Raw genomic sequence first — 116,897 nt, 5'->3', positions numbered from 1 at the left:
AATTCTTAAAGTTGCACTCAGTAACTTTTGTCTTTGTGTCATCTTGGACTTACACTGATACCTAGCTGCGTGAATGCAGCATCATTTTACAATAGTTCTCAGTGTCATATGCCATTGTAAAAATTTTGTATTCACAGTCAGCCATGATTATTTTAATCAATGAGTGAAAGTGTCAAATAAGAGGACAGTTACTGAGATTAAGTGAGTATTATTCGCCTGGTCATGTGATTCTAACATGGCAGCCCCCATGCATTTGTGGACCCTCTTCATATAAAATAAAACAGCTTTTATATGGTTACTGATATGACTGTCTTCTGGAATGACTGGAGTGCTGAGGAATATTCCTGGTTCAATACAAGTTAAACTCAATCGACAGCTGATTATCAAAAAAAAATATTTAGGGAAGAAAAACATAATTGAGGTCACAGTGAGACATAATGGAAATGAATGAGGCCAATTTGTGGAGTAATATTGAGATAATAATTTTTCTTATTAAGATTCTAATAATACTAATAATACTTTTGAAGCAGTGAGTATTTTAATGTTTACGGATTGGCCACATTCACTTCCATTGTAACTGTAACCTTTCTTTTCTTTTTTTAAAGAAAGGGAGGGAAATTTAAGTAAAAATGATTTTTGTGGTTATCAGCATCAATTGAGCTTAACATTGAACACTAAAAACGAAATAAAAAAATATATTTGTGAATAAGCACTGCATTTCAACACTAAACAACCTTGGTTTTAAAGATATGTTGCGACATTGGGCCAAGTAACATGGTTAGGTCACACTTTATCATGAAATTTGCAGTCTTTGACCGCACACAACTTTGATCCAACTCCCATTCTAGGACAAACAGGAAGTTGCACAAAATGTGTCATTGGCCACAGAGCTGTTTGAGTAACTGATTAACAAATCCAGTCATTACAAATGAGAATACTATCAATTGTTTAATACAATATACCATACCATATGTAAGATAAATGTTAATGAACTATTTATTGACATAACACAAAGAATATTTTCCTTGATAGTTAAATGAGGATTAAACAAGTATATCTATCAGCAATAACTCTCATTTACAATTTTAGACACACCATCAACAAGAATGATAAACACTTTGTTCAGATATAAACATTCAACGTGGTGTTATGAGCCAAAGCATTAAGACCAATCACAGGTAAAGTGAATAAGGTCTGGGTAGATTAGATGTTAAGCAAACAATCAGTTCTCGTTGTCAACATGTTGAATGCAGGAGAAATGGGCATGAGTACAGACCAGAGCTACTTTGACAAGGGCCATATTGATATGGTCAGACGAATGGTTCAGAGCATCACTGAAATGGCAAGGCTTGTGGGTTGCTCCTGGACAGCAGTTGTGAGTACAAACCACTAAGAGGGTATTGGGCGCCCAAGACTCATCGATGCATGAGGGCAACGAAGGCTATCCCGTATGGTCCGAACCGACCGAAGGTCTACTGTGGCACAAGTCACAGAACATTTTAATGATGTTACAGGAGGAATGTGTCACAACACACAGTGTATCGCACCTTGCTGCGAATGGAGCTGCGTAGCCGCAGACCGGTCAGAGTGCCCATGATGACCACTATCCACCATTTAAAGCACCTACAATGGGCACGCGAGCATCAGAACTGGAACTTGGAGCAGTGGAAGAAGATCGTCTGGACAGATGAGTCCTGTTTTCAAGTTTACCTGGGGAAGTGATAGCACTAGAATGCACTGTGGGAAGATGACAAGCTTGGAAACACTGGGTGAGACCATTCATGTGGACATCAATTTGACATTTTCCACCAACCTAAATATTGTTGTAGACCAGGTACACCCCTTCATGGCAATGGTATTCCCTGATGGCAGTGACCTCTTTCAGCAGGATAATGCAACCTGCCACTCTGCACACATTGTTCGGGAATGGTTTGAGGAACATGATGAAGAGTTCAAGGTTCCCATATCTCAATCGGATTGAGCATCTGTGGGATGTGCTGGACCAACATGTATGATCCATGGCAGCTCCACCTCGCAATTTACAGGACTTGAAGGATCTGCGGCTAATGTCTTGGTGCCAGATATCACAGGACAACTTGAGGGCTCTTGAGGAGTCTATGCCTCAGCGGGTCGGTGCTGTATTGGTGGAACAATGAGGACCAACAGTATATTAGGCAGGTGGCCATGATGTTTTGGCTAATCAGTGTATAGTAATACAATTTGACAAAAATAATAACAGAACAAGGTTTTCTTAATTAAAATATGAATGAATACTTAAAAGACTAGATCTGCACTTGAATAACTGATTCAATAATGTATTTTGGATCATAAGTCAATAAGCCAAACACATTCAACTCAAAGGCTTATAAACATATTTGGGTATGTTGTTCAGTTATTGTGTAAAACATAATGCATTCACTGCAACATAAAAAAGCTAAACCTTAATCTTCATCAGTGTTAATGACAGTGTACATTCGATGCATCTCTCTACATTATGTGTTGAAACTCATAGGGAGTACATGGTCATCCACTTTGCCTTTTAAACATCCACTTGAAATGCTCTATGTGGACCACATTACAACTTGAGATCCAATAAATTGAAGCTGTAGACTCTAGGTACACTCTTGGAGCCTGTAAGACATTTGTTTTATAATATAAGTTTGACCTAAGAAAGATTTTCAGTGCAGTGTTAGAGTATACTCTATGCGATTCTTTTTGTCTTCTGGTACATTCTGGACTGTGGTTAAGACGGTCTCTGGAAAAGACAGCTACAGGGTTTCCTTAAGCTTTTTTTTGCTGTGCGGGACTCTGCATTGAACAATGGGTCAGTCACAGTGAAAGTATTTGAGGGAATGTTTCTAGCCTTGCGTTTTGCATTCTTCTTTTCCTTTCTGTAGGCGACATTCATATTTGTAATTACCTAGGTAGACAAAGTGAACATTCTCAGAAAATTGATGAAGTGCCAAAGCCATTTCATGTGTTATCTACCATGGAGGATAGGATACTAGGACAACATACAGGAAAATTCAGTAAAGATTTCATCCATACAAAACAAATGTTCAGACTTTTCCATCTGTTTGACGTTATTCTGTTGCTCCAGAATGTAGGAAAGTAAATAGTTTGTGTCATCTTTATTAAGGGTATAATCCTCCTTGTCCTGATTGTAACCAAGTGGATCAAACTTTATCTTAAAAAAAAGAAAATGAATGGCACCACTGAATGTTCTTGCTATGGCATTGTACACTCCATTTAATCAAATTCACTGAATTAACATCTCTTAAAAGTTATTTCTCTTACTTCACTAAATGCTGGCTTTCCTGTTACACATTAGAAAATGTGGTGTGAATTTTGTTGTAGGTCTTTACAAGGCCAAATCTAAAAATGTTTTAATATTTTTGGTAAATAATGCGCAGTTGGGTTGCAAATATCCTACTAATTTGTTTTTATTATTATATTTAAAGTGCAGAAATTCTTCTCCTGTAAATTGATGATGAAATGCATCTTGCAACACATATCTTAATTTTGTATGGGAAAAGCCTCTACCCATTTACTGTTGTAGTCTGTAATGATAACAATTTTTCTAATCCCTCCAAGTACAGTCCCTGGAAATTGACCTGTTTTAGAATAAAAACAAGTGAAAAGCATTTTATTACATTCCATAAACTTGTCAAGATAACAGATAACAATGCTAGGGCTTATTTGCAATGTAATATTTACGAATGCTGTCTTGAATGTTCAGGGAAAACGGGGACATGCCACCAAAAACTGGGACTGTCCCCGGAAAACGGGGAAGTCTGGTCACCCTATTACCTCAACACAAGAGCAAAAAAGCCATTGTAATAGCTCAATTCATCATCTTGTTGTACAAACTTTTACAGATTATTTAAATTGCCAGAATCTCCCACGGTCCATCCACCTTAATAGGTCATATTGTTTTTGCCAAGTTTTTATTTCCCTCTGGATGTTGACATGTTTCACACACTTTAATCTGAAACAGAGAAAATAAAGACATGTAGATTAAGGGATGAATAAATAAATAAACAAAACAGTGCACATCAAACATCTGTGGGGTGAAAAGGGTCAGGAAAGTGACATCAACTGCATACCTAATCCACAACATCCTTGACAATGCCAAGCCTGTAGTATTTACTCTGTATCATGTGAACAGTCTTCTTCTGTCCCAGGTGATACCTAATGTCATTGAAGTGACACTCCAGGAATATCTGTTTGTTCTGCTCCACCTCAATCACTACTTCTCACTTTTCTTCTTTCTTTGGTCCCACATAATACAACCAACCATCTTTACAGTTTATATGCAGAAAAGTTAACTAAGCAATACATTTAAACTAAACCATCTTTTTGCTCTGTGAGGATGGAGGAGAGTTAAACCACATTTGCAAAAAAAGTTGCTGGAGGTATGCCCATCTTTATTGTATAAAATATTTTTAAGAGAAGATAATGACACATTTTTTATTGAAAGAGTAATCCAGAATGTAACTTGTGCAGATTTGTTCATATTGTGGAGGGTGTGGTGGACCATCTGAAAAGTCCACAAATGGTGTTAAAACTGTGGAGTTTCTCTATATAAATGTTCAATAAGATCAAACAATGTATGAATACAATCATAAAGAGAAGTAAAGGTGAAGGGAAAAAAATAAACAAATAAAATAAATAAAAAATATGTATAAACAATACAAAATGCATACATAAATAAGATAAATAAGTCAAATAATCGAAAAATCATGGGTCAGTCATGGGTCACTCAACATTCTGGTGCAAATATACCATTCTAAGCTTTAAATACATAACCAACAGTGCTGTCAAATGAATCACCCATTTTCAAACCCAAAATTTAAAGAGCACTGAAAAGGCGGAATTTAAAACATGTTTCGAGTTTTACCGAGAACTTGCGCGCGCACACACAACAACAACCGGACGGATGAGATTTAGTGACGGACCAGGAAGTAAACATAACGTATTAGTTTTATCCCTTCGTTTTTATCTATCTCTCCTTTTTCAAATACGAATTTACATTATATGATACGTTTACCAATACGCAAAGAAACATCTGTACCATTTTAATAGTTTAAATACTGTTTAAGTATTGTTTAAGTACCCACATTCGCAAAACAGCCTTGGATTATTTTAAATATTTTACAAAATAACCAAAGATCGCATGTTTGTTAAGTTAAACTCATGATATTACCGTAGTTAGACCTGCTAATGACATCAAGTGGTTTCACAATGAAGAGATTTTACACATGCAGTTGCTTTTTTACCGACAACATTTTTCTTGAAGAATACAAACTTCATGTTCGATTCGTCTCGGAGAATCAGTTTAGGAAGGACTATGAAAGTGTAAGTGATCTACAGCAACACTGCGCTGATGTCTCACTGTTAAGTACTTTGCCATTTCTGTCTAAACAGCATTGTATTTGCTTTAAAAGATCCTTAGATCCCTTGGTTGTGTGTCTAGATCTCAAGTCAACGACGTGCTTAGAAAGGTGAGTGAGTTCTCTAGAAGAAGAAAACACTTGCGCAATAAGATGGTGATTATCAACAAAGCTTCAACATTTACTGAGTTCTGCACCCATAGATTAATGTAGAAATCAAGAGAAGGCATAATCATACATTGGAATCAGCAAAGAGAGCAGCTATCATCCAGGAGATTTATAAACCTCTACATCAGCATGTTTATCATCTACAGGTATATCTAATCATCAGTACAGATAGTCAATGATTCATAATTATTAACTGACATACTGTAATATATGTATGCTGAAGTGTACTATTCCTCTGCAGGAATCATTTCTGGCCCCAGAGCTTTTACAGATTGTTAAATATGTTGGTTCAAGTGAAGCAAACATGGAGGGACTGATGAATCTTATCCAGACAGAGGCAGGTGGGCTGGATCTTTGAAGATGTCCCCATTTAAAATAAATACATGAGACATCAGCTCACCCTTGGGAGAAAAATCACATGTCAATAATGTCTGTGGTTGCTTGTTGAAAAAAAAAAATGTGTTGCAGCTCCAGGAGTCTACCGATTTCCAGTGTTCACAAAGGAGTTCTGCAAGGACCTCATAGAGGAGCTGGAGCATTTTGAACAGTCTGAGGCACCAAAGGGCAGGCCAAACACCATGAACAATTATGGGGTATAAGTTCTTATCATATATAATTAAATGTACTTGTATAATAATTTATGGAATCATTGGTTCATTATATGTTACAAAAGTACTGAACACGTTTAGCATATTCCATAATGATAATTTCTGATCTCTTTAAATGATTACAGATTCTACTTAATGAACTTGGCTTTGATGAAAGCTTCATCACCCCACTAAGGGAGCTCTATCTGCATCCACTCACAGCTCTGCTGTACAGTGATTGTGGAGGAAGCTCTTTGGATAGTCAAAAAGCTTTTGTGGTGAAGTATGCAATGGGAGAAGACTTGGATCTTAGCTATCATTATGACAATGCTGAAGTGACTCTCAATGTATCACTGGGGAAAGAGTTCATGGAGGGGAACCTGTTCTTTGGAGCCATGAGACAGGTGATGTTAGTTGTTGAAAAGAGATTAAAATTACTGTGATTATGTTTGTTGATGATAATTATTAAAGTCTACGTTTTCTCATCATTTACTCACCCTCATCCCTGATGTGTATGGATTTCTTTCTTCTTTAAAAGAATAGCTCAGCTCTGTAGGTTCATACAATGTAAGAAAATGGTGACCAGATCTTTGAAGCTCCAAAAAAGAAAGTCAGCATAAACATAATCCATATGACTCCAGTGCTTTAATCATAGTCTCTAGGCATGACCATAATTTTAGGTTCGATTAAACTTTTAGTGCTTGACGCATGCACAGAGCACTAGATGGTGCTATAGGATGTGTAATCATGCTTAAATAATTGATCACCAAGGAGATTACTGTGAAGATCTACAGTGAAAAATGAGTTCTAATTTGATCTGTTCACCCCCAAAACCAACAGGATCACTTCAGAAGACATTGATTAAACCACTGGAGTTGTATCTATTATGTTTATGCTGACTTTGATCTGCTTTTTGGAGCTAAATCTTCATTAGTGTAATGCAGAAGAAAGAAAGTAATACATATTTTAGATGGCATGAGGGCAAGTATTAAATGTTGAGAGAATTTTCCTTTTTTGGTGTAATCTGTTGAAAGATTGAATAATTGGTTTGGACAATTTTGCACAAAATTGTCCAGATTTGCCAAAAATGTTGTCTTGAAATGTTGTTTAAACTTTACCTTTTAGTGTGTATAATCAGTTAAATATTTCTCACTTTACCACTGAGCTCTTCTAAATGCGCAAACAACAGAGATCAAGTAGAGATTTTATTGAATGAGTATACAACACTTTAGTTAACTTAACAAAGACAGTTTTAGTGAAACATTGGATAGATGGCCAGCACAAGCATGCAGCAGGCTAGCATCACATGTTAAAGGTTATATACAGTGTCCAGTGTGTCTGTGTCACAGGTGCCTCTAAGTGAGACCGAGTGTGTGGAGGTGGAGCATCACGTAACTGAGGGTCTGCTCCACAGGGGCCAGCACATGCATGGAGCTTTGCCTATTTCCTCAGGCGCACGCTGGAACCTGATTATATGGATGCGAGCTTCACATGAAAGGAACAAACTCTGTCCCATGTGTGGTAAGAGACCAACACTCGTAGAGAGTGAGGGATACAGTGATGGCTTCACCATGGATCCTGATGACTCTACCAGGAACATGTCATGTTCTTTACCATGATGTTATTCCATGCATATCATGTGTGTTGTCCTGCAGATTCTTTTTCATGTGAGTTGACTGTCAGGATAATTATTATTTTTTATTTTTTTTTTAATCAGTGTAGCTTTATGTTAAGGAATCAGGAGTAGTTGTGTGTTCTTAAATGTAAATGACCAGATTTTTTTTATATTATGATTGTAAATGTAGTGTATTTAAACCAGATATTTATTTGGGAAATCATTGTATTTGTATCTTTACATGAATTATTAAGATATACAAGGCATTTGAGATGACATACAACATCAATTCAATTTTACAAAACAAGGAATATGGCATATATGTACAAAAACACATCAATTTGAATAAATACATATTTTTAATCTGCCAACTCATATCCTTTACCAGAATTCAATTTTCAGGAGACAGAATTATTGAATCTCACTTCAATTCTCTCTTATTCCAGAGCTTAAATCTCATCAGCCTACATACATCAGATATAACACTGCACATTTGCATATATTCACATACAGCATACATAAATACAGACAATAACATCCCACTTATATTGTTAAGGATTCAAATAGACATTCTTAAACTCACAAGTTTAGAAAGTTAAAGGACAAAAACTTTCATGTGAGGTTTCAAAGCTCATTTTTTGGTTGTTTCTTTTCCCCAACTTAGATTTTTGAGAGTCATATGCAGGAAAAGAAAGGGAAAGGAAGGAAAAGCATGACTGTTTGGAGAAAGGCAACACTACACTGGTATAAGCAGTTTACAGGAGAAAACAACCATAATCGTTTTCACAAAAATATTGTAATCTTGAAAATAAAGTTTGTCTAAAATGAAAAGTGCAAAAGGTCACTTTACTGCATATATATAAATAGAATATAGTAGAATATAGTATATCTTCATTTGTAGGATGACAATAAACTTAATACCCTCTCATATCTTTTCCCATTATCTGTGGTATTACACTGATTCCAATTAGTACTGTATAATTTACGTTTTCATATAGCTGTTTTCTATGTTTCAATTGATGTGGTTTTTAAAATGAAAAACAAAAACAATATTTTATGCATGAGATGCATAAGTAATGCATGACTTTTGGTCAGTCTTTGCCCTTTAAAAAACAATTCAATATCTGACTTCTTAAACAGTGTCTGATGCCTACCCATCTAAAAGCGCTGTCCTTATGATCCCCACTATCATACAGTTGAACATGTGTATTAGCAACACATTAGCTGAAATGGAGTGTATAACATTCCACACTCCACATTGTTCACCGTTCCACAACTGAAGAACTGTCATTATAATATAGTTTCGCTGCTTATGTCCCTGTGGTCTCTGTGTTCTCTGTGTTCTCTGTGTTCTCTGTGTTCCCTGTGTTCCCTGTGTTCTCTGTGTCTGCTTCTAGGGTTAATATCAGTGTCATCATAGTCTGACTCCATCTCAATCTTCACCTGGGGAACGGGGCACGACATCCCTCTGACCATTGGCATCGCCGGGGACGGCGGACAGGAGATCTTCAGGTGCAGAGTGATGCTGTGGAATGGCAACTTCCAGTTACAATAGTGAGGAGGAATAACGAGGAGAGAGGAGGGGGCTGTGAAGATTAGAGGATGCAAGGAACAGATGAGGATCAGGATTAGGGAGCAGTGTATTAAATTATGTTATAGACGGTATGACTGCACAAATGCTCCAGGGGAAATGTTTTGATCAGGACATCCAAATCGGGAAGGAAAAAGCATCAGGTCAACATGCATGTCCTAGGTGTTACGGTGGCTATAATTCTTTCATGCGCTAAAGGAGACATTACCTTATAACTGTTTTAATGGGATAAATACTAGGGTAACTAACACTGTATCATCCAAACCATGCCCCCTGAACAGCAATGCAGACATGAAACCCAGCAGATTTTACATCTTGTTTACAACAATGTGATATAGAGGCACATATTTGGACAAGGAGATGGGTTGTGGATATAATGTGAGAGACACCAGGCTGGGAACCCTTCATAAAGCAAACAACAATAGTAGAAATTGCTACATCAAATTCTAACTCAGGTATAAATACAGAGTTACTCTGTATAAGCACAATCACACAGGAGAAAGAAACAACCAAAAATCCTTGAACGCACTAATGTATTTAAATAGTACACAAGCATAAATCAATAATTGATAACTAGTTCTGAAAATAAAATGCATTTATTGAATATATATGTTTATATCTACTAAAAACATTTAGAAAAACTTGCAAAAAAGTTAACCAAGTGAGGAACATTATATATATATTCAAATAACTTTTCACTGGCAACTTTCCCAGTATTTCAGCAAAAGAAAGTAAACTGCCCCCACAGCCTATTAACATTAATAATATTCAGTTTCAGTATTATTAATTATGTGTGCCATTTCTTTGAGTGTGAAAATGTAAGCAAAGAAAAAACATTAGCATAGCTCAATAAATTTACAATTTCTTAAAATGGCATGCAGAGTAAAATACTGGTGGTTGCATGAAAAATTCTATCTGCATTGCTTCAAAGCGCATGGCAAGGGAAATTAGGAAAATCCTAAGAAAGGTAAATACTCAAACAATATAAGCCAAAATAAGGCTTATGTTACCTTAATAATGAGTCTTAGAGTTATTTATGTAATGTTCTGACCTGCTTCATATGCACATCTTAACTATGGCATCTACTTTGATGTAAGTATTGTTTTAATGTAAAATGATGATGTAGACATGTATTTAAGAGGAAATACTCATTTGTGTAATCTATACTAATAACTATAGTGACAGCATGTGTATCAGTATCAGTTGTAGTAACTGCCTGGTTGGCATCGTGCTGCCCACTCTGAGTTGGAGTCTGACCCGTGTAAGAGGTCGCGGTAGGGAACGTGTAGTTTGAGCACACAGTACCTGTGATCCAAGTCAGAATCACTGGGCAAGCAGTTTGAATAGGGATGGAACTTTTCCTGTGGGCCAGAGAAAAGATAATGATTAGTTTAGTACCATTCACCAGTTCATATTTCGCCCAAAAATGAAAATTGGGCCATCATTTACTTATGCTGTTTTCTTCCATTAAACAAAAAGTTTGACATTCAGTCTCAGTCACCTTTCACTTTATTGTATGGAAAAAAGATGCAATGAAAGTGAATGGTGGCTGAGCTTGTGAGTCTGCCTAACAGCTACTTTTGTGTTCAATGGAAAGTAAAAAAAATTAATACGGGTTTGGAATGACATAAGGATGAGTAAATGATGAAAGAATTTTCAAGTTTGCTTTGAAAGTGTTTTTCACTACACTCATGAAACTTTTTCTATTTACCAGAAGGTGGCACCAGTGAAACAATCATTAAATACACTTTTTTTTTTTAAATCATAAAGACTAGAGATGACTTCAGCTTCAAGCCTGCCCTTTAAGGATCACATATAAAAAACTAGAGTCTGGCTAAAATCCCTGAAGTGTGGGTGTTCTTCATTGAGTTCACCTCAGATGTTCAAACCTATGCTTATTAACACTTACGTCTTCTTCACTGTCTTCTATTCCTTTGCCTTTCTTTTTTTCCTTCTTGTTATTCTTCTTTTCATCATCCTTTTTCTTCTTTTCCTTCTCAGGTAGGATATCATCCAGCCATGCCAGATCGTGTTGAGAGAAGACCATGTCCAACATCTTACGGACCACCATGAGACCAAGAATCTTAAGGAATTGAAAGGCAATGACTGTTTGTTTGTACCATTAATGCATGCTTAATATTCATTATCCTCGGGAACCTTGAGATGCAAAGTACATACTAATAGCAGATTGCTGAAAATGCAATTAATGAATGTTTTTAAAGGGAAAGTTTACTCATAAATGAAAATTCTCTCATTTACTCTCCCTCATGCCATCCCAGATGTGTGTGATGTGCATGAAAAGATATTTAGAAGAATATCTTAGCTCTGTAGGTATATAACATGAAGGGTTACCAAAACTTTGAAGCTCCAAAAGCACAAAGGCATCTTAAAATAATCTATTAGACTTTTTTTTACTATAACTTAACCTCCCTGCCCAGTAGGAGGTGATATGCGCTAATAATGTGAATTGCAAAAAACAAAAGAAGAATGTGAAAGTCAGAGGAGATTTATTTTGTTAAAAAAGGACTTAAATATTGATCTGTTTCATATCATATCGCTTCAGAATAAATGGATTAAACCAGTCTTGTAGATTATTTTTATGCTGCATTTATATGCTTTTTGGACCTTCAAAGTTCTGGCCACAATTCATTTGCATTGTATGGACCTACAGAGCTGAGATATTCATCTAAAAATCTTCGTCATACACATCTGGGATGGCATGAGGGTGAGTAAATGATGAGAGAATTGTTGTCATTTTTGGGTGAACTATCACTTTAACAGCCATTAGAACAATAATACAAAGAAATGAAGTACAATAGTCCCTTACTAAACAGATTACATTCAGAGAGTATTATGGAAACAAATATAATTTTTATTAATCATGATATGCATGGGTGTGTGTGTGTATATATATATATATATATATATATATATATATATATATATATACACACACACACACACACACACATGCATATCATGATTAATAAAAATATATATTTGCTGATATATATATATATATATATATATATATATATATATATATATATATATATATATATATAAAATAGGACAATGCTATTTTCATACCATGATAGGGAAGATAATGGCGAGGAATGTGGATTTGAGGATCCAAAGCACAGCTAAGCACACAATCTGCACCAGTGTAAACAGGTGGACTCTCCTCAGTGGTACGTGACGCAGGTATGCAAAGTCTGGCTGGTGCTTCGCTGGCATCATGATCAGTTTTATCCTGTCCCAGAACTGTGGAAGATGAAATGTCTGATCAGAAATTACTATTTAACTTGATACAACAAAACATTTGTATTCATACTATAGATTCTAAAGGTCCCAGCTCGAGTCCCATCACTTCGCTATTGTCCTTTCTTTGTTCTCTAGCTGACATGAAACTAAACTTCGAGAGCATGGTAAAACAGCATCCGGCCACTGCCAAGCTACACAAGAGGCTGGATTCTCTGTGCATGCTGACAGCCTCATCAAAATGCTGCTCAAAATTGCTTCAGTAAACCCAGCCAGCATGTAAATATCCATTCCAACAACACATACTCTACCATCCCTCTCTTCCCCGCTGCACTGTCACGGTGTGGAGAAATCACTCATTTCTAATCACTAAACACCATCGTAGCATGTATGCAAATGACTGTCCCATGCAAGTTGGAAGCTGTGATGTTTCCCCTGTAGAGTTTGAAAGTTTAATTCTGGTCTGCTATTAAAGCTTAGGAATGTCAAAAACCATAAATATAGGGTAGATTTGTTTTCAGAGGCTGTTCATATCAATTTGGTAATGGCTGTCGGGGGGTGGGTGGGGGTTATGGTTGGAAGTTGGAAAAAGGCATTTAAAAGGCATTTACCTGGATGCCACTGAGAGAGGCAACACCCATGTAGAGGAATACTCCATACAAGACCGGCATAGGAATGAACTACAAACAGAAAACAAGCCATACACTTCAGCCTTTACCACAAACAACAGCAGTTACATTTCAGTGAAATATAACTTGTCAATGTAACCCTTGATTTGAGCAAAACAGTGCACTTCTAGGGGCAAGCACCTTTTAAACAAGGCAATGCCTTTTTAGTTTCTTTTACATGTTTATTTGGTATTCAGGTTTTCTAAGGATGTTTGACCTTTAAAAAAACATTATAACTACAATTAAAAAAAACTTTAAATGTCATGGCTGTAATTGTGATCCCATCTGACCATCTGAAGATGAGTTACAGTCTACTATGCTGTGTCCACCTTCTGCAAATATTTAATTGTATTTTTAATAAATAAGTACTTTTAATGGACAACATTTGTTTGCTCTTTACCCAGTTGAACCAGGCACAGCTAAAGTAGAGTAGATCACACAGACATCATCAAAGAACATTATTAAGTTGGCTTGTGAGAGCCAACTTACTGAAATCCTACTTAAACTTATTATTATACCGATTCTTCTTCTTATTCTTCTTAGCGGTGAAATTTCGGTATCTAACTCCTCCTAGAGCTTTTAAGCTACAGGCACCAAACTCGGCACAGACCTTCAGACTAATCCCGAATAGTATGCTATATCTTTTCTAACTGATCGGACTTACGGTTTTCCTAAAAATGACGATCAAACTCGGAAAAAACTCCCATTGACTTAACATTGCTGGAATGTTCAGAAATTTAAATCCCAACTGACATTTTCACACACACAGACAAAAAGGGCCTGTCAGCCCTGCATCTCTCCCTCTCTCTCTCCCTCAGAGGATTTATTTATCAAGCAGCCAAAAAGTAATGACCTAAAATCTTCATAGCCACACGCTAAAACATGCTAAAAACGTGCTAGCATCTATCTGAGGGTCAATATCTATCTATCTATCTATCTATCTATCTATCTATCTATCTATCTATCTATCTATCTATCTATCTATCTATCTATCTATCTATCTATCTATCTATCTATCTGAGGGTAAATATCTATCTCTCTCTCTCTATCTATCTTTATCTATCTCTCTATATATCTAAGGGTAAATATCTATCTATCTATTTATCTATCTATCTATCTATCTAGCAATTAAGTTAAACTTTTTTAACACTACATTGTAGAACTGGCTCATTAGAGTCATTAATTTGGGAATCAGACTACACTGGTCACACTGTATGTTTCACATTGTAGATTCAAAAGAACCGGCTCATTAGAGTCATTAATTTGGGAATCAGACTACACTGGTCACACTGTATGTTTCACATTGTAGATTCAAAAGAACTGGCTCATTAGAGTCATTCATTTGGGAATCAGACTACACTGGTCACACTGTATGTTTCACATTTTAGATTCAAAAGAACTGGCTCATTAGAGTCATTAATTTGGGAATCAGACTACACTGGTCACACTGTATGTTTCACACTAGATTCAAAAGAACCGGCTCATTAGAGTCATTAATTTGGGAATCAGACTACACTGGTCACACTGTATGTTTCACACTGTAGATTCAAAAGAACCGGTTCATTAGAGTCATTTGTTTGGGAATCAGTCTACACTGGTCACACTGTATGTTTCACACTGTGGATTCAAAAGAACCGGCTCATTAGAGTCATTAATGTTGTAATCAGACTACACTGGTCACACTGTATGTTTCATACTGTAGATTCAAAAGAACCGGCTCATTAGAGTCATTTGTTTGGGAATCAGTCTACACTGGTAACACATGCTAGCATCGCCTAGCGAAGTGCTAAAACATGCTAAAAATGTGCTAGCATCATGCTAACACATGCTAGCATCGCCTAGCGAAGTGTTAAAACATGCTAAAAACTTACTAGCATCATGCTAACACATGTTAGCATCGCCTAGCAAAGTGCTAAAACATGCTAAAAACGTGCTACCATAATGCTAGCATCGCCTAGCGAAGTGCTAAAACATGCTAAAAACGTGCTAGCATCATGCTAACACATGCTAGCATCGCCTAGCTTAGTGCTAAAAAATGCTAAAAACGTACTAGCATCATGCTAACACATGTTAGCATCGCCTAGCAAAGTGCTAAAACATGCTAAAAACGTGCTAGCATCATGCTAGCATCGCCTAGCGAAGTGCTAAAACATGCTAAAAACGGGCTAGCATCATGCTAACACATGCTAGCATCGCCTAGCGAAGTGCTAAAAAATTCTAAAAACGTGCTAACATCATGCTAACACATGTTAGCATCGCCTAGTGAAGTGCTAAAACATGCTAAAAACGTGTTAGCATCATGCTAACACATGCTAGCATCGCCTAGCGAAGTGTTAAAACATGCTAAAAACGTGCTAACACATGCTAGCATCGCCTAGCGAAGTGCTAAAAAATGCTAAAAACTTGCTAGCATCATGCTAACACATCGTAGCATCGCCTAGCGAAGTGCTAAAACATGCTAAAAACGTGCTAGCATCATGCTAACACATGCTAGCATCGCCTAGCGAAGTGCTAAAACATGCTAAAAACGTGCTAGCATCATGCTAACACATGCTAGCATCGCCTAGCGAAGTGCTAAAACATGCTAAAAACATGCTAGCATCTATCTATCTGAGTGTCTATCTATCTATCTATCTATCTATCTATCTAGCAACTAAGTTAAACTTTTAACTACTTTAAACTACAAACTACTTTAAATTTTAAACTAATTTAAACTTTAAACTCATTTAAACTATAAACTACTTTAAAATTCAAACTAATTTAAACTTTAGACTAATTTAAACTTTAAACTAATTTAAACTATAAACTACATTAAACTTCAAACTACTTTAAAATTCAAACTAATTTAAACTTTAGACTAATTTAAACTTTAAACTAATTTAAACTATAAACTAATTTAAACTTCAAACTACTTTAAACTTCAAACTTTCTGGTCCAAACTTTCACAAGCCAACTTAAAGTTTGTCTCGACAAACTTTTTCTAGTTATTATTGCTACTCTGCCCTGAATGATAAGTCAGAATGAATTATCTCTGTCGTTTCAACAAGCTCACCTGCAGGACGGGAGCCAGGAAGATAGAGACACCCGTCAGCACAAAGACCAGGATACCTGTCAGTCTCTGTTCTCTGTAATTGAAAGGGACACAATGATAGTGAGGGAGATAATAGAGGCATATTATGAGAGGAGAAATGTGATATACTGTATGTATTGAAGAGTCAAAATTTTCTGCCTGACTGGTCTGATTTGCTTGATTTAGAGGGGTTTTGCACTTTTGTTAGCTAGTCAAGCTGAGAGAACAGCTGGTCGACTAGCTAAAGGAAACCAGCTAGAACCCCTTAGACCCCCAAGTTGGCTAGGCTTGGACAATATGTAGACTGCACTGCAACAAATTATTGGGAGTTTCTTCAACTTCAGGAACTTTTTGCCATGTGGACTTCTAGAAAGTAAAGTCTTTTTTTCTTTCTCACGAGTTTTTAAAATTTTTCTACTAACAATGTCGATCAGGGTATGTACATGTATCAGATGACATTTATGTAATTTCTTCTGAAAGTCATAAAAATTCCCACCACAGTTTCATTTCCACCACATGGGCAGAATTGTTTGGAATGGTGGAAATGACAGTCATAATTTTGTAAAATTGAAATAAATAATTTTTCACATAATATTGAAATGGGTTATGTTTATTTCCAGGGGTGTCATGCACAAATAATTTTTGAAGGGGCACCAAGGAAAGCCATCGCAACGCTCCATCAATCAATCAGATAAGAATGTGCTTAAGGGAACTGTACAAATAAATGCAAAATGCCAGCTGATTAAAGTTATCTTTGATGGTCAATGACACACAGCAGCAGTGAAAGATTAAATATTTTATCTTGTGCAGTGTGTGCTGTAATACAAATTAAGCGGCTGATGTCTTGTGAACACCAGCACTGTTGCTTGGATCTATTCAGCCATCGTCTTTCTCCCATTGAAAATATGGAACCTACTGCTGCTGAGAAACATGTAAAACCACCTTTAACTTAACGAGTGGAAAGGAGAGGTTTACACTGAAATAAGATAATAAGCTGCTGCTTTCTTTAAACATGAAGAAAAGAGAGTGTAAAGATGCCGTAAAACCTGTCAAATACATTTCAGCACCAAAGTAAATAACAGTGACAGATCAAACAAAAACAGAGATTAGACGAAGTTGGCAAACGTAAACTGCACTGAAGTTGATGCCGTTAATTAGTTTTTATTACCTTAACACCATGCGATTTCCAATGCAGCCACTGGATGCCACGTATAGTTGGACATATGTCAAGTCAATTTTATTTTTATAGCACCTTTCACAACACACATCATTTCAAAGTAGCTTTACAGAAGATCAGCATTAACAGAAGATAAAACTGTAATGTCTATGAGTCATCATTGTGTAGTTTGATAAAATACGATTGTGAATTGTGTTTAAAAATAAGTAATTAAATAATAATTGTATTTATAACCCCAGTGAGCAAGCTGAAGGTGACTGTGGCAAGGAACACAAAACTCCATAAGATGTAGATTAATGAAGAAAAATAACCTTGGGAGAAACCAGACTCACTGTTGGGGCCAGTTCTCCTCTGACTGACATCATTAATATAATGCCGATATTACTTATGTATAGTGCAAGTCATGGTTTAAAATGATTAAACTAAGTAAGTGTTAAGAGTCAGTGTTTAAACAAAGATTTTGTATGAACAGTACGATTAATTACTAATGTCTTTGAAGTCCAGCCTGGATTCACTGCAGAAGTTCACATAGATAAAATTGTCCTAGTTAATTGGCTGATGAAGGTTTGGACTTGATTGGACTTGTACTGACAGACTTTAAACATGTGAATACATTTTTCTGCCACAGATATAATTTTTTAATAATGCAATATTCTACTTTATTATCGAAGGTACAAATACATTTTTGGAAGTTTAACTAATCTATTCAAAATCCTCTCAGCTCAAAAATCAATGGGGGCACATGGCCATCAGTCTGAATGGGCATGACGCCTCTGTTTATTTCACTATTTGTTGATATTATAATAGTTTTAAACATGTAATAATTAGTATTTTTATAAAGGATTTTCATAGTTTAATATTGAAAGTTTGGGTGAGTCAAGACTAAAACTATAAAATCTACACATATAGTAAAAGGCTTTTGAAACGTACCAAAGATATATGACATAGTAAAAAGTTTCCAAACCTTTTTATATACAGATTTGTAATTCTAAAGTGAACACATTTAGTGTTGTAGCCACTTAATGCTTAAACATGATGTGTTACTGATAGGTTGTGCATGAGGGAAACCTGTAGATATGGCTGCTAAATATTAAAGTTGTCTAAGTCTGTCTCACCTCACTCCCAGGAACTGCGGTTGCTCCCCTGGAGCACTAGATTCACTCTCCATCTTTAGTGAGTCAATGTGAGCGATGGAAATTACAGTGGCAGCCACATACCATGGCAGACCCATAAAAGAGCAGACTGCCATCAGAATGCCCACCCACAATAGGTCCAGGTGATACCCACAACCTTTCTGCAAAAGAAAGGTGAGAAAATTAGCATAATAGAGGTAATGTGGTAAGTGGTTAAAGATCTGGGTTGGTAACTATAAGGTTATTGGTCTGCACTTATTAAGTGCCTTTTTAACCTTAACGGTATTCAAAGCGCTTTACTCTGTGACTCATTCACCCATTCACACACACATTCATACACCAACAAAAGAGCTAGCCTGCCATTGGGAGCAACTTGGGGTTCAGTGTCTTGCCCAAGGACTCTTCGGCATGTGAAGTCATATGGGCTGGGATTCAAACCACCAACCCTGTGATTAGTGGCTGACCCGCTCTACCAACTGAGCCACAGCCGCCAATTGGTTATTGGTTCGAGTGTCACAGTGCTAATTAGTTATTACCTCAAACTCCGGAAGTAAATCTGGATATTCATCCTTCATGATATAATCCTTATCTTCACTCAGTTTTATTGCACTGTTACCTTCAACTTGTTTTCTTTGCGGTTGACGATGACAGCACTGATCTGCTGATCCATGAAGATGAGAATGGTGACAAGGAGAGCAGGAACAGAGCTTGCCACGTAAACCCACCATGGATTCTTTCCAAATGGCATCACAAACCAACCCCGCTCCGGGCGTGTGGGCTACACAAATTGAAAAGAAATTAACCAATACACCATTGAGAAAATGTACAGAGACCTATAAATGAAAAATCACATACAATCAAGATCAGGATTATTCTCAAGCACTTGTTAGTTGAACTCATATACATTTACCTTGAACTCTGTGGGCACTATAAGTTTGGGTGTTTTCAAACCTATAAGCATATCAAGCCCCACAAACGTCATGATGGACATGAAGATGGAGAAGTCACTAATCAACTTCCTCAGCTGGATAGAAAAAAATTATGAAAATAAATATGAAGAAAGGAAGAAGAATTAGATGACAAAATATCAAAGCAATTGGCATCTAAAAACCATTGATGCTAGAGCTTTTCTCAGAACTGACTTTTCTGAGACATTTTGCAATAACTTTTAAACTGGGGTTAAAGTGATTTTAACACTATTGTATCTAACATATCTTTGTTTTATCATTTCAATCCTAAAAAAATATTTTTGTGAAATGTTTAGCTTGAAACTGAGTTTTTGCAATCTCGCTTTAACATAAATAACAATTGCTTAGATATTTTGTTGTATAATGTGACATTTTAATGCTCCACATACTTTTTTGGGGCCACTATCTATCCCTTTTGTATGATCTTACATAATGAAAGATACTTACAGTACTGTGCAAAAGTCTTTGGCACATAGGATGTTTCACATGTCTTAAAGATGGTTATTTATATCTTCAGCTTTAGTGTGTCGATAGAAAATATAAATGTTAGACTCCCAAACATTTATTTTGCAAATAGAATAGAATAGAAGACCAGGGAGTCCTGCAACAGTTGGCATGGTCCCCACAAAGCCCCCCACTGAACATCAAATCAGACTGGGATTACATGAAGAGACAGAAGCAAAAATAGGTTTGGGGCGAATTGGCTAAGATACTTGGAACATCCTATCTGTCAACAACCAAGAAGAACTGTGTCCAGGTGTACATAGGTGAACTGGTGCTGTTTTAAAAGGCAAACATTGATTTAACTTTTTTGTTTACTGGACTTTGTTTGACGTTAACTGATCAATGAAAACTATTTATGCTATTTATTTTTGAAGAAATCCTCACTATGCTTGTCTAAAACATTTGCACAGTACAGTATATCCATGCCACACAGCATAGGATAACTAAAACAAATAGTTGATTGTGACATTCTTGCAATCCTTTTTTTTTCTTTCTATCTTTCCTGAACTGTCCACTGGTCTTACCTTAGTGGGAAAGTAGCGACTAAACTTAAACTTCTTCAGAGTGACGGTCATAGTGTAGGTCCCAAAAAACAAGATGAAGGACATGAGAGCAAGATCTGGGACGAATTTGCATGACTTTCCCACCAGTGTGCCCCCATACTTCACACACTCCTTCTTACTCAGCTGAGTCCAGTCCAGAGCTGTTACATTTAACTGAGAGACAGGAGACACACAGAGACCGTGGTAGAAATCAGGGATAAGAGGGTGACATGCAGACAAGGGAAAGAAAGGAAGGGTTGGATGTCAGGTAGATGAATGCAAAATGAAAGAGCAAAAAGAGAGAATAAAACAGGACAGGGCCAAAAATGCAATACAATAGACCAAGATGTGATACATTAATAATAAGCTCATTAGATAATATAAAATAATATAAAAAACGCAAAGATATTTTGTGTGTTTTAAGTGAGAGTTAGTGCAAATACAGTGGATTCTCAAAGACACTAATCTAATCTGAGGTCATGCTACATTACGGTGACACAGATGTGATGAGGTGAAGACATTAGGCACTTACACCAAAAAGAGCAGAGGTATTATCTGGCACTGGGACTACAACATCGAAGATCATTGGTGCCACTGAACAAACAAAGAGAGGGAGAGACAGAAAGGAGAATTTGAGCAGAACAAATGGAAATCTGAATTCTATTTTGTTCACAGGATTTATGCAGGATCAAAGCCAGCTGTGGCAACAGTAAATGACTGCAGGTGTGTGGCCCAACTGAAATTTCCAATTGGTTTTGGAAAACATCAAAAGTCCTGTGTGGCCAAACTGCTTTAATAATGCCTCAGTGCTGCATTTCCTTCACAACAGCAAGCCAATTTGAATAAGCACAAATTAATAAAACATGCTATTTGTCCAGTGTAAACTCATGTATATGGAGAAGTACTCACAAGTAATCAGCGGCCACGTTGGGGGTTTGCAGCAAAAACAAACGTAACACAAATAAGTTACAGTAATCACATGCACTCAACCAGCTCTCATCACACACTAGAAGAACTGTGTTTAATCAAGAAATTAGTATTGCAAACATCCAGAACATTAATTTAAACATATTGACAGTCCAGTGAAATTTTAACTAAGACTCTAAATCATACAATTCTTACACACTAAGTCAAGGCGAATTTGCTCTACATCTAATTCACTTCAAAGTAATTCCATAATTGTTTGCTTTCACCAAAAAAGGACTTACTCAGGTCTGGCGCCACACACTCGCATTTGTAGGCAGTAACGTAGTCTGGTTTGAAATCAGTGTTAATGGGATAGTATTTGAAGGATCCCACCATCTTCTTAATGGCATCGGAGATGAAAATGAAGGAGATAAGGCTCGAGAAGCCCTCCTCGGTGAAGCGGGTCATATACTTAATGATGTAACTGGCATCTGTGGCAACCAGGAGGATGCACTGCAGGCAAGAGTGCATTCCGATCCACAGCCGAAGTTCCATATAATCAATTGCATTATTTCTGATGAAAAAAAAAAAAATTCAAGAAACAATAAACAAAGAGATGAACACACGCTCTTCAAGAGAGAAGTCAGTTATTTGCATCATTGAAGAAAAATTATTCATGAGGCTTTTTTGCTGGGTTGGTGAAAGTGAGTTATCAAGGCTGTACTTTATTATCCTCAATAAAGGACTGTGAAATGATGATGGATTGGTGCAGATTGCTATCTTACTTGCTGAATTCATAAAGCAGTTTCTCAAAGATGAGGATGGGGCCTGTTGAGCTAAGAATAATTAGAGGCTGACCGCCAAACATGCAGAATACAGTTCCTGCTAGTGCAGTGCCCAAAAAACTCTCCATCACACCCTGAAAAGAGAGAGAGAGAGAGAGAGAGAGAAACAGGGAGAATAACAAGGAAAATAAGAGGTTTTTATGCTGCCTTTATGTGTTTTTTGGAGCACATTAAAGCCATTAAGCCATTAAAGCCATTAAAGACTGTTATGATTTTCATGCAAAGGGAGCGGGTTGCTTTCCAAAGGATGTGAAGTTTATGCACGCTCCTGAGAGCCTTGCCTCAATGCTCCTCTACCGCTATTCAAAAGTTATCTTAGAGATGGAATCCAGCAAATGTCTGGCTCCCAGCACAACACCAACACCTACACTTCCGAGTAAGCCAAAAAAATAACAGATATCTACTGAATCCCATCTGGCTAAGTGGGAACGTGATTGCGGTCGAGCGAAAACTAGAGTAAACATCGGAAGGGCATTTGATTCCTGGAGGGAACTTCGTTCAGTTTTGAGGATCAAAACCGACCCTGAATTGGTGTTCTTCTTATTGGACAGGTAAGCTTACATAACTGCAAAGCATGTGAAAAATAGTGCCATAAGGATTGATCTGTGTAATTTTAGCTAACTTGATCTTGCTTGCACAGTAACTGTCATAAACAAAGTTAATCTGTAATTATTCAGCAAGGTAAACTACAATAACACATGAAATAAATGCTAGACAATGTTCAAGATAATGCAAAAGCTCCATTCATTAGTGTAACGTTACTTGGTTATACAGAAAATATATACATTCTATTATTATAAAACAATAGTGCATCGTTATATCAAAATGACAATTGTGATTGTATCACATTAATACTGAATTGTGTCAACACATTTATAATTTACAGTCTATTTTATATACAGCTACTGTCATCATCCACCAAATTTAGCTAACAGCGATTGATAAAGCTGACTAGCTAGCTAACTCCGACATAGGCTTTTGTATAAATTCAGTCAATGTATCATGTGAAGAAAAGTGATTACTTCAAACTAAAATCTTGCATAGTCAGACCTACATCCACACTTTGTTTTAGCCCTGTTCCAGCACTGGAGAGTCAAATATTATATGCAGTCTCAAAGTGTGTAGTAAAACAATCATAACTGTGTCATTTTAATTATGCTACCTCATCTGTCAGCATGATGCCAGTGAATCACGTTGACATCATTGTTTTGGTCGATGCTCCCTAGCTCATGTCCCTATGGAGTGTGTGCACGAGCGCGAGCACGAGCAACAGGTAGCTTGCTGCCGTTCACTTAATGGCCACAGGTGTCAATAATAACAAGGGTTTCTGAATCTTACATACTGCACCTTTAAATAGTTTTGAGTTCCCTTGCAAAAAGTTTTGCGCTCCCTCACAATAAGCTTTGCTTTCCTTAGCAATAAATGTATCATGGTTTTACAAGAGTAACCATATTTTAACCATAATGTTTTTAGTTAAACAATAGTGATAATATTTATCACTATTATGATGAAAAGAAAACGTAAACTATGATAATAAAAATCAATTATTATACTATACAAATACCATAGTTTAACTGGTTACTATAGTAATACTGAAGACTGTAGTAACTCTGATTGTTGGCAGAAATCATGGTTTTTAATATTGTAGTAATCATAACTGTTAGGCTAAACTTCTTTTTTCCTTCTTTCTTTTATATATATATATATATAAGCTGGGATAGGCTCCAGCCCCCCGCGACCCTGTACACAGGATAAGCGGTTGACGATGGATGGATGGATGGATATATATATATATATTTATTTATTTATTTATTTATTTTTGGCAGAAACCTTGGTTTTACTATAGTAATATTGTAGTAGCTATGAAAAGTAAGTTAGGTATCCATGTTTTTTTTTGGCAGAAACCATGGTATTACAATGGATTAACCATGGTAATTATTGTAGTTACTATAGTTTTACTACAAAAACAATGGTATTTATAGAAAAACAATAGTAACTACAAATGATTATTTTTACTACCATAGTTTTCATTTTCCCTTTATTATTACTATGGTTTTACTATGACTATCAGGGTTAAAATTTGGTTACTATAGTAAAATCATGGTAAATGTATTGCAAGGGAATGCAAAACTATTTCAGAAAAAAATCCCACCTTGTTCCCTAATGGGTTCTGTAGTACTAAAAATAACAATTATTGTATGAAAAAGAAAACTAAAGTAAATTGATTTTTTTTTTTTTTTTAATATTAAGCATAAATTCAAAATTAAAAACTATAATAACCATGGAGAAAGTTAGGTCAAAATCCTTCTTGTAAACTGCTCCAAAAATTGTTTAATTTTACTTGAGTACATTTTAAGTGCTGTAACTGTACATTTACTGTGCTATCTTCCCACCGTCTGTGTTTGCTACTTCCCTGTCCTGATTTTATTTTTATCTATCAACATGATTGTCTAGGGAGAGTCTCGTGACTCCGTCAAAATCAAATCACACGTAAAAAACTTGAACGGCAGTGGCAGATCTGGCACCAACTGTGGAGAACTGTTTACAACAGCTGAACATCACGGCCACACCTGAAAGAGATTTTCGAAGTGAAAAAGGCCAACTGCTTGATCATGTCATGTGAGTTTAACTTGCTCATGCCAGATATCAGCATTAATCCTGCCTCTAATTTGAAGAAACATATCGAGATAAATTTCATATTTCTGTTTATTAGATTCTGTTTCTATAATGTAGCCTGTAAAATAATTATCTATCATTGAGATTATTGGGTTGATGTGAGAGATTAATGCAATGTTATCAATAGGGCTGGGCAATAAAATTATCTTGATGTTTATCTGAAAAAAGAGAGATGTCCTCGATTAAACTTTTGAGTAATTTTCTATATTTAGCCAATATTCTACATCTAGAACAGGGGTGTTCATTACATCAATCGAGATAGCAAGACAACCACTCGTTGGTTGATCTAGATGAAATAAAATAAATTGACTTTTTATTTCCTGACGTCTGTAGCTATGTGGTGTTTGATTGACAGGTGGCTAATGTTCGTGCCTAAATATCAAATACACTTTATAATTCCGCCAATGCCCGTCTTGGTGAGGCATTATTGTAAACGCAGTCGTTTATGTCTAAAGTGAATTTAACCAGTGGGACAAAAAGCGCATTTGCCTCAAAATGTGGACTTGAAGCGTGCACATAACCGAATAGACCACTGTCTAGTAGGCTATGTCATATAAAGGCTATTAATCAAACAACAATAACAAGGAAATGAGAAAACCACTCACTACTTTTGGCCGAAAAACTTGAGTAGCTATAAAAGTATTAATGTAATAGAATAAAACATTGTTTGTTTTTTAATAATACTAACCCCTGATGTAGAGAGTGTGTTAATTGGTGTAATAAATTACCAGGAAAGTAGAGATGATAAAATTATTTATAATTATGCTTAGCCTTTATACGTATAAGTATCAACATTTGTAGAGCAATACTTCAGCAGAACATTCCACCAGTCACAAACTTCAGAAAATTGTGCATTATGCATTATGCATTAGAATGAGAACACAACTATTTCTTGGCTTAAAAGATACAAGAACTAAATCAATGTGGAACATTGTATCTCAAAAGGAGGACAATGTGGCCCCCCATGTGCTACTTAAAAAATTATTCACACAAAAATGAAAATTCTCTTATCATTAACTCACCCTCATGCCATCTGTCTATGAGTTTCTTTCTTCAGAACATAAATTAAGATTTTTAGAAGAACATTTCAGCTCTGTAGGTCCATTCAATGTAAGTGAAGGGGTGCTAAAAATTTGACGCTCCAAAAAGCACGTGATTCTACACACCCGGTCCCAAAAAGCACGTGATTCTACACACCCGGTCCCAAAAAGCACGTGATTCTACACACCCGGTCCCTTATCAGGCTAATCAATGCCAGCTCTTGCCTCCTCCTTTCCATTGAACTGCTTTACACTGGTGCCGAAACCCGGAAAGGAGGCGAGAACCGGCTTGACGACATAAATAATATTTTAATACTTAACTTAAACAAAACACAAACACACACACATGACGGACATGTCCGTAAACAATCTCTTTCTCCCGCACCATCCTCCGCAGTTGGCCTTTATCCCTCTCGGAGACTTGATTAGCCTGATAAGGGACCGGGTGTGTAGAATCACGACCCGGCCCCGCCCTCCCACAAGCAGCTTAAAAGTAATACATACCACTCCAGTGGTTTAATCCATGACTTCAGAATTGATATGACAGGTGTGGGTGAGAAATAGTACATTTTTGCTAGAAATTGTTCTTTCTGCCCAGTAGGTGGCGTTATGCATGAATCGTCAAAAACACAAGAAAGTGAAAGTTAAAGTGGAGATTGACTGAGCAGGATTAATAATAAAAAAGGAATTAAATATTGATCTGTTTCTCAACCACATCTATCATATCGCTTCTGTAGAGATGGATTAAACCACTGGAGGCACATGGATTAGACTACTTTTATGCTGATTTATGTGATTTGTGGAGCTTCAATATTTTAGCACCGATTCACTTTCATTGCATGGACCAAAAGAGCTGAGATGTTCTTCTAAAAATCGTAATTTGTGTTCTGCAGAAGAAAGTAAGTCATACACATCCAGGATGGCATGAGGGTGAGTAAATGATGAGCGAATTTTAATTTTTGGGTGAATTATTCCTTTTTAAGCGTGATGTAGCCCCTGTACCAAACAACTTTTTTCATGTCTGCTCTACCTCCTCTATTTTGCAGGACATGACCTGCCAAGTGATCCTGCTTATTTAGCATTTTTTGCATTCCTTGCATTGTTTGATCATATTTTATGCACAACAATAACTCTCTGTCAGAATTAAGGGAAATTTAGACTGTACACATAAACTAATTTTAATGTAATTGTTTCATACATTATGATTTAAAATGGTGATGAATGTATTGAAAATAACTTTTTAAACTTTTCATTTCTGTTATCATGTCTCCCTTTTATTTTTTGGAATCAGATTCATGTAGTGTTTATCATAGATAAGTGATGTATTTTAAAAGTTGGCATACAGTGTTCATTATAATGGGGCATAGGTTTTGCAACTCGGTACTCAATATTCACTACTCATGAGTACTTTAAAATGAGCTACTTTTTACTCTTACTTGAGTAGTTTTTAGGACAGCTACTTTTACTCTTCTCACACTACATTTTTAGCAAGTAACAGTACTTCTACTTGAGTATGATTTTTCAGTACTCTTTCCACCCTTGTCCATAAAACATGACATTCAATATTAAACAAACTGTCATGTTCTGAGTCAAATAGAAAATTGCAGGGCATACCTGGTAGTTGTCTGTAGCATCCCCTAGGAGGCCCCCGAAGGTGATTGCATTGGTGATGCAGCCTAGGTAGATGAAGAGCACAGCAGAGATGGACTGAATGTGGAAGCCCTCATAGAAGTCACTGGGGTACCAGGAGAGCTTTCTCTTGATGTCAAGGAAAAGTCCACCACAGAACCTGCCCCAAAACATAGATGCTTAATCCATTATTCAACAGCGACCTGTCCTCTTTAGGTGATATTAGAAAGACATAGGTGAGCTCTCTTGATTATTAACACCAATAACTGGCAGAAGGAACCTATTTTTTAAATCTGTCCTCACATAACCTCTAGCAGAAGTGCTAAAAAGGCCCATTACATTTTCCTTTTATTGACATATTGATCAAGATGTGAACCTTGAAGCACTGAAATATCTTTCAATTATTTGTAAAGACATTTGGAGTTCCTGAACCTGAACTACTCAAGGTGGGTTTTTAAAATGTCCAGAGACACTATGATGTCAAAATCCACTGAGCATTAAAACAGCCAATCAGTCAGTGCATACACACCCACCTCCCGGTATACGCCAGCTCTTCACCAAGCTCATGTGGCACAGGCATCTCCTCATCCTCACTAACGTTTCCCCCTCCACCTGCTGTCCCATTCATCTGACCCAACTCGTTGAGGGAAAACACAGACTTCCTTCTCCGAGAAACAAAGAGGAATGTTAAGTGGAATGTTCACCCAAAAAATAAAAAAGAGCAGCATCAACTTCCAGATTTCTTTCGTTGTATTCCATGGAGGGAAGAAAGACATATGAATTTGGAACAACATGAGGGTGAGTGGATGACGACAGAAGTATTGTTTGTGGGTGTTAAACAATACCGTTAAAGATGTGAAGCATTTAAACTTTAAAAAGTCACTAAAAAGGAGTGAGGTTTACCTTTTGTCAGCTGATGGAATTTTTTTGGGAGGTTCTATGCGAATTTTGGGGTCCCATTCTCCAGGCGGAAGCACGATAACCTCGTCCAGGAACTCATCAATGCCAGCGATCAGATCCTCTCGGTCCCTGGCTTTATATGCTACATCACTGAAGAGCTACGGATAAAATTGACAACATTTATGTATAGAAGAAATCTGTACAACTTGGACAGCTTTAAACAACATTGTATATAAGATTTTGTATTACACTCAAGTTAATCTTCTTGTCAATGTTTAACCTGAAGAATTTATCATTTAAGATATTACCCTATTTTAAAATACCTAAGGCTATTTTAAAAATATGATTTACAAAACAAACAATCATACTTACATCGTCCACCATGAGTGTAGCAATTGCACGGCCAATCTCATTGTAAGATTTGGCTTTACCAGGAGGTCCAAGTAGCACAAACAAGAATCTGTCCATTCAGAGAAAACATGAATAATTAATTACCATTAAAGGAATATTCCCAGTTCAAAAAAAGTTACGCTCAATCGACAGCATTTGTGGTATAACGATTGAGCATAACTTGTATTGAACCCAGAATATTTCTTTAATAATTGTATTCATTATTTTCTGAATAAGTAATTAATCAATTAATTTCAGAATATTTTGCAGAACAAAGAGACACATCATTTATCTTAATGAACACAAAGCTAACATACAGTATGACTACTGTATCACACCAGTTGTATGGACTACGTTTAAGTTTTTTTTTTGTCCTTATTGGAGCTTAGTCATTTAGTCACTTTATGCTTTCATTGAAAGGACAACTGTTACCTGGTGGGCACTGGGACTTCAGTCAGTCCCCCAAGAGTGGTGGCCTGAGCCAGTCGAATAAAGGCAACAAAGGGTTTCTCTAAGAAATCCACTTCTCCCACCAGAACATTTGATGCCTCTGCATCTCTGGGGATTTTCTTCATAAATTTATTCTTCAGCTGAAATCAAAGCAAACAAACAAGAAATAACATATTTTCCACCTTTTGGTTTATCCCATTTTATCTAATTATTTTATTGCCATGTAATTACATTGTTGTTATACTGAATCTTTTGTGCACTACATGTAGTTTTACACCATAGATTCTTAAACAGAAAATCTTAAGGAACACATAATCTGAAGTGCGTGCTTTAAAGACAAATATCTGATTTACTGTTGTTGGCTCTGTCAAACTCAAACCAAAATCTGCAATTCACACACTGTTCCTTCCAAACACTATAACTAAAAAGTGTGCAGCCCTTATCACTGCACAGACAGAACCATTTCTCCTTCTGAAGCCTTCCAGTAAAACACAGTCTGGATTTAGCCCCTTTGCTCTCCTCCTGTCTTATTTTTAACAAATGGTAAACCAAGCATATGTACCCAGGTGTTACATCGTTCTTGTGGAAGGTTCTACAATGTACGTGAAAGATGCACAAGAATGGAGTTAAGCAAGCTATATTGGTTTATCAAGCAAACAGAGCTAAATGTGTACTGGCTTATGCAGAACAAAACCTAACTTTGTTCTTCAGAACACTATGTTACATCTTATCTTTCTTCCCATCTCCATAAAGAAATTTAAAATGGGTTTGGAGGCTGGGGTACAATCTGTATACTCACAGCCATAGGCTGAAATTACTGTAGATTTGTTTTTTTTTAACATGGCTTGATATAGCCTGATCTCGTCTAAACTTATTCAAGCTACATTTCTAATGATTATACAGGTGAAAATCGAAAAATTAGAATATCGTGCAAAAGTTCATTAATTTCAGTAATTCAACTTAAAAGGTGAAACTAATATATTATATAGACTCATTACGAGCAAAGTAAGATATTTCAAGCCTTTATTTGATATAATTTTGATGATTATGGCTTACAGCTTATGAAAACCCCAAATTCAGAATCTCAGAAAATTAGAATATTACATGAAATCAATAAAAAAGGATTTTAAATACAGAAATGTCGGCCCTCTGAAAAGTATAATCATGCATATGTACTCAGTACTTGGTTTGGGCCCCTTTGCATTAATTACTGCCTCAATGCGGCGTGGCATGGATGCTATCAGCCTGTGGCACTGCTGAGGTGTTATGGAAGACCATGATGCTTCAATAGCGGCCTTCAGCTCTTCTGCATTGTTTGGTCTCATGTCTCTCATCTTTCTCTTGGCAATGCCCCATAGATTTTCTATGGGGTTCAGGTCAGGCGAGTTTGCTGGCTAATCAAGCACAGTAATACCATGGTCATTGAACCAGGTTTTGGTACTTTTGGCAGTGTGGGCAGGTGCCAAGTCCTGCTGGAAAATGAAGTCAGCATCTCCATAAAGCTTGTCTGCTGAAGGAAGCATGAAGTGCTCTAAAATGTCCCGGTAGACGGCTGCGTTGACTCTGGACTTAATAAAGCACAGTGGACCAACACCAGCCGATGACATGGCTCCCCAAACCAACACAGACTGTGGAAACTTCACACTGGACTTCAAGCATCTTGGATTGTGTGCCTCTCCATTCTTCCTCCAGACTCTGGGACCTTGGTTTCCAAATGAGATGCAAAATTTGCTCTCATCAGAAAAGAGGACTTTGGACCACTGAGCAACAGACCAGTTCTTTTTTTCTTTAGCCCAGGTAAGACGCTTCTGACGTTGTTTGTTGTTCAGGAGCGGCTTGACAAGAGGAATACGACATTTGAAGCCTCAGTCCACTCCTTGTGAAGCTCCCCACACATTTGAATGGCCTTTTCCTGACAATCCTCTCCAGGCTACGGTCATCCCTGCTGCTTGTGCACCTTTTTCTTCCACACTTTTCCCTTCCACTTAACTTTCTATTAATGTGCTTTGATACAGCACTTTGAGAACATCAAACTTCTTTTGCAATTACCTTTTGAGGCTTTCCCTCCTTGTGGAGGGTGTCAATGATGGTTTTCTGCACAACTGTCAGGTCAGCAGTCTTCCTCATGATTGTGAATTCAACTGAACCAGACTGAGAGACCATTTAAAGGCTCAGGAACCCTTTGCAGGTGTTTAGCTGATTAGAGTGTGACACTTTGAGCCTACAATACTGAACCTTTTCACAATATTCTAATTTTCTGAGATTCTGAATTTGGGGTTTTCATAAGCTGTAAGCCATAATCATCAAAATTATATCAAATAAAGGCTTGAAATATCTTACTTTGCTTGTAATGAGTCTATATAATATATTAGTTTCACCTTTTAAGTTGAATTACTGAAATTAATGAACTTTTGCACGATATTCTAATTTTTCAAGTTTCACCTGTATGTGCTTTAAATCAAAAGTGATATATACTCTTTATTAGGAACACTATGGTCCTAATAAAGTGCCTGACATGGTCTTCTGCTGTTGTAGCCAATCGGCCTCAAGGTTCAATGTGTGGTGCATTCTGAGATGCTATTCTGCTCACTACAATTGTACAGTCTGTTATCTCAGTTAATTGCCTTTCTGTCTTCTCGAACCAGAGTAAACTATTGAGACTGTTGTGTGTGATCCCAGGAGATCAGCAGTTACAGAAATACTCAAACCAGCCCGTCTGGCACCAACAGTCATGCCACGGTCGAAATCTAAATTTTTCCCCATTCTGATGGTTGATTTGAACATTAACTGAAGCTCCTGACCCATATCTGCATGAGTTTATGCACTGCTACTACACAATTGGCTGATTAGATAATTGCATAAGTAGCTGTACAGGTTTTCCTAATAAAGTGCTCAGTGAGTGTATGCTTTTACAAAAAATGCTCATAGATGTATGCAAACCATAGACCATCACTCATTCTGTTTAAAAATGTTTTGTTTTATAGTTTTATTTTCAAAACCATGTTTTTGGAACTTCCTGGTAAGCCACAAGAATCAAATCAAGCAAATGATGAAAATTGAATTAGAAGTTTAAACCATAAGATCATAAGCCAGGGCTCATGGGCAGCATCAAACATTGTAAAAAGCAAACAGTAGAGAAGCATGCAATCTCACGTAATGACATTTTTTTAATATATATGAATATCTTAATACGTATATCTTCATGAACAAAAGCAAGACCCTAATAAATGACTGTTGGGATTGGTGGCTATAGCTGTACATGGTGTGCCTATGAACTAAATAGAGACAGTGACACCATTTTCCAGAGGGGGCAGGCCACCGCTCCCAGGGATCTGTATGCATGTGAGGCCTAAGCACGAGGACCACACATTCCGATGGCCACGTTTCCCCAATCGCAGGTCAATACTGACCCAGACACCAAGCCAGAGCAAAGCTAAGCACAGCACATCAAATAGGCAGAGCCACACACAAAAATCTATTATACATGCTGTAGTTGACTTTTATACATGCACAATTCAATCAACAAATGTATCATTATGTCAAATAAATCATACATGTCAATGACACAAATACCCTAATAAATGATTTGTCCTATTTATAATGAACAGAATGTCAAAAATACATTCATGTCAAATGGAAGGAATTTCTAATTTTGGTGATGTCCAAAGAGTTCTGGGCCAAACCAGGCCAGCTAACAAAATATTAAATTAATGATTCTGAAGGACTACACAATAATTTCTTTATGTGACCTCAAAAAAGGTGGTCAAATTTTAGTGCGACTGAAAAAATTGTGTGGACCTAAATGTATTAGGTAAATTTCAAAATTAAAATGTAAGTTTTGGTCCTCTAATCTGTTTGGACAAGCAGTGTTCCAGGAATGCAGCAGCACCGGGACGATTCACTGTTTGTATCACTCCACTTGTCTGTGTTTAAAATAACTGGTCACATTGTGTTTGAAATGTGGGTTACACTATACAGTATTATAGAACTATTGTTTAAAAACTTAAATATTATGGATGGCTTAAGAAAGCAAAAGAGGCCCTGATTTCTGGAATATGTCTTGCCTGAATCTGCAAAACTGGTCATAGCAACTACAAATAATTTTAATAAACACAAGCAAATGCACACATGCACGCATGCACGCACACACACACACAGTGTTGGGTTACTAAGTAATTCATTACTGTAATTCAATTAATTTTTAATTGAAAAAAGTAAGGGTTACAGTAATTTAATTACAAAATATTAATTTAATGTTTAATGTTAAAATATATACTTTCTTATTTAATGCAGCCCCCTTAAATTCTTTGGCCAGTTCATGATTAATTTATTTGATTTATTTGAAATAATGTCTATCCTTGTATTTTTCATCTGGTTGAGGTTGATAAGGGTTCTAGAAAGTAAATTAATAAATTAAATAAAATTGTAGAACAACGCACGCCCGGTCCCCAATCAGCCTGATGGGGGCACACGAGGGATAAAGGCTGCCGGTGGCGATGGTTCGAGAGAAAGAGAGAGAATGACATGCAGATGCTCTGTGTCTATGTTTGTGTGTTCCATTCAGTTTATCATGAAACTATTATTTATATTGCCAGGTCGGTTCTCGCCTCCTCTTTCCATTGAACTCCTTTCCATTGAACTCATTTACAGCAATTACTTTTCAGACAGAGTAATTAGTACATTAATCTAATTACACTGTAGAAGATGTAATTAGTAGTTTGGAATTAATTACTTTTTTAGAGTAACTTACCCAACACTGCGCGCACACACACACACACACACACACACACACACACACAGACACACAGACACACACAGACACACACAGTGATATAATGTGACTGACCTGGTCTGTGCTTGGTGTATCTGCAATGTCATTCATACTTCTGCTTTGAGCATGGCCTGAAGACACAGAGGCACAAATATACATAACTGCATTACACAAAAAACACAGGAACGTCATTAAAAACATTTCACAAAAAAATGACAAATTAAACAAGAGCAAAATTATGAATAATCATAAGGCCCAACTCCATCAGGACAAAGCTGACCAGATCCCTGACAACTAATTTTGCATCATTCCAATGCATGGCTGTTCTCTAACTAATAAATCAAATAAAAACTCATTCTCATGTTGAATAGCTTTTTATGAAAAACCTGTTTATAAAAAGCCATATACAGTTTTAACTTTTGTATTGGTTTTAAAGAACTTTCCACCAAAATGTAAAGTCAGTAGTCAATAAAAAGATCACTGGCACTTTCTAGATAAATAGAATATGCAAGTTGAGGTCAGAAGAATTAAATGCAAGTTGGATTTCAGGAAGGAAAAAGGCACATAGACCTACGTAGTCGTCCATAGTTGGCTGCTTGTTTGGTATGCAGATCTTCTGTAGAGCGGTACAAATTTGCTGCACTTGTGGCAGGAGTTCGGGCTGGGCTCCGAGCTGAGAGACAAGCGACAGTATAACTATTAAGAAGACACCGTTTCTCTAATTAGCTGATTAGCTAATGAACTGTGGACAAAGGAGAACAATGAAAGCTCTAACCACTAAATAATAAGGGATATTTCACCCCAAAAATGTATTCGTCATGTGATGCAAACACCATCATTTTTATGAGTCATAAAAGTAGTTATATAACAGAATGCCCAGGCTCATCTTATCCATAAAATGAAAGTGGATGGTGACCAGGCTGTCAAGCTCCAAAAAGGATAATCACCTTCCATAAAAGTACTATAAAAGTTCATTCGACTTGTGTGATGCATTCCAAGTCATCTAAACCATTGGAAAGCTTTGAGTTAATCACTGAAAAATCCTATCTAGCTTTCAAATCTCCTGCATGCTTAAATGTTAGTCTGTTCCTTTTGTTTCAAGAGCTCGACAGCCAACAGCAGGTCCCCTCTCTGATATTATTGTATGGAAAAGAGCAGCATGGACAGTCTGCTAAATAACACATTTTCTTTCATTGGGGTAAAATCAATTAATGGGGTTTGAGCAACATGAGGGTAAGTTTTCATATAATTTTCATTTTTGGTGAAAATTAAAGGGATAGTTCACCCAAAAATGAAAATTCTCTTATCATTTACTTACCCTTGTGCCATCCCCAATGTGTATTTCTTTCTTCTTTTTTTATTATCAATCTCCACTTTCACTTTCAGATGTGAAAGTGAGAGTGGAGATTTATAGTAAAAAAGGACTTAAATATTGATCTGTTTCTCACCCACACTTATCATATCGCTTCTGAAGATATGGATGGATTTAAACACTGGAGTCTAATTGATTACTCTTATGCTGCTTTTATCCACTTTTTGGACCTTCAGATTTCTGGCCACCATTCATGCATTGCAAGGACCTACAGAGCTGAGATATTCCTCTAAAAATCTTTGTTTGTGTTCAGTAGAAGAACGAAAGTCAAACACATCTGGGATGGGATGAGGGTGAGTAAATGATGACAGAATTTTCATTTTGAGTGAACTATCCCTTTAAGACAGCCAAGCAATAAGACTGTATTATACATGAAGATGCATTAAAAGCAGATGACTTAGAATCAGCTTGCCAGTAATAGCATTGAATTAGCTGTAATTCCACTACAGTGCTGTAGTTAAGATCGTGTTCATTCATTCATCCATTCATATTTCCATTTAACATACCTGAGATAAGGTAGGGATGTACATAGAGACAAAAAATACTCACTTCCTCCCGTCCCAGACTTGCCCAGATCGGCAAAGGAGCGATGGATGGGCTTCTTTGTCTGGTGTCTGTGTTTTCTCAGCAAGACAAAGCTGATTTTATCTCTCAGTTCAGGACCAATTGACCCTTCCTCTATCTGATGCTCTATGATTTCATCTAGATCAAACAGAAGTGAAAGGTTTAAATGCACATGATACAAAGTGGTTTGCACCTCAGTAGCCACCCAGTTGGTTTAAGACACCAGTCTAATTCTGTATCTTCATAGAGTGTAGTTGAGGCTTGTTGCTCACCGACTATCTGTGGGAGTGAGTAACCCTCCAGGTCTAGCAGCACGGTGCCTGTTTGTAGGCATGTCCGCAGTTCAAACAGGCTGTGAAGGGAGAGTGTAGAAACATGGGGTTTGCTCCATCTCTCCCCACCCTCCTCGACCTTTTCTTCAAATTTCACCCACCTGCAGATATGCACAGAGACACAGTTAAAGTTAGTAATCTTTTATTTATGTTGTGCAGATGTTGTTCATTTCAAATTAAAGTGTGTCATTTATTTGTCATTAGCGGCACCAAAAGGAATTGAAAGAGTAATGATTGTTTTAAAACACTCTAACAGTCCTTTGTTCTGACAAACTGATCAATAACAGCTTATTACAGGTAGTCCTATCCAAAACACACATCATTGGAGGAGCCAGAAGTTGACATGTTGGACTGCTCAAACAAACAGAGGAACGTTTTTAAGGCAACACAGTCAATGTGTTTACACATACTTATGTGGCTTACTTATAGTTGTCTGTGCACATTACAATGGGAAATATCACAAAGAAACATTGAGAAAAATGTGAATGAAAAAAAGGTAAAGCATGTAATTTTTTTTATGTTAAAATTAGGACTGTCGATTTAACACGTTACGTCAGCGTGATTAATTATATAAAAAAATAACACATTAAACCAATTAACACAATTAATCATGTCCCCAGACCATAATAAGGAAGATCCCTGTGCAATTCCAGCTTGAAGAACCACCTGTTTTCTCCAGGGGGCAGTAAGCGAAACTTCAGCTGTATAGACAACACGCAGCTTATTCAGAGAACCAACCAAAAATCTGAACTTGGAGATCTCAAGATGGGCTCTTCTAAGTATTAAACTATGTTTAACTAGTCACAGCAACCTAAAAATGGTATGCTTATGACTCGACACAACCAAAGTGAGATACTTCAAAAGCATCCGTCTGATGCAGATGTACTTGTAATTGAATTATTGTTATTTGAGGGTCTTTCTCAGCAAATATTTATATATGCAAATAATTTGATTAATTAATCAGCACACCATGTAATTAATTGGACTCAAAACTGTAATCGATTGACAGACCTAGTTAAAATACTTTCTGCTATCCAAACTAAATATACAGAGACCACTATAAGTAAGCCATTCGTAGGATTCCCACAAAAAGTTGAAACATTGTTTCTCTGTGGCGTTATCAAAACATTGCTCTGTTTGAGCATATCGACCAGCCAGACGGAGCAAGATAGACTCATTCAATAGTTCTAGTTCGACGAGGGAATATCAGTTTTTTCGGCCAGTGGCAGATGGGGGAGCGTTTGGGAAACCCGTTTATTTGTGCAATTCTGAGTAATGACATTAATGGTGCAGAAATTACAAACTAAACACTTCATTATTTTAAATAGAATGTGTGTGCTTGTATACCTAGCTGATTCTTTCCACTCCAGCTCATCTCCCTCGTATTGCAGTGTGTCCATTTCAGTGAACAGAGTTGGTGTGGGCATGGTCTCCTCCTCATCCCCTAAAATGTAGCGTAGTCGCTCTGCTGCTGGGGACACTAAGAGATGAATAGGAAGAGAAGTGATTGAAAACTCAGTGAGATAGCAAAATGAAAGAGCTTCCTAGGATATCCTTCACAAATAAAAAGTGCAGTTGCAAGCAGCACAACTTCACAGCACGTTATGAAGAAACAGCCCCCACTGTTCGTAAAAATACTGGGTTTGATGTAGTGTTATGATGGCTGCCTGCGCCCTGGAGGAACACCTGCAAAGTCATTGTTCTTTAATTTTCTGGGTGAAAACTGACGCTGCAAGCTGTGACTGAAGCTGAAAATCCACACTGTGCTTGTTTTGTTTTTGGCTTGTCTGAGGTAGTGCCAGGGAGCCTGTGGCACTGTCTGGCTGTTTTTTTCTTCTTTTAATTTCTTTAGCTCTGCATTTCTCATCCCTAACACCTGTTAGGCTCCTTTTATCAGTGGGATTTTGGTAGAATGTTTATTTTCCACAATGGCTTGATCATCACTGTCTGCTTCATTCTCCATGCACAGGGGCTAATCACAGGCTTTGTAAGGACATACTGTAAGAAAGGACTCAAGAAGCCATGTGGAGAACAGCAGCCCATACCACAGGTGTTGAGATTGACATTAAATGAGGTGCCAGCATAACAAAGAGTTCGCAAAAGTGTAAGTTAGCTCACTAAACTTGGATACCTAGGCCCTGCCTGTGGTGGCAGTCAAAGTGCCTGCATGAAATTCCAGTTCAAACACCACAAGTGAAAAAAAGAGTCCTTATGACTATGAGGAACACTGAAATTTATGTGAAGAAATTATATGTGAAGAGAAGCGTGATTTAGACTAAATATTGAGAATATTGCTTAAAGAGAAACACAATTTTGATTAATAAAGGCAAAAGGGAACATTGTAATTTCTGCTGCTGACATGGAAACCACAGTTATCATAATTCAGTGATTTGAAACATAACAAAGAGATTACTAAGGAGCTGTTGATTACACTGAATTGAAGTTTAATCTATTAAAAAACTTTTTTTAAAAAGAGTCAAAGTATAAATTCAGCATTTATGTCATGAATCAACACCGTTTACATACACTGCCAGTCAAAAGTCTGTACACACTTGACTGAAATTATTTTTTTCATTATCTTAATATACATTTGATCTAAAGGCATATACTTCAATGCTTGAAATTAGCAATGTAGACAATTATAAATAGTGCCTTTGTATGAATTTATTTTCAACACTATAGTTTTAATTGGAGTGCTGGTGGCGTAGTGGGCTAAAGCAGATAACTGGTAATTAGAAGGTTGCTGGTTCAATCCCCACGGCCACCACCATTGTGTCCTTGAGAAAGGTACTTAACTCCTGGTTGCTCTGGGGGGATTGTCCCTGTAATTAGTGCACTGCAAGTCGCTTTGGATAAAAACGTCTGCCAAATGCATAAATGTATTAAAGTTATCTTTTTTTAATGGGCTAATTAAACCAGACAGTAATGGTAAAATAGCCAAAGAGCACCCTGTGTGGACATGGGATTCTTAAAATACTCTCAATAAGCATGGCACCTTTTGATGAATAGAGTATTATTCTAAATGGTAATAATAAACAATGATTAGGTGTGGAAAAACTACTTCATTTCAAATATGTTATAAATGCTATGTCTACTTAAGTTGTCACAGCATTTAGATGAACTGTAATTATACACAGCTACAGCACAAATCAGGAAAAGATCAATAGCATTGTGTTCCATGTCAACAGGAACTGAGGTAATGGGCTTTTTTTATTATGTCATAAAAAATATCAATATTTTGATATTTTCGGAAATTATAAATAGGGATGGAACTTATGAATCAGAGTTCATGAGGAAAACAATTTAGTGTGGACTGTTGTTACGGTATGAGAATGAGAAAGTGTAAAAATAGCAAAATTTTGTATATGACAAGCTTATCATTAGTCTTATAATTTAGCATGAATGTAAGAAATTATAGTGTGAATTGTCTGAATTTTTGTCTGATTGTTTTTTCACTCTTCTGTACTAACAGTAAAATTTGATGCCACACAAGTTGTGTACTCTCAAGGATCAGCTATACATCATCATAATTGTATTTCTTGGTCTTCTATTCTGCATTAATAACTCTTCCCTGCCCTCGGCACAGCATGATATTAAGAATGGGGTGCAGGGTTTTGTATCCATATCCGATAAGCTGAGTAGCAGCTGTAATGCACACACACACACACACACACACACACACACACACACACACACACACACACACACACACACACACACACACACACACACACACACACACACACACACACACACGTATGGCATTATTGCTCTTTATTGTTTCCTTTCCTTGGCATTCTCACCTTCAGTTACATTTTTTTGAGTCTAACAAATGTCTCGAGTGCATTTTTGCTGTGCACAATCTGAATTTAACCCTTTCCCATCTTTTGAACTTGTCTTTTACAGAAAACATCAAATCTATTCATGTATTGAGGTTATATTGTATTACCTTGGTGCCAGTGCACTCCTAAAAGTTGACAAAACGGACCCTTTGCAGAAATACGCATTGAAAACTGAGAAAAGTCTCAGAACAAGCCGTTCGCAGATTCTGTACAACGTGACGTCATTTTGTACAGGCCCTGCCCATGACTGTTGATGGACACTGCCGACGGACATGTATGTTTGTGAGTGTTGTTTCGTTATAGCGCATAGCGAACATTGTAACAGTATTTGTGTGTGTGTGTGTTACTCATCCATCGTTGCAATACTGCTGAAAAAACTCTACAACAATAAATACATTTATCAAATAACCATTCGGAATCTTCCTGGTTCATTCTCAAAGTTGTTACTTCTGACGGAGTCTCTCACTCATCAGTGTCTGACTCCGGTTCAAACATTTAGGGCTGAACACCACTATTTTCAGGGTCAGACATATTGCTTATGATGTCTAGTTATCTGAAGCACAGATGCCAAAACGCCGCCCTATTCTGGATACGGCGTGGGGCACCAGCTCATTTGCATGTTTTTATTCCCACCCCAAAATTGCCATTTTCAACATGGTATAATAAATTATCTGTAGGGTATTTTGAGCTGAAACCTCACAGACACACTCTAGGGACACAAAATATTTAAATGACATCCTGTGAATAGGGGCATAATAGGTGCCCTTTAAACACAAATAGGTACTCTCTACCTCATCTACTCCCATCAAGTGATTTCATATGGTCTTTAAGATATTGTTTTCAATATTTGATATTTGAATTCAGCTCCATCTCATTGAAGTGTTGAAGTATTGCATAACACATTATTACATGATATAATATAAAACATATTATATCATCTTATGATATAATACAGAAAACATTTTACATGTCAATAATGTGAATCACCGATTAAGGGCTCACTGGTTCTGTTGATGGCTGGTGGCAGGCTGTGGTCTGGCTGATCCAGGCTGCCCGCCTCAAGATCATACCGGTCTCTGTCATCACAATCATAGCGTCCATGTCTGTGGTGGTCATGACGAAGCCCTCGTTCTACATCTGCATCACGACTAGATGTGGATGAACGTCTCCGCCTACGACGATAACCACGGGGCGCTGGCACACCGATGTAGACTGACTGATGGTCTGTTGGAGGAAAGTGCAAAGACACTTTAGTAAGAAGTTAAATGACAACTTACATCTACTCCAAAACATACCCTTACCTCAACCTCAGTATCAGCAAATTTGAATCTTGTAAGTATTTTGTATGTGTTGTAATGTAATTACACAATAAGTACATTGTATTATATGTACTTAAATGTTAGTACAGTACATAGTAATTCAAGTGGGACCAAAATTCTGTCATTATATACTCACCCTCATCTTGATCCAAACCTTTATGACTCTCTTTCATGTAAACAAAAAAAGAGATATAAAGCAGAATACAAGCCTCGTCACCAGTCACTTTTTTTCTGTGCAAAGAAAGTGAATGGTGACTGAGACTGTCATTCTGCCAAACATCTCCTTTTGTATTCCACCAACGAAAGAAAGTCATAACAATTTTTTACACTCTTTGAGCAATCTTTAAGGGTAAGCAAATAATGACAGAATTGTCATTTTTGGTTGAACTATCCCTGTTAACTACTGTCTTCAAGAATTGTTTTGTTGTTTGTCTATTTGTGTTCATTGCTGTCAGCTTATTTGTAGGTCTATGGTTTTGTGGTAAGTTTTAAGAATGCCCCCAAGATGAACAAAGGCACAAGAGCAACTTCCTGTCTGGCTAATTGTGAAAGCAAAAAATGTCTGGCTAATTGTAAAAGCAAAAGTTTTAGATGTTGGCACATTAATAATAACCTGACTAATTTCAACATAATGTGCTTTACGCTTATTTGACACTCAGTGAGATGGCAAATAACAGGAAGTGCATGAAAGACTTTTGCTTGATTGGGGCTCTATCAAATCTTGAAAAGATAATGGAGAGATAAGAGAGAGTGGGATAAAATGTTCCTGAATCTAGGACACTGTGTCATATTTAGGAAGTCTCTTCAAATGTTGCTGTCCATGATTGAGAGAAGCACACGGGAAAGTGCAAAGTATTTTATCCTAAAATGGTTCCACATGGCAAGTAAAATACAGTTTGGGTATTAAAAAACTACATTGATTGAGCTCTATTATGAATATTGGAGTATTTATCTCTTTTGTCTTTGGTGGTTACAGTCCTGTGTAAAAGCAAATACATGGTGGTGAACTGACAACATACAGCAGACATGTGGCCCGCGGCTCATTTATTTATCCAGCTGGGGATGCCAAATCATGCTCTGTGCTTGAGAGAGCAGATCCCTCCTCAGTGGTATTTCTCATGAAGGGCTGCCTAATATCTCCATCATTTCTGATAATCATGCTAGGTTGGGCCATTTCGGCGCAACCGACAGAACCGTTTCGTTGTCCTCTTGGACTTTGCTGATGACTGAAGGAGACGTATAGAGACGTTGCGTGTCGTCAACCACTTTTGTGCCACTTCCAGTGGGTCTTGGGACATGGAGTACCAAAGAGGGCAGTGAGCTGTCTCTGCAGTGGCAAATAGGTCAACTTTCCGCTTTTGCATTTCCAAAATCCTCATAACTGTTTGAGGATGAAGTCTCCATTCCCCTGCCATCGGCCCCTAGCATGACAATATGTCTGCTCCACATTTCAAATGGCTTGGGACATATGTCGCGTGCAGGGAGAGGAGATGGCATGCGCTCCACAAGAGGATGTGTTGAACCAGACTCAACATCGGTAGTGATCGAGTGCCACCATGGCGATTTATGTACGCTACCACTGACAAATTGTCTGAACAAATCAGAACATGAGTAGATCACGATGAGCGCCTATTACGACTGCTGCATTGTGAGCTCCGACCCAATATTGCAGTTGTTTGTTTTGTCTACAATTCTTATGTTTATTGTCTTGGATGTTGTCTGCCTTATTGTCTATGATAGACAAACATTTTTGGACATTGGTTCTGCAATAGCACACCAAAAACCTGACCTTAAATACCCACTGTTTTCAAACACGCCAGCAGAGCCCTTTGTCTGGGCAGTCCGGCAAATCAGATGTCACGCAAATCGACCCCTGCTACCAAGCATTCTACCGGCAAATTTTCAGTCTATAGACACTAAGCTCTGCGAGCTGAGAGTGTGGATCTCTTTACAATGAGAGATGAGGGACTACTGCATTATCTGCCTTACAGAAACTTGGATGCCTGAGGAGATTCCAGACTCAGCCATCGAACCGTGGGGTTTTCTGTGCACTAAGCGGACAGAGTGAAAGACCTCTCATGTAAAAGCAGAGGTGGTGGTGTATTTTTTATGAACAACAAATCCTGGTGTGATCAGAGGAATGTACATTCTATAAAGTATTTCTGCTCTCCTGATCTGGAATTGCTCGTGCTTCTGTGTCGGCCATTCTGGCTACCGAGGGAATTTACAGCGGTCATTATCACAGCTGTGTACTCCGTGTAACGGTATCACGGAAATGTTTTTCCCAGTTTGAACTGAAAAAGACACCGGTGAATAGTCTGGATGTGCTCACTCGTGAGATGGCACGCATGGTCATGGAGTCGAGTCGAGTCTAACCCCCAAAAAGGAGATTTGTTGGCTGGGGGAGAGTGTGCATTTCGCCAATATCAACCCCAGTTGACATTGATACCCAGGCTGTTCAAATGGTGAAGTATTATATCCCTGTGCACGGTGCCAGAGACAATCTGAAGGGAAAGACTTGATATGTCATCCCTTCTAACGCAAATCTTTAAAACATGGGTGGATGTGCGATAACATCTGTTTTGGAGTTAACATCTTGAATGGGCATTTTGCCACCACGTGATTCAAGTGTCTCAGATCTAGGATCGGATGAAGCCCGACATCTTTCTTCGGAAAGAAAGGGTAGCAGCTGTAAAACCCTTTGCAGCCGTGGCAGCTCAGAACAAACTGAATCGTATCTTTTGTGAGGAGATTGTGAATTTCTGCACGTAATACAGGCATGTCCTGTGACAGAACGGTTGAGGACAAAATGCTGTTGAAGCAAAGCAGTCTGTGTGCTAATCGGATCGAATACCCGTTTTCTATCATTTTTAGCACCCAAACTGGCATGCCCGTGAGCAGCTGCCACGCGTTCTCATAATAGGATAGCGGCCAGTTTATATTTGACACTTATTGTGATAGCGCACCATTCACCACTGGGAAGCGGTTGTACACAGTGTGTGAAATGGGGAAGCAAGGCAAATTCTCAAGAATGTACTGAGCCAAAGTTAATAAGTACACTAAGGTATGGTTTTATGAGCGTGCAAACATAACAGAGATACTTGTTTGTATGTGATCATTATGAACAGAACTCTGTCAAGGCTACCGTATTTCTGTGATTTGATGAGAAAATAAAGGCTGTGACATTCTCTCTGTGCACTGCACACTAAACTGTCTAATGATCTGTTTCAATTGGTCGGGCATTCATGGGGATGTTAGCAGGTGATGTGCAGCATGCTGTGAATGTCAGCCTGATTCCTTTGGTAGAGGTCCCCTTTGAAATTAATGGCAAGGACCTCATCGGGCTATTAGAATGGACCACACGTGGGCATCGCTTTGTATTGGTTTTGGTGGACTATGCAATGTGATATCCGGAAGCAGCGCCCCTGCGCAACATGGCATGCATCAGAATAATCTCCCGAGTGGGGATTCCAAAAGAAATCTTCACTGATCAAGGCACTATATTAATGTCATAAACACTACGCAAACTGTATGTATTATTAGGTATTGTATCGATTTGCACCAGTGTAGCGTATGAAGGATAATCATTAACCCATCAGATTCATGAATACAAAGAACCCCCTGTAAGATCACTGAAATGGCACCAGCTAGTCTGTTGAGTACAATGCGCTATTGACAGAGAGACACTCCAGCTATTGACAGAGAATCCTCGTGGTGCTTTCCCCGCACATGTGACACCCCAAATCCTCGTGTTTTATCATGTGAGAAAAACCATGTGAAACTTTGAACATAAAAATGTGTGTGCCTTTCCTATAAAACCTAGAAGGGTTTATTTTTAAGGAAATATGTGTAATCCCTGTGTGTTGTGTGTTTCTGATGTTAGATCAAACTAGTAAGACTGTTTAGTTGTGTAGTAAAACTCTGAGGCCTTATATTTAATAGCCTAAGAGTGTATATCCACTTTTAAGTGTACTAAATACACGTTTCTTGGTATCAAATTAAACCTTACGACTTGTCCTAGCTGAATATAAATATAAGATTACCTTAGAATTGTATTCTGCTATGTTTTACCATCTTTTGAATTACTCAAACCAAAGTCCTGACCCCGAGTCATAGATGATGCAAATGAGCCTTGACGGGACAAAGGAACCATCTCACGTCCAAAATAAAGGAGACTTTTACGACCTCCAAAGGAATGTTAGAGAGTGCTGACTCTCACTTAATTCTTACTGAGAAGGAGAAATGAACCCCTTTTAATCCTATATATTCTATATAAACAACCATTTGATAAATGTATTGACATGTATCTAATGTTCCATCTCATGATTTTCCTTTATGTTGTTTGGTCTATGTTTTCTTGCAAACTCAAATGGGTTAATGTTTCAGACTTTGCATACTATGGTTAACCAAAATCATATGTGTGGCACATTTGGTCTCTATAACTTGGTATTTTCAAGATCGAAATGACTGTGTACATGATATGTCGATAACAACAACATATTAGTATTACAAGAATATTTCCTAGTTTCTTCATCGGCTACCACCCCTCCGCAATGAGCACCCTTAGAACAAAGAGCAATAAACCAAATTCCCGCCTGGAACTTCCACCCTTCTTATTGGTCGAGCCAATGAGAGGTGGGACACGTTTTCTAAGGTTATAAATTGCATCCACACTGGCCCTTCGTTCTCTTTTCTTCTCCTTCTTCTTGGCTGCTCCCAACTCCCAACTTCCTTCATCTCTCCTCCCCTCCCTTGGACTCCCCTGAACATTTCAACTCTCCGATTTTCTGCAACCCTCCGGAACACTCGTCAACTATTCAACAGTTACTCCTAAGACGCTTCGAACTTCTCGGAACAACCCTTCAACTCTCTCTCCAAGTGAGTTTCAAATCCACGCTCTGGAAACACCGACAGAAAAGCCCATCTCAAGGATGCCACGGAGACGCGACATCCATGCAGCCTTGCTCAGCCACACATAGGTCCATTTTGCAAGTATTATTCCATTGAAATTCAGAATTGATCAGAAATGTTTAGCAAAGCGGTTCGCTGGACGAACTGACTGATTGCGGTAGCCTACGGGTCAATTCCATTAAGGTGTTATTAAAATTAATATAGCCTGTCTGCATATAATGTATATTCCTAATTAATTATAATTCGTTGTGTTTAATTATCTATATATATTTGAAGCAGGCTCTTGGACTATATAAGCCCTTTTTGGGGCGTTTTTGTATGTATTGTTATCTGGTTCAAACCGTATGATTAATCAGTGATTACGATCATTTAAAATTAATTGTACATTCCCCAAACCTGACCTGGATACTCTACGCCAGTGTTTTTCACCCACAAACAGATGGGTTGGTGGAACGATTTAATAAAAACCTGAAAAATATGATTAATAAGTTTGTACACGAGGATGCTAGAAATTGGGATAAGTGTCTCGAACCCCTTTTATTTGCAGTTCGAGAGGTTCCACGAGCCTCCACAGGGTTTCCCCCTCCGGGAAGCTTGGGAGGAGGGACCTTCAAACAACAAAAATGAAATTCGGTACGTTTTTGATCTTAGAGAAAAACTCCACAATTTGTGTCAACTAACACAGGAGAATTTGCTCCAAGCTCAGGAATGTCAAAGCCAGCTATATGACAGGGGCACTCAACAACAGGAATTCACACTGGGAGATGAAGTGCTTGTATTACTTCCAACATCGAGCTCAAAATGTCTCGCCAAGTGGCAAGGGCCCTGAGGTCACATGACGAGTAGGATATCTCGATTGTGAGGTAAAACGAACAGATAGAAGTGATGCACGTCAAATATACCATCTCATCCTCCTGAAATTATGGAGGGAGGCCGATGTCCCTCGTAAAAACAATCTTCTCCACACCGTTTGGCTTACACCATTTCGTGACACTTCCATTCGGATTGTTCGGGGCCCCGGCTATGTTTCAGTTTCAGCACCTTATGAACGGAGTTCTCGGCTTATGCCACTGCCTATCTGGATGACATCATCATATACAGTCACCATTGGCAGCGGTATATGCAGCATCTGAGGGCTGTTCTGAGGTCGCTGCGATGAGTGGGATTTACGGCAAACCCCAAGAAGTGCACAACTGGATGGATGGAGGTAAGTTATCTGGGGTTCCACTTGGATCATGGGCAGGTGCATCCCCAAGGCCCAAGACCAAAAAGGTGAGACAGTCCCTGGAGCTGGCCGGCTATTATAGAAGGTTTGTGCCTGATTATTCGGATGTCACCAGCCCGCTGACTGATCTCACTAGAAAGAGAGCTCCAGACCTGGTCCAGTGGAAGGAGCAGTGTCTAGAGGGGCTGGGGGTGGTGAACTCGCAAGTGGTGGAGGAGGAGGAGCTGCCGGTGCTGTACATTAGTCGCAAGCTATCGCTGAGAGAGACTAAGTACAGCACCATTGAAAAGGAATGTCTAGCCATCAGATTGGGCGTACTCACCCTCCGATACCATCTGTTGGGGAGGGCCGTCAACCTCTGTTATAACCACACCCCAGTGGCTCCACTGCATGAAGGATATTAACTTGTGGATCACCCATTGGTAACTGGCTTTACAGCCTTTTAAGTTCGATGTGGTCCACAGACCGGGGGCGTGGATGGCTTTTGCTGATTTTCTCTCCAGAAATTGGGGGGCTGTGTGGAGGTGGGTGCATGGTGGAGGGTTCGTCTGGAGAGAAAGAAAGCACTAGGGCACTTGAGCGCTATATGTCTAACACCTGTTTCTGATTGCAGTGGACAATGGGGAGAGGGATAAAAAGAGGAGTGAGGACTGAGAAGGAGAGAGTCATGCTTCAAACAGCCACTCAATGTGCTTATATGTGGAAGCTGTGAAACTGTTTGAGTTACTTGTTATTAAAAGCCTACCTTTTGAGTTGAAGCCCACATTTTCCCCTTTCCTCCTTTCATCCATCCTTGAACCCCGTTACAGTATAACCACATACTGGCGTTTGTTAACATACTGACAAATGTTCAGTAACACAGACCGTGCGTAAGATGCCTGAAAGCGTGCCACATGATTGCGAAACACGTGAGCGGACGTGGATGACGCAGATTAACTCGTAACAATGGCCTGTTCACTCTCCTCACCCTCGGTGGGGGGAGGGGCTGCAGCATCTTCCATGGACCATTCTCCGTTGCTGTGAGGGAAGCACATCATTATCATCATCAGACCTGCTGAAAACGACAACACCATGCTCATTCATAGAGGGCCGGAGGTCATCACGTGCATACTGCCGGAGACCGGAGTGTCTTGAGACTTATGTCCTCACAGTGAGGGCAGTCTATCCCCATGAGAGTTGCTTCGGCATGGGCGGCCCAGACAGCAAATGCAGCTCTCCTGATGGTTTGGCAGAGCGATGTGTCACTCACAGGAACACTTCTTTATAAAGACATGGACTTCTTTAAAAAGACGCGTACACACAAGCAGCTCTTTTATGAGTTTTTTACATCACTTAGATGGAATATTACAATATATTTATGAAAGAATACAGCTCCTGCCTGGATGCTGCTGGAAGCAGGTAGATGTCTCACTGAGTGAAGAACCTGATCCGGCTACGAGGCAGACAGACATCTTTACCAGAACACTAGAGGGGGTGGCTGATCCTCGCTGAAGGCACTGAAAATCAGGCGAAGAACATCTGCAGGGAATCCTGTCTGCTGATTGGTGTCCATTGACGGCAAAGAGAGGGCTGATCCGGGTGCGTAGGCAAGATGAGATTATGTCAGTCTTGAAGGAATAAAATTCTGAAGAAATGATGTGAGCGCCCGCTTATATAGGGCAAATGCGTGCCTATAGGGGCAGGGCTCAAACACCATTGCCAATCATAATATTGCCGTTATGATTCAAAGGCTTCAACTAGGTCATGGAAAAAGAATTCCCCAAAGCGTTCAGCAATGTCTCGTGAACTGAATCGATAGTGAACTACTGCTCAGAACTGTCACAGAAATCATGGGATTAACAATCCAGCTCTTGCATTTGTGTGTGTGGTTTTGTGCCTAAGGATATTTACCCTCCTCATCCTCATAGCGGTAACGACTGTTGTCCATGCCTCGATCATGGTCCATCCTGAGAAAATGAAAATAAGAAAGAATTTTAATATGGAATACTAAATAACAATGTATACACATTATTTTATAAAAAGTATACACATTATTTTTTTTTTTATTTATTTTTTTTTTTCTGTGTATTTTTTTCTAAACACCAGTACAAGTCATAGTTTATATTCTGAAAATATGCAAATGTGTTATGCCTTTTCTTGTTACAACTCTTTGGATCATGCACAATAGGAGGTCATGGGCATGACTGCGGGCAATAGCACACACTGGCCATTGAACTGCTTCCTGAATCTCTGACAGTCAGATCAATAGTGAAATAATTAACAGCACAAATAACTGATGGAAAGATGATTACAGGACCAGAGAAAAAAGCTCATGCAGTGAGGCCTATAGTATCCAGTTTACTCACTGGTTACTGGTAATAAAAAGATGCAGTGTTTTCAGACCTCAAATAATGCAAAGAAAACAAGTTAAAATAAATTTTCAAACAACACAATACTTATGTTTTAAATTAGGGAGAGTTGAAAAATCTAAATGTGGTGGAATAACCCTGATTTTCAGTCTTCATGTGCCTTGGCATGCTCTCTACCAGTCTTTCACATTGCTGTTGGATGACTTTATGCCACTCCTGGCTCAAAAATTCAAGCAGCTCGGATTTGTTTGATTAGCTTGAGACCATCCATCTTCCTCTTGATCACATTCCAGGTTCTGGTCTGGAGATTTGGCTGGCCATGACAGGGTCTTGATCCGGTGGTCCTCCATCCACACCTTTATTGACCTGGTGTCAATATCAAGGTGTGGATGGAGGACCACCGCATCAAGACCCTGTCATGGCCATGATCATGTCATGTCATGACAAAATGTATTGTGTTTATTGCATCACTTAGGAGGAAACATCTTTGTTGAGTTGTGAGTAAGGGGAACAAGATAAGTCAGCCGATACCGGGGGAAGCACCCAGAGACTGGATGTTCAGAAATAATATAGGCTTTAACACAGAACTGCTTTGGAGTAATCTGGCAGGAAGGTCAGAGGGTAAAACTCAAATATATCCTTATCCAAGGACTGCAGATATGGCTAGCATGAAATCTATGGTCACAGGAGGCAGGGGAGACCCAGCGTGGGATTATAATTATATAAAAACTTAAAAACTTCTATTTGCAAAGACATGAAGCCATTTTGGGAGAAAGGCCGTGAGAAACAAAAGGATAGTAGTCTGAATCAACAATTGACCTCTTTGTCATGGGCCCAGCACACTCCTGCTGCGCAAGTTGGTAGTCTAACCTCTCCGCCGAGTGACCCTCCTTGTGTTTCTCTCCCTCAGTGCACGGAGGTGGGAGACACACAGGATCGGCCACCGCCGCAGTATGAGTCTGTTGTAAAACAACAGCTGTACCCTAATCTAAACACGATGTTGAAAAGTCAAAACGTCTCTCATGAGATATCGAGTGTGGAAAAAACTCTCCCTACGCAGACTGTCGATCCCCCACCTGTTAGGGCCGTGTTATCATTCATTTACTATAACAAAATACAAAAAACATTTATATTGCATATACAATACCAGTCAAAAGGTTTGAAACACTTAATTATTCTTTATTATAATTTTTTTCTTCACATTTTAGAATAATAGTACAGTCATCAAAACTATGGAATAACATAAATGGAACTATGGGAATTATTTTTGCACCAATCTTATGAGAATGGTGAATCTCTAAACACCCCTACTTCTAACCATAATTGTTGTCTTTGTCAGTCGGAGTTGATGGATCTATCTATCTATCTATCTATCTATCTATCTATCTATCTATCTATCTATCTATCTATCTATCTATCTATCTATCTATCTATCTATCTATCTATCTATCTATCTATCTATCTATCTATCTGTCTATCTGTCTGTCTGTCTGTCTGTCTGTCTGTCTTGTTCTGTCTATCTATCTGTCTATGCTGCTATTTTATATATTTATGATTTATAATGAAACATATTAATACAACATGCTCTTTCTATCTGTGGATTAAAGAAGGCTGCTTATAGGAGTTCTTCACAGTAATTAATAAAGCTAATATTATGATCTTTAAAATAATATAAAATTATCTTTTTCATCTAAATGTTCAAAATACTGCAATAATTTAGCTTTAACAGCATTAATCTTGCTCAGGTAAGGAATTAAAAGTCACAGTTACGAATAAGGAGGCATGGCCCTGCATTTGATTAGCACTGTTGTATTCCAAACTGGATAATTAGTTGTCACATTGGTGTCCTTCACACTCAATGGGCAGCAATGTAAGAGAGAACAATGGTGAAAGAGAGAGAAATAGAAATGCTGTCGACCATCCTCACTCAGAGATCCAATCAATGGGACACCATAGCCATTTTTACTCAACCCACTTACAACACTGACACAGAGTTGACTTTTCATCATGTATCGTTCTCGCTGTGTTTATGTCTCTTTCCCTTCTATCCTCCTTGCTCTCTGAAACTTTAAGCACTCTCGCTCTCTCTCTCCCAATCTCCCCCCCCCCCCAACACACTAAAATGATTTGGAAATTTCCATTTCCTTTTTTCTAATTGCTCATTAGTTTTTGATCAACACTCAAACAAGAGATACATTAAACAGAATTTAAGGTATTGACAGAGCTAATTCACCACGAACATAATAGTTTCCATTGCCAGCATGGGATGAAGCTATTAACACAAACACTAATCTGAATCCTGCAGTGTCAATCAGTGATTGAAATGCATGAAATATGTCATATTATAGCTATAATTCTTATCATTCTAACAGCTCCCATAACCCTTTAAAATTGAATGTACAGTGACAGCCAGAAATGAATGTATTCATTAAGTAAAATTAAATCTGAATCAGTAATAATAAGTGTTTTATCTGATCAGATCAGCAGATTATCTCATGTATTTAGATGGAGAAAAACTTTATGAAAAAGCATGAGCTAATAAACTGATTAGCCTCTTTCTGTAGTTTCTGTACATTTCTTTACAATGTCCAACTATTTTTCACCCATAAATGATTCAGTACTTAACATTCCTCTGCCTGCTCCTAGATCCTAATTTCCACTGAAATAAATGTAATGTAAACAAAAGATTTGTCATATTCTCTGTACAGAAAATACACCATTTTTATCTTTATTTTTTTAATCCTAATTTCTTTCTTGTTTCATATTTACTACCTCTCTTTTTTACAAGCCGTTCAAATATTTTTTCAAATGTCTAAAATATACTGCAGAGTATTGCAAATGCAGAATCACAAATTAAAGAACATATTTCATATTGCTCAGTATCAGTCCATAATCCTTCATATCAAAGCCACAATTACGTTTCCCACTGCATTCAGCAAAGTTTCTTTTAAATTAAGTATTCAATCTTGTTTCATACTTCAAAATAAATACTTCTTAAAATCTCTTACCTGATCTCAATTGCAGTGCAGTTACGGAGAGGTGGTTTGCTAATCAAAATTATTCATCAATACAGGAAATTACTGAGGATAATATTCTATGGAACATGGGATAAAAACTGAACATGTTACAGAATGAATCCTTAACCCTCTCCCAATCACTCAGCCCTCTATCACACACACACACACACACACACACACACACACACACACACACACACACACACACACACACACACACACACACACACACACACACACACACACACACACACACACACAAAGTGTGAGTCAATGGTATGGATTGGTGACAGAGTCAATAAGCAGATAACTGGGACTCAGGCAAATGGACCATTGTGTTAAGGGACATTACTGACTCACTGTGCACTCTCATGTCCACTTCTATTCATTTAAACAGACTATTCACTCTAAGTGAGGGTATCCCTTTGGTCATGTTAGAACACACACACACACACACACACACACACACACACACACACACACAAATGTTGTGTTTCCATGTGTTATGGGGACTTTCCATAGACATAATGGTTTTTATACTGTACAAACTTTATATTCTATCTCCTAAACCTAACCCTACCCCTAAACCTAACCCTCACAGAAAACTTTCTGCATTTTTACCTTTTCAAAAAACATAATTTAGTTTGATTTATAAGCTGTTTTCCTCATGGGGACCGACAAAATGTCCCCACAAGGTCAAAAATTTCGGGTTTTACTATCCTTATGGGGACATTTGGTCCCCACAAAGTGATAAATACATGCTCACACACACACACACACACACACACACACACACACACACACACACACACACACACACACACACACACACACACACACACACACACACACACACACACAGAGAGAGAGACTAAAGATAAGATGTATCCAACAACTCATCTGTTTGGGGCTTCAGGATTCAGGTTTCAAAATGTGAATTATCTGTGTTTTCTGCTGACCTGAACTAATCTTGTGGTATTAAAGACTCGGGAGACCTTTTCTGATATTTCATTTCATGTTATGCAACTTACTGAAGACAGCTCCCTTGATTAACTGCAAGATGGAAGTACCTTTAACACATTAAGCAGAATTTGTTGTCTTTTTTGATACTTTTATATTTATGACATGATTACCGAAGAAGACTGAAAATGATTCTTCAGAGAGTTTACTAATTTCACTGTAAAATGTCAATAGTGACACACTGTCACCCTTTCATCATCCACATGAGGTCCTTATTGACCCGTCCTTCATGAACACATTCCGCAGCTGCCACTCATCATGAAGGAAATTCACGCATCATTAAACTGACAGTTTTCAGTCCTCAGTGCAAACAGAATATTTCCAGCAGATGGCATGTGTATGAATATAAAAACATACTTTCATTGTGTGTGCCACACAATGAAAGCCACTGGAACCTCATGACAAAATCCACTGTACTTTTCCATTGCATTTGTGTGAGAAATTCACACTCAGTGATATTCATTGCTGAGATGGATTCATTCTGCAGTAAAGCATGGCAGTCCCAGTCCAATGCTTTCTTTGGTAACTTCATATGGGCTTTTTTTGTCAGGAGATGATGAGAGAGACAATGTACTATGCATACCTATTATGCTACTATTAAACCTCAGAAGTGGGCAAGACAGCCAGCAAACCAAATTTGAACTGATTCATGTATTCATTAAGTAAAATTAAATCTGAATCAGTAATAATAAGTGTTTTATCTGATCAGATCAGCAGATTATCTCATGTATTTAGATGGAGAAAAACTTTATGAAAAAGCATGAGCTAATAAACTGATTAGCCTCTTTCTGTATTTTCTGTACATTTCTTTACAATGTCCAACTATTTTTCACCCATAAATGATTCAGTACTTAACATTCCTCTGCCTGCTCCTAGATCCTAATTTCCACTGAAATAAATGTAATGTAAACAAAAGATTTGTCATATTCTCTGTACAGAAAATACACAATTTTTATCTTTATTTTTTTAATCCTAATTTCTTTCTTGTTTCATATTTACTACCTCTCTTTTTTACAAGCCGTTCAAATATATTTGCTTGTGAGGCAGGTATCTACTAAAATATTAATTCAGCCTCAAACATCAATCACTGCACAATAACATTTGAACAAAGTAATTTGTGAACTTCATACACACATCAGAAACACAGGGTGGTGAAGACTAAATGTGCAAATAATGATTTACATCTCCAGCAGAGATGTCCAAACAAACAAAATATAGATACAAATGTCTAAATTATACTGCAGAGTATTGCAAATGCAGAATCACAAATTAAAGAACATATGGGCAAGACAGCCAGCAAACCAAATTTGAACTGATGTTTGAAAAATCAGCCAGCACATCAAAAAATATATAAATGTTGTTTCTGCACCAATTTGTGATTGGTTAAAATATTTTGGCTCCTTACATTCAACCTTTCAGGTGTGGGGTTTCTTCAAAACTTTACAGTTGGACAGGTTATGCCACAAAAGAAGGGAAGGAAATTGGCTATTCTGACAATTGGTGGGCACAGATGCTAGAAAACCAGACCTGGAATTTTGAGCCCATTTTCTACAGTTCAAATTATACCCTCGTTATCTTATATGGTTCATTTAGAAGCATGATATTAAGCCCTTTCATTCCTCTTATTACACATTGTTTTCTTGCTCCTTCCCATACTAAAACTTCCCAATGCCCCTTCACAGCTGTTGCCATGGAAGAAAAAAATCTCTTTCAGTTTTTTGTTAATTGCTTAAAACATATTGAATATTTAGGTAGTCTAATATTTCAATAAAATTATTTTTGTGTCTTGATGATAGAAAACAATTCAGCATGGCCTCTGGCCATTACTAAGGTTTTAGTAGAGGATTTATGATGCAACTCACTGTAAGACTGTTATGGTACCTACCTAGTGTGACAGAAGTAAAAAGAAATCAATAAAATGTCCTTGTTGTCTTTTCTAATGGTCAGAATTGTATATTGTTATCACTGACAGTAGTTAAATGATTATTCAAATTATTACTGCTTGTTCAGATCCATTCAGTTCCTAAGCTGTTTAAACAATAGTTCACCCAAAAATGAAAATTCTATCATCATTCATTCACCCTCATGTTTTTCCAAACCTGTATGACTGTCTTTTATCCCTGGAACACAAAAAGAGTAATTTAGCCTCAGTCGCATTTTATTTTGTTGCATCATTTCCCCCATACAATAAAATGTGACATTCAAATTGGTTATTAATGTCTTTATGCCTCATTCTATGAGAAGAATTCACATGAGGTCAGTGAAAGAAGCTGTTTTATGCAGTAGATCATCTCTTAATTTGACTTGTTTTCATTCTGAGTTCATGATGCTAACGCGCTAACATGATATACGCCACCATAACATGTGCCAGTTACACTGTTATTTTTATTTATGATGGCACTGATACTACTGCAAAGATGGGTGTATAAAAGAGTGCTAATGCACAGAATACTGACAAAAGAATGATGATAAGAGAGGCATATTTGGTTAGATGTGTAAATGGCTTTCAGCTGCAGATGGCACATGAGATGGAACATGAGCTATTATGAACAATCAAAACAAACTCAAAAACACATTATTTTTGGCCAGATTTTGTTCTAAATTACATTACACCTGTTCATTCTTCGATTTTACATGAATTCTATATGAAAGAATTCTGTTGTGACTTGTAGTTACAGCTGACCACCGTTGAATGCAACTATAGGTGTAACAAGCTGCCCTTTCACTAAAGAACATTTATTATTTTCATCATACATAACTACATTCCAAAAGCACACCTTTTCAAATATTTCTAGCACTAGCCCTTGGCCAAGTTATCAGCTGTGAACTTGGAAGGTTTTTCAAAGGACTTGGTTACTCTACCTAAAACACCTGCAGCCAACATAGGCTTAGAATCCATTTGTATTACAACCACTCTGGGACCATTGCCAGTCCTATCTTATCGTCCTGTCAGTCACAACAATGAAAGCATGTGAATGTCTCCTGAAAAATTCAAGTGTGTCAGAAGTTACCTTTCAATGTTTGATGTGAAACTCATGTCACACCATTTTAAAGGTTTTTATTTGAAAGATCCCAGTCTCAGATCAACATGGATATATATCTTCTTCTGGAGATGAAAGCATTTTAACCAAACCCTGCAATCACTTATCTCCTTGAATTGACTGGTAAGATTCCCAGTCCCCTCAGAGATAGAGGTGGTGGGTTCATTACTTGAATAAGAAAAACAGCATTTTAAACTCCTGTCGCAATGAGCCGTATTCCCTCTAGATTAGATACAAACAGCTTTGGCCTTTAAGTGTTACACATTTACTGTAGCAGCATATTAATTACTGTCTGAAACTTTTAATAGTCAAGTCACTCCTTGTAATTTCAAAGGTAAATCAAAGCAAAAATGCTACAGTAAACAAAGTTAAAAGAGAGAATATATTTAACAAGACAATACATCTCATTTTACGGTAAATATTGTACAAAAAAAATTAGATGTCAAAAGGATAATTTAGAATTTAATTAGCAGTAAAAATTTATATTATGTTTAAAAAGAGAAAACATACTTTTTAAAATAATGGTATATAATATAATAAATAAGACATTCCCAGAAGTCTCTGCATGACCCATCACATTTCATTCGATTTTATGGGAAGAGTTATGTTTATTCTTATTTTTCATATCAGATATATACGATGGGGATTTCTGTGTTATATTATCTGTAGTTAGTTAATGTTTATTGCATTATTTAAGTGTCACATGTTTTACCCTGATGGTGTTAAGAGTTTATGAGAGTGACACTGCGCTGTCTCTTCATGTGTATTAATTATTGCTCCAGTTAGCAACAAAATTAAATATAAGGGTATCAAAATGAAATCCCTTAAAGCTTGAAACATGGTCACCATATTTTTTACAGTAAATTTCCAGCAACTACAGTGTAATTACATAAACTTAAATGGCAATGTGAACCACACTACCTCTTCTCCTCTGTACTGTGATCAAACGTGATGTTTTTGTCCATGCTGTGGCTTACTGAAGTAAAAATATCTCCTCCTGTGGCTATATTCAACTATTAACTGAGGTTGTCATGCCTTACATTTCTTTTTTTGTTCCACAGAAGAAAGTCATACAGGTTTAGAATTGCAAGAGGTTGTCCCAACCCCCAAAATCTATACTCAAAATCCACTTGAGTACTGATTATCCATCTGTAGTGCATCACTTCATCTCCATCCCTTGTCGTCTTTTGATGTACCCGTTCATCTATCTGCCAGAGAGTATCAAGAACTCATCTTTAGACAACAGCAGTTGTTAATTACAGTTATTAATTACTGTACTCGAGTCACAAGTCCAATTTCACTCGGACTTGACTCGGACTCGGGCCTTTGGGACTCTGGGCAAGTCCAAGACCTTTGTGATGAAATGAAATAAATTAATAAATAACAAAACAGAAATTAATGAACACATCTTAATCTGGATGCAGCTATATTAGCCTGTGAAGTCATAGACAAAGTCAGAGTTGTTTCACTGTTTAAGCAAGCACGTGCACAGGCACACTCATCAGTCAACCAATACGCTTGAATGTTATACAGAGACCACTATATAACATCGACTACTGAGGTGGCTGGCATGACGAAAAAATAAAGCCAGGTATGCAGCCAATGTAATAGAAAAACAAGGCAGTTTCACAAGACAAGTGACTTGACAACTGGTAAAATTGCATGTGGCATTTGTGCAGTCAAGACGGTGCTTGCATTGTGGTTAAATAAACTTTAAATTAAGAAATTCATCAAGTCACCCACATCATGTCTCTCACAGTTTACTAAAAACAGCACATCGGAAAAAAAATACATAAAAATAGTTTTAGTATTGGATATTAAGTCTTTTAAGGGGTAATTTATCTATGAAGGCTTCTAAAGTCTCTTGTGGTCCACAAAGTGTTTTCAGCTTGAACTGGTCCATAATAGCTTGATTAATTAACTGTCACTTTTTAAATAGTCGGGGTAAAAAGCATTATTGCTAAAGCAGACAGCAACTCTTTATTATTGATTGACTATTTGCATTGACGAGCAGCTTAAAATACATTCTTTTACAGCATTTGTCCACCATTCACAACATTCAACCATGCACAATAACATTTTAGGATATTTTGGGCAGTGAAATGTTCTGTTTATAATATTATTATAGACTATAAAATAAATGTAGTATTCGATGACAGAGTTTGTGTATGAAGCTAAACTTCATGTTACGAGATTAAGTTGATTATGATGTTTTTACTTAAAATTATTATTTAATTTTTATTGTAAACCATCAGGTGACTCATGTACTCATGTGGTTAAAGAAGAGTGGTATTTAAAGATTTTAGACTGATTGCAGACCAACGCGGCTGCCCCACAAGCAAATATCACTGTTCTCAAGAGTTATTTTCGGTGCTGCAGTTAATTTCCTCCCATTGAGGCACCCGCTATCATTATTCATCATCCTAACTCTTGATGGCCATCGACATGAATAATGGGAGAGAGGTTAAAGCAAGATTATAAAGCGATCACTCTGCACAGGAATTAATAGGATTGGACTCATGTGTAATGATGCAGCACAGAAATCAGCATCAATAAGACAATCATTATGTCAAGAGGTTGCTTTCAGTGTCTTGTCATTTCTGAATTCTCCCTTTTTCAGTTCTTCTAAAAGGGACATTAAGAACCATTTAGGCTACATTTCATTGATAAAACTACTGGAATTGTGTTTTTGCAACATCACTAATCAGAAAGACTTGAAAGCGTGATTACTCACTAGCAAATGGTTAACATACTCGACTACAACTAGTCTCTGGACAGTTTCCAAGAATGCACACAATTTATGCAAAAGCCCAGTTACTCACAATAATCAACCCTATCCCTGTTACACACAAGAAACAACCCCAACATAGACGTTTTCACAGCTCTGGTAATTGTTCACTAAATGCTTGAGGCTTCAGAATGCAAAATTAAACTAAGAGACATATTTAAAAGGATAACTCAAGCACATTTTATTCAAAGTCATACTACTGTTACAACAAAACCATAGCTACATTAGCTGGAGCAGAGCAGTCCACCTTGAGCAACATCATCAAAATGTGTATTAGCAAAGTGGTGAGAACGTGAGGTATTTCAAAATGACTTCTTGCAGCAAAAAGGTGACAGTTATGAATAAATGGCAGTTGTAATCATGACATCCTTCAAGCTAAATTTGTCAATTTATCCCATCATCAAACAAAGATACACAAACTACGCATTAGAACAGTTTGCAGCAACTAAACATTAATTATGAACATTATTTATAGACAAATACAATTTCAAGTAGTGTTATACACAAGGCCAGAACTTTTAGTATTAAAAATCATAAATATAAATTACCTGAAAATCAATGTGGCTATTCCAGAATAGCCTGAAGTACAGATGGAATTTTTTTTTTTTTTTGTTGTACGTAAGGCAACACTTTAATAAATGTAAATTTCATGTGTACTTCTTACCATTAAGAAAGAATGCTAAAACGTCACTGAGACAAACACTTTCCCTTTTTAAAAGAAAAAGAAGATCCATAATATTCCTATATGTTGCTTCTTTTCTTAAACAGTTAATAAGGGGTTTGTGACAGCAGTGTAATATAGAAACAGAATTAATAATGCACATCTCAAACTTTTTAGGAACAGTGCATCTAGTGATGAAAGAACAGCTTCTTCAGCCAGTCACAACATTGATAATGAATTCTGAAGCTACAAAATTTTCCCTGAATTGATTGAAATACAGGCATAAATTACGTTTAAAATGCAAAAATATTTTTAAAATAACACATTATTGATTGCCAATAATACTGTACCATATGCAGTATTAATATATTAAAAACAATATGACCAATAAAACAAACAAAAAAAAAAAATAAAAACACCCTTAAACCTTTAAAAATTAGTAACTGAAATTATGTAAAAAATAACTATGATTATGTAAACAGTATTATGAAGTGATATGTTTTTAAACGTTGTATAAATACAAGTCTGTGGAGGTCTCCGTACATTCTAGATTTCCCGTTACCAAATGTTTTACACAAATCTCTCCAAATTTAGTGCCATATCATCTTAAATAAATGAATAATCATTGGTTGGTTCATAACAAATTTACCAACGCGCAGTGCAACTAACAACTATCTCTGTCTCAACGCACAGCGTGAAAGGGCAAACCGTCTATACAAATCACAATCAAAAAAACACAAGATGCAACCCCTCTTTCTGTGTGGTTCTTAAGTGTGATTGTCCACTTCATCCATTCCCATGGGTGACTCGACTCCTTGGCTCCCCAGGTAGGAAGGTGTGAGAGGTATTTTGGACATCTCTTGTTCCAGGTCGAATGGGATGGGGTCTGGAGACCAGGTGTCAGGTTCTGCTACAGGCACAGGTAAGTAACCTCCATCCCGAGGTAGACACATACACCAACCAGCCCCTGAGAGGTCTAGATTGCTGTATTCAAATCCGGCACGTTTCAGGAACTTGAAGTCCACCATATCTACAGACTTACTCATTTCCACCAGAAGATTCCAGAAGGCACAGCTAAGAAGTATACCCAGAAGCTAAAGAGAGACATAAGAGTTGAAAGATGTCAGATATTTTTGTTTAGATAAATTACTCTTAATATACACTCACTGAGAACTTAGGAAAACTATGGTCCTAATAAAGTACCCAACGTAGTTTTCTGCTGTTGTAGTCCATCCACCTCAAGGTTTGACGTGTTGTGCATTCCGAGATGCTATTCTGCTCACTACAAATGTACAGAGTGGTTATCAGAGTTACCGTAGCCTTTCTGTCAGCTCGAACCATTCTGGCCATTCTCCATTGACCTCTCTCATCAACAAGGCATTTCGTCCACAGAACTGCCGATCACTGGATGTTTTTAGTTTTTGGCACCATTCTGAGTAACTCTAGAGACTGTTTTGTTTGTGAAAATAGCAGGAGATCAGCAGTTACAGAAATACTCAAACCAGCCGGTCGGTCTGGCACCAGCAATCACACCACAGTTGAAACATTTTCCCCATTCTGATGGTTGTTGTGAACATAAACTGATGCTCCGGACCCGTTTCAGCATGATTTTATGCATTGCACAGCTGCCACGTGATTGACTGATTAAAAAAAAATAAATGCATGAATAAGTAGGTGTACAGATGTTCCTAATAAAGATCTCAGTGAGTGTATGGATCCAGTTAAAACTATATTGGACTTCACAGAAAACATACAGCCTGTTTGTGAGTGCAACAAATGGATATTTCTCATTGCCCATAGAGAAGACTTAAGCCCAAAGTATACTTCAGTTTTTATATGGAGGCCAAAAGTTTGGAATAATGTACAGATTTTGCTGTTTCAGAAGGAAATTGGTCCTTTAATTCACCAAAGTGGCATTCAACTGATTACAAAGTATAGTCAGGACATAACTGATGTAAAAAACAGGACCATCACAATTCTTTTTTTTTTTTTTTTTTTAACAAATCTAGACAGGCCCCATTTCCAGCAGCCATCACTCAAAGACCTTATCCTTGATTAATCATGATAAATTGCTAATTTGGTAATAGAAAATTACTTGTCATTATATCAAACACAGCTGAAAGCTATGTGGTTAGTTAAATGAAGCTTAACACTGTCTTTGTGTTTGTTTTTAAGTTTTCACAGTATGCAATAGACTGGCATGTCTTAAAAGTCAATATTAGGTAAAAAAGGAAACAGCATTCTCTAGAAACTCGCCAGTCAATCATTGTTTTGAGGAATGAAGGCTATACAATGCTTGAAGTTGCCAAAAAACTGATGATTTCATACAAAGGTGTACACTACAGAGTACTCTCCAAAGTCGAAGGACAACTGTCTCTAACAAGGACAGAAAGAGATGTGGAAGACCAGTTGTATAACTAAACAAGAGGATAAGTACATCAGAGTCTCTAGTTTGTGAAATAGACATCTCACATGTCCTCAGCTGACAGCTTTATTGAATTCTAACCGCTCAACACCAGTTTCATGTACAACAGTATAGAAAAGACTCAGAGGTGCAGGCCTTATGGGAAGAGGTGTGTGAAAAAGTGTGTTATGGATCTTAACCCCATTGAGCTTTTGTGGGATCAGCTAGACTGTAAGGTGCGTGAGAAGTGCCTGACAAGACTGCAGCATCTATGGCAAGTAGGGCTGAAACGATTAGTTGACGTTATCGACAACGTTGGCAATAAAAAATTGTCGACAAATGTTTCCATTGTCGAATAGTCATTTGATCTCATTTAACGTAATATGAGATCACTTTAAACTCTAATGATGACACACAAGAGCAGCACTGCAGTTTGCGCCTGACTGAGGAGAGGAAGAATTACACAGCTCACAGTCCAGATGCACTCTAAACTTTCCAAACAGCTTCAGGTGATGTACATCACAAAGTACAAGGGATTAATCCAAAAATACCAAATACGTAAATACAGAAGCACTCTCGTTGCGGAATAAGAGGAGTCGGAGCTTTTTAAAGGAAACATCCCGGTGCTCCATCTTAAATGTAGTTTTAATGCATTATGGCTTTATTAAAGTTCAAATAATACGGATGCAGGTCATGTAATTAACTACAAACTCCGACTCTGGCATTTCTCTGTGTGGTCAGCATCTCTTCTATGAGTTGCGTGAATGTCCCGATCTAAGGGGGAGAGATTGAAACTGCACCTGGCTGATACATACTCTGTTGCGGGGACACTCATTCCTCGAGCCGGCACTTGCTAAAGCTAGATTATAATGCGATGGCTCGTGATTTATTGCATCATATGTCACTGTGCATTTCTTATCTTGAAGAAAACTGGCAATACGCAAGCTTTATTAATAAGAGAGAGATTGTTTTTTTTTTTTGTGAGTTAAGGAATAAGGATGGATTGAAGAACAGAAAGGTGAGAGAGTAAGTCTTCGCCCCATAATACACTGCAACAAAACACGTTTATGATTTGTTTTGGCTTGATTTCCAATAAAAATATCTAAAATTCATTTAAAACAATGTACATTTTCTTTAGCAGCTATACTGCAGAAGATAAAATTGTTATCTGAGAATGTTGAATATAAAATTAAAATAAAAATATTTTTAAATATCTAAAAATCCTTTAAATGTAGTAGTTGACTTAGTAAAGTAGTCAAATTGTGTCATTTTTCATGTTGTTAATGTCCTGACTATACATTGTGATCAGTTGAATGCCACTTTGGTGAAAAAAGTACCAATTTCTTTCCATAAGAGCAAAATCTGAACATTATTCCAAACTTTTGGTTGCCAGTGTATGTTAGCATAGGCGGTTAATAAATGCGCACTACGACAATTTCTCTACAGGTGTTTATATCGATAAAGATGTCTTTATATTCTTTCAGACATGAGTAATACAAATGCAGGTATCTCCTGTCCACATGCACCTGACATGCACATCCACTGTTGCTGTTGATTGTACCTTTGTATCTAGTTATCCACCTGCATTTACATCATCTTCTTGCACTTCTTAATGAAAACAGCGGCCGAATAGTGAATGTGGTCACCCAAAGACTGCGTACAGAGTATGTACGGTTAAAAAAAAAAAAACAGGCTGCACGGGTACAGTGCTTGAGCACTCTGCTGATAATTACATTTACACCACTTGTCCTGTACATATGTAAACACCAAAGTATACTTTGGACTTAAGGGGCCTTTCACACAGTTGCCTTCATGGTTTTTCATGGCATTGTGTCTAGCATCTTACACAGGAGTATGGAATTTTTTAGATGCCATGTCAGGTTAAAAAGAACGGAAACTTTCAAAAATGCATATAGAGACACCGGTATTCTATTCCATTTGTGGCACATCTAGCTTTTTTTTATTTGTGCAAAAACATATTGGGTCTGTACAGCCGTTTAAAAGTACAGCAGCAAAAAAAACTAAACAAAAAACAGCTTGTTAATTTGTAAGAGTCAAAGAGAGATTGGAAAATGGTCATGAAAAACTGATGTTTTTGGTGCAATAAAAATCTTTACTAACATTATATGACGACCTAAGGGAAATAGATCAATAAAATGTATGATATAACCCCTTTAAATATAGCTAAATTAAGGTCACTGATTCAGCCTAGCCTTCTACGTGTCATTCTTCAAAGCAAATACATTTTTTATCCACTATCAAATATCTAAATATATTATATACCAATACTACTCACATATTAAGGCAGATCATTAATACTTAAATGCATCCTGTGATTTATTACACAGGTTCACGTTCACACACTCCATCATATTTGTGTAAGTGGACTGTTCCTCTGTCCATTAGAAGATTCATGTTTTTGGAGGGATGCTGCAGCACAGCCACGTGGCTCTGTTTTAGTAGAGAGCCAGCTGAGTTAGACAGAGAGGGACCAGCTGGCCAGATGTTTTATTAATTTTTTTATTTTTATTATTTGGAAAACGTTTTCAGTTTGCCCTTTAGAATATTTGGGAATCAAATTATCAGAGTTATGTACTCCCCTTTGGGAATTTGTACTGTATCTGGTCAGTGCAGATGCTCATTTTCTATAATTTATTGTTTGGCAAAGGAGTCTCTAATGAAGGAAGTGTCAAACAGAATAGGTGGTTGCCAATCAAAATGGAAAGGCAGCAAGTCGGGAAAGAGTGAAAGTGCAGTCAGAAAAGATGGAGAGATACATATTGTGGAGGTGAGGGCGTGGTTGAGCACCCGCCTGGAGAGTGAGAAAGCAGTAAGGAGTTCCACCTGAGATGAATTGCTAAGAAGTACCATTTCTATGTTTGCAGTGAGAAAATAAAGTGTCCCAGTCCACAGAGAGACAAAAGCATACGAGAGGCTGCATGTTTTCTATTGTGTTTTGATGCTGAAAAGCCGAACTTTGTGAATGCCAAGAAGCAAAACTTGATTTAAATAGACTGACAACAAACCTCTGTTGAGTGCACCTGGAAAGAGACTCATGTGCGTGTGTGAATTATTAAAAGAACCTGACTCATGTGAACCATGGAATCCGGCTCCCACTTCTTCCTTTTCCTGGGTTTCGGCAGCAGTGTGTCAAAGTTCGTTGACAGACAGATGAGGAAGTTTCCACAGTTCATGAGAGTCAGGTTCTTTAATATTTCACACACAAGAAGTTCGCTTTTCAGCATCAAAACAGAATTGAAAACATGCAGTCTCTCGTCTGCTTTCTCACTCCCATCTCTCATTGCGAACATAGAAATGGTAATTAGCAATTCATCTTGGGTGGAACTCCTTACCGCTTTCTCTCTCTTCAGACAGGTGCTCGACCATGCTCTCACCTCTACACATATAATTTAGGACAAGAAGATACAGGAGATCAGCAGAAAGTACAAGAGGGAAAGTAAGATCTTACAACCTGTGGAAGCCCGACGGCACAGCAAATTCCAATTGTAGCACCAATGTTGTCACCCATCCACAGGTTCACAGCATGGATACAGCCACGCACATGGATAATGCCATCTAAAGTTTCACGCTGTAACAAGAAGAGAAGAAAATCAGATTAATATACGTAGGTGCAGGTGAGCACTGATTCTATGAAGAAAACAGGACAACATCACAACACGAGGCCATCATTATGACATGATGGCCGAGGTAATGCTTGTAATAGCTGTGGTGTGATTTGGTTGGGTTTTATCTACTGAGTAAACAACTAAATGATGCCACCATTACAAATGATTGTGCTTGAAATGGCTATTGGATGTTTTTGTTTTTCTGTCTCAGCTCCTCTAAAGGTAACTTCATAAAAAGGTCTAGTAAATAGTTATATTTCCATGTGTCATTTGATAAAAGAAAAAGATTGAGTATTAAGTAAATATAAGAAGCCATTCCACATCAGTCAGTATTGGATGGCTGGTTGCTTATTATCGCTATTCACTACCTCTGTGTACTTGAAAATGAAACCTCAGAGAGCTAATATTTCTCTACTCTGATAAGAATAAATCAATTGTATTTTGAAATGTCTATTTGGAGCGCCACTCACCTGCTGATTGAGAGTTTTGTAGCCACAGAGTGTGTTGACAACATCTCCGACCTGATGGAAAAATACAAAAACACTGAGTTTGTACATTCCTATTTTTATGAAATACCTCCTTCATGAGAGATATTTGATCACTGGTTATTTAGATCTGTTTGTGCAGAAGGGGGTTAGCTTATTATATTTAAAGTTGTTCTGATGCCCTTATGCTGAATCTCATATTGTAGAATTTCACAAGCAATTTCAGCACAACCTTATTTCCAAATTAATCACCTTTATACAAGAGTGCCACTGTAATAGGCTCCCTGCCCATCAGACCTATCTAATCAGAAAATTAATTGACTGTAAACCTGCCTGCTCCCAAAAGCCCAGTCCAATTCCTCACATACATTTTGCACAATGTGACCTTTACCCTTTGATTTTCCCATCCGTTTCCAAAAATATGACAATAGAGTGGATGCCAGAAACCATGTTATTTGGTTATTTCAAGTGGATTTGTGCATTTGAACATTTGTTAATTGAACAATTTGGCTAATATGATGATGCTACCAATACGAGTTTAGTATTCTGTGCTCTTTAAAAAAAAAAAAAAAGTTTTACCATATTTAAATTCATTTCACAGAATTTCCCTGATTTCCCCCAAAATTAAGAGAAGAAAACAGATTCGCAGCAGTCAGCAGATTCTGTCTGGACCTAGTATTAATTTTAAGTACCCTTTGCCAATTTGACAAGATAGAACTGGTTAATGAGAACATGTCTACGTCCAATATTAAAAAAAAAAAAAGAAGAAGAGATTAAGCCTGATATTAAATTGAAGACAAAAATAGAATAATCTAGTTTTGTATTAAGATAGAATATTCTTCTCATTTAGTCCCAAGGAAGATTTGTTCAGTTTGTTCGGCCTGGGAAGGCCTGTACTCTCTCACTTTATAGCAAGCTGTCATTCCATAAAGAACAGTGCATTAGTGTCCAATCAACGTTCATTAACTCTGAGCCAGAGAGCGAGAGAAAGAAAGTGCTCAAACAGTAAAGAGAACCTTATGGAGCAGAGGGAAGGCTAATTTAATCCCCTTAGTCATGATGCCCTCTACTCTGACTCAGATCACAACTGATGTAGAACAGCATTTACAACACAGCACTTTGAACCCCCCAAAGAAAAAGCTAAAAATCAGCTCAAAAATCACCTCCCTACACAGAAAACCATTGCATAACTGCATATTCTCTTTGGGAACAAGATTGGCAAGAGAGGCAAAATCACAAAAAATGTCCTGTGGCATGGGACTTCTCATCAGAGTCCCGTGTGCAGGGGCGACATACGCATTGATTAACGTATCGTGACTGGGAGAAGAGAACAGAATGACTAACACTTTGACGAATACAGCAGGTAAAGGGAACGCCACAGGCCAAAGGACTTGTGCCATTGCAGAAATGGTACTGGTTTACTTCCCAGTCCTTATACTCATCTCCCCCACAACAAGAAAACTGCAAAGACAAAACAGAGAATGTCATTAAAAAAATAGCAAAAATTTTTCAATTTTAATTATAGTTGGGAGTGATTGTTTTGGTACAAATCAAACATTGTTAAAAGATATTCTTACTATAGCTATTATAGTTCTACATTATAAACACTTACTGAGCACATTCTTAGGAACACGTGTACACCTACTTATTCATGCGATCATATAATCAGCCAATCCTGTAACAGCAGTGCAATGCATAAAATCATGCAGATACAGGTCAGGAGCTTCAGTTAATGTTCACATCATCCATGTGAACAAACTGAATAAGAATCAACTTCATTGCCAAGTATGCTTACACATACAAGGAAATTTACTTGGTGACAGAAGCTTCCAGTGCACAAACAATACAAGACAGAGATAATAAAAAGCAAATAGAAAATAAGTATACACTGTTGGCCAAAAGTTATAAGAATTAGAAATGACTTAGGAGCCAAATAGTTGTTATTAGTCTCCGAATCACAGAATTGCTCAATTTAGATTGCTGTTGCCTTCTTGATCTTTCTCTAGAAACTCATCAGCCAATCATTGTTTTGAGGAATGAAGGCTATACAATGCTTGAAGTTGCCAAAAAACTGAAGATCTCATACAAAGGTGTACACTACAGTCTTCAAAGTCAAAGGGAAACTGGCTCCAACAAGGACAGAAAGAGATGTGGAAGACCAGTTGTATAACTAAACAAGAGGATAAGTACATCAGAGTCTCTAGTTTGAGAAATAAACATCTCACATGTTCTCAGCTGACAGCTTCATTGAATTCTAACCGCTCAACACCAGTTTCATGTACAAAAGTAAAGAGAAGACTCAGGGGTGCAGGCCTTATGGGAAGAATTGCAAACAAAAAGCCACTTTTGAAACAGAAAAACAAAAAGAAAATGTTAGAGTGGGCAAAGAAACACAGAGTTTTATGGATCTTAACCCCATTGAGCTTTTGTGGGATCAGCTAGACTGTAAGGTGTGTGAGAAGTGCCCAACAAGACAACCACATCTATGGCAAGTACTCCAGGAAGCGTATCTGGACAAACTTGACATCTAGAATGTCAAGGATCTGCAAAGCTGTCATTGATGCATGTGGACAATTTTGTGATGAGAACTCTTTTAAGTAGTTTAAGAACTCTGGAAGTGTACAGTACTTTAAGGGAGGGCACGGGCAACCAATAATCCATTCAGCAGTCCAAACTGTCCTTTGTATTCTTCTGATGTCTGATTTCATAGCTGAACAAAACAAGACAGTTTAGTTCTCTGTGAATTCAACCGTGGCATGATTGTTGGTGCCAGACGGGCTGGTTTGAGTATTTCTGAAACTGCTGATCTCCTGGGATTTTCACAAACAACAGTCTTTGGAGATTACTCAGAATGGTGCCAAAAACAGAATGGCCAGACTGGTTCATGCTTAGAAAGGCTATGGTAACTCAAATCACTCTGTACAACTATAGTGAGCAGAATAGCATCTCAGAATGTAGAACACGTCGAACCTTGAGGAGGATGGGCAACAACAGCAGAAGGCAAAGTCTGGCACTTTATTAGGATTGTAGTGTTCCTAAAAAAAGTGTTCAGTGAGTGTATAATAATTCTTTATACAGTATAATTACTGAAATTTTTTTAAAGCTGAATTACCATATATTCAAGACTTGTGAGTATTTATGATGGAACTGAACTTGTTGCTACATCTGCCATGATAATTTTTTTGTGGGATCAGCTAAGTGAATGGGGATTTTAACTGATGTAATCTATGCATTTCTGATGGAACTGATGGGCATAATTAATGGAAGATATGAAGTAGTCTATTTAATGATGGGTATATAATCCAATAGGTATCAGTAATAAAACATTCAAGTAAACAACCTTCTCTTGCACATAGTCCAATAAGTTTTTGAAGTCCAGGTCATCATAGTAGTGCTTTATTCCTTCTCGTATACTGTTCTGAAACAACTTGATTGTCTGAGGACACAGAAAAATGTAACTCATTAGCTCAGAACGTTTACATACAATATTGCCAAAGCATTAATACACAAAAAAATAATAATGACAAGACAAATAATAATGATAAAATAGTAACAAATAACAATAAAGATTAAGATGAGATTAAAATCCCTATATCTTACCGTCTTTTCAAAGATAAGGGCAATGATGAGGCCAAGAGCCTGGAGAGCCAGCAGAACACAGAGCACGCACAGGAACTGCATGGAAATGTTTACTTTTATCAGGGCACAGATAATTCCTTGGATAAAATGGTAGGAGAGGATCTCCCTTAAATAAACACACATATGCTCAGACAACTCCTCACCATGTGCAGCAGAGTCTTGTTGTCCCTGAGAGAGCCCACCATACCCATCATGGACACTGTGAACATGACGAGACCCAGCAATATGAGGACTACAGCAGGAGCCAGAAACACCCCCTCCAGGGTACGATTCTTCTGCCTTTCCACTTCTGCATACACTCCAATACATAACACGCACAGACCTAGTAACTGAGAGGACAGGGACAGTGGTAAAACATCTCTAAAATGTAATAAGATTACATAAAACTAAGTTTACAGAAAAAAAATGAGACATACAACAAATATGTGTGAAGTTCTAATTCAAATATAAATCTTAGGTTTTAGTTCCAACTGGTAAAACAGAGTGATGATTCATGTGTTCCTCAGATGAATCGCTTTAAAACAGATTTAATTCTCAAAGCGCAGTTAAAAAGCACAGACAATGTCAAAGGAATTATGCAAATAGCATGACAAAAACCAAAGATTGATGTACCAAGCTTAATATCAGTTTGTATCTGAACAAATGAATATATTAGTACAAGGCATGCGTTATTGAAAACACTTAATTTTCAATTTTCTTTCCTGAATGTTCTTCCTGGAAGGTTGATTTAATAAGTCTGGTTGGCTGATTAACTTTGTCATCTGCCAATTTCAGTTTCCTGTCAACATCAATTAATTCTCTTTACATTCACAGATGGTTGCATTTTACTGATGTATCTGTCAGATAAAGCAAGTGTAGGATAAAAAATACAAGCCAAGCTTAAAAGGAGAGTGGGGGAGAGAAAAGACGAGAGAGAGAGAGAGAGAGAATCCTGAGAGGCTTTTCTGCTTGTATTATCATGTTCCTAAAACTCTAATAGTAAAGTTACTCCCATAGGGCATTGACATGTTGCATTTCCTATGAGAAGACAGCATGCTCACGATATTGGGTCTAGCAGAATAATAGGGTTTCTTTATTCCCAAAAAATTTGAAATTAAAGTCTAATGTTTGGTGTTCATTAACAATATCAAAATCCTAATCTTGTGGGACAACACATAATTGACTAAAAATTGAACAAAACAAAAAGGGTGACACAAAGACACAGATACTGTATGTCAAAACAAAGCAAAGGTCATTTAAATAATTTATAAAATCATGTGTAATTTGATGAAAATTATAAATAGTCGCCAACAATTATAGAAGCCATAATAAACAAACCACAAAATACAGTCCTTGAGCAGAATGTGACACATGTACATCTGTTTACGTTAGCATAAACAGCGTCCTGCACCTTTAAATCTGTCAGCAACATATTTCATTGCCTTCACTGAGCCACAAAGCTAAATTGAGACGGAGTATAAAAAGTGAAGGTACTAACTTAATAACTATGCTAAAATTATTCCGTAAACACGGTTACTAACATTTATTATTACCGCCTATAAATTCGACACAAAACATCCGCATGCTCATTGAGGGTGTGTGTGAGAAACAAACAAAGCGAGGCTATTGCAGCTTTCATTTTAAACGCTCACTTACCGAGAAAAGCATTGAATAGACATTTAGTGAGAATTTCACAAAATAATAGAATTTAATAGTTTTTCTCCATTCTTCGTAAGATGGCATGGTGACAGCATTAACTGAGTTCAGCTAGCCGGAGCCTTCCATGAATTCAGATATTAGCCGATGTCGCTAACGCTTCATGAGTCTTTGTCCTTACAGAGACGACAGACTGCTTTAAAGACTTTAAGACGCGTGTGAATGCATCATTATCACTTCCTTCGAGAGTTCAGATTTGATGTGGACTCCGTTGACTTGTTTTGAAGAACACATAGGCAGCTGTAATGTGTACGGCAAAGTGTTTTCTCCATAACAACTTCCGCACCACCAAACAACATGATGTACCTGGCCAACCTTTAAAGGGCCAGCAGAGATCTATAGGATAGATAGATAGATAGATAGATAGATAGATAGATAGATAGATAGATAGATAGATAGATAGATAGATAGATAGATAGATAGATCACAAAAGCTGTAAATGAATAGTTCACTATATATATATATATATATATATATATATATATATATATATATATATATATATATATTAAAACATCTTTTCTTCTATGCACACAGACAACACCACATCTCTGGTTGTAATTAAATTTTTCAAAAGTCTTTTTCTTCATAGTGCTCTCCAGCTTTTCACAGCAGGGCAAAAGCTCCCAGCTAATTTATTTAAACATGCTTAAACACGTTTGGAGTATCAGTCACTGCTATATAAATGACATTCATTGACCCATGCCTGAATGAGTTGTAAAACATCACTCTTATTAAGTGTGCAATATTCATGGCCAGTGAATTAAGTAAACACTGTTGTGAAAGGACAAGCCATGTACATGCTTGTAACTGTGTATAAAATCATATAAAGGTTACACAGCAATGACTAAATTAATAGCACATTTTAAGAAATATGATTTGCATATCTTCTGCTTTAGTCACAGATGACAGTATAATCAGTAGCCTAATAGAAATGTACACAAATCAAAACAAGTTCAGGGCTATCTGTCATGAACCACTAAAAGGTAGAAATATAAATAGACTCTGAACATTTACATTTTGCAATGAAGATATTAAATAGTTTCAAAGTATGATAAATGTGCTCCTCCTATTCAGCCCTCCCTCCCAAAACTCAATTAGCAGTTACTTTAAATTTGTAATTGACGTTTTTAAACTTCAACACAGCTGCCATCCTTCATAGATTCAGTTCACCTTTGCAAAAGATGGATGGACAATACAACTAATTTATTCTGGGCTTATGGAAGGGCTGAGATAGTTTTTAAATGAATGAAGGGTTTCCATCGATGCGCTCATTGTGGTCCCTCTGTTACACCTTTTTTTTTTTTTTAACCTCAAGGTACATTTTATGCTAACCATGAGGAGGACAGTTGGTGTGTAATATTACATTTCTGATATTTACCCAGTGGTCAGCCAAATCTTGATTTGTTGAGGGAACTATACTTGCCAGAGGATATTATGTTGCAATCAAAAGAAGGCTGCAAAAGATAAGAACATTAGAAGGATTGTCCAGCTAATTTCTTGGCAACACCAGCACTGAGAGGTTCACATCTGAATTTTGTGAGCAATCCAATTTCCTTCAGAGAATCTTTATCTGGTTAATAAGAAAACAATCTTATACAATCAGTATTCTGTCCAGTGCAAGATCAATGCAAAAAAGCACCAATAAGGAAATAAAAATGTGCCCATATGTGTGGGAGAAATTATGTGTCTGCAGTCCAGATGCTGTCATGATACATAGTTAATTGACATTGATGTGCTGCCACAACAGATTGAAATTGTATGCTTCCCAAAGTCCCACAGAGATTCCTGGAAGAATCTGCAATCTAGGTAATGCATATGATTGACTCTTCAACCCTCCGAAGCAAATTGAACTGATATCAAAAGAGAGGGCTGCTACAACAACAAAGTTTGCATTTTCTGTCGAGTCCATTCATTGAGTTATGACTTATTTTATTATTCATTCAAGAATCAAATGACAAGATATGACACTATACAAAGACCAATCATTTCTAAATCAGAAATAAACAAGACAACTAACAACACAATATACCACAGAGACAATCACAAATCATTTTTTTTTTTTTAGAAATCCGAAAAACATACCCCCCTAGCCGTTGGTTGGGGGAATGATTCACCAAAATGCTGAAAATTTGCTCTGAAAAGGGTAGTTCTCTTGGCTGGCTCTGAGTCATTGAGTATCAAAACATTTATTTTTACGTGGACTCATACATGAATAATGCATGCTGATAGAACAATCACAGGGGACATCAAATGTTGTGCTTTTACATTCAGGTTTTTGGATAATGACTTTTTCAGTTTTATTTAGATTTGTTTTATAACTCAACATCTACATTAATAATCTGGCCCCTGAATTTGAAAAAATAAAAAAAGAAGAAAATTCTAAGCACTTTAAAGCATATTTTCATCATGCACCCTGTACTGGCAATTACAATAAAACTGGCGTGACTAAAGAATAAGTTGATCTGTATTCATGTGGAACCACCGGGTGGAGACCGAGAGCTTTTATTTAACGACTCCTGTCTGACTCCAAGTTTAGCGCATATGTTGCCCTCTGAATCATATATGAAGATTAAGCAAATGTCGCATTTAAAAGAGAGAAATATATTCCCAATAATCTATTCATTTTCTTTCAGAACCCCATGTTCCCAGCCCATGCGCGCGCGCGCGACTTCTCTTTAGGCACGCGCTGCGCACTTGGCAGGGACGCTCAGAGTGAGGTGTGTGTAACCAAGAGCTAAAATTGGTTTCGTGATGAGAAAAGTGAAGGAGCAAGCTGTTGCGGTCGCTTCTCCTGTTTTCTTTAAAGGAACACGGGACTCTGCCCTGCTTATCACAGAATACTTCGGAATACAAATCGGAACTCTTTTTTCGTGCTAAAACCCATTTATATATTTTTTTCTTTAATAAGGGAGCATGGTAGATAGAACAATAATGCCACGTCCTACCAAATAGCCCCAAACATTTAAATATATATATATATATATATAATTCTCAATAGAAATGGATCCGCTCATCACTTCCACTGAGTTTCCAAGCAATTGGACAAACGACTCCATCGCACAGAATGAAACCGAGATAAACTGGAACCAGTTTGTGCAACCAGTTTGGAGGATAGTGCTCTGGGCAGTAGCTTACAGCACAATTGTCATCGTGTCCGTGGTGGGCAACATCACAGTGATATGGATCATTTTGGCGCACAAACGAATGCGAACAGTGACGAACTATTTCCTCGTGAACTTGGCTTTCGCTGAGGCGTCGATGTCCGCATTTAACACGGTTATAAACTTTGTCTACGCCGTGCATAATGAGTGGTATTTTGGGCTCTATTACTGCCGATTTCATAACTTCTTTCCCATAGCAGCTGTCTTCGCGAGTATATGTTCCATGACTGCGATTGCACTCGACAGGTAAGTTCCTTCGTAACCTCTCACCTGCAACATGCACGCGGTATGCGCGCGAATTTCACTAGTGCGCGCGAGAACTGTCTCAGTTGATTTGGGCTTGTACAGAACTGGTAGCCTACTGATGTAGGGACACTTACATGTTCTATTCAACTGAACGACTTTCAATTTCTGGTAAAATGTATCTTCATAAGAGAAAGTAGCCTAAACGTTATTTTACAGGATACTTTCATTGACGTTCATCAGTTAAAAAACTAGGGCTAAACATAATTGTCGACTTTAGATTAACTTTATATTTGCCAAGTCTGATAGTAAGTGGTAGCCTACAATGGTCTTCCCTTTAACGTTCTAGGCTACTACATAATTAATTAAAATTAGTTATTATAGCAGAACATTTTATATTCACAAAAATGTACTGTAGGCTACTGTGGTAACCATTTCGCGCCAAAATATCATTGGCTACTGCAGGTAGTTGTTAATACAATAAAACGGTTAATTTGGTTAAGCCACCAATACAATAAAAAAAAGAAATTAAAGACAGAAATAAAATTACACTCTGTTTACCATAGCACGTTTTGTTTAGTGTTAGCCCTACATGTTTAGTCATAGTAGTCTAATGTTAGTTGCTAATAAAGATATAATTAATAACAGTAAAGTTTAGTAATATTTAGTACCAGCAGTGTTATTACAAATCGTCTCCATAATGCAAACACAATGACAGCTCTTTTTATTGCCATATTTGGAATTATTGAAGTATTGATGGTAGAGGTTATATCTGACTATATAATCGATGGTTATTATTTTTCATCCCACTCACAGCCTAGCAAAGTCATTGCTCAGAAATCTTAATTTTTGAGGGGGTGGGTGGTGATGAGGTAATTGTGAGAGAGCTGGGTCTGTCTTGGTCTGGATCTGTTTCTTCATTCATCAAATATATCTAGAGTAATGGATTATTCATAAGTGGGCCCAGACTTGTTCTAATTCTAAGATTTCCTGCCTTTTTGACACAGCAGCTAATATTTCAAAACAATTTGTCTGCCATCCATTTATACTCTTGTGCAGAAACATAAACTTTGCCTTCTTTGAAATTCTGTTACCTGAGAGAGTTGTTGGAGAAAGTGCAAGGGTTCTGGGAAAAGCTTCACTGTGTGTGCTCTGGCCCTTATATAGGAAATACCTGTCAGAACACTAATGGATCCTTTATTTATCTTAGTAAAACACTTTTGAGCAAAGCTAGCCAAGATTACATTATCTCAATCATGGGTTTACAAACAAATAACCAAGAGCAAATGCCTTGATGTATCTGATAAAGAAGAGTTTAACCGAGCTGAGCGTTTTCCACCAAGCGCTACATTAAGAGTAGTTCTGATGGTGCAATAAGTTATATTTGAGCATGTTTTATCAGGCAATTTCCATTAAGCACTGATTTGATTACTCTCAAGTGAAGAGCAATGTGAGGTTGGAAAACTAAATTAAACCCATAGATGTAACATAAAAGTAACATTTAGTTAACAGAATGCTCTATTCCTAAACCTCAAATTGTGTTGTATTAGGTTGTATTAACTGTGAAGCGCTAATGTCTAAACAGGATCAAAAGGCAGCATAGGAATTCAGGTCACATGAATAAAGTTTCTAGGGATCGTTCACCCAAAAATGATATAACAAACAGCAGAAAGACTGTCACCTCTGTAGACAGATCACTTGCGTTGAGCTTAAGTGTTTACTCTGTGAAATGATTTGTTAAGTTCAATCGATATCATTTGTGGCATAATGTTATTTTCCCACAAAAATCTATTTTTACTCGTCCCGCCTTTTCTTTAAGCAAAAATAATGGGTTACAGTGATGCACTTACAATGGACATGAATGGGGCCAATCCATAAACGTTAGAAATACTGTTTCACTGTTCCAAAAGTATGTACATAATATGCATGATTTTAGTGTGATAAAATCGCTTCCTAACCTTTTCTGTGTAAAGCCAACAAACACTAAAAGCCTAAAATGACTGTAAATGTGTGTATGTGTTAATGATGGATGTTTTAATTCAAACTGTTATGGAAGACAGGAACTGAGATAGCCACTGAATCCTGAAAACCATCGCTCAAGCAACATTTATTTAGCCTTGTCCTGTCACCATCAGGGCCCTCCGCATCCCTTTAGCTAAACTGTATTCATGTCATCCCTGTAAAAACAAATAGCATGGCTTGAAGACACAGACCCTCTCCAACCAAAAAATAAGTTTCCTAATCAAATAACAGAGCACAAGCTCAATATGAAAGAAAAGCACTGCAAGCATCAAATTGTGCAACCACACTGTTCATCTTCGCTCCCTCTGGCTTGTTGTCCTTATTGGTTTAGCCCTGATGCAGCTCAGACTGGTGACTGACAATGATCTGTTGCCTTTAGCTCCCCTCATGTCAGATCTGTTGCCTTGAGCTCCACTCATTTCAGACAGATGTGCTTGAACGTACTTCTGTGCTGTGCCTGACCTCTTCAGCTGCAGGAGAGTGTGCCATGAGCCCATTGTCATTTCCTCATTACTCACCAGTCTTCTCTGGCACTGTATGTAATCATGTTGTGCTTCAGTAAATCACTTTAACTGAGCATGACTGGAGAGGCTGAAAACACATTCATGCAAAAGACAATCTGATTGTCTATCATATGTAAGTGTATGTGTGTGCGTGCCTGTTGGTGGTTTAGCCAGTAATGGAATTGGACCTTTAAAGTTGCACTATGTAAGAGTTTTTGGTAAAAATTTTACAAATTGTCATTATTGATTGAGTACATAAATAATCAGTGTTCAAAACAATTTCCTTACCTTACCCCCATTCACTACAGTAAACATATACAAATTATTTGTATTTTGAGCTGTCTGGTAGGATTTGGCGTGAAATCGCTTGCTTAAAAGTTACATCCATGTCACGTCATGTCCTTTAATACAAGGAAGAAGTGCTGACTGTCTCGTGTTCTGACAGGATAAACTAAATGCAGTTCAGTTCGGTGACATTCATGCAGTTCAGGACAGCAGCGCTGCAATCTAGATGGATGTTTATCTGTTATCCATTTGGAAATGTTCTTTACCGTATATAATGCTTGGATTTGTTGTCTGTTAGGGTCGTTGTAGCTTATATTGCTTGTCATGCTTGTATGAACTGAACATTTTTCGTGTGTTAACCGATCATGATGTATCTACGTTGTCAGGGGAAGTTACTGTGACATGTTTACTAATATTTATAACTTCTGAAATGTATTTCTTGTAATTGTTATATTGCTTGTTGGCATATTATTTTCATGTTTAATATAGTATATTTCATCCCCATCATTATTGAATTCTCTTTTTATATTTTTAGTTTACAGTGTTATTGTGTAAATTGCACAGACATACTATTGTAGTGTTATGGATCACTTGCATTATTAACTGAGGCTGTACAATATAACGATGTGTGCTTTGAGTGTTGTGTCAGAAAGCGCTTTAATGTAAAATTAATTCATTCAAAATATGTAAATAGAAGTGTTTTTATCTTCATCAAAGCAAGTAATATTTCAGTTTAAATGTTTAATTGTATAACATAATATCAACATGAAAATAGCACATTATGCACTCTAGCTATGAATATCTCCCAGTCATGATCACACACAGGTGATGTCCAGGTAAGCTGATATCATGAGATTCATCTGCCAGAAGAGCAGTTCCGAAACACGATTCACGTAATGCGTTCTTCTGCAAATTGCTTGTAATTTGAACTTTTAATCACAGATGTCGCTAGAGAGCACAAAGTTATGTAGTGCAGCTTAAAAAAATTCTCTCATCTTACTGAATTACACAAATCATACATTGATATTTTGTTCTCTTTAATATTTTCTTTGATTCGTTGAGGCATTGTATTCCAAGTTTATTATTTTAATGTTACACTGGTTAATAGTTCGAGAATATTGTAAACAAAAATGAAAAACTTCAATAGTCTGTGTGCATAAATATTCAATTCCTGTCTATACATTTACACAATTTCCCTACAATTGGCCTCAACCTATGAATTATTCAAACAAAATTTTCTGCTGTTAATTGATCATTATTATGGTTGTGAATCTGAAGGATAGATGTGAATATTAAGAACAGATTATTCCAGGAAATTAGAGACAAATTAAAACAAACATAAAAAAAGAAAAGGAAATACAAGTGCAAAACAATATCCAAATATTTGGATGTCCCTGTGGGTACAATTATCAGGTCAAAAAAACAGTATTCCTCAAAACTCTGCACAAACAAGTAGACTTATTAATTAAAACACAGAGAGGCAAATGGGTTCTTTTGAAGGAGCTTCAAGGACTCAATTTGCTTAAAAAGGAATAAAGACATGTCAAAATACTACATTTTAACTAAATTAAATTAAAACAAGGGAACCATACCGAGGGCTTTGCAGATCACTGACCTGTATGGGAGGATATCATAAAAAAAGACACCATTAGTCAACAAGAACAATGTGAAGCCATGCCTGGAGTTTGTCAAAAAGAATAACAGTGTAGGATTTTCTGATCAGATGAGACCACACATTTGAATGTAGGACTTTTATTAAATGAGGTCTGAATATTTTCAAGGTGCTGTACAGAAAGAGGGCCTCTGTATGCCAACAAAAAACTCAGATACAGCATAAGTTTCTAAGGCCTTGTTTACACCTGGAATCAACATCTGTCTCGGTAATCCGATCACAAGTGGTTAGAGGAGAAAGATTACTGTTTACACCTGGTATTAACATCCGTACGCACTAAATCAGTGTATCGTTGCATGTTTGTAAAGGAAAGAAAGGTTCTGTTGCTCCCAAATATACTTGAATTGTAATCTTGTCACAAACAACATTTCGAGTGGAATGCTCTAGTTGAGTTAGTACCTGTACGCTGAGCAAATTATAAATAAAGTGAATTATCTGTGTCTGCATACTAAAGACATTCTATAAAGTGTGTGGGGGGGATTTACTTATACTGAATAAAAGTGTTGGTTATTCGCATGCTTTCATTTAGCCGTTCTTACGTACATTTTTGGATTCATGAATGTTTCTGTATTTTCAAAATGTTTGATTTTACACCTGCTCCGGACCATGTGTAAATCGTGTGTAAAACATCTGAAGACTTTGTGTTTCTTTCAGACAAACTGCCATGACTAAATTTTGACAGAAGTGAAATCATTAAAAGTCATTACAAAGTAAAAGAAATAGTTAACTAGAATTAAGTAAAAATCTTTAAAATAACAACTAAAAAAAAGTGGTTTGTCGTTTTCTGTTTAAACCATATACTTAATTAAAAACATTTGATGCTTGTATTTATTTCTTGATAGTTTATTCCCAACTCTGCTTGGCATGGGGTGAAAAGTTCTTGGAAAGTAAAAGTTTTTGTTTGACTATCTCTAAAAATGAATGCCCTTTAACGCAAAATATGAGTTGAAATCAGAGATTTAAATTCCCACATATTTCATGATTTTCCATGGTAGAGCCTTGTAAAGGGGTTAAGATGGGCAAGGAGGAGGAGAGAACTGGCTTGACAATATAAATAATGTTTAATTAAAAACTTAAACAAAAACACACAAACAAACACAAACAGGGCAGCTGCCCATAGTTCTCTCTCTCTCGTACTGCCGTCTCTAGTTGCCTTTACCCCTCGCTCGCCTCATCAGGCTGATTGGGGTCCGGGCGTGCATCATTCCGCCCTCCTCTGCGCTACACTCCTCCCTGTGTTGCCTCGGGCCGGGGAGCCTCTGGCATGACGTACATCCCCTCACCCTCCTCTCCGGGGGGGACGTGCCTTGTGCCCCACCTGCCATTGGGTCATCCCTGCCTTCTTTGACCTGGGAGGAGACAGGAGGAAAAAAAAAAGAAAATCAGGTGAGGGAAAGGCCAGCACGGAGCAACAGCGAGAGAGAGAGGAGAGAGTGAAAAGAAACTCACTCACCGGTTCTCTGATGCGCCATCGCGTTGTCCTCAATCACTCCTCCACCCTATCAGGTGGATGACAGCCGCTCCTCCCTGGATGGACAGAATGCCCCTCCGTGATTCTGGCGGCCCGCGGGGACACTCTTTCACCCCTGGCAGCGGCTCTACTACTCCAGGTGGTCAGGGAGTCCAGTTCCTCCTCGCCTGGCAGATGCCGGCCGTTTCCTGCATCGGGCGGTTGGGCTACTCTGTCCCCCGGTGGATGGACTGTAGTGTCGAGGACTCTACGATGGGCATCCCTCTTCTCTCCTGGGTTGGCGGGTGTTGAGGGTCAGTGATCAAACTGAGCATGCTCAAAATCCTGAATGTTCTACCTTCACAACCACACTTGTTATTGTATGTGCTCACTGTTTAAAAATGTAAGTTGCTCTGACTTAAATGGTATAAAAGTTGATTTAATTGATTGTTATGAGTAAACAACATTTTTCGACATATATTTGAGATAGTTCAGTCAACTTTTGAAATTGAGCTTATCTGACAAAATTGAAATTGGTTATTTCACAGTGTATAATTTAGGTTTCATAATTCAGTATAGACATCGATAAATCACATTCAGTTGATAACGTATTGTCAATGCTAATGCTGTTAAATAAACACGTCGTGGGCAGGTGCGTACACAATACAACAGAAAAAAAAGCCCTGCACACTGTCAGCTTGCAAATCATTATTAGTATGCAGCATTTCGATCAAAGACCTTATTCACGCATTCTATTAATTTCTCTGAAGATTCTTCCTGTTGCAAGTATTTCACTGTTACAATCAGAATTTTCCCAACAAGTTTCACCAATGATGCTGGCGATGTGCTCGACTGAACCAGATGTTAATGGTGGTGGGCATCCTCCTGTGAACTGAACTTTTTTAAACTAAAGCTACATGTCAAAACATTTTTATTGACCTCTTGGACTGTTTGATTCACAAAAGAACCTCCGGCAGCCAAAAAATGCTATGTCAGTAAGTTCTTCACTTTATTTATAACCACGCCAGTGTGTTTGCTAAATCAAAATAAAAACCCTTTCATTACTGTTCCACATATCCCTATTCTCACTTACTAGTGAGTCTGGTGCCTTCCATATATGGCATTTCTATGGCCGTGGATTATGATAATTGTGAATGAAAGTGCTATTGTGGAGCTCATATTGTCTGAGAAAAGCAAAAAATACACATACCAGTTTTTATTTAGTATATTACAGCACAAAACCAAGACTAATAACCACACAAATCCAGTATTAAGGCACTCAATGGATTTGTAAGCTTTGTATGGGATTTACTCGCTAGGCTTACTCATTCAATTTTATAAGGATACAGCTTCATATTGGGGCAAATGATTTAAGAGTATTTAACTTAGATTTCACTGAGATCTTTGTGTGCTGAAACGAGATGCGCGTGTGCGCGCGCGTGTGTGTGTGTGTGTGCCTGATAAAGTCACTGATGTGTTGAAAGATTAAATTAGCAAGTCTGCAGGATGAAATCGAATGCTTTCCAGCACAGCATGGGCTACATAGAATGAAATAAGATCACATTGGAGAAAATAAGTGTGGTTTAAATGGACTGAAATGTGTGCTGGTAGCTAAACACGCAGACAGTTTATCTTAATTTCTACCAGCAAGGTTTTCAAAGGAAACAAAAGAAACTCTTCTCTCTTTGAAAAGATGGAATTGTTGAGATTAGGCTTTTCTTTGTAGTAAGAATTAAAACAACCATTAAAAAGAAGCATACTTTCCTATTTAATAAAACTTGTAATCATTTAATAGGACTTTAAAGAGCTAAATTAAAATTTTTAGTTAATGCATTCATTGCTCTTAACAAATGTTAGCTAATTTGATTACAGAAAACCTGTTTGTGTAGCACAACTGATAGATCATGGTGATATTAATGCCAATATTATGCGTTTGATTCCCAGCAAACACACATACTGATCAAATGTAAACTTTGAAGGCACTGTAATCCAAATGCACAAATGAAATATAAAACACATTTTCCTTAAATAAAGTAACCAAAACACAAATATTTACTGATGTATGTGCAATGAATTTCTTTTCATAATCATTCAACAGTAAGTGATACTTTATAAATTGGATTCAACAGGAGTCAACTGAAAATATAAGCTTAAAATAATGTAAAAATGCTTTCAACAGAATTGTCCTGCTCTCCCACAGATATATGGCCATTATCCATCCCCTGCAGCAGAGGATGTCTGCAACTCAGACGAAGGTGGTTATCGGGGTAATCTGGGTGCTGGCTCTTCTGCTGGCTTTTCCCCAGTACTACTACTCCAACACAGACCAACTTCCTGGAAGAGTTATTTGCTACATTGATTGGCCCGAGTACACTCTCCTGAACTTCAGTAAGATGTAAATGTCTCACTTTTAACTACTGAACAGGCATGATTATAGCCCATGGTACCATGGACAGATATTTGAAAATATTCAAGTTCACCATTTTAACAGCCAGGTAGATTTATAGTTGTAGGTTCCTTTGCAGCTGCTCGAAGAATTCCGCCAGTGGCTTCAGATATCATTGGACAATTTGCTTTTTAACTCATTTGGAGTAATCACAAATCATAGCAGCTTTCCCACAAAGTGTTTACTTACTATATACAACAAAAGAGATAAGCTTTATTGTAATGAAACTATTAAACACAGGAAAGTCATGGCCCTAAGAGAGAGAAAAGAAAAGCGTGAAAGACTATTAAAGCAAACATAATTGAAAATGTTGCTCATGGGTAAATACAATGACTAATGATTATTACTCTTTAGTGTAGGGATATACTCTCAAAAGGTTGGCTTGTACACAGATTCAAAAGTAAATATTTTATAATAATTTTGACTCTCAGTTTTGGTATAAACACAAAAACTTGAAACAGCAGTGTGCACTGTAAAAAGCTGTTACCTGCAAATGTAACCATAAAGGGATAGGTCACCCAAAAATAAAAATGATATCATCATTTTCTCACCCTCATGCCATCTAAGTGTATGAATTTCTTTCTTCTGCTGAACAGAAATGAAGATTTTTAGAAGAAAATCTCATCTTTGTAGATCCATACAATGCAAGTGAATGGTGACCAGAGCTCCAAAAAGTAGATAAAGACAGCATAAATCATACAACTCCAGTGGTTTAATCAATCTCTTCTAAAGCTATCAAGTTGGTTTTGGGTGAAAACAGACCTAAATATAACTCCTTTTTCACTGAACATCCCGCCATTGCAGTCTATTGTGATCACGCTTGAAATCACGATCGTGCCTAGAGACTGCAATGGCAGGATGTACAGTAAAAAAGGAGTTATATTTTGGTCTGTTTTCACCCCAAACCAACCAGACTGCTCTTCAAGACATTGATTAAACAACAGTAGTCATATGAATTATGTTTATGCTGACTTTATCTGCTTTTTGGAGCTTCAAAGGCCTGATCACCATTCACTTGTATTGTATTGATCTAGAGAGCTGAGATATTCTGCTAAAAATCTTCATTTGTGTTCTGCAGAACAAATAAATTTGCAGAACACAAATTTAACCCATAAAAAGTACTAAATTGTCAGATAAATTTAGTAAGATTAAAAATTTTTTTAATTGAACGAAATCAGTTCATTTGGATTTTACCACATTTATTTTCACGTTTATTTTCAGGTTACCTCAGATTTTGGTTTACAGTGTATCATTGTACAGAAATACAAGAGAAGCTTGAGAAGGACAAGATGGAGAAAACCAGAAAGAAGTGGTGTTACTGTCATTTACCACTCCCTGTCTAAAACACTTTTCTCTCTCAAAACACATTTCTCTTTTTCTTCCTTTTCCCAACGTCTCTTTCCTTTTCTCACTTCATTTAATCCCTTCATTGGGTCTTCTTCATACATTTCAGTCACCTGTTTCTTAACAGTACCTGTACCTCACCCACATTCTGTTTCGTGCAACATTCATACATTTCTAGTTTGCTTGTTATATTCCTCCTTCTGTCTTCCTTTTCCACTGTGAATAAGAACTGCTAGTCCTTTTCTATTAGTTAGTAAATAAGAAGACAGCTTTTTTTAGGGACCCGAGATGTTCCCCTTAAGCACCCCACCTTCTCTCTCATTTCACATTTTCCCAAAACACCCCTCCATTCCTGTGTCTTTCACACCACTGCTGAGCTGTGATATCAGACCTTTTTGCAGATGTTTCTAAAAGGGGGTATGGAAGATAACAAGTGCATTTTTGTGCTTTATATATATTTTTATAATATACTATTATTCATACCATACCTGTAAGTTCCAACAACATCACAATTCTCACAACCACGCAGCAAGTACAAAACAGGCATATGCAGCCTCAGAACCACATGAGGTTTAATGGACTCAGTAGGAGATCATCTAAGCACAATGAGATGTTTGTGCTGTAATCCAGATACCATCCAAACCCTCTTAAGCACCGTCATTCCACAACACCAGTTTAAAGATTGGACTCATTATTCTGCAGTCATCTGTTTGCCCTACAGTATATGAATAAAAAACAGTTTAGTGTAGCTCATCTGCTTATCTTCTTAACCCTTAAATGCATGGGTGTTTCACAAAACATTTTTACACACTTGCGTCTTTGGAGACCCGTAACTTATATCTATCACAAATAGATCTACAAAATGCCCAGATAGTGTAAAATGTTCAAAACATTTTCAAGAGAATAATAGAATAGAATAGATTCTGAAATATATTGATGTTTTATTTTTGACCTATCAAAGAGATGATGAAACAGTATTCATTACTTCCACACTGAAATTTTCATGAGACGCAACTGTCGAACACATATTGGGCTACGCATAACACATAATCTACACATAAGCTACACATATGCATTTTCTCAGGAACATTTTTAGTCTGAATAGATGCACAATTTTCATAATTTCAATAGTACACAGAAATGACAATAGCCACATCATACTGTTCATGTGTTACACTTGCTATAGTTTGCTATTTGACGAAGAAGCAACGTGGAAGTAATGTCAAATGTAAATCAAGTCAATCACTGACATATTAGCACCCCCTTGAGTAAGAAATAGCATGTATGTTATGTACAGAATGTGAACATGCATATTGAATACTGATAATTCACCAGTGTCACACAGAAAATCAATGTGATATTGTAGTAATTTGCATGACTATAGTACTCATTTTTCTTGTAAATATATATATATATATATATATCTATCTCTCTCATCATATATATATAAATATATGATTTATGGAAGTGCAAAAAAAATTATATACATGACACTATTACTGTTACGAATGGAGGCAGCGAAGCAGACGAGGAGATGCGGATCCAATCGCAGTTCAACTTAAGTAAACAAACAGGCAAAACACAAAACATGGGAACAAAGGAAAAACCCTCAATGGGGAAATAAAACATAAAACTAGAAAACACGGGCAGGGAACACATACCAGGCTAACAACAACATTCAACGAACGACAAGGGGTGAACAAAAAGCAGGGCTTAAATACACAGTGAGTGATGACTGAATGAGATACAGGTGAAAACAATGAACAAAATGGCAGTGAAGATGGCAGGTGGATTCTGGGAAGTGTAGTTCTAAAAAATGATAAGTGAACACGAAGGCTAACCAAAAGACAAAAGTGAAAACTAAGGAATGCAAAGGTGGCAGACAAAGGGCAACAGTGAAACAAGACAAGGAATTCCTAACATAGCCCCCCCCTCAAGGATCGGATTCCAGACGATCAACATAAAACAAAAAATGTCCATTGACTGGGGGGGGAGCTTGTGGTGGGCAGACAGACCAAGGGGGGCAACGACGGGCAGACAGGCAGTCCAGGGGGCAATGAAGGGTAGACAGGAAGTCCAAGGGGGCACAAAGGGCAGGCAGGAAGTCCAAGGGGGCACAGATGGCAGGCAGGAAGTCCAAGGGGGCACAGATGGCAGGCAGGAAGTCCAAGGGGGCACAAAGGGCAAGGACAGGTTCAGGTGGTCTGGGAGCTGGCCACCGGGCAAGGACAGGTTTGGGGAACCTGGGAGGAGGCCACTGGACAGGGACTGGGTCTGGGGGCCTGGGAGGAGGCCACAGGACGGGAACAGGGTCAGGAGGCCTGGGAGGAGGCCACAGGACGGGAACAGGGTCAGGGGGCCTGGGAGGAGGCCACAGGACAGGGACTGGGTCAGGGGGCCTGGGAGGAGGCCACAGGACAGGGACTGGATCAGGAGGCCTGGGAGGAGGCCACAGGACAGGGACTGGGTCAGGAGGCCTGGGAGGAGGCCACAGGACAGGGACTGGGTCAGGAGGTCTGGGAGGAGGCCACAGGACAGGGACTGGGTCAGGGGGCCTTGGAAGAGGTCACAGGACGGGAACAGGGTCAGGAGGCCTGGGAGGAGGCCACAGGACAGGGACCGGGTCAGGAGGCCTGGGGGAAGGCCACAGGACGGGAACAGGATCAGGAGGCCTGGGAGGAGGCCACAAAGGCGGTGACCTGGAAGGCTCTGGCGGTGAAGCCGTAGGAGGCTCGGGAGGCGGAGCCGCGGGAGGCTCGGGAGGCGGAGCCGCGGGAGGCTCGGGAGGCGGAGCCGCGGGAGGCTCAGCTGAGGGAGCCTCTGGAGGCGGAGCTGAGGGAGGCTCTGGAGGCGGAGCTGAAGGAGGCTCTGGAGGCTCAGAGGCCTCAGGGGGCGGAGCCGTGGGAGGAGGAACTATGGAAAGCTTGGGAGGCTCAGGGGGCGGAGCTGCAGGAGGCTCGGGAGGCGGAGCCGTAGGAGGCTCGGGAGGCTCAGCTGAGGGAGACTCTGGAGGCTCAGAGGCCTCAGGGGGCGGAGCCGTGGGAGGCTCAGGAGGCAGAGCCGAGGGAGGAGGAACCATGGAAAGCTCGGGAGGCTCAGGGGGCAGAGCCATGGGAGGCTCAGGAGGCAGAGCAGAGGGAGGCTCGAGAGGCGGAGCCCTGGGAATCTCGGGAGGAGGAGCCCTGGCAGACTCGAGAGACTCGAGTAACTCGCCCGGAAAAACCCCACCAGGTCGGAGTCAGGGAATTCGGTGGCACTCGCAATCGCGAGGAAATCGCGGATGTGGTCCTCCACCGGACGATTTCCCTGACTAAGGCTGAGCAGCTGACAACTCGCTTTTCGAACCGCTGGATCCATGTTTGGTCGTTTGTTCTGTTACGAATGGAGGCAGCGAAGCAGACGAGGAGATGCGGATCCAATCGCAGTTCAACTTTATTAAGTAAACAAACAGGCAAAACACAAAACACGGGAACAAAGGAAAAACCCTCAATGGGGAAATAAAACATAAAACTAGAAAACATGGGCAGGGAACACATACCAGGCTAACAACAACATTCAAAGAACGACAAGGGGTGAACAAAAAGCAGGGCTTAAATACACAGTGAGTGATGACTGAATGAGATACAGGTGAAAACAATGAACAAAATGGCAGTGAAGATGGCAGGTGGATTCTGGGAAGTGTAGTTCTAAACAATGACAAGTGAACACGAAGGCTAACCAAAAGACAAAAGTGAAAACTAAGGAATGCAAAGGTAGCAGACAAAGGGCAACAGTGAAACAAGACAAGGAATTCCTAACAATTACGTATCTAGTGTCATCATTGACCGTATACACTTTTGGTAATTAAGCTGTTTTAAATGTTTTTTTAATTTTTTTTTTGCAGTTTTGCCATTTTTGTTGTTATACTATTCAGAAGTGAAAAGTTGAGGAATAGTAAAGAAGCGTGAGCATAACTGCAAAAAATGGATGAGATACAGGGGGTGGAATGAAGTCCCAGGTCACTAAAGACCTGAGATATGCATTAAACGGTTAAATATATATCCAATAACCCTCATGTTGTTCCAAAACTGAATAGCCTTCTTTCTTACATGGAACACAAAGGAAATGTCAGGCAGAATACTTGCATCACTCACCATTCACTTACTTTGCATATTTATTTTATACAATTCAAATAATTGTTGATTGAGGCAAACATCTTTTGTGTTTCACAGAGGAAAGAAGGTTGTATTGGTATGGAACCACATGAGGGTGAATAAATTATGACAGAATTTATGCATGAACTATCCCTTTAATAGTTACAAACAGATTTCACACAGAGATAATGGGGAAGCCAAACCATCCAATGTTGATTTCTTTAAGACTACATAGGAAGCACGGCGTCCACTAAATATTTTTCTACATGAATATGCCCATAGAAGTCAGTGGGCGCATGGCTCGTAGAGCCCCATGGAATAGTCTGTGGCATTTACTTGTATAGTTCAAATCAATTATGCAATAGATCGATGTTGATTGATCCTCGGATGAGAAACTCTAAACACATAATTTGTGGTTTCGCCCATACGTCTTGATTCTCTGTGAGTCTACAGGAGCTTTTTGAGCTCTATCTGCATTAAATCTGCATCTTACTGCCTATTGGACATTGGGCTTTCAGTTAATATGCAGTATATTTGTCCTGTTATTTTTGCGTCTCAGAGATTCCCTTTCTGTAATGTAACTATTCTGTAATGTAACTTTAATGTAATTTTTCTGTAATTTGTCATTTTAGCTTTCGTTGTCTGATATTTTATTAAATTTGTTGCAAAAAAAAAAAACTGTTTATAATTTATGTTATGAAATATTACTGTTCCAGTAGCAGTCTGAGTAGCTTTTGGAAGCAACGATAATATACCAAAAATAACGCTTTCCCACTTTTGATAAACACTATTCACCATTGAAACAGTACTACACTATTGAAAATGTGCAGCTGTTAGTTTTAGGAGCTATATCTGATCCTTAATATTTCTTTCGTAGTTGGAACCTAATGTAGTTAGGTTGAGTCAGTCATTTTATATATTTTGGACTTGAATAAAACCACTGAGATGCTACCACATGAAGCACATATTTTCAAATTAGCAGACAAAACATTTTGTACATACAGTAAGTACACAGTATGTGTGATACTTCTAGCTCAGAGTATTCATTATACTGTATAATTACTACACTCATTGAGAATTGACTATTCAAAAACACTCCTCACATTCAAACATCAAACATACCCTTGTTGAGTGTATTTGTCTGTCAGTCAGCAATGAATAGCATGATTAACAATTGCACTGTCCATGTCTGAATGGATGTAGCACCTATTATTTTTTTATAATTAAGTCATAATGACAGGGACAGATGGGTTAAGTGGGGAAAGCTGAGATGAGACTTATCTCGTGTTAAAATTATAGTTTGATTACAACTGAAAACAGTTCTGTTGTATAGCCCACAAACTGTAGGGTTTGAAGCATTGTGCAGCACAGTCTAGCTATTTTTCAAGGCTTTGCCTGGGTGGGTGTTATAATAGGCTGCAGACACATGCCAGAGTATTAATAGACCACTGTGTCATGAAATCTCACATGAGACATACCTGACAAGAGCATGCACACTTGTGTTTAAGTGCCAACACATTATTTGTATGTTGCTCACATAACATTCATACACTTACATACTGACATTTAAGCATATATTTGCTCTGTCACTTTCTCTATCAAACACACATAGACCAACCTGACACTCATGTGGACTCTAAAATCACTTGAACAGGAGGCTTTGAGGAGTGCTAGCATTGTGCTGCGTGTCATCTTACCCCTGTTGACCCATTCATCCTCTGGTTAAACAGTCAGGCTGCATACTGCACGAGCACACAAAGGCATTTTTACACGCTCAGACATACCTTTTTACACACAACTGTACATCAGACTGCACCCAGCTAGGGCAGCATTTGTATTGTTTTAGCAAGGAATAATGCAAACACACCCAAAAATCTGTGCTGAACTTAGTTTGCATGATGTGGTTTCTCAGTTTGCAGGCTGGTTCTGAGTGTTAGGTTATGGGGGGTGCAGAAGACCTGACAGCTTTGCTTCACAACTCAGACACCTGAACTGGCTGTTTAAAATGTTGCAAGTGTGCGCATCTTCACAGTGCATCTGGATGTATGCTTGGTTAAAATGCTCTTCTCTATCATTTGTTTATCATTTGATGAATTACTGCTGCCATGAAAGCTAGAAAATAAAAAAAACATCCCATTAAAAATAAAATTTAGTTTATCTCCAGCTTTCCCCAGGCAGTGATTGTGTAAAATATTTTTTAAAAAATATATTAAAAATACACTCACTGAGAACTTTATTAGGAAGACACAGAATGGGGAAAAATGTGATCTCAGTGATTGACTGTGGCTTGATTGTTGATGTCAGACAGGCTGGTTTGAGTATTTCTGTAACTGTTGATCTCCTGGGATTTTGTAACGGTTACCCTGTCTTGTCTCACTGTTGCCCTTTGTTTGTAATTTTGTCACTTTTGTTATTCCTTAGTTTTCACTTTTGTCACCCTTGTACCTCCATAGTCTTCCTGTCAGCCCTCGTGTTCACTGTTCATTGTTTTCACCTGCCCTCGTTAAGTTTGCCATTTGCTTCCCTCGTTATCTTGTTTGGTGTTCTGTTTGTTCATTGGCCCCTTAGTTCTATGTTCATGTATATATATCCTGGTTTTTGGTTTAGTCCCTGTCTTTCGTTGATTGTTTGTGAACGTGGTTGTATGTAAGTGATGTTCGTTCCCATGCCTGTGTTCCCAGTTCCAGTGTTTTCGTGTTTTGTTTTCATTTTTGCCCATCGTGGTAGTTTTGTTTGTTCATCTCTGTTTGTTTCCATTCGTTTAAATAAAGTTAACTGCACTTGGATCCTCAACCTTTGTCGGCCTCAGTCCTCAATCGTTACAGAACGAAAGACCACACCATGGATCCAGCAGTATTACGCGCCAGATACCACCTGCTCTGCCTGAGGCAAGAGGACCGTCCTATTGAGGCCCACTTCCACGACTTCCTTAAACTGGCGGCTGTTGCGGACTTCTCAGACTCCTCCCTGGTGGTCTTCTTCAGGGAAAACCTGAGTGGCTGGCTGAAGGAGCGGCTGCCGCCGGCATCACGCGGCTGGACTCTCCGCGACTTCCTGGTGTTAACCTTGCTGTTGTGCGGCTCCCCGTTCACGCCTGCCCCGGTCTGCGAGCCAGAGCCTACGCCTACCCCGGCCAGCGAGCCTGAAGTCACGCCGACCAGGAACAGCGTTCCAGCGTCGCCAGTCGCCTTCCATGAGCCAGCGCGGCCCACTTCGTCTGCCCGGAGGAGGGAGAGAAGACGGGCTTCCGCCTCCCGGCCCGCACCTGCCCCGGTCTGCGAGCTAGAGCCCACGCATGTCACGGTGAGCGAGCTAGAGCCCACGCATGTCACGGTGAGCGAGCTAGAGCCCACGCATGTCACGGTGAGCGAGCTAGAGCCCACGCATGTCACGGTGAGCGAGCCTGAGTCCTCGTCAGCCACGGTGAGCGAACCTGAGCCCTCGACCGTCCCCGAGCCAGCGCCAGTAGCATCAGACGTCAGTGAGCCAGAGCCGATAGCCTCGACCGTCCCTGAGCCAGCGCCTGTAGCCTCGACCGTCCCTGAGCCAGCGCCTGTAGCCTCGACCGTCCCTGAGCCAGCGCCTGTAGCCTCGACCGTCCCTGAGCCAAGGCCAGTGGCCTCGACCGTCCCTGAGCCAGCGCCAGTGGCCGTGACCGTCCCTGAGCCAGCGCCAGTGGCCGTGACCGTCCAAGAGCCAGCGCCAGTAGCCAGGACCGTCCCAGAGCCAGCGCCAGTGGTCGAGCCCGTCCTAGAGCCAGCACCTCCCAAGTCGCTCGAGTCTTCCAGGGCTCCTCCTCCCGAGCTTTCCAGAGCTCCGCCTTCCAAGTTTCCCGAGCTTTCCAGAGCTCCGCCTTCCGAGTTTCCCGAGCTTTCCAGAGCCCCGCCTTCCGGGCTTTCCAGAGCCCCGCCTTCCGGGCTTTCCAGAGCCCCGCCTTCCGGGCTTTCCAGAGCCCCGCCTTCCGGGCTTTCCAGAGCCCCGCCTTCCGGGCTTCCTGAGCTTACCAGAGCTCCGCCTTCCGAGCTTACCAGAGCTCCGCCTTCCGGGCTTTCCAGAGCCCCGCCTTCCGGGCTCCTTGAGCCTTCCAGAGCTCCGCCTTCTGAGCCTTCCAGAGCTCCGCCTTCCGAGCCTTCCAGAGCTCCGCCTTCCGAGCGTTCCAGAGCTCCGCCTTCCGAGTGTTCCAGAGCCCCGCCTTCCGAGCTTCCTGAGCCTTCCAGAGCTCCGCCTCCCGAGCTTTCCAGAGCTCTGCCCTCTGAGCTTCCCAGAGCTCCGCCTCTCAAGCCTCTCGAGCCTTCCAGGGCTCCGCCCCTCAAGCCCCTCGAGCCTTCCAGGGCTCCGTCCCTCAAGCCTCTCGAGCCTTCCAGGGCTCAGCCCCTCGAGCCTTCCAGGGCTCCGCCCCTCAATCCCCTCGAGCCTTCCAGGGCTCCGCCCCTCAAGCCTCTCGAGCCTTCCAGGGCTCCGCCCCTCAAGCCTCTCGAGCCTCCCAGGGCTCCACCCCTCAAGTCTCTCGAACCATCCACAGCTCTGCCTTCCGAGCCTCCTCCGGAGCCTCCTATGGCTCTGCCTTCAGAACCTCCTGCGGCTCCGCCTCCAGAGCCTCCCTCAGCTCCATCTCCAGAGCCCCTCTCAGCTCCGCCTCCGGGACCTGTCCCTGTCCTGAGGCTGCCTCCCAGGCCTCCTAGACCTGTCCCTGTCCCGTGGCCACCTCCCAGGTTCCCTGAACCAGCCCTTGCCTTGTGGCCAGCTCCCGGGCCACTCAAACCTGTCCCCTTAGTGTGGCCTTCTCCCAGGGCCCCTGACCCGGTCCCAGTACTTTGGCCTCTTCCCAGGCCCCCTGACCCAGTCCCTGTCCAGTGGCCTCCTCCCAGGCCCCCTGACCCGGTCCCTGTCCTTGCCAAGTGGCCAGCTCCCAAGTGGCCAACTGCACTTGGATCCTCAACCTTTGTCAGCCTCAGTCCTCAATCGTTACATATTTTCACGCACAACAGTCTCTAATGTTTACTCTATATGAAAATGGCCAGACTGGTTATATATTATATTATAATATTTGTAGTTACATCCTTACTATTTTATAGATATTTTAGATCCCTTGGCCTAAGCATGGCAGATTTTTAACAATAAAAAACAGTCAGAGAAATGTACAATGACATTCATTTACAATATACTATTATAACAAATATATATATATAATGTTTTTGAAATCCTACCCATATAACCTACATACAAATCCTACATATAAATATAATAACAATAATGTGGCAGGGCGGAGGGCCGTGATTCCGCACACCCGGCCCATAATTAGGCTGATTAAGCCCGAGAGGGATAAAGGCGACTGGAGACGGCAGCGCGACAGAGAGAGAGTGTGTTATGGACAGCTGACCGACAGCTGTGTGTTTGTCTTTTGCTTAAGTTTTTTATTAAACTATTATTTATATTGTTAAGCCGGTTCTCGCCTCCTCCTTTCCATTGGACTGTGTTACAAATAATTTATTGCAAAAAATGGCATAAAGCAGTACAAAGGTAGTCCAAATGACAATGTACTGCATTATAATCTCCGATGGCATATGTGATGAGGAGGAGGTCATGCACGCCCTGCGTTTAATTGTCCTAATCAGCTAGGAGGGGAATAAAGACCTGTAACAAAGGCAGACGAGGAGTGAGGATCTACATGCAGTTTTTAATGGAAGAACAAAAAGTGAACAGGATAACTCAAAATAACAAAACAACACAGGGAACAAATAAAACATCCACGAGGGGAAAAACTAAATATAAACAAGAGAAACATCCATGGAGGGCATGGGCAGGAACACAGTCAAGGACATACATTACATTTAACAACTGACCATGAATGAACTAATAACCGGGCTTAAATACACAAGGATGATGATACATCCTGAACCCTGTTACACTGGTGCCAAAACCCAGGAAGGAGGGGGGATGTACAGTCGTGGAGTCCTTGCCGCTGCCATCTGCCAGAAAATACAACCCAGTTATTAGTCCCGAAGAGCCGTCGGGAATCACTTTTCCAGGCAGCTCACCATTATCCAATGGCTGGCCATTTAGGACTGGAAAGAACAATAAACTAAATTATGGCTATTTTTTTTGTTGTTGTTGTTTTATTTGGACGGGCATTCACAGGTATGTTCGCAAGTGGTATGCGGCATGACGTGAATGTCAGTTGGTAAATCCACCGGCCACCCATTGTGTCCTCTACCGCTGATTGAAGTACCCTTTGAAAGAATTCATATGGACCTTATCAGGCCAATAGAACAGACTGCACACAGCCATCGCTTTGCATTAGTTCTGGTGGACTATGCAATGTGATATCCAGAAGCAGTGCCCCTGCACAACATCTCAGCATGTAGTGTTGCCTTGGCACTCTTCAGAATAATCTCCCAAGTGGGGATTCCGAAAGAAATCCTCACTGATCAGGGCACTACATTTATGTAAAAAACACTACACAAACTGTACAAATGATTAGGTATTAAATCGATTTGCACCAGTATTTACCACCCACATGGGTTGGTGGAACGATTTAATAAAACCCTGAAAAACGTGGTCCGTGTGTTCATACACGAGGATGCTAGAAATTGGGATAAGTGGCTCGAGCCTCTGTTATTGTGTGAGAGGTCCCTCAAACCTCCACAGGATTTTCCCCGTTTGAGCTGCTGTATGGGCGTCGGCAGCGCTCAACATCACACAGGAAGCTTGTGAGGAGGCACCTTCAAAAATGAAAAACGAAATAGTGTACGTTCTTGATCTTAGAACAGAACTCCAAACCTTGGGTCAGTTACCACAGAGGAATTTGCTCAAATGTCAAAGCTGGCTGTATGACAGGTGCACTCTACTATGGGAATTCGCACCGGGAGATAAAGTGCTTGTATTACTACCCACCTCAAACTCTAAATTACTCGCCAAGTGGCCCTTTCAGGTCACACGGTGAGTTGGAGATCTCGATTATAAGGTTAAGCGAACGGATACGGGTGGAGCACGTTTACCATCTCAACCTCCTAAAATCAGCAGGCGGTCCCTGTAGACTTGGCGATAATAGTTCCGGAGAGGGCAGAGCTCGGGCCAGAGGTGACGCTCAAACCTAATCAGTTCACCCCGGTCCTGTAGGTTCACCCCGGTTCATAGGTTTGTGTCTAAATTTGACACATACCCAATGCCACAGATTGAAGAATTGCTCGATCAGTTGGGTGCAGTTCAATTTTATTCAACACTGGATTAAACAAAGGATTATTGAAAAATTCCCTTAACTCCAATCTCCTGAGGAAAAAAATGCTTTTTCTAACCAATACATGACCCATCTGTACGGTTTGTTTGGGCCCCTGCCATATTCCAGCGTCTCATGGACAAAATTCTCAGGCCACATATGGCATATACTGCTGCAATCTAGATTATATAATAATTTACAGTAATGTCTGGCAGCGGCACATGCATTGGGCCCTGCCCGCTGCAGCGTGCAATTGGGTGGGGGGGAAGTTCGGTATCTGGGGTTCGCAGTGATCGCAGCCTACCCAGCGCCCAAGACCAAAAAGGAGGTGAGACAGTTTCTGTGGCTGGTTGGCAACTACCGAAGGTTTGGGCTTAGTTTCTCTGTGTAAAACTCTCCACGAAGGATGACACAGGCAACAGGGTTTCCAATTCAATGGTAAGACTTTTAATTAACACACTTTTAGCCTTTATACAGCTTTATAGACAGTCTACAGCTTTAGTATGGCTTTTCTTCCTTACTGACTCTCTCCCCACTGGAGGTTCTGTGGCTGCTTTTATGCCGCTCTCCCCATGCTCACTGAAATTAGGGACAGGTGTTACACATAATTTAGCTCAGGTGCAAGCGCCCTTACCGCTTTCTCTCCCGGACGGGCGCTTGACCACGCCCCCCGCCACACTCTGATTTCACCAACCCGCTGACTGATCTCACTCGAAAGGGGGCTCCCGAACCGGTCCAGTGGACGGAGTCATGCCAACGGGCTTTTCTAAAAGTAAAATCTGCACTCTGTGGGGGACCGCTCTTACATGCTCCAAACTGAAGCACCATTGCAGAGGAGTGTTTGGTGATCAGGTGGGCGGTCCTCACCCTCTGCTTCTACCTGCTGGGGCATGCCTTCACCCTCTGTTCAGATCATGCCCAACTCCAGTGGCTCCACTACATGAAGGATACCAATGCACAGATCACCCATGGGTACCTGGCACTTCAGCCATTCAAATTTGAGGTGGTCCACAGAACGGTGGCGCAGATGGCTGTGGCTGACTTTCTCTCCAGAAATTGGCTGGCCGGATGTTGCCCCGGCCTGAGTCGGGCAGTGGGGGTATGTGGTGATGGGGGCGTGGTCGTATGTCTGTCTGCGGGAGAGAGTAAGTGGTGTAGCTCATCAAGCTGGTTGAGCTGGTTTCTAAATGCTGTTTCTCAATTAAGTGATAGTGGAGAGACCCCTTAAAACCACGGAACACGCCAGAAGAGAGAGAGAGAACGAGTGTGCAGTGTTACCAACTGCTGAATTTGCGTACCGAAGCTATTGAGGGTTTGTAAAGAAGTTTGTTTATTTATGAGAGTGAATTATTAAACTGAGTGAAAGAACCTGAAAAGAGTGCATCTGCTGCACAGAAAGAGAAGAGAAATACAAGCATTACCTAAAGCGTATTACTGCTCCACGTCTCCTCCTTCCCATACCCGAACCTGGAGTTCTGTTGCAAATGGATTACTTTTATGATTGTTATATGGTGCCTTTTGTGTATTTTTTTTTAGCTGCAGTGTATTCTTAAATCTCTTTTTTTCTGTCCCACAGCAAACAAAACAAGAATTAAGTAATTAATGATTAAACCATTACATTTTTTTTTATTTAATTTAACATTTAAAAGTGTAGTCTTGGTGGGAATTATGACGAGTTTAATATGACATAGAACATTTAATTAATCTCATTGATTATAAATACAATAAAATAAACTTAATTTCAATATTCATGGAGTCAATAAGGATTCATAAATGATCTCTAAAGTTATAAGTAAAATTATTATATTTTAGATGCGTACATCAGTTATGTACAGTATGTTTCAGTGTCTATGCAGACGTAAGCAAATGTTTGTATGCTAGAACCATACTTTACGTAATAATACATATGAATACTCATGAGATCACATTGAAATACTGAAGGCACAATGCTGATGCAGCACATTTAGCACCTGGTGAAACAGGGTTTGTGTGGTTGGTAAATTAGGTTTTTGCTCAGAAATACTGCATAAAGTGGTTTCACTGTTTAATGAATTCAACCCAGAGGGTTTCTGTAGCAGTAATGTGAAATATTTGATCTAATGAGGGGTCTCATAATGGAACAGTGTATATAGCCGGCTAACACACATCATTTGTATTGCAGAGTAACATGAGCAATGTGGTGGAGTTTGCATATTCTCCCCGTGTTTGCGTGGGTTTTCTCCGGGTGCTCCGGTTTCCCCCACAGTGCAAAAACATGCAGGTTAAGTGACTAGGAAATTCTAAATTGTCCATAGGTGAGAGTGCAAGTGTGGATGTGAATGTCTGTCTGTGTTTGCCCTGTGATGGACTGGCCTTTGGCCCGAGACTGCTGGGATAGGCTTCAGCACTACCCTACATAGGACAAGCGGATTGAGAAGATGGATGATGGATGGATGAGCAGTAGTGGCAGGCTCTGATTTGAAGTATCGCTAAATAAGGTATAATCACCCTGTCCAACACATGTGAACTCTATCAGACGTAATAATACCAGTCTCTCTCTCTCTCTCTCTCTCTCTCTCTCTCTCTCTCTCTTCTTATTTTTCCAGATATTTGACTTCATGTCTAAATCCACAAAAAGTCAAAGCAAACCATAGTGCTCAAATTCTGAAATAATAAATTCAAAGATTGCTTTAGCAAATGTTCCCTTCGAAGATTAGAGATCCAGGAAAGTTTTAGTGGACAAGCTGGAAGACATGGGAGGTGAGAATGAGAAAACACAGCCTTTCTTTGTTTTGTAATTAGGTTTCCACCTGGTAGTCTGCATACAGTACTTTTACAGATTCATGGGCTAGATTTAAATAAAGATAATTGCCAATTTCTCTCTATTATTTCAAATGTCTTCTATCAGATGTGGTGGTTTCTTCGATGGTTGAGATAGCAAGAGTCACAAAAATGTGTATTTGTTCCTAAAAGTGCATTTTTAGTCAGTTCTCCAAGCTATTAAAAAAGCAAACATTCTGTTAGCATGTGCATCAGTTACTCTCATTAACCTTTTTTTAATTACCACTGAAGCGTTGCAATGTACTTAATGCTCATTTTCCCTAAATATGGTGCTGAACTATAACTCCTATTTTAAATATCATCACCTACTGCTGTGTGGCATTATAGCAAGCAAACATTGACATATTTGGACTCAAAACCTGAAAGATGGTAACCAAATAGGAAGTGTGATGCTGAGACATACCTCCAAACTGGCAGCGTTTTGCTTCAGCACCATTCTGTCAGTCACTTTGTTATAAGCAGACAGACTTGGTTTTGGTCCTGAAAGGAATCAGTCTAGCTGGCATAGTGCTGCATCTCATCATTACCTGCGATGATGAATTTATCCATTGTTCTGACATATGGCATTCTAATTTACTCCATTACTTATAATCGCACTCTGCCACTTAAGTGTTATGATATTACATAAAGGAATATTAATGTTGATTAAGTTTCCATATCCTCAGATGAAAAATCACTTGGCTTTCCCCCTTAGCTAGTCTGAGCTCTCTTCAACCACATGCCCTATCTCCTCATAGTTATATGTTACTTGCTAAAAAAGACGATTTGTCGAGAATACTGTCACCCACAATTTTTCACACTCAAATTTATAAGCTCACCATTCACACATACTGTGGATTCATTGCAAAAAATTGGTCTCATTTTTCAGAGAACCCCCCCAAATAAATATATTTCAATATATACAGATCTGAAATGTAGGTGCGGCACTCTAACGCATTTTAGCCCTCAAAGATAGTTTAAGCACCACCCTCATGGAATGTCTTATAGCCTCTGAGTTTACAAGAAGCTCAATCTAGGTGTCGTTAGGAAGCAGAGATCCTCTGCTTTGCGCTGATATATAAAATCTTTTCATCACAGTATATCAAATATATTTTTCTGATGATATGTTTAACATGCTTTTCCTGCTGGATGGCATATTTTGTTCTAGACATCTAAAATATATCATTGGATTATTCACCCAAGCATGCTCACACCCAGGTAAAAAAATAGCATTTTCTTTAAACTGCCTGAGATAAAAGCGGATATAATTTATTTGGCTTCTTGGGGCTTACAGCAACTGTGATAGGCACATAAAAGAAATGTTTGTATTACTGTGGTATTAGGGCAATACAATATAATGTACATTTGCATTCCTGAGAATGGGAGCTGCATTCGATGTATATCTTGTCCATTTAGGTGCTATGTGAAATATTTTTATTTTCGTATAAATGCACTGCTGATACAGTTCTACTCAGCAGTCATTAAGTCTGTCCTCTGCACTTCAGTTACTGTCTGGTTTGGTCCAGCTATGAAATCGGATATCAGAAGACTAAAGAGGACAGTTTGGACAGCTGAGAGGATTACTGGTTGCCACCTGCCCTCCCTTCAAGAACTGTACACTTCCAGAGTGAGAAAAAAGGCTGGAAGAATCACTCTGGACCCCACTCACCCAGCCCACTACCTTTTTGAACTGTTGCCTTCTGGCCGACACTACAGAGCACTGAGCACCAGAACCCTCAGGCACAGTTTTTTCCCTCAGGCTATCCATCTCTTATTGCCCCAATTAGCAATAATTATGTGCATTATGTGTATAATTATGTGCAATTCACATTTGAGTCTTTTTATATTTATGCAACACATCCTACCTCTTCTGCCATTACAATCCCTTGCACTGTATATAAAATATATGTATATAGGTGTGTGTATATGTATATATATATATATATATATATATATATATATATATATATATATATGTGAGTATTGTATTGTTGTGCGTTGGAAGTTCCTGTCACCAAGACAAATTCCTTGTATATGTAAGCATACCTGGCAATAAAGCTGATTCTGTTTCTGAATTCTGAATCTTACCCTACCCCCTAAACATTAATTTCTATACCCTAACCCTAAACTAACCCTCACAGAAACCATTTTGCTTTTTACATTTTCATAAAAACATTGTTTTGTATGTTTTCTAAGCCATTTCCCTCATGGGGACTGCTGGTTGTTCCCCACAATGTAGGTGATCTCAGGTTTTACTATCCATGTGGGGACATTTGGTTCCCACAATGGAGGTTAAACCTGTACACACACACACACACACACACACACACACACACACACAGACACACACATTTGGTTCCCACAATAGAGGTTAAACCTGTACACACACACACACACACACATTTGGTTCCCACAATGGAGGTTAAACCTGTACACACACACACACACACACACACACACACACACACACACACACACACACACACACACACACACACACACACACACACACATTTGGTTCCCACAATAGAGGTTAAACCTGTACACACACAAACACACACACACACACACACACACACACACACATTTGGTTCCCACAATAGAGGTTAAACCTGTACACACACACACACACACACACACACACAATGTCTGAGATGTAAAACTGATATTATTTGTTAATTTGTTTTTTACAGCTATAAAAATAAAATAAATAAAGCAAAAACAGTACAGCAGACATAACCCATTTGTTCACGTGTGCTATATTATATACAATATATTTTTTTCATGACAAGAAATCAAAAATATAATTTTTCTTTTTTAAAATGCTCTACATGCAACTCCACTCTGTTTTTATGTATTTTATGTCTTTGGTAATTATTTCTTTTAACAGAATTGGAAACTTAGCGCAACCCTCTGAGTAGCAAGCTAGCAGCTAATAGTTTGTTTACTCTTGGCAGCTGCCGACTCGCGGTTCACCCAGAATGAAAGTTCTATTATCATATACTTACCCTCATTTAGTTTCAAACCCATATGACTTTCATTCTTCCTTGGAACACAAAAGGAAATGTTAGGCATATAAGTCGCAGTCACTATTCACTTTCATTGCATCTTTTTTCACCAATGAAATTGAATAGTGACTGGCTGTCATTCTGCCTAACATCTCCTTTTGTGTTCCACAGAAAAAGTCACACTGGATTGAAACACCTTGAGGGTGATCAAATGATGATAGAATTTCATTTTTGGGTGCACTATATCTTCTATCTACTTCAATAACTACGAAATATGAAAGAAAGTATAATTAATCATGGCCTCCTTTATCAATTTCCTCATGGAGAGAATCACTTGAAGCAACAATGTTACGAGACCTCTTGTACTATCTTCAAATTCGCAGATAGTATTCCTGATATAAGTATCTGTGAGTCTACCCCTTAGGGCATTTCATGCAGTGTTTTCTCTCTCTAGTCTATAATCTGCATGACTGCTCTTGGAAAACATCAGCAACTTGTTCCTTTTAGCAAATTATTTAGAATAGAGCAGCAACAATTGTGGTTAAAAATGAGTTGGTCAGCCCAGTCAGTTCCTTTCTTGCCTCAATTAATTTCTAATTTCTCCTTCCTTCTGTTGAACAATGGGTTGTTTACTCTTCCAACAAAATTATTTTTCCATGTTTTTGCAAGTCAGCATTGTAATTGCAAATCCAAAGGGTGTTCTGTGATGGCTTTATTTCCTTGTAACAGCTACATTTAATAATACACTCATTATGCAGTCTAATTCACTATGTAAGTGCTTATGAGAGATAAAAGTGGAGGGATATATTAATCTTTCATATGTGCTTGGTTTAGATGTGCGGGAGGTCTCTTGTTTGATTCATGGTCTTAACTTTTTGCCAAACATTATGTATTAGGCGTAAAGAATGAACTGTGCCTAAATTCAGCCTACAGCCAAATTTATTGTGACAGAGATTTGGCAAAGCAAAAATGGGTAACACTTTATAATAATGGTCCATAATTAATAGGTAATTATACCAGAATTAATGTAGGGCAAATTAGTAGTACTACATTAACACTTTAGTTACTTAATATGGAAACATGGTTAACCAATCAGTAAGTAATAGCGAACTGATGACTAAGGTAGTTCACTGTTAGGTAATCAATAATTACTGAATTTAATCTGCCTCATGAGATCTATTAACTAACTATGGCTCATTTAAAATATCTATTAATTCATTACTAATCAAAACATTAACATGTGTCTAAAATGTGAATGATTATGGTTTTATTGTGAACAAGATCATGCATGGGTTATTTGTGGGAATTAATTTATGAATGTAACAGGTCATTAAATCAAGGCTACAGTGTCTGGTAGAGTATCATAGTCAAGGATCTAACAACATATTCAGGATTAATGGGGACCATATTTAATAATGTAATAATTAACCATGGAAAAACCCCATATCAGTAGACCAATATTAGGGTGGTTACGGCCATGATCATAGTCAGCTTACCTTACAGAAATATAGGGATGTATGTGCCCAACCTGTTCATTACAAATTATTAACTTCGCCATTATTTTAGGTGAGGGCCATGGTAACGCATTATTAATTAATGAGATCTTACCGTTTGCTCCTTTGGTTTGGGAAAGGTTCTCTGGACCATTATTCTAAAGTGAAAACACATTATAAACCATTAATAGTAACTGAGGTGTTACTTGTCAGTTAGTAATGAATACTCAAGTGTTTGTTACATTTTATCCATTTAATCAAACAGATAGTTAAACATTTAAAGAAATAAAAAATAAAATCATTCTGGCTTTGAATTATGAATCATTGAAATAATTGTACATAATTGCATAGGCTATAGACCTTTAGCAGGATAATGCTTTTAATTGCTGGTGCTCATGGTTACGACATGTTTCAAGTCTTATCTCTTAACATAAAGTAAAATAATAAAAAAGTATGTCTCTAAAGGACAAGTGTGTTGATCTTCACAAGACTTCAATAGAAAACGGAATTTAGTAATCCATCTTGCAGCTATGAGGCTGATTCCACCTGTGTACTTCCACCCTAGACAGCCCACTCTGTAAATACGTACAGTTTTTCTCCTTTGCCTATGTTCGGTCTGAACAGAACAGAATGTATGTTGAAATTTACCTTGTATAGGCGGAGTGACGGGAGGGTGGAGCAAAATCGCACTCACTCTTCTTTGAACCCTGATTGGATTAGAAGCTTGATGGACGTGACACTAATTCTTTTTTTTTTTTTCATTGGATCCTTTAAGTTACTAAGGAAAAAAAAGTCCTTCACATAAAATTAAACACTTCTTGTAAGTTTAACAGACAGTATCTATGAATACAAAATAAAAAAACTTTTTTTTTTAAATTGTGTATTCAAGTGTATTCATTTAATAATGCGTTACGATGACCCTCACTTTAAAATAATTAGTAATTCCTTCATTTTTATATGGTAACACTTATGGGTTACCAAAATTATTTTAAAAAGACCTCATGCAATAACAAACCTGCCAAAGTTAACAATTCATAATGAACAGAAGAGATACACCTTGGAATACACAGGTTGGGCACATACAACCCTATATTTCTGTAAAGTAAGCTGACTATGATACTCCACTCCAGCCATGATATAGAGAGCTGTTATGTTCATAAATTAATTCCAGCAAAGAACACACGCGCATGTTTCCCTGAAGGCGCATTTCATGATCATGTTCACAATAAAAACATACTAATTCACATTTTAGACACATGTTAATGTTTTTATTAGTAATTCATTAGTAGTTATTTTAAATTATCCATAGTTAGTTGATAGTTCTCAATGAGGAAAATCAAATTCAGTAATGATTGATTACTTAACAGTGAACTACCTCAGACGTCAGCTAATAGTACTGATTGGTTAATCATGTTTCCATATTAGTTAATAGTAGTAAATAAAATGTTAAGTTAGTACTACTCATTAATCCTGTATTAATTCCTGCTTTGTTCCCTATTAATGACAGACCGTTATTTTAAAGTGTTACCCAAAAATGTTTTAGAGTGGTAAATTTGTTAGAATGCTTTAAAATTGGCAGTGCAATTCTACATTAGTGTCTGAATAATTAATATTATTAATATGCACCAGTTATTGGTTCTCTAATCTGATTGGACAAGTGGAGTTCCAGCAAGCTCAAACAGAGCAAAGGTGAGGTGAAATTCCCACTGTGTAGGGGTAATATAGAGCTAAATGCTCTCCCAAACATATTAGGTTTTAAAGATTTTTGCTTTATCTAATTTTTGATCAACAAAGGTGATCTCCCTACCCTAAATATTCAACCTAAACCTAAGCGATAGTGTCATAAAACTATGTGTCAGCTGTAATTGCTGAATCAGTCACATCATTTTGTGGTGCTTCTCTAAACCCTTTGGCTTGTGTGCAACTTGTGTGCTCATTACGACTCGTACCCCGGTCCTTTGCATTGCAAGTGAAACGATATGTCAGTCGCGCTGCTGTGCGGTTTGAACATACTTGAACAGGTGTGTAAATGTAGTTGGTTATGTAATGCAAACATTAAAATATATCGCCTAACAAGTCAAGTGAAGATTTTATAAGATGGCATTGTGTGAGGAACAGCAAAAAGTAAGTGTTTATGAACTGATAAATACTGAGGTCTGTAGTGTTTTTTCCACCACAAAACTGGAAATACATGTTAAAATCATTCAGTAAAGATGTAGGTTTAGTAACGTGATTCTATGAGACCAAATTAATAAATTTAGATTTTTTTTTTTAAATGAATCTTTATGCCTTTCTCTTCCTCCATCTATCTATCTATCTATCTATCTATCTATCTATCTATCTATCTATCTATCTATCTATCTATCTATCTATCTATCTATCTATCTATCTATCTATCTATCTATCTATCTTTTTCATGAAGGTACTATGTGTGTGTAGCAGTACTGATTTACTTCCTCCCTCTCTTGATGATGGGCTGTGCTTACCTGATGGTGGGTTTGACTCTTTGGGCCAGTGAGATCCCAGGAGATTCGTCTAACCGTTACGAAGAGCAGCTGGCTGCCAAACGCAAGGTCTTTATAATTTCATCCTCTTGTTCCTCTCATCATCATCCTTTAAACTCATGTGTGACATACACGGTCAGTTACTGAACTCTGAGTTAACATAGCAGACAAAGTTCACACAAGAGCAGCAGGAGAGGAGGGTCAGACAGGGCCGCATGAAATAATCACTGTGAAACTCACCTGCAGTGAAAAGGTCGGTCTGCTAATGTCATCTGTATTCCATGTGTGTATGTGTGAGAGTTTGTTTGTCTGCCCTGTTCACCACACTTACAAGAAGGTAAATTCTACTGGCTCTTGTCCACTTTCTCATTAACCCTCATATTCTGTTGAGATTTATCTTTACTATCTTTATGTTTTGGCTCCCAGAGACCAATGATTTATCTGCAAAAAGAAAAATTAAAATAATAATAATAATATCAATTCCAAAATTAACCTTTTATTTTCCAGGCAACATGGAGAAAATATTTGCATGTAAACAGTGCTGGGTAGGATTACATGTAATCTGGATGAAATAATCAGATTACTCAAACCAAGTACTTGTAACCAGATTACATTCCATTTTATAATGTGCGTAGTCAGATTATTGTAAACTTTTTATGGATTAAATGATTACATTCTCGATTACATCAGCCAAAAGATATTATTATTACATATTACCTGAAAGTATAATCTAAAATATTGTGTAATGGATTACAATTTAAATTGTGCCATTTGTAATCAGTACCTGGTTACATTTCAGAAGTAACATACCCAGCACTGCATGTAAAATTACATTGCATTTAGTTGTGTTTGTTTTGTATTTGTAGTCTCGAAAGTAATCATTTTCATGGAGAATGTGTGATGAATGTTCTCATGTTTCAATTTTATGTCACTTAGTTTTCATTATATATATTACCAACCTGATAGTTCAATGTTAAGTATGTTTCTGAGATGATGAAAGGGTCTCTCAGACCCTAAACAAAACACGCCATTGTTGTTGATATGCTCTTTCCATCTTCGTCTCGCTCATATCCTTCCATACCTCAAAATTTTAGTCCTCCACATAAAAAAAACAGTGGATTATATTTTCTCAGCACACATCTTTGGTACTTATGATGACACAATGTGACATACAGTACTATGTCTGAGCATGTGTGTCCATTTCATAAAACATCAAAGTCTCAGTCAATTTTCTGGCAAAATATTGATTTGCTGCTACACACTCACTCTGTTTTCTGTCAGAGTATGCCATATTGATTTTCATGCTGATTTCTGCCCACTTTAAGCTGTACTCTCCAGTGTTTCAGAACAAGAGCAGGTTAGGGCATTTTAGAGACCAACTTTATATAAGGTGTATTTAACTACAATACGCTTAAGCATTTGATACAATGTACTTATTATGCACATAAGTGTTTTTGCATTGTGCATTACTAATTCTAACCCCACCCCAACTCTCCTCCTAAACCCTAAATGCTACCCCTAACCCTAAACCTTCCCATACCTCAACCTCAGTTGCAGCAAATGTGAATTTTCCTTGAGAATTTTGCAGCACAACATGTAGTTGCACAATAAGTACATTGAATTGTTAGTATTTTAATGTTAGTACAGTGTAGTTAAAGACACCTAATATAAAGTGGGACCCAGTTTAGGAACTAGAGCATAGTCATGGCAGTTTACATATGGTGAACCAAGGACAGTTTTCTGCTATATAGTAGACTGATAGCAGAGCAAGTGAAGCCTACTGAGAGCTGTCCAAGAGAAGCTTTTTGTGGTAGGAGTGACAAAACCAACATGGCAAGGAGAAGTCAGAGAAGCTCTTGTTCTACAACATGAAATACTCCTGGTCCAAGCCAGCATTATGCTTCCAAAATTAACTTATATTATTTATACACATTTCTAAATAACTATACATTCATCAGTTAGCTGGAAAGTTGTCATTTAAAGTTGCAAAGTGTAATTTCTGTGCCACAAGCTGGACCAGACGGAATAGCAAAAGTAACTAGATAGTTACAGTTTGCCAAGACAAACTTTGATGTTGGCTTGACAATTCCTTGTCAGACAGACCGACAGACAGGCAGACCGACCGACTGACCGACAGATGGATGAAATTATGCATAGCCTATAGCGAAGCCAAAACGTAATGTCCACGTATGTGGTCTCAGGAGGTTAAGATATAACTGATGTTAAATTTAGCTTGTTTTGGGATTTTAAAATGGCTATTGCACAATGCACATTTTTAAGCCATTGTTTCTCTATATAATACATTTAGCCTTATTTAGACATGTTCGTAATGCTGCTTGCTGGGGGTAGTTTGCAGACAATGGAGCACCTGAAAGCTATCAAGAAAATTGCTGTGAGGCATTATGTCTGCCATCATTCTGCCAGTTTTTGTAGAATGTGGGAAGAATACAAACCCCAGTAAATCAGCTAGAAAGACAGAAATAAATGTATTGTATTTTCACAATACATATATTTTTGTTTACACACATTACACACATTGATTACACACAAAATTGAAAATGCCTCTTTTTTTCCAATGTCCTACCCTCAGGTGGTGAAAATGATGATTGTTGTGGTGTGTACCTTCGCTGTTTGCTGGCTCCCCTATCATGTGTTTTTCCTGATTCACCAGTTCTACCCAAACCTGTCTGAGCATCCCTTCATGCAGCAGGTCTATCTGACTATCATGTGGCTGGCAATGAGCTCCACTATGTACAACCCCATTATATACTGCTGCCTTAATGACAGGTAATTTCACCTGGAGTGAAAACACTGTAATTGATGCACACACACTCTCTCTCACACACACACAAAAGCACATTTCGCTCTTTCCGGAGTTGCTGTAAAATTGGCTATAATTCCATCATTGTTTAAAATGTTGTGCCACAGAACACAATCCATTGCTGTGATGTATTATTTTCTGATGTATCCCATGTATTTTTTCACATTCACAGGTTCCGTGCCGGGTTCAAGCAAGCATTCCACTGTTGTCCGTGCGTTCCTGAGGGATCCTATGAGGGTCTAGAGCTCAAGTCCGCCCGGTACCAACAAACTCAAACTAGTTTGTACAGGGCTAGTCGAATGGAGACCACGGTGTCCTGTGTGATGCAGCCATGTGGAGATGGGCAGAAGGTCACGTTCGGGAGCATCAGAGGGGCACCTGGGAGGCCGGCAGTTCACAGCCCTTTAAGAGAGCTCACCTCTAATGGCTCGACCTCTCGTAGCATGTCTAAGACTGCGTCGGAGACGTCCAGCTTTTACTCCAGTAACAATCAACTAGAATAGGAGCCCAGAAACACAAGATTCCTGTTTGAGGAGAAAAGCAACCATCTTACCAAAAATTCTTAGCAGTGTGTAAATGCACCTGTTCGTGCATTTTTAGCTGGTATTATAGCTGTTAAAGGAGTAGTTCACACAAAAATTAATGGTTTGATCCTGTCCAGAAAACAGGTCTTAAGGATTCGTTGACGGTTCTCAAATTCCACACACCAACTAACTTGGTAAACAACGTCCTGGACGTTGATTATCTGTAAATGATGACTTAAATTTAAACTTGTATTACTTCACAAGACATGGAATATACAGTAGTGCAAGTCGTACTTTATGGACAACTTTAATGATGCTTTTATGATGCTTTTGAATAATTTTTGAAGATTCTCATTCATTGTAGTTGCATTACTCTTCTTGTGTTCCATGCCAGAAAGAAAGTCTTTTGATGAAAGACTGGAAAAGATTGGGAATTACATGAGTGAGTATTGATGACAGGATTCACTTTTTGGTTTTTTTAGCTAGTTATGGGCATGAAGTGTTATTCATTTCAAAATGCTCTTAAAAGTTAATCTTTCATTCTTGTTGCACTCTATTCATTATGAGGATGCTTATTCTGATTGGGGGAGCATTTACATTGATTTTCTTGGCAAAGGCTTTCTTACCAAATTGATGTAAATGACGTAAGTATATTGTACTGTGATATCTGTTATTAGGCTTGATTTATTGATCCTGCAATCACTGAAGACATTTCAAAAGTTTACATTAATGGATACGTGACATGATGGAACAATGAGTCACTATATGGCGATTCAATTTGACCATGTATTTTGGTCTCTCATCTTGCTATCAACAAAACAACCGTGTCCAAAATGTTGGGAGTGTAGTGGAATAAGGTGACAAATATCTCAACTGTAAATACCACTTTTGATCAGCATTGCAGCTTTTTTGTGTAACAACGCCATCAAAGATGACATACCTGATGCAAATAATATCTCAGCAAATGTTCTTGGTTGTTGTTGCTTCAGTAGCTAATGTAGGTGTGGAGATTTTTTTGCAAGTTTCTCGGAAAAACACATTCAGCCTTCAAAAGCTCTTAACTAAGACTGAATAACAACATGGAGGGCAGAGATTCTGTTATTGAAAATGTCTTTAGTAGCTTCGTTGCTAGTTAGAGCAGTGATCCAGCATGTGAAATGAACATGAACAGTTTAATTTGCCAATATCCACATCTTGCAGCTCCATTGGCAGATATGCAGGACAATTTAGAAAATGTCCCTTTTCAAGGTGTCTGGGAACATTAATGCATGCTGGTTAAGTTCTGAATGCTTTTTGCCCTGATTTTGTGCTGCTCTGAAGAATAGATTTGTGTCTGACAAAAAAAAGTGATGTGCAGGAAATTTTTGTACTAGGGATATTTTCTGTCATATCTGTCTGTCTTTTTTCATTCTCTCTCTCACACTTACATAAAAGGGATAGTTCACCCAAAAATGAAAATTCTCTCATTACCTCATGTTGTTCCATGCCTGGATTACTTTTTTTCTTCACAATCATAGAATATGCTCTGTTGGGTGTGATCTGATTACAAAGTAATTATCTACTGTAATATAATTACTTTTAGACAAAAATAGTGTAACATATTACATTTTAAATTCTTGTTATACAGTTACTGACTTTCAATTAACTTAATTACTTTTAAGTACATTACTTGTTACATATTTCAAAAATAATAGTTTTGTAAAGTTAATTTCTAACAAGAAAATGCTCATATGTACATCTTTTTTTTTTTTTTTTTGTTACAGCTGAAGTGGCAACGACAATTAACAAGGAGGAAATATAATTTAATATAATATTTGTTGAGTAGAAAAATACAATACCATTATGTAATCAGGAAAGAAAAATCTGATTACAATGAAAGAAAATTTAAGTAATTGGTCATTTATAGTAAACTACTATTTTTAAGTAACTTACCCAACACTGAAAATAGGTAATGAAAGAAAATGGTGACTGAAGGTGTCTTTCTGCCTAACATTTTACCATTTGTGTTCTGCAGAAGAAAGAATGAATTTTCATTTTTGGGTTAATAATACCTTTAATTCTCTTAACAGTGAATTGTGTAATTTATCATCAGTATTTTCAAACAGCTATCCCCAATCCCACCTCAAACTCACACGGTTGGTGGATTCAACACAGTGTGTACAATTTTCGTATAAATAAACCTATTATCTTATAGTTGACTGCATATAAAGGCACAATAGGAAAAAGTAATTTAACATCGAAAAATGTACACACTTCAGCTTTAATTTAGTTGTTATTTATATAGTATATGCATTCACACACACACAAACACATATCCCCCTCACATTGGACAAGGCCAGAGTAAAATTAGCTCTTCAGGTACCTCCCACATACCCACTGAGTTTGTTTGGACATTTACAAACCTGGATACAGTCAAAGCAATATGATACTTACACAGGATTGTGGGACAAAAGAGGTGATGAGGGGTGAGGGATATATAAAAGTTAAGGGAAGCTATGTGGATTTGGGGGGAGAGGGTGAACACGTGCTGCTGATTTTGACAGGGATCAGTGAGTGACCGTGGTGTCCGTTTTCCAAAGAGCATTCCGTTCTGTCTCGCTGTTGCATGTTTAAAACAGACCAGCTCTCCAGAGTGTGTTTGTGTGCCTGCACTTTGTACTTTTGTTGTTGTTCTGTGAGTGGATATGAAGGTGACAGCATGCTTGTTATGGTGCAATATGTTCAGAATATTTTGGACGGTAAATGACTGTGATCTGCATGTGCCTGGTTGTTTGGCAGGTGCTGACAGTTCATTCCCACTGTAAATTAATCACACTCTGTTCCAGATCTTTTCAGAGATTCAAAAACATTTTTAAAATATCAGCCATACTTTTGCACAATCGCAACTGCCTTCACATACTATATATATGGGTAGTTGACATGCAATACATTTGGAAAGTTGATGCTAATCTCAACTTTCTGCTAACATCTCCCAGGTAGATTTTCTAAGGACAATCCATGTACACATGCATCAGACAGATGCTTCTGGATGCCTTGCAACCTAAACACAACATTTTAGGACACTGTGTCAAGTTAAAAGTAGAAAAACACATCTCGAGACCCCTGAATTTGGAGTTGCACTTTGTCCAGCTGTGTTTGAACGCAAGAACAGCATCATCATCTTGTGCTGTCAGTAAGTGTGGTTTGTTGTCTGTACAGTTGGGCATTTCCTGTACTGCTGGAGTTGTACTTACTATCCCCTGCTAACTGCAACTCGTAAAAAAATAAAGGTGAACCATCTATCTATCTATCTATCTTGATTGTGGTTGGGGGCATGGTTTATTGTGTACATTTTTGAATGCATTATTTTGTACAGAATTAATCACACTGAGTTAACTTAAATCGTCAGTCGTAATTTAAATACATTTTTATCTCAAAGCTCTTGAACACTTTGTATGTCACCTACCCATCTCCCTCTCCCTTCACTGGCATGTCTCAAGTCTGTCTGATCAATACACTCCACTCCTATTTGCTCTTCTTATCCCCTTAAGATGAAGGTGAAAGTAAAGAAAGGTGATCACGTATAAAATTGTTTTAGAACTGAGTAATGAAGGTTTTGATTGTCTGCCAGCTCTGCTTTGCAGAACCTCTGTGGACTGTGTTTGTGTATGTGTGTGAGAGCACAGGAGGATTTGCTCTTCTCAGCTCTGTCTCCCTATAATCAGAGTAATTACCCCAGAGAGGAAAGCACAGAGGGGAGGACAACAGCTGTGTATGCAAGCATTCAGTCACATACTCATCCACCCTCCAGCATTCTTCACATGTCTCCCCAGGCCATTTTGCATTGCTTCTTAATTTTACTAAAATGTATTTTTCATGTCTTCACGCAAACATCTACAGTCAGAGTAAGTGTGTGTGTGTGTGTGTTTAGACATACTTCTACATGAGTCCAGCTGGTGGAGTTCGTCAGTAATTCAGACAGTAAGACATGCTTTGATTTCTGGCCAGCACAGGAGGCCTCACAGTGGTGTAATGCTGGTTTCACTCACTTGAAATCTCCTATAACATTAATATATGATCAGGGACCTTGGTAGAATAAAATCTTCAGCTCCTTTAGAAGGCTATGCAGTGCCACACCTGCTACCCCACATCTTGTATTATTAGTTATATGCGGTGTCTGAAATTTACTTTTTTTATAAAGAGGCCTGGATTTGAGTTTCAGGGGGCAGTTGTTTTTGCGTTTATGAAGGCACGGTTTCCTAAACTTTTAAAAACTATTCTGTCATTCTTTTATACAGATAGTTTAATCAATTCATTACATAAGTTATCAATCTGAATGTATTTCCTCCTTTCCATAAAATTAAACCTCATAAATAAATACATATTTCATTTTTAATTGCAGGGGCATTTTCGCTTCGAGCACCCCTTCATTTCTGACCATGATTATTTTGTTTTTTATTTACATTTTTAATCATTTTATATATATATTTTTTTAGAATATAATCTATTCTACTTAATCATTCACTGCAACTGGGAGGGCTATGTTGCTGAACTAAAAATCAACATTGTTGGTGAGTAAATCTGGACAGTCTGAAATCCAACTATATTGCACAGCTATTTTCAATTGGAGTGGTTTCAGTTTCAGTGGATGGTCATTTTTGGTCATTAAGTTCTGAAACTTACAATATGTTTACAAAGTACATCAAACTCTTTTTTTTATTATTATTCAAAAGATAGAGGAAAATTATAATTTTTTATATCAAATGAATTCTGTTAACAAACATTATTACATCAAGTACAAAATGCATAACAAGATCATTAGTTTATGTACAGAGAGTTAGAAATGTCATAAAAATGTATTTACTGTATTTACTGTATAATATATATATATATATATATATATATATATATATATATATATATATATATATATATATATATATATATATATATTTCACAATTATATATTAATTGACTATAATGGCTGTTCATGGCTTATTAATAAAAGTTATTGTATGTTAAATTCACAGATTAATCTCAAGTTACCTGTTGATGTGTATGTTTACCAAGTAAAACAGTGTGTTAAAATACTTTGTATGTAATATACTATAAAGGAATTTTATGCTCTTTCTTTTTTACATTTGGCTCAGTTTCACATGTTACCTTTCAAACCATCATCACCTTTATGGCTAAACAGAACTTTACCAGTGGGCCAAGTTTTGTTGTACTTAAAATAATGGCCAAGAATTTGCTTTCATTGTTGTGCCATATTGTTCCTACTTATTTATGCTTTTGTAAAGGATTTTTTTATGTATATGCTTCTGTATACTCTGTGTTATATATCTGTATTCAGGCCTGTTTGTAACCACATTTGTAATCTCCATATGTTATTACACATATTTAAGCAAGTCAATCACGTTCAGCTCGAAATGTTAAATCATATTAATCATTTGTGACACATAAAAATTAGCCTTTGAAGTTAATGAGCAGAAAGCAAGACCCCAGTCTCTGGCTCTCATAAATGGTAGAGCTATCAAATGTCTTGTTGAAATTTCACTCAGTTTGTCTGCTCAGATGTTGAGTTGAGCCCTTGTCTGCGGATCAGGGTTGATCTTTTTGGTTTCTATAAGAGCTGTCTAAAAGTGTTAATCGAAGTCATTCCCTGGTATTCTTTTAAGAAAGTTTAGAGCTTGTTAGGACAGAAGTAGTTTAATTGGGATTGACTAAAATGACAAAGTAGGGAGACAGATAAAAAACAAAAAAACAAACTTGATAGCTCAGTCTTGATAGACAAATTGGATCAGGCTAAATGAGGGAGAAGGAAAAAATAGAAGCAGAGCTCACTTAGGATTATACAAAGGTGAGGCAAAGTCTAGATATTGTGTCTGGTCTTCTCTGCTCATGAAAGGCGCAGCTCTGACTTAGTTATCCTTTTCCTCTTCGAATCAAGAGCCACATTTCTGAGAAAAAGGCAAAGAGTACAGAGGATATGATTTTCAGCCAGAGTACACGATGATATAATGGGATGTCCTGGTAACAAAAATGGACTCTCACAGTGTCCAGAAGAATTTCTAATAAGCAAGTAAATTGGCTTGCAGAATATACACTGACTTTTGATATTCACATTGCAGATTCAATATAAGTTAAGCCAAATCGGCAGCATTTGTGGCATAATATTGATTATATTGACTTGCCCCTCCTTTTCTTAAAAAAAAAAAAAAAAGAAAGCAAAATTCTGGGTTACAGTGAGTCACTTAACAATGGAAGTGAATTGAGCAAGCCAGAAACTTTAAAATACTTACCATTTCAAAAGTATAGTCGCAAGACGTAAACAATTTGCATGTTAACATAAAATCACTTACCTTTTCTGTGTAAAGTTATAGCCAATTTTATAACTTCATTGCCATGACAATTTGACAACATACCCTAATTGGTTCCCCAATTAGTTTTCACCAAGGGCCAAATTTTGTCAACAATACAAAGTTAATGGCCACAGCCGTTGATGTAATGACAATTGTTTTGTGCTGCTGCTATTATTATTATTATTATTACTATTGTTGTTTATATTATTTAAAAAGTCACATATAAATATTTGTAATTATTTCATATTTTCTTTTATTAGTTATTTTTCTCAGTATTAGTAGCTTGCTTTATTTATTCAAACAATTATGAGCATTTTGTTTGTATACAGATACACAAAACTACACAACTTTGCCTG

The 116,897-nt window shown here is 38.2% G+C and overlaps 4 protein-coding genes across 7 annotated transcripts; 2 read left to right on the top strand and 2 right to left on the bottom strand.

Annotated features, from left to right (window-relative positions):
* Nucleotides 1-4,942: 4,942 nt before the first annotated feature.
* On the top strand, nt 4,943-9,024 carry ogfod2 (2-oxoglutarate and iron-dependent oxygenase domain containing 2). 3 transcript variants are annotated; one of them, XM_052098104.1, is made up of 8 exons: nt 4,943-5,358; nt 5,448-5,504; nt 5,597-5,707; nt 5,803-5,902; nt 6,030-6,154; nt 6,295-6,552; nt 7,498-7,815; nt 8,428-9,024. In XM_052098104.1, the coding sequence occupies exons 1-7, from the start codon at nt 5,224-5,226 to the stop codon at nt 7,765-7,767; spliced, it is 1,056 nt and encodes a 351-aa protein (XP_051954064.1). In that variant the 5' UTR covers nt 4,943-5,223; the 3' UTR covers nt 7,768-7,815; nt 8,428-9,024. The 3 variants fall into 3 exon arrangements, with proteins under 3 accessions (XP_051954064.1, XP_051954074.1, XP_051954054.1); XM_052098114.1 differs by having other exon boundaries at nt 5,477-5,504; nt 7,498-9,024; XM_052098094.1 differs by having other exon boundaries at nt 7,498-9,024.
* A 22-nt stretch (nt 9,025-9,046) lies between these two features.
* slc4a5a (solute carrier family 4 member 5a) lies at nt 9,047-53,352 on the bottom strand. Of its 2 annotated transcripts, none has more exons than XM_052098075.1 (26): nt 53,206-53,352; nt 49,740-49,795; nt 41,382-41,618; nt 37,900-38,032; nt 36,493-36,653; nt 36,206-36,358; nt 34,859-34,957; nt 34,360-34,415; nt 29,496-29,653; nt 29,046-29,133; nt 28,677-28,831; nt 28,307-28,435; nt 27,759-27,933; nt 22,369-22,502; nt 21,886-22,157; nt 21,210-21,244; nt 20,660-20,851; nt 19,574-19,687; nt 19,280-19,441; nt 18,646-18,824; nt 16,336-16,408; nt 13,227-13,295; nt 12,445-12,618; nt 11,264-11,437; nt 10,660-10,715; nt 9,047-9,288 (listed from the first exon to the last, which is right to left on the bottom strand). In XM_052098075.1, the coding sequence occupies exons 2-26, from the start codon at nt 49,792-49,794 to the stop codon at nt 9,054-9,056; spliced, it is 3,468 nt and encodes a 1,155-aa protein (XP_051954035.1). In that variant the 5' UTR covers nt 49,795; nt 53,206-53,352; the 3' UTR covers nt 9,047-9,053. The 2 variants fall into 2 exon arrangements, with proteins under 2 accessions (XP_051954035.1, XP_051954040.1); XM_052098080.1 differs by having other exon boundaries at nt 41,397-41,618.
* A 6,885-nt stretch (nt 53,353-60,237) lies between these two features.
* Nucleotides 60,238-72,874, bottom strand: zgc:110329 (uncharacterized protein LOC550500 homolog). The gene is made up of 8 exons (XM_052111337.1): nt 72,514-72,874; nt 71,022-71,207; nt 70,840-70,914; nt 70,580-70,675; nt 68,584-68,700; nt 67,225-67,275; nt 66,601-66,717; nt 60,238-61,818 (listed from the first exon to the last, which is right to left on the bottom strand). Exons 1-8 carry the CDS (start codon nt 72,598-72,600, stop codon nt 61,492-61,494), a joined length of 1,056 nt encoding a protein of 351 aa, XP_051967297.1. The 5' UTR covers nt 72,601-72,874; the 3' UTR covers nt 60,238-61,491.
* Nucleotides 72,875-75,576: 2,702 nt separating this feature from the next.
* Nucleotides 75,577-110,233, top strand: tacr1a (tachykinin receptor 1a). Its single transcript, XM_052106529.1, has 5 exons — nt 75,577-75,983; nt 84,113-84,307; nt 106,774-106,924; nt 109,446-109,642; nt 109,849-110,233. Exons 1-5 carry the CDS (start codon nt 75,577-75,579, stop codon nt 110,177-110,179), a joined length of 1,281 nt encoding a protein of 426 aa, XP_051962489.1. The 3' UTR covers nt 110,180-110,233.
* The last annotated feature ends 6,664 nt before the right edge of the window (nt 110,234-116,897 follow it).

This window comes from Xyrauchen texanus, chromosome 3 (genome assembly GCF_025860055.1).
Source record: "Xyrauchen texanus isolate HMW12.3.18 chromosome 3, RBS_HiC_50CHRs, whole genome shotgun sequence".
Taxonomy (NCBI): Eukaryota; Metazoa; Chordata; class Actinopteri; order Cypriniformes; family Catostomidae; genus Xyrauchen; species Xyrauchen texanus.
Note: the sequence above shows the minus strand (reverse complement) of the source record. Positions and strands in the feature narration are given on the sequence as shown.

What these genes read in the sequence shown, in the direction of transcription:
- zgc:110329 (XM_052111337.1), bottom strand. Translation starts at nt 72,600, where the DNA reads ATGCCATCTTACGAAGAATGGAGAAAAACTATTAAATTCTATTATTTT. An exon ending in ACAAAACTCTCAATCAGCAG is followed by an intron (nt 66,718 to 67,224) that starts GTGAGTGGCGCT and finishes TTCTTGTTACAG; the next exon opens with CGTGAAACTTTAGATGGCAT. An exon ending in GTGCCGTCGGGCTTCCACAG is followed by an intron (nt 61,819 to 66,600) that starts GTTGTAAGATCT and finishes GTCTCTCTTTAG; the next exon opens with CTTCTGGGTATACTTCTTAG.
- ogfod2 (XM_052098104.1), top strand. Translation starts at nt 5,224, where the DNA reads ATGACATCAAGTGGTTTCACAATGAAGAGATTTTACACATGCAGTTGC. An exon ending in TCAACGACGTGCTTAGAAAG is followed by an intron (nt 5,505 to 5,596) that starts GTGAGTGAGTTC and finishes CTGCACCCATAG; the next exon opens with ATTAATGTAGAAATCAAGAG. An exon ending in ACACCATGAACAATTATGGG is followed by an intron (nt 6,155 to 6,294) that starts GTATAAGTTCTT and finishes AAATGATTACAG; the next exon opens with ATTCTACTTAATGAACTTGG.
- tacr1a (XM_052106529.1), top strand. Translation starts at nt 75,577, where the DNA reads ATGGATCCGCTCATCACTTCCACTGAGTTTCCAAGCAATTGGACAAAC. An exon ending in AGCTGGCTGCCAAACGCAAG is followed by an intron (nt 106,925 to 109,445) that starts GTCTTTATAATT and finishes TCCTACCCTCAG; the next exon opens with GTGGTGAAAATGATGATTGT. An exon ending in TACTGCTGCCTTAATGACAG is followed by an intron (nt 109,643 to 109,848) that starts GTAATTTCACCT and finishes TCACATTCACAG; the next exon opens with GTTCCGTGCCGGGTTCAAGC.
- slc4a5a (XM_052098075.1), bottom strand. Translation starts at nt 49,794, where the DNA reads ATGGACCATGATCGAGGCATGGACAACAGTCGTTACCGCTATGAGGAT. An exon ending in CCGCTATGAGGATGAGGAGG is followed by an intron (nt 41,619 to 49,739) that starts GTAAATATCCTT and finishes TTCCTCCAACAG; the next exon opens with ACCATCAGTCAGTCTACATC. An exon ending in GAGCTGGCGTATACCGGGAG is followed by an intron (nt 27,934 to 28,306) that starts GTGGGTGTGTAT and finishes GTTTTGGGGCAG; the next exon opens with GTTCTGTGGTGGACTTTTCC.